At 54.0% G+C, this 140,436-nt stretch overlaps 5 protein-coding genes and 1 pseudogene across 10 annotated transcripts in view; 1 reads left to right on the top strand and 5 right to left on the bottom strand.

Annotated features, from left to right (window-relative positions):
- Nucleotides 1-37,194, bottom strand: part of TSPEAR (thrombospondin type laminin G domain and EAR repeats) — a 59,585-nt gene extending 22,391 nt beyond the window's left edge. The window contains exons 1-4 of the mRNA XM_022596764.3: nt 36,271-37,194; nt 16,807-17,027; nt 2,122-2,360; nt 198-288 (exon numbers count right to left, since the gene is read on the bottom strand). Of these exons, the coding sequence (XP_022452472.2) occupies nt 198-288; nt 2,122-2,360; nt 16,807-17,027; nt 36,271-36,355 (636 nt within the window). The 5' untranslated portion in view covers nt 36,356-37,194. The remainder of the gene's footprint in view (nt 1-197; nt 289-2,121; nt 2,361-16,806; nt 17,028-36,270) is intronic.
- Nucleotides 4,282-10,743, bottom strand: LOC111186300 (uncharacterized; annotated as a pseudogene).
- KRTAP10-12 (keratin associated protein 10-12) lies at nt 19,079-29,126 on the top strand. Its single transcript, XM_089910062.1, is given in 8 exon segments — nt 19,079-19,361; nt 19,867-19,980; nt 20,042-20,077; nt 28,618-28,680; nt 28,683-28,762; nt 28,764-28,856; nt 28,859-29,001; nt 29,003-29,126. Coding segments are annotated over 8 exon segments (936 nt in total).
- A 27,577-nt stretch (nt 37,195-64,771) lies between the features above and the next one.
- UBE2G2 (ubiquitin conjugating enzyme E2 G2) lies at nt 64,772-94,773 on the bottom strand. 4 transcript variants are annotated; one of them, XM_022596622.3, is made up of 6 exons: nt 94,659-94,773; nt 80,340-80,375; nt 80,200-80,245; nt 70,958-71,076; nt 67,970-68,094; nt 64,772-66,605 (listed from the first exon to the last, which is right to left on the bottom strand). In XM_022596622.3, the coding sequence occupies exons 1-6, from the start codon at nt 94,699-94,701 to the stop codon at nt 66,258-66,260; spliced, it is 717 nt and encodes a 238-aa protein (XP_022452330.1). In that variant the 5' UTR covers nt 94,702-94,773; the 3' UTR covers nt 64,772-66,257. The 4 variants fall into 4 exon arrangements, with proteins under 4 accessions (XP_022452330.1, XP_089766235.1, XP_089766236.1 ...); XM_022596623.2 differs by having other exon boundaries at nt 66,384-66,605; nt 67,954-68,094; nt 94,659-94,770; XM_089910109.1 differs by lacking the exons at nt 80,200-80,245; nt 80,340-80,375 and having other exon boundaries at nt 94,659-94,730.
- Nucleotides 94,774-97,813: 3,040 nt separating this feature from the next.
- Nucleotides 97,814-108,850, bottom strand: SUMO3 (small ubiquitin like modifier 3). Of its 2 annotated transcripts, XM_022596871.3 has the most exons (4): nt 108,469-108,850; nt 103,690-103,818; nt 100,080-100,151; nt 97,814-99,114 (listed from the first exon to the last, which is right to left on the bottom strand). In XM_022596871.3, exons 1-4 carry the CDS (start codon nt 108,487-108,489, stop codon nt 98,974-98,976), a joined length of 363 nt encoding a protein of 120 aa, XP_022452579.1. In that variant the 5' UTR covers nt 108,490-108,850; the 3' UTR covers nt 97,814-98,973. The 2 variants fall into 2 exon arrangements, with proteins under 2 accessions (XP_022452579.1, XP_089766237.1); XM_089910111.1 differs by lacking the exon at nt 108,469-108,850 and having other exon boundaries at nt 103,690-107,548.
- Nucleotides 108,779-135,913, bottom strand: PTTG1IP (PTTG1 interacting protein). 2 transcript variants are annotated; one of them, XM_022596619.2, is made up of 6 exons: nt 135,669-135,895; nt 128,861-128,913; nt 127,039-127,147; nt 122,719-122,896; nt 121,839-121,885; nt 118,291-120,093 (listed from the first exon to the last, which is right to left on the bottom strand). In XM_022596619.2, exons 1-6 carry the CDS (start codon nt 135,766-135,768, stop codon nt 120,047-120,049), a joined length of 534 nt encoding a protein of 177 aa, XP_022452327.1. In that variant the 5' UTR covers nt 135,769-135,895; the 3' UTR covers nt 118,291-120,046. The 2 variants fall into 2 exon arrangements, with proteins under 2 accessions (XP_022452328.1, XP_022452327.1); XM_022596620.3 differs by lacking the exons at nt 118,291-120,093; nt 121,839-121,885; nt 122,719-122,896 and adding an exon at nt 108,779-110,749 and having other exon boundaries at nt 135,669-135,913.
- Nucleotides 135,914-140,436: the final 4,523 nt, after the last annotated feature.

Below are 140,436 nucleotides of genomic sequence, written 5' to 3'. Positions count from 1 at the left end.
TAGGAGGAGGGCACAGCAGGTGCAAAGGCCCTGTGGTGCGAGTGTGCCCGGCACGCATGGGACTCCACTGAACCTTTATGCTCCCCATTCCCAACTGCACGTACAACAGTGTCAAACTGGGGTGCCAGACCAGTGGTGACAGCCCCCCAGGAGCACTGGTGTTGGGAGGTCCAGGCAGGCAGCTCCTCCATACTTACCGTGAACTGGCCTTTGGTCCTCCTCCGGCTGCCGATGAAGAACCGGGCTCCTTGCACCGATAGGGTGTCCGGGAAGGGCATATCAGCCATTCTGAAAACATTGGAGGATGGTTTTAGGGCCATGGGAGAGCAGGGTCGTGGCCTATTTACATGGAAAAGGATGGGGGCAGCACCGCCTGAGGCTGTATCAATGTCTGGGGTCAGCCGTACGAGTATCACAGGCTGGGCGCCTTAAACCACAGAAGTGTGTTCTCTCGCAGTGCTGGAGGCCAGAGGTCTGAGATCAGGGTGTCGGCTGGGTGTGCCCCCTCTGAAGACTCCAGGGGAAGGTCCTGCCACCTCTTCCAGTTGCTGGGAGCTCCTGGAGTTTCCTGGATTGTGGCTGAATCATGTGGCCTTCTCCTCCATGCCTCCTTGTAAGGTCACTGTGTCAGGGCCAACCTACTCCTCAGCTTAGCTCGGTTATGCCTGCAGAGATGCTGTTTCCAAACGAGGTCCCATTCTCCGGTTCTAGCGGATGTGAATTTGGGGGGATGCTCTTTGCCCCAGGACAAGGATCTTCTACAAAAGCGTGTGCTGCGGAGGTGTTCGGTGGCCCCTTTCCATGTCACAGGCGTCTCCAGTGGCTCCTCCCGGCACGGGGTCCCCAGCCCGCCCCCTCCTCTGAGCCCAGGGCCGTGGGACAAATGATGTCGGGGCCAGACAGGGTTCACCTCGGTGAGCCGGGACTTGTGGGAAGATGTGGCTGGAGTTGGGTCTTGAGATGCAAGTGGAGGCCCAACTCGGGATGGGGAAGACGTGGGACCTCCTGGAGGGGACTGCGTGGCTGGAGCCTCTGGGGGAAGAGCCAGGTGTGTGCTTCCTCTCCACTGTCCAGCACCTCCCGGACCATGATGCCACGTCCTCTAGTCAAAGCACCTGCTCCGTCCAGGGTCTGCCGTCTGGCTGCCGCTGGCCGTGGCAAGGTCCCAGAACGCCTGCGCTCCGAGCACAGCTCCCAGGCTTCCTGGGTCCGGGTGTGAGCCCTCCGCGGCGTCGCAATGAGCTCCAGCACCCGCACCGCCAGCCTTGTCCTCCTGCACATGGCCCCCATCCCAGAACTGCCCCACCGCCGGCTCCCTGTAAAGGCCCCAGTGTATTCAGGGCATGGTGGGGCGGAGTTGTGATAAAGGCATGTTTAAACAGTGTGTAAGTGTTAAGGAGAATCTTTTATTCCAGCAAGTTTCATAATGACAAAGCAGAGTGAGATTCTACCTTTGAAAGGAATATTTGTCATAAGGATAGATCTAGTGTAAATGGACCATTTGTGATTAAGAAAGAAAGGGTGGTGAGCCCCAGCCAGCGAGGAGGGACGCTGAGGTCCGGTGGGGGTCGTCCCGGCCCAGCTTACCCGGGAGCCAGGCCATGGGGACCAGGCCACGGCCACGACAAGAGATGGGCTCGGGCTCTCGAGTGCCCGGAGTTGCGTCAAAGCTACTAAGGTGATGTTCTGGTGAATATTTACTCCCTCGTCCCAGAAAAGGAAACTGAGTCAGAGAGGTTAAGTGATGGGTTGAAAGTCACAAAGCAAGACCTGGGCCTCATCGGGCGGCAGCTCCTTTTGGGCTCCTGGTGCCCGAGTTCACTCTGACCTTCCTCTGGGCCTTGCCTCGACGCTACCGACTCCGCAGCCGCGTCGATGGGTCGAGACCCATCCCCCAGCCCCAGCGGGCAGGCTGCGGCCCCTCCCAGCCCGGGTGCTCCCGCCCGTCGCCGCCTCTCTGGGGGGCGGGGCCGTTCCACACCACAAGCCAATGAGCCTGGCGCGCCTCCTCCAGCCTGACCCCAGCGGCCTTCGGCGGAGCCCCGCGGGCCAGCGTGCGCCCTGCGAGCCCTGCCAGCAGCACCCGGCCCCCTGCCACCCCTCCGGCGCCGCGGTACCTACATGTCCACGGGGAGGCCGCAGTCCCTGGTGAGGGAGAAGGAGCCTTCGGACACGGCCAAGACCAGCGTGTGCCACCGGCCGTCCGTCAGAGCCGGGCCGCGGAAGGACACGCGGGTCTGCCAGGCGCGCCCCCCGTCCTCCCTGAGGAAGAGGAAGTGCAGCTGGGTGGGCGAGTAGCGCAGGCCGAGCAGCAGCGAGTCCCGCTCCTCCGCCACCACCGTGAACAGGTACTCGTTCTTCTGCAAGAGAGGGGCCAGCGGGGGCGGGGCAGGGAGGGGGCAGGTGGGGGGGGGCAGGTGAGGGCGGCAGGTGAGGGCGGGTCTCTGGGCCGCAGCGCCTGAGACAGTAACCAGGGTCTGTGATGAAACCAAATGCACCACTCACACCCATGAGGACAGCTACTGTCAGTAAAACAGAAAATTGCAAGTGTTGCTGAGGATGTGGAGAAATTGGAGCCCTTGTGCACTGCTGCGGGGGGAAGGCAGCAATAAAATGGTGCAGCTGTTATAGGAAACAGTATGGAGGTTCCTCAAAAAATTAGTGTGGAATTACCATCTGACCTAGCAATTCCACTTCTGGGTATATGCCCAAAAGGACTGGCAGCAGCCTCCTGAAGAGGTATTTGTACACCCGTGTTCACGCGAGCATCGCTCTCAATAGCTAAAATGTCGAGGCAGCCAGTGTCCATCGATGGAGAAATGGATAACTAAGATGTGGTCCATTCATGCAATGGGGTATTGTTCAGCCTTAAAAAGGAAGTTCTGACGTCAGCGTGGATGAACCTTGAGGACCTGATGCTCAGTGACGTAAGCCAGTCACAAAAGGCCGGGTAGTGTGCGATCCACTGATGTGAGGTCCCTGGGGGAGCCGATGCACAGGGGCCGAAGGTGGGCGGTGGGGCCGGGGCTGGGGGGCAGTCATGGGGAGCTGCTGTTTAATGCATGTAGAGTTTCCGTTTGGGGAAGATGAAAAAGGTTCTGGAAAGGACGGTGCTGATGTCTGCACAACAGCCTGACTGCCCTTAATGCCACTGAGCTGTACACTTAAAAAGGGTTAAAATGGGAAATTTCATGTTACGTGTATTTTACCACAATTTAACAAACCTCGCGCCACCCGCCATTGTCGCGATCTCCAAATGCCAGCAACCCCAGCTGTGCATCATTTTTCCGCTCGGACCAGGGAGAGACCATATGTACTTGCCTGTACGTAGTGCAATTTAGAGTCTGTTCATTTCTAGCCTAACACAATGAAAAGCGTAAAGAAATGAAAGTGATTAAACCTGAATGCTAAGCAGATACGTTAAATATAGAATATAGTTTTTTAGCAAGTCTTTCCCCATGTAAAACTATGAGTGAATTCCACGCAACTGTTATACTAAAGAAGTGGAAAAACTCCATGGTCCTCATGTTTAATTTAACACTTAATTTAGCAAAATCAATTTGCACAGCTTGGGTCACACGGCCTCTGGCCACTCCGGGTGCTGAGGGTACACGTGTGGCCCCTGCACTTATCTTCCATGTGAAGGGCGCCTTCCCGTGAGCCAAGTCTCAGGAAGTGCATGGAATGTGTGGAAATGACACAGTAGGACAAAATGCTCACAGTGGTGGCTGGGCCCGTGAGGCGGGTGGCTGGGAAGAACGGTGACGTCACAGCCAGGGCCTCCGGGTGGACAGGCGTCTTTACTCCCCCATGTTCACGTCCCAGGACCCCAGAGCCTGAGCAGGCGCTGACCTTCTTGGAGAGGGCAGGGGCCCCACCCAGAGGGATCAGGCCACTGACCTTTGGGGTTCTCAGTCCCTCACCTCTAGGAATACTCCTGGCTGGAGGAGACCAGTGTCTGGTCAGAACCCTGTGTTTCCCCCCAGTGAAGGTGAGAGACAGGAATTGGATCATGTGATGAAGTAAGTTTATTTATCCGGGTGCCTGAGGAGGTGCTGACAGGACGGAAGTCGAAGCCAAGTGACGCAGGCAGAGGAACTGGGAGGGGGACAGGTGACCCAGAGGCAGGTGGAGGCACCTCCTGGGAGGCAGAAGCCCGGGGAGCAGCGAGGTCGGGTTCCCGGGGCAGGATCAGAGGTCAGTCAGGCCAGGACAGTGGGGACGAAGGGGACCCTGTCCCGAGTGGGGGCAGCCGCCCAACCCAGGTCAGGAGTGAGGGAGGCTGGGAGGACCGAGTCATGGGGGCACCTGAGCCCGGCTGGCCCGGCGGGGACGTGCCCAGTCAGCAGCAGGACGTGCCCGAGGCGGGGACGCAGCAGGCGGGGCGGCAGAGCAGGGACACAGAGGAGGAGGGTCTGCGGCAGGACGAGGGGCAGGGGGTGGGCTGGCAGCACGCGGGGCTGAGCAGGGGACGGCCTCACAGCACACGGGCTCGCAGCACGCAGGTGTGTAACAGACGGGCTTGCAGCAGACAGGTGTGCAACACAGGCTTGCAGCAGACGGGCACACAGCAGGCCTGCTGGCGGGGGGAGCAGGTGCGGCAGGGGGGCTCCCACACTTGTCCTTCCTCCTTGGGGTTGAGAGCTGGCTGCAGGAGCCCCTCATTAGTGCTGGCGTAGTTTCTACAATAGCTTTCCCTCGTTAAGCTGGTGAGTGTAAATACCCTGAGTTGCAGGGTGTCTCCCTTCGCTCCTTTGGCTCCAGAAAGTTATGGAAAATGTTGAGGCGAGATTATGCTGAGTGTGGCGTAGAGGTGAACACCTCTCCAAGTTGACGAATTCTGTTCCACCTCTCCTGTGTTTGGGGTACTTTTAGTATCAGTTTAACTTTTAAGCATTTTAAAATTTAAGTGTACCCTGCGTGCCGCCACTACTGAGCTCGCGCGCCTAGAGCCCGTGCTCCGCAACAAGAGAAGCCACCGCAGTGAGAAGCCCACGTGCAGCAATGAAGAGTAGCCCCTGCTCGCCGCAACTAGAGAAAGCCCGCACGCAGCAACGAAGACCCAACGCAGCCAAAAAAAAAGAATCTTAAGTGTAAAGTGACATTGGCACATCTTATAAAATGCAAGTGGTTCAGAAGATTGGACCACAGAGTGGGTCTAGGGTCACGTTCCAGCAGGGCCTGGTGTGAGACCCAGGCTCTGCCAGCAGGAGGTGAAGGATGCCCAGAGCCCTCGCAGCCCAGCCTAGCGTGCCCAAGAGGAGCGTTAATGGGGCACGGTCGGACGTGGACTCTGCAATGAAACTTTCTCAAGGAGCAGCGCTCACAGGTGTCTGAGTGAGTCTGGGGCCGTGAAAGGGACGCAGGACTGCAGGGTAAGTCGGGAGCCGTTTTCATCAACATTTCACCCAAACTCAAGTGCCTTTCGGTACAGGCTGTGCACCCCACACTCCTCGGCTGAGCAGATTGCCCTTCTTGGCCCGAGGTTGCCTCCCTCAGAGGTGATGCCCTGAAAGACTCAGAGAGAGGGAGAGGGTCTCCTGGAGACCCCGCGTGTGAGCAGTGGAGACGTGCGGACCCCAGGTAACACCCAAAATTAAAGCCCAGGCAACACTCAGTTTCCCTCGTGGATCAAGAAGATGTGGTCCTGAGGAGCCTGGAACAGAAAGTCAGCATGGGCTGACTCTGGTGAAGAGGTCGACGCCTGAGCAGGGATGGTCACGACGGCCCTGGCCACAGCTGTGGGGGTTAGACAGCACTGTCTGAGCACCTGTTCTAGGCCAGGCGGGGATCCTCCAAATCACAGAGATAAAAGATAAAACCCCAAATATGATGAGAGAAAATGTAATAAACGGACCGTGTGTTTCGCCGACACCAAACATGACAGTCCATTTGCTAGGGAGGGAGGAGGCACAGCTAGGATAAAACAGTAGAGACAAAACTGAGCATGAACCGCTCTGAGCTGAGTGCACAAAGATGTGTGTGTGTTTGGACTGGAAGGGCTTCATGAATTTCAAGAGCCTCAGGTCTTTAGAGCCCACCCACCCTAGACATGTGTTGGCAGTTTTTAAATGAACAGAATTAATAGCAGCCCCTTCGCCGTGCAGGAAGAAACAGCACATAGTCTGGAAATGAACCCCCCCCCGCAGGGCTGACTCCGGACACCTCTCCCACCACACAGTGAAAGACACAGAGCTTCTGGGGGAACATCCGGGATTAAGGCTGATTTGATCTTTTTTCAAATTATTACATCTTTCTCAAGTAAAGAGAACAGCGGTGTATTTTCATATAAGCAAGAGCTTAGAAAGTACTCCACTCACATTTCCCTGTTGAAAAAAACACTTAAAGAAATAAGACAAATGACCAAGTGATGAAGCAGACAGGAGCACCTGGGGGGTTGGGCTGGCGTCAGTGCAAAGAAGGGGAAACAAGTCGAAATAGCCAGTGAGATGGGTTGCGTGTGCAGAGTCTGATCCTTCGTAGGCAGTGACCCTGGCGAGGCCCAACACTTTATTAATATCAGAAGCTCTGTCTGTGTGAGAGCCACCTGGCTGCTGGGCCCTTGAAAAGTAGCCAGTACCACGTGTTCGGTTTTTTGGGTTTTTTTGTTTGTTTTTTTAAGAGAAGAAATTGTTCTGTTCACTGTTGTATCTCTGGTGCCTAGAACAATTCTTAGTATTGATACACAGAAGGGCCCATTTTTATGAAAGAATAACAGAGCATCTTACCGCAAGTCATGTTCCTAAGTAAAACAAAAATGTCCACAAACAAATGGATCTAAAACTTTCTGAAAACCCGACATGTGGAAGCACAAGAAATGCAAAGTAGATTATTTTTCTATTCCCACTTTGCTCTATACAGGTAGGAATGAATTATTATACAATTTTTCAAGGTCCTAAACAACTCAATCAATCAAAATTTACCTCAAAACTCATTTAATCAAAATAAAACTCATTTAAGTCATTTTTTTTTTCAAATTTACTTTTCAGAACAGTTGGTCACAATCCCTGAATACAAATGCCTTGATCATTTGGAATATGCTACAAAGGCCGGTGGATGAGCTACAGAAGGAACAATGGGAAAATCAAGAGTCTGGACTATCTCCTACTTGGATCAGCAGTGATGAATCAACAAATGATGACTGTATGCAAATGGAAGCAGGATTACTCTCAATTTGATCTTCAACTTGCTGGACAGGCACAACTTATTCTCTTCTTTCAATATAACTGATACGATAAGAATACGGCTACATTAACTTACTAAAAGCAACAAGGTACAAAGATAAAGGTATTAATCTCTGGAAGTATTTTGAAAACACTGATAAACACTAAATATTTAATACTAAAACACTGCAGGATCCCCTCAACAATCCCTACCCATTTTCCCAACTTTTAAAAAATTTTTGCATTATTTATTATTGATTGTCGCCTCCCCCACCTAGAATGTAAACTCCGTTAGAGAAGAATTTTTCCTGTTGTGTTCAGCCTTCTATCCCCGGTGCCTGAAACAGTGCTTGGTACATAGAAGGTGCTCAATAAATATGTTAAATCAGGACTTCCCTGGTGGCACAGTGGTTAAGAATCCACCTGCCAATGCAGGGGACACGGGTTCAAGCCCTGGTCCAGGAAGATCCCACATGCCGCGGATCAACTAATCCGTGCACCACAACTACTGAGCCTGCGCTCTAGAGCCCGCGAGCCACAACTACTGAAGCCCACGCACCTAGAGCCCTTGCTCCGCAACAAGAGAAGCCACCGCAATGAGAAGCCCGCGCACTGCAAAGAAGAGTAGCCCCCGCTCGCTGCAACTAGAGAAAGCCCGGGCGCAGCAACAAAGACTCAGAGCAGCCAAAAATAAATAAATAAATTTATTTTTTAAAAATATGTTAAATCATTAAACAGGAATATTAAGTGGGCTTTTAAATTTTAACTAAGATTGAACAAAATGCCTAGACGTCTCTTTTCCTTCCAAAAATCACTTTAGAAAAATATTGAACAAATAGTGAATCTATAAGCATTTTAAAAGCAGCTTTTAGTAACACGTATTGAAATGGTAACTTTTTGGATATATTGGGTTAAATAAAATATGTTAAATTAATTTCACCTGTTTCTTTTTTCACTTTTAAATGTAGCTATTATAATAGTTTACATTTGAGGTCCCCACCCAAGGCCCTTCTCGCTGGGGAACACCCGTGTCCTCCAGGTGATTGCCTGCCCAGCACCGTCCCTGCAGGGCCAGGGTGACTCCCTCCTCCCTGTATTTCCCAAGAGGGCAACCTGCCTTAATATTTGAATTCCTGAGGGGATCAGCCAGTGAACACCTGCCACTTCCAAATATCCCTCCTCCCCCTTGGCTGTTGGTCCCTGTGATGGTGAGTTTCATGTGTCAACTTGACCAGGTCGTGGTGCCCAGTTGTTTGGATAAACATGTCTGGATTTCATGACAAACTTATTTCTTAGGTGAGAGCAACATTGAAATCAGTGGACTCTGAGGAAAGCAGATTGCCCTCCAAAACATGGGTGGGCCTCACCCAATCAGTTGAAGGCCTTAAGAAAAGACTGAGGTCCCCAGAGGAGGAAGAGACTCCACCAGCAGACCATCTCTACACTCGAGCTGCAACACCAGCTCTTCCCTGGGAAGCCCGCCCTGCAGACTTTGGACTTGCCAGTCTCCACAATCACGTGAGACAGCTCCTCAAAATAAACCTCTCTGCATATGTACACACACGTCTCATTGGTTGTTTCTCTGGAGAACCCTGACTAACACAGGCTCCGTCGTCACCGCACATGGCTCTCTCCCTCCTGGCCTCTTCACACAGACAGAAGCACTCACCCTCGTGCCCAGGGCACTGGAGAGCAGCTGGCCCCAGCCTGTCTGAAGCTGTTTCTGGAGTGGGCTTTATGCCTTCAAGGCAGATGCTTTATTAAACGGAGTGTCCCTTGTCTCTAGTAAAGCTCCAAGTCCCCAGTGTGTGAGACCCAGGGCCTGGTTACCTGCCCGCTGCCGTCCTTCACTGGTGGAGGCTGCAGGGGTCTCCAGATGAGCAGGAATCTCTGGGCTGGAGGCTGCAGGGGAACTGCTAGCACAGGACGCCCAGGCAGAGTGCGGGAGGGCCTGTCTGGCCCTGCCCAATGGTCCTACTGCCCTGGACGCAGCTCAAGGCCACACTCCACATCAAAGCTCTTCCCTAGGGTTTGCACAGGTATGCACTCAGGGTCTCGGAGAGGGCCTGACAATGACTTTATTTGTTAACAGACTGGCCCCTCACATAGGGCAGAAGAAAATCCACGATCTGACAAGGATGGAGAGGAGGACGCTGCTGAGACAGGGTCTAGAGGAAGCCAGGAGCCAGTCCAGGGAGCCAGCTGGGCAGTGAGAACTCAGCCCAGGCTGTGGAAGTGGGTGGTTCTGGGGCAGAAGGAGATCCCAGACTGGGCTCAAGGCTGCAGAGATTTCAGATGGAATTCAGGGTTGGCCCTAGGAGTAGCTGGCAATGTGCCCAGTCAGCAGCAGACTGAGGTAGGGACGCAGTAGGCAGGGCGGGAGCAGGCGGGACGGCAGAGCAGGGATGCGGAGGAGGAGGGTCTGCGGCAGGACGAGGGGCAGGGGGTGGGCTGGCAGCACGAGGGGGCTGAGCAGGGGGGGCCTCACAGCACACGGGCTCGCAGCACGCAGGTGTGTAACAGACGGGCTTGCAGCAAACAGGTGTGCAGCAGACGGGCACACGGCAGGCCTGCTGGCAGGGGGAGCAGGTGCAGCGGGGGGCTGGCAGCTAGACTGCTGGTGGCACGAGGCCGTGCAGGGGCCGGTGCAGGCTGGTTGGCAGCAGGGGCTGGACACGCAGCTCACTGGGGTGCAGACGAGGGTCAGGCAGGGGGCCGGGGCGCAGCCGCTGGGGTAACGGCAGGGGGCTCGCAGCAGCTCTCTGGGCAGTCGTCCATCTGCCAGCAGGAGCCGGTGCAGGAGTCACAGGGACCAGGCAGGCAGAGCCGCTGCCGTAGCTCAGGGCGCTGGAGCAGACGGACAGGGTGGACGTGGCCGTGGTGGGGGCGGTGGCTGGAGGAGGGTGAGAGTGTGTGTGTGTGTGTGTGTGTGTGTGTGTGTGTGTGTGTGTGTGAGGTGCTCAGGGCTGCCCAGCTTTATAGCCGTCCTCTGTGTTGTGTGTTGGCACGGCAGCAGCTTGGTGAGGTCTTTCCTTCCTTGTTTAGTGTCCTGCTCTGTTTTGGCAGCACTGGTCACTGTCTGTAGATGCCTTTGGCTGGTGAGGCTCCTGAGTGGGGGTGGGGCTATCCTGACCTGTGTCTGTCTCCAGAGGATAGACGGTAGGAATCTTTTTGATGTTTTTGCAGGGACAGTAGCAGTCAGGTGACTCTCGTTAGTGACAGCCCTGTGCTCCACTGGGGGCAGGGGCTGCTCTTGTAAACAAAACTCCTGCTCCAAAGGAAGGGACAAGCAGGAACAATCCCAGAATCTGGGCTTTGAGGCGAGGGAAGTGTTTTCAGGTGTGGACAGGTCTGGCCACGCCCCACTGGCCTGGCCACAGGGTGGGATGCACTTGGTGAGCAGACGCTGCTGATCGTGGGGGGAGGTGAGGGGGCCTGTGTCCACTAGGAGTGAGCCCTGGGGCAGGTGTGAGGACAGGTGTCCTCCTGGGGCAGAGACTGGCTCACAGAGAGGGGCAGGGATGCAGACGCAGGCTAGCGCAGAGAGAATGACCGTGGGGGCAAATGCCTTTCGCTTCATTGCGGCTTGAACGTCTATAGAACCTCCCCTGATAGAGTCTTAATGCTCACACCTTCCTCCTATTCTACAATATCAGGGGGCTCCAGACAACATCAGGGGTTCCTACAGCCCCTGGGTGCAAATTAGGACAAGATCTCCTCCCTCAAGCACTCCCCCTCACAGGCAGAAGGATGTGGTGGCTGTGACCTGACCCTCTGTTGTCAGTTCCTGGAGTCTCTGTCATAATAAACGTTCAGTAGCAGAGCCTTGTTGCCCATGGAGCCTTGTCCACAGACATCTGCACAGTGTGTAGCAGCCCGTGCCCCAGTGCTCGGTCTACACCTGGGACCTAGTGACATCTGGCCATGGTCCCTCGTGTCCTCACTCTTCAGCCACTGTAGTCTGCCAAGTCTCTGAGGGGCAAGGGCGGGGCCCTTGGTGATGTGCTCGGCTGCAGGCCTCTGCAGGAGTAGCCAGGGCTCCATCAGGGACTTGTTGGGGGTCAGTGGGCTTCAGGGTGAGGCTGATGGGTGGGGCTGGGGACTCTGCTGGAGGACCACGTGGCAGTCAGGCTGCAATGGAGAGATATTACCTCAACGAAATAATAGCTTAAAACTGTCAAAGTGAAAAACTCTAATCTACACATCCAGGAAGCTTGATGAACTTCAATCTTTTCAACACAAAAGATTCACAAACAGACATGTCATACTAAATATGCTAAAAGTCAAAGACGGAGGAAATCTCAAAAGCAGCAGGAGAAAAATGCTGAGTCACTCACAAGGGAAGCCCAGTAAGATTAATGGCTGACTTTCCATCAGAAACCGTGGAGACCAGAGGCAGTGGGACCGTGTACTCAAAATGCTCAAAGGAAAAACTGTCAATCAAGAATCCTATATGCAAAGAAAGCTATTTTTCAAAATGGAGGAAAAATATATTCTCAGATAAATAAAAACTGAGAGAATCTGATATTAGCAGACTCATCTCATTAGACATACTAAATGGAGTTCTTTAGGCTAAAAGCAAGTAACCCCAGACAGAAATTCCAACCCACAGGGGAAAAAAGATGCCAGTAAAGTTAATTATGTAATTAGAAAAGACAATACAAATGCATATTTTTTTCTTGTTTCTTCTCTTACTTGATTTAACACAATTTATAAAACAATATATATATAAAGCATATTGTATAAAACAATATGTATACAATGTATTTTGGGGCCTATAGTCTAGAAATGCAATATATTTGACAACATCAGCACAAAGGAGGTACATGGGAGCAAAACTGTACTGGGCAAAGGAAATTACAGCAGATGAGAACCCAGATCACAGGAAAAAGTGAAGAGAACCAGAAATGATAAAAAGGCTAGGATAACAAAAGCTTTGCGTTCCTTTCTTCTCTAAGCTTCTTAAAAGTATACTAAGTAATAATTATAACAATATATTCTTGGAATTTTAACATTTTAAGATGAAATATTATAACAGGAAGGACAAAAAAGACAGGAAGGAATAGAGTTACATATAAAAATGAGCAGTGTTTTTATATATAACTGGAATTGAGTTGGTATAAATTGGAAGTTGATTCTGATAAGTTAACATAAGTACATGATAGACCTTAGAGCAAAGGGAAACTTAAAAATATATGATGAAAAAATCATTAAAGAAATAAAATTGCTACATTGGAAAGTATTTACTAAAAGCAAAAGAAAGCAGTAGAAAAGGACTAAAGAAACACAATTACAAGAAAGACAGGAGAAATAGGAAACAAAAAAGTGAAATAGCAGACATCAATCCAACCACAGTTGATGCTCATTATTGTTATAGAAAGTCACTGCGAACACTGGATTAGCAAGTACTCAACAATTGCTTCTAGGGGAAATAAAGATGTAGGTTCCTGTGAGCCTGTAGCCTCATTTTCATCAACTAATCAATACATAACCTTGTGTTATGTGTGTCTTGGAAAAATGCATTGAGTTTTCCTTTACTCTCATGAAGAATGCTTCTGACACCAGATGTGTGGGTCTTCACCCACCCCAACAAGTTCTCTGACACCATATGAGTGCCCTACAAGTCAGTTCAGTTCTGACCCTAACCAGAGTCAACACAGACCCCACACGTTAGGTTTCAGTTGCACAGTACTGCCCCCGGCTTCAGATGCCAATTACAAGTAGCAGGCACCCGAGTGACCCACAACTTCTGTCTGACTTGGCTACAGATTGGAGGTTCCCATGACTCCTTGAATAAGTTGCTAGAGCAGAACCCAGAAAGACAGTTTACTTATTATTGCTGATTTTTTACAAAGGATATTTTAAAGGATGCAGACCAACAGCCACATGAAGATACATAGGGTGAGTTCTGGAAGGGTTCTGAGTGCAGGAGTTTCTGTTTCCATGGAGTTGGGGTGTATCACCCTCCCGGCATGTGGACGTGTTCAACAACCCAGGCATTCTCCAAGCCCTGTACTTTGGGGATTTTTATGGAGGCTTCATCTTGTAGGCATTGATTAACTCAATTTCTAGCCCCTCTCCCCTTTCTGGAGAATAGGAGGTGGGGCTGAAAGTACCAAGCTACTAATCAAGGCTTGGTCTTTCTGGTGAGCCTCTCCCATCCAGGAGCCCACCAAGAGTTGCCTTATTAGAATAAAAGACAACTCCTATCCCAGGAAATTCCAAGGGATTAGGAGATCTGTGTCAGAAACCAGGGTCAAATACCAAATATTAGCCAGGGTTAGATAGATAGATAGATTTAGATAGATATGGTATTATTTCACAATGTATGTTTAATATTTATTGTTGATTCATTAGCACTGAACTCACTTCCAACAGCAGCATAATTCATGCCTGAATGGCACTTATCTGATGCACGTATTTTCTTCCTAATGCACATCACAGCCTTCTTGCACTTAGGAACACTAGACAGCACTTCAGCACTATGCTTGGGAGCCATTTCAAGCAGCAAGGTCACCAGTGAAAAGCACAAAAATGTGAAGAACGTAGCTCTAAATGACAGCAAAAGGGCACTTGTTTACAGTATGAGCTGAAGCAAGAAGGCAGAGCATTGCCTTGTCATCCTCAGCTGGGAACATGCATGTTGTTCCCATGACATCAAATGTTTTGCAGCTCTATGCATGTCCATGAATGACTTTGGAAGTGCCAAAAGTATTGATTTGGGGGTTACAAATCAATTTTAGAAAGCAGGTGAATTTGCAAATACAAAATCTGTGAATAATGAGGATCAACTATATATCAGTAATAACATAAATGCAAATAATGCAATCAAAAGGCAGAGATTGTTAGACTGCATAAACAAACATGATTCAACTATATGCTCTCTGCATGAGACATACTTTAGATTCAAAGATAGAAATAGATTGACAGTAAAAGGATAGAAAAAGATATACAAACAGAAACCACAAGGAAATATTAATATTTTACTAATATCAGATAAATAGACTTTAAACAAAAATTGTAACTAGAGACAGGCATTTTATAATAATAAAAAGTCAATCCATCAGGAATATATAACAATTATAAACATACATGCAAATAATAATAGAGCTTCAAAATACATAAAGTTAAAACTGACAGAAACGAAGGGAAAAATAGACAATTCAACAATATTAGTTGAAAACTGTAAAATACCAATTTCAACAATGCATAGAACAACTAGAGAGAAGATCAAAATGGAAACATCAGACTTGGACAGCACAATAAGCCAACAAGACCTAACAGACATCCGTAGAACGCCCTACCCAACAGCAGCAGAATATACATTCTACAGAAACACACATGGAACATTCTCTAGGGGAGAACATATGCTAGGACAGACAACAAACCTCAATAAGTTAAAAAGGACAGAAATAACACAAAGTATGTTTTCTGACCACAATGGAGTGAAATTAGAAATTAATAATTGAAAAAAGTGGGACGTTCATGAATATGTGGAAACTAAACAATACACACCTAAATAACCAAAGGGTCAAAGAAGAAACCAAAAAGGAAATAATAAAATACTTTAAGATGAGTGAAAACAAAGATCAAAATACCAAAACTTATGGGATGCAGCTAAAGCACTTCTTAGAGGGAAATTTATAGCTGTAAGTACCTATATTAAGAAAGAAGAAAGATCTCAAATCAAACCTAACCTTCCACTTTAATTAATGGATCAAAGACCTAAATATAAGAGCTAATTCTATAAAGCTCTTGGAAGAAAACTTTGGGATAAATCTTTATGACCTCAGATTTGGCATTGGATTCTAAGATATGGCACTAAAAGTATAAGCAAGAAAAGAAAACATAGGTAAATATGACTTCATCAAAATTAAAAAGTTTTGTGCTTCAAAGGACACCATCAAGAAAGTGAAAAGACAACCCATATAATGGGAGAAAATATTTGAAAATCCTATATATGATAGGGCACTTATATCTAGAATACATAAGGAACTCATAACACAACAATTAAAAAGGCAAATAATCCAATTAAAAACTAGGCAGAGGACTTGATTAGACATTTTTCCAAAGAAGAGACATAAGTGACCAATACACACCATCATTATTCATCAGGGAAATGCAAATCAAAGCCACAATGAAATACTGCTTCAGGCCCACATGGGTCGCTAGAATCGAGAAGTCAGATAATAACAAGTGTTGGTGAGGCTGTGGAGAAGTTGCAACCCTCATCCAGTGCTGGTGGGAATATCTGATGGTGTGGCTACCTTGGGGAAACAGTCTGGCAGTTTCTAAAACGTTAATCATAAAGTTACCCTAAAACTCAGCAATTCCACTCCTAAGTATATACCCAAGAGAAATGAAAACACATGCCCCTGCAAAAACGTGTACGTGAATGTTTATAGCAGCATTATTCATAATAACCAAAAGGCAGAAACAAGCCAAATGTCCATCAACGATGAATGGGGTGATCAAAATGTGCTATATACACACAGTAAAATGTGACGTGGCCATGAAAAGGAATGAAGCGCTGATACACGCTACATCACGGGTGAACCTTGAACACGTACTACGTAAGCTAGTTACAAAGATCATATATTACAGTATATGATTCCGTTTATATGAAATGTCCACAGTAGGCAAACCCGCAGATCCAGAAAGTCAGTGAGTTGCTGCTCAGTGCTGGGGGTAGGGAGTGGGGTCGTGTGGGGGGAGCCAGAGGGCTTCTCTCCGAGGTGATGAGCATGAGTTACAACGTGCTGTGGTGAGGGCTGCACTGAGCCGCTGACGGCACCGGGCACCACTGAATTGCGCACCTCAAACGTGTGAATCATATCTCAAAGAGCCTGTTAGAAAGTTCCTGAGCATGACAGTAAATAAAGAGATGGAGCTGACGGCGAGCCAGTCCCCCGGGGGACCCACAGGTTGGAGGCTTGTTCAAGAAAGCAGCTGACAAGCCAGACTTTCACCTGAGAACTGGAATTCACATTAAAAACAAGAGGAAAATGGAACTCACAGAACTGAAAATGCAATGGCTGCAGCTGAAAGCCCAGCAGCTGTGGGTTTGAGAGCAGATTGTACAGAACGACGAGCCCCCGGGGGGTATCAGGATGGAATCAGTCGACAGAAAACCAGCTGGGAGAACCTTGGCTGTGAGAGAATCGGGGATGCTGACTCGGAATGGGAAGGATTGGTCACACGCCCAGGAAGTGCCTTGTCCTGGACCCTGGGGAAGCCTCCAGGGGCGCTTCCACCCTAGCCGGGGATGGTGGGAATGTTAGCTGGATCTGCGGAGGATGGGACTGCAAGTCACAGGTAAACAGACCCCAGAAGAGTATGTTTTTGTTATTTTGTTTACATTTCCTGCTAAAGGATGTCAAACTAAAAACTCCGAGCCTTATCCCTAGCCTTTGACAGCTTAGCACGCCAGAAAATTATAATTGCTGTACAGACTCCTAACAAATGGTCACACAGGCTCTGCCTGCATACTCACAGTGACGGGGACCTCACTACCTATCACGGCCGGCCACTCTTGACCTCTTGACCGGATCAGTCGTGCCCTTCGCACGCTCTGGCATTGAGAACATGCAAAGGTACGGGAAGGGGGGGTCATTCTGCAGGAAGAGTGGGAAGTGTCACTGACCTTAGGGGGGAGACTGGGAACTTTCAAGGTTACGACGATGGAAAATTCTTCCGGGAAGAGGTCGCATCTGAAGAAAATCCTTGACGCAGGAAAGCTCAGGTCGTGGGGGGCAGCGGCTGAGAGCTGAAGTCCTCGTGCACCTTGGACCTGTGTCACCGTGACCCCGACCGCAGTGCCATCAGGAGGGACCGCCTCTGCCAGGATGTCCAGGGGCCGCAGGTCTGTGTCAAGGAAATCACACGTGGGTTATGCCAGGGCGTTTACGGGGGCGCCCAGGTGTGGGTGTCCGGGCTCTGGTCTCAGTGTCCTACAGGGTCCTCGAAAGAGCCCTGTGAGCAGGGCGTCACGATTATCCCGTGTGGACTGAGAATGTCTCCTGACACATCAGAAAACAAAGGATGTTTCAGCCATCGAGCCAGCACATTACAGCCACCCCCGACATGCACCCTGAGGAGGCTCAGGACGGGAAAGCACGGGATGCTGGCCCCAGGTAGCTGAGGTGCACATCAAAGGAATGATTTCAGGGCTTCCCTGGTGGCGCCGTGGTTGAGAGTCCGCCTGCCGATGCAGGAGACGCCGGCTCGTGCCCCGGTCCGGGAAGATCCCACATTCCGTGGGGCGGCTGGGCTCATGAGCCATGGCCGCTGAGCCTGCGCGTCTGGAGCCTGTGCTCCGCAACGGGAGAGGCCACAACAGTGAGAGGCCCATGTACCGCAAAAAAAAAAAAAAAAAAAAGGAATGATTTCAGTGAGCCCGGACTCTTGCATCTTCCCATACACAGAAACGCACTGAATCCCTTAACTTGAGGTGTCTGGTTTTCTTTAATTAACAGCATTCTTTTGATGGTCTGACTACCTGGTTTTCTTACAAAACTCCTCTGTATCCTGGCTCTGCCCTGACCTCGGAGCCGTCCCTCAGAGCCATCTGAGATGCTGTGTCCTGGTTAAGTCCTCAGTTTTGTCCGCCGAATAAACCACACTCTTAACTTTTAGGTTGTGCATTTTTTTCAGTCGACGCCCGTCTATCCAGTGAGAAAGCGGAGGCACCGAGGGTTCACGGCCACCCGGGTCTACCGTGACCTCTCCTTCCCACCCTTCCACCCCGTCCCCCTGGGTTTTGCTGCCATTTTCAAGTCAACCACCAGGCGCTGTGCTGGGTGTGCTGGGGCACAAGGAAGCCCCCACCCGGCCCCGGGGAGCCCGTGGTCCCTGGGAGACAGGCTCGCGCACGGGAAGCCTCCAGGGTCTGAGACAAGGCAGGCACGGCATCCCCGAGCCCCCAGCTCAGCCGTCTGTGACACGGTCCCAGTGGTGCCATAGGAGGGCAGGGCCCCGGACAGGACCTGGACGCCGCCCTGGCCTGGGCACTGCATTCCCCACACGTTGTAGAGGAGCAGACAGGCTCCTGCTCCGCAGTTCAAGGTCATCAGAAACAAAGCTCACCTGAGCCCAGATGATAGGAAAGGAGAGCGGGGAGCGCAGGGAGCACCTGTGACTAGAGGTGGGGTTCCAGACGGCCCACCCGGCCCCGCAGTGGAGGGAAGTGCTGGCTCGGAGCAGAGCCCATGGCTGCCCCTTGGACCCTTCCAGACTCGGCCAGCATGTGTCAGGCCGTGGCCTGGGACAAATGACAGGCACATGCGAATGAAACAGCCGTTCCCCAGAGCTGTCTCCCTCGGGGGCTGGCGGTCCTGCTAAGGGGTCTGAGCCTGACACAGGGGTGCTGGCCCTGGAGCCAGAGGTCAGTGCACCACGGGGATCAGTCAGCAAGTCAGCGGGGCTGCGGCCATGAGAGCAGAGGACGCCCCCTCTGCGCTCCCCCCGCGCTCGGGCCTGGCCCCCACCCTCGATGGGGCTGCCCCTTCCCCCGTCCAGGGACTCACAGCGGCCAGAGGGCGACCAGCGTGGCACCAAGGGGAGAGTGTGGGGGGAGCAGGGGGCGTTACAGACGGGGCAGATGAAGTGGAAGACAGGAGCTCATTTTCTCCATTAAGTCAAGGGAATTTAGGCAACAAGAGGTCTCTCCGAACCAGTTCAGAGGAAAGACACCGAGCTCAAAGAAGAGAGGAGGAGAAAGCAATTCAAAGTGAGAGCGTGAAACCTGGAAGGAGAGGTCAGTGATGAGAGGGGCCAGAGCAACACACTGCGGGCGAAAGGGCGAGAGGACAGGGGACTCGTATCCAGGACACCGGGGATTCTTACATGCGCTGTGCAAGCAAGGAACTGGGCTCCTGAACCCAGACCACACTCGCTGCCCCGCCCCAGCGCTCAACATGGTACAGAGTTTGGGGCCATCAAGTGGGGCACAGCCAGGGACGCTGATGTCCTCCTGCAAAGGGGCATCCTCAAGTGCCTGGAGGCACCCACGGGGTGTGGACACGCCCGAGGGTGCGGGGACCAAGGGCAGGCTGGACGGCGGTGGGCGGCCCGGCTGTGTGCAGACCTGGACTCCGGCCCGAGGCTCATGCCAGCCTGGGGGGGACAGCGAGACTGAGGGATGTGGCGGCCTGAGCAGCGTCTGGGAGGATGGGCGTGTGAGGCCCTCTGGGGGATATGGTGAGGGAGGGTCGGCAGCTGCTCTGTGACGGGAGGGCAGGGCATTGTTGTCATTTACGCCACTGAACGCGAGAAGCGGCCTGGGAGGAAAGAGCATCGTTCCTGGGAAAGCACCTGTGTGTAAACTAAGACGCTCACAGCTCGACGCTCTGATGTACTCCAACGTCAAGGGCGACGGTCACCCCGAGGCTGCTGTGTGTGTCGGGGACGGGGTCCCAGAGAGACGCCAGGGAGGAGTCTGGCATCTCAGGGGTGGAGGGGTGTCCGTGTCCTGGGGGACGGACCCTGACCCCAGCCTCGGGCTGCCCAGGCCGGGGGTCAGATTCCACATCTTGTGTGGTTGTGCCTGGCTGGGGTCCCTGGGGAGCACGGGGCTCTAAGTAAACACTGTGCATCCTAAATTCACCCACAAACTGAGAGACACAGGGTACGTGGGCCCTGTCTGGCAGTGGCCTGCCGTCGTGGTTTTAGCTGTGGCCCCACCAGCGTCCGGCCCCTCCTTCAGGAAACGTGGACCCTCCACCAGGCAGGCCGCTCGGCTTCCAGGATATGCCTCAGCCCGGCCAAGCCCCAGGCACCGGCAACTGGGGGGACCCGAACTCGGCTAATCTCAGTGCGAGTCTGTCCCTCCATTGTTTAACTGAAACAGCCTCTTCCTGGTCCCCCCCTCCGCCCCCCAGAACCCATGCAGGCCCGAGCGGCCTGTGGCCTGGCAGGTACTCATCCACACGGGCTCTCTCCACCTGAGCCTGGTCCACACACCCACACACCTGCCGAGGGTTCTCCAGGTTAACAGAGACAGTGCGTTCATGCCTTCCCGGGAAAGCCCCGCTGGATGCAGGAATGAGTGAGTGACCGAGTTCACAAAGGTCAGTGCCACCTCGGGACATCCAGCTGCCTAAGTGATAGAGTCCAGCAAGTTAACCGATGGGACATGTACACTGGCACCTGCTGGACTCATGCTGACGGGCTGGACAGACAGACAGACAATGGCCGAGCCGTAGACGCCTGGCCACAGAAGCCTGACCTACAACCTTGGCAGCTGCTGCCCGGAATGGCCAGAATGTGGCCGGTGACCAGCAGCTTCCCTAACTTTTGTCCCCACGTCCAGTTCAGGGCCCCACGGAGAAAACCGGATCTGCTCCCCAACGAGGCACATGGGGTGCAGCTGCTGGTCCAGCCCCAGCTTCCCTCGCCGACAGCCTCCATCAGGCCGCACCCGGGCCTTCCTCTCTCCGCTCTAAGCTGTGCCTGCCTGAGCCCCTGCCAAGCCCAGGTGACGCTGGTGGGCCCCTGCCAGAGCCGGCGGGATAAACAGCCGGGCTTGGCCTCATTTGCATGGTCTTCGTCTGTTCCACAAAGGCTTCTTGAAATGCCAGTTTCCAAAATAAATAGTCGTTGCCCTGTGGTGCCTATAATTTAGCAGAGAGACTGTGGCGGCCACAGAGAGATGAACTCAAAGCTGGCTACCAGTAGGGCCCTGACCTAGACCTCAGCATCGTAAGATCTGGCCCACGACTGACTCGCTGCACCTCTCCGAGCCTCAGTTTCCTCATCTGTAAAATGGGAGGGTGGCGACTGTCCGTGTCAGGGGCTCAGCTGAGCTGGAGAAAGAGCTGAGCCACCAGGTGTCGTAGGAGCCGATCACAGCAACAGGCAAAGTGGGAGGAGAGTGAAGACTTTAACCCTGTACTGCGACAGTGTCGGCAAGACCCCCCACCCCCCGGAAGGGCACCAACGGGTGTGCCAGGGAGCCCAGGACAAAAGCCACCTGCAGTCTGATGAACCCTGGGGCCAGGGAGGGAGCGGGAGGAAGGGCCACGAGTGGGAAAGCACTGGGGCGTGGGCCAGAGTGGGGAAAGTGTCTTCACAGGAGGCCTGAAAGGAGGCCGGGGGTGCAGATGTGAGTGTGGCCGTGGCCATGGTCGTGGCCGGTGAGGCCAGCTCCCCCAAGGACGGAAGTGCCCTGGCTGTGCCCCAAGTCTGGGGGGAGTGGGCAGCGTCCTTGGGAGGCCTGTGGTTGGCCTGCGAGATCTCTCAAAGCAGTTCTGGCCAGAAGCCAGGCTCCTCGTGCCCTGGAAAAGTCCCCTGGGGAGGCCCCCGTGCTGGGGCTGTGAAGACCGGGGTTATTTGATGGAGGGGCAACTGCCTTATGCTGGATGCACAGGTATGAGCCACAGGCCTGCAGCCAGGTGGACACCCGGCCAGCTTCAGACAGTCTCTGAGATGGGCCCCTCCACTGGGGGTGGGGAGGGAGGGAAACAAGATGACCAATAAGATCCTCTTTCCTCTGTGGATTTCGTTGAGTTCAGTGGGTGCCCAGGGACCAGGACAATTCATTTCCAAGAATTTAGGTGAGGCTACTATTAGGTGTGCCCTGCGGGGCAGTGGGACCGATGACACTGCCATAGTGAGAGAAGAGTCCAGTTTGGGCCCAAGAAGAGGCAGATGGACCAGTGATGGGGAGGTCCAAGGGCTCAGAGACCCATGCAAGCGGGGATGACACGCGGTCCGGGCTCCACGCAGGTCCGTGGAGGGTGGACCGATCAGTGGGTGGTGGTGGGAAAGCTGGGCTTCGGTGGGGAGAGAAGCCAGGCCCAATTCCTCCCTGCACAGGACACAGGTCATCAACTCCAGGTGGGGTGGAAAGTGGGACTTCCATGTCAGAGGGGGAGGTTGGGGGCTCTCTTTGCGACCTGGGGTTAAGGAGGATTTCTCGACACTGCACACAAACCATCAGAAAGAAGCTGGTCCGTCTGCTCACATCAAAACAAGGATTTCCGCTCAATAAAGGACACCACGGGCCATGCTGTTGTCACAGGACAGAGCAGGAAGGGGGTTTGCCGTTCTTAAAACTGGCAAGGGGTGAACACACAGAAGGAACAAGGCACCCAGGACACCAGCAAGGAAAACATAAGAACAATCCTTACCCCAAAGGCAGGCAACCTAAGAAAGAAACAACTCAAATATGATGAAAGCTAAGTCAATACAGTCAGTGTAAATTAAACAGAGACAAGGTATCACTTTTCTCCTATTACACTGGTTAAAAAAGGAAACAGGAAAAAATATAAAGATGGAGCACAGAAGCAACCTAAATGTCCATCGGCAGGTGAATGGATAAAAAAGCTGTGGTACAAAAAAATATACACAATGGAATACTACTCGGCCATAAAAAAGGATGAAATAATGCCATTGCAGCAACATGGATGGACCTAGAGATTATTATCCTAAGTGAAGTCAGTCACACAGAGAAAGACAAACACCATGTGATATCACTTATATGTGGAATCTAAAATATGACACAAATGAACTTATGTACAAAACAGAAACAGACTCAGACACAGAGAACAGACTTGTGGTTGCCAAGGGGGAGGGGGTGGGGGAGGGAGGGATTGGCAGTTTGGGGTCAGCAGATGCCAACTAGTATATATAGAATGGATAAACACCAAGGTCCTACTGTAGAGCACAGGGAACTATATCCTATATCCTGTGATAAACTGTAATGGAGAAGAATATGAAGAAGAATATATATATGTATATAACCGACTCACTTTGCTGTACAGCAGAAATTAACACATTGTAAATCAACTAGACTCCAATTAAAAAAAAAGATGGAGCACAAAGGGGCAATTGGCCCGTCCCTGTTGTGTGTTTAAATCTGCTTTTCTTCACTTGTTTTAAAGGACGTCAAGGAATGTGGAGTGAGGCAGGGCTGCTGGGCTTCGAACGGGACCTGGGCTCTCTAGGCTGGAGCGTGAGATGTCCCTGGGATATCCAGAGCCTAGAAAGCCAAAGGCCACATAGTGACCAGGCCATGGAAGCTACAGGGGAGGCATCAAAAGAGCAGGACACCGGCAATGAGCAGTAGATGTAACAGAGCCCCCTGGGCGGGCTCAGGCTGCACACATATCCACGCTTTAAAATCCACACACGTCCCCTCCCTCAATCATCCTCCAGAGTCTGTGTTAGCCCCTGGGAATGCCTGACGTTGTCCAGTGGGCCAAGCAGAGTGTAGAGCGATGGCCGCTGCCTCTGCACTCAGCTCCCCCAGAACCCGCTGTTTCACACAGCAGCCTCTGTGCTGACCTCTCGGAGGCTGGTCCCCCCTTTCCTGGGGGGCTGTGGGAGGGGTTGGGGATATTGCCAGGCAGACAGGAGCTGCTCCCTGAATGGGATTGCCTCACAGGGACTGGGAGAGGGACTGCCCACCCCTCATGGTGCGGTCAGCCCTGCGCCGGGCCACTTTGTGGGTCAGTTTGTAACTTCCCCCCTGAATTTGCGAGAGCATCTGTGTCTGCCTGCAAGAGGGCAGCTGCCAGGGCTGCCAAGTAGGTCTCCTGAGTAAGATCCACGCGGCTGGTAAACAGCTGACGTGAATTCACTTCACATAAACAGGCAACAGTGCGTCCGGGACGCCTTAGTCAGCTGACGCAGAGAAGTCCACACGCGGAGCAGAACCAGTCCATCTCCCGGCCCAAGCTTGCCAGCTCCAAACCCGAACCTTCCTCAAATGTTCTCCATTGGGTCCAGCAACCGCATGGCCTCACCAGGCACATGGACATTCAGTAGGCAAAGATAGCGCGCACGCCACACAGGCGGCAGGGCTGGCACGGGGACGAGGGGGTTTGGACGGGATGCTCATCTGCCCGCAGGGTCCCGCCCACAGAGGCATCTCCACTGATCTGAAGAGCCTCCTCCCCGTCTTCTCCTGATCTGAAGAGCCTCCTCCCCGTCTTCTCCTACCAGGAGCCGAGGTGGGCGAGGCGAGGATGAAGGGGCAGCCCCGACTTCAGAGACCTTTGCAATAAAAACAATGCTCACTCCCGCTGGGCGCGATCATTCTCTGATCCAGCCAGCTTTCCGTGTTCCCTTATCGCACGTCCTCCAGGTGAGTGAAAACATGAATAGCGATGAATCCGGTTGCAGTGGCCTCGGGCTGCAGAAAGTGGAAGTCCAAACACTCAGCACCCGGAGGCTCAGCTGCCCCCAAATCCTGTTGCGCGTGAGTCCCCCTGATTCTACTGTCCTTAAAACTTGTGCGTGAATCAGCAATTATGGGGTCAGAGTGAAACGGGAGGTCAGCTCATTCAGAGCCTCCGATCATAGACCAGGATGGTCCGCACGGGAAGGATGTGTGGGTGCAGCTGAAGAAGAGGAAGGCGTGTGGTCCTAAGTGCTTCCATGAGAAAAGAAAAAAGGTACCGAACCGACCATCGAGGCTTCCACTGAAGAAACTTGAACAAGAAGAGCAAGTGGAACCCCCAGTGAGGAGAAGGGAGTAGAAGGGCAGAAATCAATGTGATTGAAACAAAAGAAAAATTCATTGCAACCAAAGCTGGTTCTTCAAGAAGATCAATAAAATTGATAAACTTCTAGCCAGACTGACAGGGAAAAACAAGAAGGAACAATGTATCAGTGTCAAGAACAAAAAATGAGATATCACTAAACATTTTTCAAAAATTAAAAGGAAGCAGAAATAGACTCAGGGACATAGAGAACAGACTTGTGGTTGCCAAAGGGGGGTGGGCAGGGTAGGGATGGAGTGGGAGTTTGGGATTAGCAGATGCAAACTGTTATATACAGGATGGATAAACAACAAGGTCCTACTGTAGAGCACAGGGAACTATATTCAATACCCTGTGATAAACCGTAATGGAAAAGAATATGAAAAAGAAGGTATGTACATGTGTAACTGAATCACTTTGCTGAACAGCAGAGATTAACACAACATTGTAAATCAACTCTACTTCAATAAAATCAATTTTTAAAAAAGAAATTAAAAGGATAATGAGGAGACTCTACAAACAACATTAGGCCTATATATTCAAAACCTTAGATGAAATGGACCAACTCCTTGATAGGCACAAACTGTAACCAAGCAGGACCCTGTGGGGCCTTCCCGGGACAGAGCGCCCCCATGTCCTCCACCTGCCTCTCGTTGGTAGAAAAACTTTAGCCTCCTAGGCCTTCCCTGAGTTCCAAAGAATAAATTTAATCAGAGAAGTGAGAAAACGTAGAAAATTCATTCAAGCGAGACAAGGTAATAATAGTTTAGTCATTAAACAAAGTCAAAGAACTTTAGTTCCTCCTCAAGGGCTGTAGGTAATATCCTGAGTCATACCACTGAGTTGTTTCACAGATACTGAAACCCCACCAGGTGGAGGAAGTTAACCGCATGCTGACCACAAGCAAGTGGACCCCAGACTGGTTGGAACCAGTAGGCTGAAGGTATTGATTCCTGATTACCTCACCACCAACCACTCACGAGATGATCACACACCACAGCTCTTTCCCTCACCCTGTCTTTAGAAACCTTTCCTGAAAGCCTTTGCGGAGTTCAGGTCTTTTGAGCATTAGCCACCCGAACTCCTTCCTTGGCGCTTGCAGTAAACACTGCACTTTCCTTCACCACAGTTCGGCATCAGTAGATTGGCTTTACTGTGCATGGGCAAGCGGACCCAAGTTTGGTTCCATAACAAAACTACCGAAACTCATTAAAGAAGAAACAAATAACTGGAATTTCCTATATCTACTAAGAAAACTCCAGTTTCTTAGAAACTCCTACTAAGTATTTGAAGAAGACAAAATGCCAACTCTACACCATCTCTTGTAGAAAATGGAAAAGGAGCTTGCCAACTCCCATGATGAAAACCGTGTTATCAAAGCCAAAGATGTTACAGTGAAAGAGAACTACAGACCAATACCCTCATGAATACGGATATGAAAATCGTGAACAAGCTATTAGCTAATCAAATCCAGCAACATGCCAGAAAGACAATACATCACAACCAAGTGGGGTTTATCTAGCAACTCAAGACTGCTTCAATATTCAAATATCAATCAATGTGGGTACACAGCACCTCTCTATACTAGTTTCCCAGTTTCCCGTGAATCTATAACTATTTCAAAATAAGAAGTTTTTAAAAATCAGTTAATGTAATTCACCATGTTAACAGACTTACAAAGAAAACAATATGATCATCTCAACAGATGCATAAAAAGCATTTCATGAAACCCAACATCCGTTCGTGATAAAATCTCTCAGCAACAGAAGAGAACTTTTAGCCTGAGAAAGCTAATCTACAAAAAGCTACAGCTAACGTGATCCTTAACGGTGGAAGACGGAAGGTGTTCCCCCTAAGTTCAGGCGTGTGTTAGTTGACATACATGCACCGCCTTGCTCTCTCCACCAGGGGGCACGGGGGAAGTGACACCCAGCAGCAGTGAGCACACCTAGCTCCTGGCCTTGGTTTCTAAATGCCACCATCCACTACAAGGGACCTGGGCTCCTTGGAGAAGTGCTTGACTCCAGGGATGCTGGAAGGGTCCAAGAGACAAATGAAAGAGCTCCAGTGGTCAAAATGTCAAAGATGGGTCATTGTCCCAAACCTGAAGCAATTCGAACAAGAAAATAATGATAATATTGTAGTAGAACTCAATAAAATTAACATTCTTTAGTCCATAACAGGACAAATAAACATATTGGGGGGGGAACAACTCTTCCTTAGAGAAGAATTTTAATTAATAATTGGAGATGGGCCGTAGAAGTAGAAAATCCCATTAGCACACCGTAGTCATCATGCTGTAGGCATGATCCCCAGAGGGGTGCTGAAATCACAGGGCAAATGCTTCAGCAGAAGGAGGATAACTGCAAAGTCTCAAAGAATCTCCCCCAGATATTTATTAATTACAAAGGGAGAAACAGTCACATCTCCAGTGATCAGACATAACACCACCAAGTAACCCCTGCTTCACTGGACACATTAGTTCCGTGGATTCTTCCCCTAAACGTAACAGTCCAAGTCCAATCATAAGAAAATGTCAGACAAACCCAACTTGAGGGACAGCCCACAACACACCTGATCACTGCTCTTCAAAAGTGTCACAGTCACAAAGGACAAGGAAACTGTGAGCAATTGTCCCAGACTAGAGCCAACTAAGGAGATCTCATGAATGCACCGTGGGGTCCTGGAACAGAGAGAGGACACTCCTGGGAAGCTGGTGAATCCGAAAAGTCTGTCCTTAGTGAACAGTAATGTCCCAATGCTGATTTCTAAGACTTGGTAATTGATCTACAGTTCTGTGCGACGTTATCACTAGAGAAACCTGGGAGACGGGCATACGTGAATTCTCTGTACTCCTTTTATGATTATTCCATAAAATAAACTAAAAAAATAATCAACCCATGAGCTCAAACCACGCCTGGACTGACAGAAATTTGGGGTGTGCTCCAAACCTCTCAAGCCACCTGCTGCCTGCACCCCGCCCTTCACTACTGTCCCTGAGAAAGAAGAAGGTCAACACCTGCTCAGCTTTTCCTTCCATCCCAGACTCTGGCCAAGTGTCAGCCTCAGAGCAGGGACAGCACTCATGAGGGGCTGAATTGTATCGCAACGGGATGCTGCAGCCTCAGCCCCCAGCACCTGTGAATCTGACCTTATTTGGAAATAGGGTCTTTGCAGATACAATCAAGATAAAATGAGGTCTTGGGGGTGGCCCCTAATCCAACCTGATTGGTGTCCCTGCAAAAGGGGGGAATTTGGATGCAGACAGGCACACATGGAAAAAGCCCTGTGAAGGTGAAGGTAGAGATCAGGGTGGTGCTTCTACAAGCCAAGAAGCCCCAAGAATTACCAGAAAAGCCCCAGAAGCTAGGAGACAGCCTGGTGCAGACTCTCCCCCGACAGCCTTGGAAGGAAACAGCCCTTCCGGCACCTTGACCTCAGACGTCGGACATCCAGACTATGAGATACGTTTCTGTCGTGTGAGCCGACCCATCTGCTGTGCTGTTACTGCTGCCTACAAAGCATGACTCACGTTATCTTTATTTAGAACCCAAATACACCTCCTCTCTAACCTTCCAACCACAGAGGCGCATGACCTCATTCAGCCAGCTGGGCGACCCCAGCAGCGCTCACCCTGACCAGGGGCCAGGACCCAGTGCCCACAGACACCGGCCCCAACTTGCAACACCGCCTAAAATGGCAAAGTGACTTACACTCCACCCTGGGGTTTCTTTCTAGGACAAAAACGAGTAAAGGCGTCCCAAGCCAATTTCAAGAGTTTTGTGAGCTGAGCAATGACTCCTGGAACAACAAAGCTGCCGCTTTTTCTGTGGACCTGCTCTCAACAGCAACCAGGAAGGGAGGGTGTGGAGCCTCCCCAGGACAGCACACACACCCAGGAAGGGGTGAAGCCGACAGCCGAGCACATCACACACACACTCACACACACACACACTCACACCTTCCTCCAGCCACCGCCCCCACAACGGCCGCGTCCACCCTGTCCGTCTGCTCCAGCGCCCTGAGCTACAGCAGCGGCTCTGCCTGCCTGGTCCCTGTGACTCCTGCACCGGCTCCTGCTGGCAGGTGGACGACTGACCAGAGAGCTGCTGTGAGCCCCCCCTGCCGCGCCCCCAGCGGCTGCGCCCCGGCCCCCTGCCTGACCCTCGTCTGCGCCCCGGTGAGCTGCGTGTCCAGCCCCTGCTGCCAACCACCGGCCCCTGCACAGCCTCGTGCCGCCGGCAGTCTAGCTGCGAGCCCCCCTGCTGCACCTGCTCCCCCTGCCAGCAGGCCTGCCGTGTGCCCGTCTGCCGCACACCTGCGTGCTGCGAGCCCGTGTGCTGTGAGGCCCCCCCGCTCAGCCCCCTCGTGCTGCCAGCCCACCCCCTGCCGCTCGTCCTGACGCAGACCCTCCTCCTCCGCGTACCTGCTCTGCCGTCCCGCCTGCTGCGTCCCTGCCTCGGGCACGTCCCGCAGCTGACTGGCACGTCCCCCCAGGGCCTGCCAGGTGCTATGGGCCACCCCCACCTCTGCCATTGCCAGCCACCAGCCACCCTCAGGATTTAACCCAGCACAAGCTGTGGTCTACACCTCTACATGAATGTGAGCTGACCTAGGACCCCAACAAGCAGGGCTTAGCCCATCCGTAGCCTCCAGATCAGGCCCAGATGAACCTGAGACAGCCCTCCCCTATTACTGCGGGTCCCCAGGTTTCTCCTGAAAGCCATGGACACTGCTCTCCCCCCTAGTCTTTGGGGGCCTTGCTCTGCTCCGTCTCTGCCCCTCCTGCTGCTGTGTGGCCTCCCCTCCCCTCACAGGGTCTTGAGCTGAGTGGATAAACTCGCTGTCCTCCCCAGCTGGCTGTATGTTTCATCGCCTCCGGCCCGGCCTCGGGGCTGATGTAAATAACTCCGGCCTCAGCTGCCTTGGAGCCAAGCCACGCCCTGGGAGCGTCTCCAAGCCACGCCCTGGGAGCACCTCCAAGGGTGTTGAGCTCGGAGGCCCACCCAATCGGCCCCAAGGCCCTTGACTCCTGCGTCTGTATCTCTGGGCAGCTCTGGGTGGCTGTGCTGTGTGTCCGAGATTGTGGTGGCCAACGCCACCTGGCCAGCGGTCCCCTGCCCCCGGCCTGGCTCTCCCTGGTCAGCCTGAGGACGCGCAGAAGGCTGGGCCCCGCTGGCTCCCGGCCTCCTGGGACGCAGCTGGAGTGGAGCATTCTTGCTGACCACCAGCTGCGCCTGTCCCTCCAGCCCCCCTCGAACTGTGAGCTTCATTCAATCTTCAAATGTCCCAACCTGCCTTGTCTGTGCCACATAGACTAGTGAGGACGCCCCCTCCCCAGCCCCGGCTGGGTGGGGAAGCGGCCAGCAGGTAGGTGACTTCCAGGGCCCACACTCTGGGGCCTGAGGGTGACCCTTGGGGCCGGTCTGGATGGGGCCCCCATGTTTCCCGGAGCCCCAAGCTTCCCATGGCCAGCCCTCATTCCTAACCAGCCTTCCCTCCACCTCCACCCTCCCCTCAGTGCCACCTCTAGCTCTTAACCCTACCCTGCTATTGACGTGACACCTCCCTCCCTCCCAGGAGGCCATGAAATCCAGCAAAACGTTCCCCAAAAGGAGGGGGGCCAACAGTGAATGCCCCCTTAGAGCAGGTCTGAGAGATCACCTGACCCTCCGGTGGTCTCCCCTGGAGAACCGGGTCCAGACTCCCTGGGTGGCTTCTCCAGTGCCACTATTCCCCAAAAGGGGGTCCTCAGGGAATCTGTCGGTGGAACTAGGGCCCTCCTGCAACTAGAACTGGGTGGTGGAAATGGGTACACACAGACTAGCGCCCTACGGCCCTCCTCCTACATTCTGGGGTTGTGGAGGGAGGTGGGAGTCCTGAACCCAGCCTCCCCTGGGGCCCCGCCCCTCCCCACCACTCTCTAGGGGACCCTGCCCCTGCCTCCTGGGACCCTCGTATGGAGGAGAAGGTGTGAGAAATCAATTCCCCCAGCTATTACAGGGGCCAGAAAATTCACTGGGGCTCTGCCCACCAGGGCCTCTTCTATGCCTTTAGCAGCCTCCCTCTGGCCAACCCCACCAGCAACCCCATCCCAGAGACCAGTGAACTGTGGGGCCCCGGCTTCTTGTACGCCTTGACTCCTCTGCCAGCTAGTGAAACCCACAGGCCCTTCTCAGAAACACGAGTTTAACTGCAGAAAATACAATACTCCAGATTTCAGGGGGAGCCCATTATCATTACCAATTACCAAAAATAAAATAAACAATTTTAATGGTGTAGTGAGGTGTGGGCTTTTTTATTAAGGCATTAACAAGAGGAGCGGCGGGCCTCAGGCGGATGGGGACAAAACGTTTGTGCATATTTTTGCGGGGCCGGAGGATGCCGGTGGCGCAGCTGGTGACAGTTCCGGGTGTGGCCAAAAGCAGGCACGTCCATCACTGGGAGCTGCTGCGTCGGGGTTAGTTATGGAGACGAAGGTGCGGCGCGTCCTGCCCAAGTTCACGGCCACTGAATTGCAGCCCCCGACCCTGGATGGAGCCAGCTGCGTCGGGGACAGAGCGCACGCGGACGGCGGCGGCGGCCAGTCACCAACGACGGGTGACCCTTGCCTGGGGCGCCCCAAGCTCAGCGCTCGACCCGCCCCCAGACGCGCGACACGCGGAGCGAGGCATCCCGGGGAGGGCCGTTCACCAGCGCAGGGGTCCCCGGAGCGCCCACTTGAGCTCCGTCCCCATGCGGCGGCACCCGAGCCCGGCCACCGCTGACCCCGAGAGACCCAGCCCGGAGCCACCGTACCGCCCGCCTGCGCCACGTGGAGCTGCCGAGCCGCCGCGCCCGCGGCCTGGAAGAGTTTCCCGTCTCCCTCGGTTACCCGCTGCAGCAACCGCGGAAACGCGCGGGGCCAGAAAGACAACCGAATTTCACCACCTGGGTAGATGTCCTCCGGCTTCTTCCCAGCGGCGAGCGGGCGCGCACACGCACTCACACTAATACGCACACGTGTTCACGCACCCGTGCACACTCACATATTCACGCGCGCGCGCGCACACCCCGCCTTCCCCTCGGCGTAGGAAGACACCCCCACCCGGTCCACGCGCTCCCCTAGGTCCCGCCAGGCCGGCAGGGGCGACAGCGAGGCCCGTGCTGTGGCCCCAACACCGCCCCGCCCAGAGGTGGGCAGCTCCCGCCTTCGGGGTCACCTCCCTTCCCCCTTCCATCACCCGAGGCCCTACCGGGGGCGGAGGGGGCGCTCTCCGGGCTGCAAACCGACCGTGGGGTCACCGTGGAGGCGGGGTGGGCATCCTCCTTTTCCTCTCGCACCTCCCAGCGGCGGGTAAGTACCCCCTGGCAGTGCCAGAGATGCTCACTAGAGTGGATTCGCTGGAGACTCCCACAAAGTCCCCAAAGCGCCATGCCCCGACCTGGGGGTGATATGAAAATGAGCCACTAACACAGGGCGCCCCAGCCCCTCCGAGGACCGAGACCCGCGGGAAGGAACCGGCTTTCAGGCTTTCTGCTCGGGGCTGGGGGTGGGGTCACGTGGGGGCGTTAGCGTGAGCATGGCTGCTGGGTGATGAGGGGTCTCCGAGAGGCTTGGGAAGCCCCCAGCCCCCGGCCCGGACCCTCCTAAAGGCAGAGATGTGTGGTTGGGACGCCGAGGGTGACAGCCAGGGGCCACGTCCCCCTCGCTCCCCAGACTCTCAAGATGGGGAGACAAGTGGGTGCCCTCCCATCCCCACCCCACACAGACGTAGAGGTCCCTGTAAGCCCAGAGCTCAGAATCCACCTGGGGTGGGGGGGAAGAGGAGGATGGCGGGGGAGGGGGGAGGGAGAGATGGGGGAGTCCGGCTGGAAACAGAGCCCAGACCCCGAAGCGTGTGTTGGTGGCTTCCTAGATTTTATCCTGGAAAAAGACCTCCTGGAAATCTATGATTTACTCTTAAAAATCAAAACCAAAGAACCAGCATATAGTGTATGAGGTGGCATTATAAAAATGAATATTCTTGGGCTTCCCTGGTGGCGCAGTGGTTGAGAGTCCGCCTGCCGATGCAGGGGACGCAGGTTCGTGCCCCAGTCCGGGAAGATCCCACATGCCGCTGAGCGACTGGGCCCGTGAGCCATGGCCGCTGAGCCTGCACGTCCGGAGCCTGTGCTCCGCAATGGGAGAGGCCGCAACAGTGAGAGGCCCGCATACCGCAAAAAAAACAAACAAAAAGAAGAATATTCTTGGTTTCCTAATTTCTGTGCAGACAAACAACGCCCTGGTTTAACGGTTGAGAATTCTTTAAAAGGAAATAGGCGTCAGGCTGACAGTGTGTCTCCAGTTGCCAGCCACACCCCAGCCCTGCAAAACTGTCAAGCAGGCCACGTGGGCCTTTCAGCCTCGGTCCCCACGTGACCCGCCACTTGGCGGCCTCTCCTTCCTGTGGCCCACGCAGAGTGGCTCCAGGGGCCACCTGGGGTGTGGAGCTCAGATGAAGCTGGTGTAGAACGGGGCGCCGGCCTGGGGCTGGGGCGGCTGGGACGCAGGCTCGGGGGCCCCCAGCACCCGAGGGCGGGTGGGGGACTGACTGGGAATCTAGCAGCAGCTTCCTGACTGCAAACTGCTCCTCGGCTTTGCTCACGGCCCTGCTGACGGCTGCTTGAGCCCAGAAGGGGGCGTCGTGCCCACACAGGACTCCCAGGAACCGGCGTGCGGACCTCGCCAGGTGGCCAGGATTCCCCAGCTCCCTGGGCAGCACTGCCCTTCCTGCAGCGTTTCCATTAACAGAGCCCAAAGGACAGGGTTGAAGAATTCCTGGGAGCCGCCAGCAAGGGAGGAGAAGGGCTTCCTCCCCCCGCAACCCCATGCCCCTCATTGGGCCACCTGCCTGCAGCCTTCACACCCCAACTAGCTTTTGTAATGCAAATCTGTGCCCCTTATTTCCTGGGCACTTCCTCTAGCTCCAGGGATGCACCCCACCCCAGACCCCAGGTCTGACCACCCACCCGCCCCGGGATCCCCCACACCTGCCGAGAGCCTTGCCCACGCACTGACCGAGCTGCAGTGTAACAGTGCGGGCGCGGTGCCTTCCTTGCAGGGGCGTCGAGCAGGTGAAGGAAGGAAGGGGGTGCTGAGCTATGTTCGCCAGGTTCCCACGCCTCAGCACGGCCTTGAGCCCCGGCTGAGGAGCTGCCTCTGACTTTCCCGGGGTGACAGAAGACACTGTTCTGACACCCCACGGCAGGTCACCCCGCTCCAAGCGCCCACCCCCTGCACCCCGCCAGTGACCCAGCCTTGGGGTCCAGCTGCCCCCGCTACGGCTTCCACAGAACCCCTCCGCCTTGGCCTCCCGCCCACGTGGAGACAATGCTGGGTCGGGACAGGCTGAGTCGGGGTGGACGGCAGGCTCTCTGGCCACAGCGGCTGGTCACTCCCTGACCAAGAGCCCAGGTCTAGAATTCAGGCCACCAAGCTGTCCCCTGGCAGGACACCCCCAGCCACTTTCCTGGCACCACGCACATCACGCCCCCCAGAGTCGTGGACTTTGTGTGGGAGCTGAAGGTCTTCCACTCCTGGTTCAGCCTCTGTCCCAGGGCAGCTGGCCCGGCTTGCTGGAGCAGCAGAGGGGTCCGAGTATCAGAAGACCCAGGCTGGCTCTGGGGTCAGCGAGGCCCCAGGATCCTGCCTGCCACAGTCACCCCAGGGGAACCCGCTCCACACACCCGCTGCGCCCCGGAGCCCCAGCCTCTCTGCTGCAGACCCTCCTCACCCTCCCGCCCTGAGGCTGGCCCAGCAGCTGCACTGGTTTCCCAGCCTGCGCCTCCCACCTGCCCCCCGCAGCCTCTTCGTGCTGACAGCCTGCCAGGGTCAGCTGAGGCTCTCTGAGACTTGACCTGTCCTCAGATGCCCCTGTGCAGAAGGGCCAGCCCCAGGCCCCAGCCCTTATCAGAGGGTCTGCACCAGACCCGGGGCAGAGATGTAACCTCAACTTCCTCAGCGGCAAAACTGTCCCCACCACCTCCTGTAGGGGGCTGCTGTCTCATAGTCACAGACTCAGATGGGCTTGGGGAAGGGGGACAGGACTTCAAAACCCAAGGTCGTCACAGCCAAGGTCCAGGCACTTCACACACAGCACCACAGACCCAGGAGCAAGGGGTAAGGGAAAGTGAAATCCAAACCCGCACAAACCCTACGGTGTAACCTCCTGTGCTTTTCAAAACCAAATGCGATCAAAGTGACCTCTAACTATTTGAGTCCTGACTAGCCACTATCAGGTGTCTTGGGAGCTTCCAAATTTAGTTCAATATTATTTACTTGGCTTTTATCTTTCCCCCTGGTTGTCGGTATTTATAACTGGGTCATCTTTTAACTATTTGCAACATACCTTCAGGGGAGAGGGGGCGGGCTTTATAAATAACCTTTATTATTACTATGCAAGTTGATTCTGTTCCCAGTGCTGAAGGGAACATGAAGATACACGTCTGTGACTCACCCCACCTGGGAGACACTGAGTGCTCAGGACGACGCAGGTCGGGTGCTGCGCCCCAGACCCCGTGTGCGGGTCTGTCCTCCATGCTCAAAGCCGGGTGGGGGCCGGCGGTGTTTCAGGGCTACCGGTGGCCTTGGCTTCTGTGTGGTTTGCACATCACGCATCCCAAGGCTGTGACCGCAGCAGGTGCAGGGGCCTCGGGGGCCCTGGTATTCCTTCCCAGCACACACCCGGGGGCTGCTCCCCTCCACCCGCACGGCCTGGCTGTTCCCTGGGGGGCTGGGGATTTTTATGGACCCCCCCCTTCCGGTGTGAACACAGGTCAGCGTTCCAAACTTGGGTCATCATGGGCCATCTCCTGATCACATCATTGGGAACCGAGTGCCATCAGAGCAAAGAGCCATAACACGCGGGGACCTGGGAGGATTCCCGGAGCCCAGAATGAGATATTTGCAAATAAACCGGGGGCCACGCACAAACCCGTCTCAGCGCCACCACCCTCGGCGAGGCCCGCACGCCCCTCGCTCACTCCCATCCCGGAGCTCAGCTTCTAGCTTCCGGGTCTCATTTCCCCTTTACTCTGTTTGTCAGCGTTAGGTCGGATAAATAAAGTCTCTTGGTAGAGGCATGATGTCGTGGTCACTGGCAGGTCAACTCGGCCTTTCTAAGGAGAAGGGGGCGGGATCTCCCCTCCGACTCCGCTCTCCGCTGGAGGGGGTCCGCGTGCCTGGGGCCGGCCCCACGTGCCCCTCTTCTCGCGGGACAGGACTGCCCAGCCCCAGCGGCGGGTCTGCACTGTGCCAAGTGCAGCCCTGGCTTCTCTGTCCACGGCGGGCGAGTGACCCGCCAGCCGCTGGGCCTCATTCCTCCGGCAGGTGTACGGCCTTCCTGGAGGCCCAGCAGGTAAGTACTGTGAAGGGCCTGGGATGGGGGAGGGTAACCCTTTGCAAGGAGTCCCCACCCTGTTGGCATTCCTCTCCTGAGCGCCCTGCTGCCCCCTTTAACCTTCTGTCCCTCCTCCTGGTCCAGCTGCCGCTGCTCCCGTGGCCACTCAGCACCGTGACCTGGACTCGGCCTGAGAAAGTGGTACCGCACGCCCGGCGCCCCTCCCGGCCCCCGCGCGTGCTCCGCCCCGTGCCCCCCACTTACCCGTGCAGGGCTCCCATCGCCCGGCGCCTCGGCCCGGGGTCGCCAGGGCCAGGAGCACGACGCACAGAGTCAGCAGGACAGACATGAGGGGCCCCGGCTCCCAAGCTCCATCCAGGGGCTCCACACACGCCCGCACCGGGAGGCACCCGCTCCTCGCACGCCTGGCTCGGCCCTTCCAGGGCGGCCTCGCCCCGGCGGTCACTGCGGTGGCCACATCCCCGGGGCCTGCGCAGGGACAGCGGCGCCCGGCGGGGACGGGGCTCAGGTGGTGCTGGCAGGTGGGGCTGCAGCCTCACTCTGTCTCACACCTGGGCTGTGGTCCCGCCCCGCAGGTGACAGCTGATATCATCTCGGCGGGGCCGAGATTAGTCATGGGCAAAGCGCGTTTTTCCCAAAGGAAAGACAGGAATAGATCATCGGGAGAGCTGAGAGCAAACCAGAAAACTCCCGCTGGTGTTCCCTGGGTGCAGACCCCGCGCCCACCGCGGGCAGAGGACGGGAGCTCCGGCCACCCGCCGGGAGGAGGGAGCAGAGCCGGTGGGCGGTCCTGAGCTGGCCGTGGTCCCCACGCGGCCGCCCAGGGCTTTTATCTGGCGCCCAGCCCTCCCCAGGGCGTGTGGGTTTGTCAACCGTTGGGTTTCAGGAATTTCCCTCGGGAGGGAAGTCAGTCCTTCAGGGCAACAGCTAATGAGGAGACAGGAGCGTCCGGGGAGAGGCGTGGCCGCCGGGCGGGTGGTTCGTTTCCTTGGCGACCGGCCACTGGGCTCTGGCCTCCCCAAACCGCGGTCCGCGGGCAACGCTGCTCCAGGCCGGGTAGTTACTAAGTGTGATTATTCTTTTTTAAAACCCCTCCGCTGAGTGTGCAAGGACAGACCAGGGAGAGGGGACAGGGAGAGAACTCACAGGCCCCCAAAGGGCACCCTTTCCTCGTTTCAGAGGCAGCGTTATGGTTGTGAACCCCAAGCTGTCCCCAGGAAGCCCCAGCTCCAAGGTGTGGGCAGAGGCCGGTCTGACACAGAAGGGGCTTGTGGAGGACACAGACCCTGGGGTTAGGGCTTGGGGGGAGGGGGAGGGAGAGGGAGGGAGAGACAGAGACAGGAACAGAGAGAAGGGGGCTGTAGGCACAGAAAGCATATGTGAAAGGCTCTTCCGGTAAAACAGCCGCTGTGACTCCAGAGATTCTTGCTGTCTGTCTCTCTGTCTGTCTGTCCACACGCAGGTGTTTTACATCCTAGTCAGAGGGTCTCTTTTTCTGGGGTCACATGAAGAAACTCTGTGACCCCCCCCCACTTACACCTGCCCCCTCAGAGCGCCAGGGATCCCTGGGGGGGGCCTCCCTCACCCCTGCCCCAGGGCCCCTGCCCACCCGGGTCCGGCTGGACCCACAGGGTAGGGAAGGAGACTCTGACACCGCGGGACCCCAGGGGCTGTGAGATGCTCACACACGGTACAAATACGGACACCATTTGATGAGAGGAAGGACGTAGTCCCCCCAGAGAGGGAAGGCCTGGTCTTTGGAGAAGGGACAGGAATTTAAATTGAACAAATTGAGCTCTTCTCTTTTCTTTCGCAATTGATGAGAACTTCGGGGTCACGGTGGCCCTGGGTGGGGCAGGGCAGGTCAGAAGGACAGGTGACTTCCCACAGGATGGGCAGGTGGCCCCTCGGGCAGGGCCACCAACCCAGGCAGCGTCCCTGTGACTCCTGCTGACCTCGCCACATGACCGATAACCTCTGACCCCCAAGTCTCTTGCTGACCTTTAACTGGTTGATAAAAATAAAATCATGTATTGTTTTTTAACAACCAGATTTGAAAAATCAAAATTATGTTACCTGGAACCCTTTCAAGAAAGTTTTCCTTCTATTACATTTGACCCAGTAATACTAGTCAGACTCCTGACGGTCAACAAGGGTCTTTAGTGAAAATTTATTCGTTTTTAAAGCTACAAAAATATGTGCCTGAACGCAGAGAAAGCTCAGAATTCCCTTCTCTAGACTGGTTCCCGTGTGACCTTGGACAAGTCACATGAATGCTCTGAATTGTTTCCACATCTGTAGAACGTGCCTCTTAAGCCCTGCACGGCAGGGACGTCCTGTGAGCTACGTGCTGGGTTTAGTTTACATGAAGCAGCATTTCTGCAAACGCGTCCCAGTCACACGGCTCTGAGGGACTCAGCCAGGGTAGGGGGATTCCACGTCCCTCCCCGGGGACATACAAGCGCCCAGGAGTGGAAGCCTCTGAGCCTTTGGCAACAAAGAAAGCTGCTTACAGCTTTCTATCCCAGTTTTCCCCAGGCTCATCTGCCGAGGAAATCACTTTTCCCCACGTCACAGAAACTAAAGTCACAGAGATGCGTCCCCAGAACCCACTAAGACAAATGCGTGTGAGAAGAACAGAGCACGACCCTGCTCCTATCTGTGTGGTTGTTCAGAAGCTGAGCGAACTTTTCATAGATGCGATTTCCCTCTTGGGAAGTCCCTGGAAGAGCAAGCCGGAATGCCAGCCCATCCTGGGTCCGCTAACTGCCTCCGAATGAAAGCATAGGAAACCTCCTGAGAAGGTCCCCAAACACATGCTGCCTAACTGGTGCTGACTGCCCCTCTCCACTGTGTGTCCACTTCTCTGGAGCTGTTCAGCCCGGAAGAGAGGCTTATATGCCAACCAGGGGTGATGCTTCCTCCAGGAAAACGGGGAGAAGTGACAGGTAAAAGAGAAATTTGAAATGGTAACTTTGGGTTACAAAAACATATCACCTAATCCCCTGGTCTTTCTATTAAACTAGCCTGTCACTTATGCAGACTGTGGAACCTCCGTGGTTTTTAGTCATTTAAAGGCACAAACACTCCTCTGAAATCTGCCATAATTTGGTATTTAGTGACCATGGTCCTAAGGATGTTTGGAAATGTCTCTGGGGAACAGGAGAGAACACGTGGCAGGTGACAGTGAGTCTCGATGGACTTGGGAGGACCCAGCGAGCTTGGACAGTGAGCATAGCCGACCCCAGGCTAACTGCTCCTGGGCCAGGCCCCCTCCCAGGGCTGGGCTCCCACCTGGCACCCAGCCGTGCTCCCGTCAATCGCTGACTCACCTGGCGAGGAGCACATGACACCCACTGTCTCCAGGAAATGCAGGCTAGAATTCCATTTTGAGAGTGATCTAATAATAAGAGAGTAGAGCTTGCTTTTCTTATCACAAGAAGCTTCTTTAGATTACTAGGGCTAGTAACCCTTTGTCTGCTAAGGGGTTACTGCAAATATTTTCTCCCTGTCACTTCTTTTTTGACGCTTTGGTTTAAATGCTTTTTTTTTTATACTTTTCGATGGTTTTGTCTCTTGCCAGGTACTTAAATTTTTTATTTAATCAGCAACAGTTTCCTTAAGACTTGTGGGTCTTGAAGGACTTTCGAATTTTCTGCTGTTGTATTTGTGGAACTCTCTATTCCCTCTGGAGTGTGGTCTTGAATATTTGGAATGCAGTGAGTTGAACTCTATTTCCAGAAAGCTGCTATGCACGCACAATTTATTAAATACCTCTCCTTTCCCACCACCTTGAAATGTCACATTTATGGTGGATTCCGCTTCTACGTATACTTGGATCCATTCCACTAATCTCTGTTCTACTGACCTCTGTCTCTTTTCTTTCCCAGCATATTATTTTGACAACAGCATTTATAATAAGTGTTCATACAGACAGATAAAGGATATATGCACTAGTTTTCACTTTTCAAGAATGTATTAGCAATTCTCACGTATTGTCCCCGATGACCTTAAAAACGATTGGTTCTCATCTCTGCCTTTCAAATGAAATTTGAACAAATGAGCAAAAAGCATTACAGGAATACATATTGGAATGGCAATAAGTTTATAGATTCATCTCAGAATACTGGATATTTTTATGATATGAAGTCTTCCCACTCAGGGATATGTGTATCTCTCTGTTTATTCCAACCTTGAATTAAATTCATCAAAAAAAGTATAGTTTTGACTATAGAGATCCTGTACTTTTTCTATAAAGTCATTCCTGTAAATATCCTATAAATTTATTTGTGATTTTATCATCATGAATATAACCCTCCCATTTCCACTTGTCGTTGGTTATTGCCAGTATAAAGAAAATGGGGGGAATTCCCTGGCCATCCAGTGGTTAGGACTCCGCGCTTTCACTGCCGAGGGCCCAGGTTTGATCCCTGGTCGGGGAACTAAGATCCCACAAGCTGCGTGGGACACAGCCAAAAAAATTAATTAAAAAAAAGAAAAGAAAACTGGTTCATTTTTGTACAGTTATCTTGTATCTAACAACTTTAAATTTACTAAGTGATTTTAGAATCTCTCGTTTTTCTAGACAAACATTGTCTACAAATAAAAATAATGTTGGCCCTTCTGTTTTAATATGTGTGCCAGCCTGTCTTCTTATTTTATGGCATGAACTAGAGCCTTCAAAACAATGTTGGAGGGCTTCCCCGGTGGCGCAGTGGTTGAGAGTCCGCCTGCTGATGCAGGGGACACGGGTTCGTGCCCCGGTCCGGGAGGATCCCACATGCCGCGGAGCGGCTGGGCCCGTGAGCCATGGCCGCTGAGCCTGCGCGTCCGGAGTCTGTGCTCCGCAACGGGAGAGGCCACAGCAGTGAGAGGCCCGCGTACCGCAAAAAAAACAAAACAAAACAAAAAAAACACAATGTTGGAAACGGTGACAATGACGAGCTTTTCTCATTCCTGAGTTTCCTCTTTCCTCGTTTCCTCTTTTCCTTAGAGGAGGAAGGGTTGCTGCCGTTTCTCAAATGCTTCTGCACCTCAATTGATATGATTTCACATATTTTCTATTGAATTTGTCAGTGGAATTAATCACAAGACCTCTTCCTAATGCTGAACCATCCTTACATTCCTGGGGTAAGCACACGGGGTCGTGGAGCATCCTTCTTCTAGTACGCTGTCGAGTCCACCCAGCGTTGCACTTGGAATGCTTGCTTTCATACTCACATACTTCTCTTCTCCTCGCTCTCTTCCCAGACAGGCCTCTGGAGCTCAGTCTTACCGCCGGACTCAGGGGACACAGCCTGTACCTCTGTACTGAGCATCGGGCCATATCTAAAACTACTCGCCTGACATCCCCACCCGCCAGCATCTCAAAGGCACTGTCCCAATGCTCCCCACTCAGAGCAGACCCCATCCTGGGTGCAGGCTAGAAACCCAGGACTCATCCTTGGCACCTCCCTCAGGAAGTCCCATTGAGTTTACCCACAAATACTCCTGCCTCCTGCCCCCTGCACTCCTGGTCCAGCCACCCCAGTCCCACACTGCCTCTGCTCAGCCATCTCCCACGCCCTCTGGGCCTCCTGCACCTGCCAGTAGCCACCTCTGCAGACTCCAGACCTGGCCTGGCTGGTCTCCCTTCAGTGGCTCCCAGAATAAAGACAACATGCAGGGTGTGGCCTGGGGGCCGGCCCTGCCTGCCCCCCAGCTGCAGTCTCACCTGTCCACACACATGCCACGTCCAGGCTGTGCCTCTTCCTGCCCTGGGCTGTCCCAGGTGGGGCGGCTCCCCAGCACCCTCCGCCTCCCTGGCCTGATTAACTCCTGCGGGGAAGCCTCCCTGCAGGAGCTCCCTTGTTCAGGTGACCCTTTGAGTAATGTCTGAAGCCCCGGCGCCCAGGCCACACCTTGTAGGGCTCAGCCTTGTATCCTGGCATTCAAAAACATGTAGTCAATGGGTGAGCTTACTATCTTGATCATGGAGTGATAGTAAGGTTCTCCCAGCTTTATAAAACTAACCGGGGTGCTTTCCAGGCTTTCCCATGGTCTAGAATCCTTTGACTATGGTAAGAATTTGTTTTCTGGTGATAAACTGGGCCTCATTTGAGAAAATGTTTGAGGCTTCTTCTTCTTGCAACATTTTAAAAAACTTTTCAAGTCTACAGAAAATTTGACAAAAAATGTGCTTTAATGCAGCCATTGTTAACACTTTGTCATATTTGCTTCTCTCTTATGCCTATATGTGCCTATAGAAACTCTTTTTTCTGTTGAACCATTTGGACATAAATTGTTAACATGACCTTCACCCCAGATATTTCTGCATGTGTTTCCTAAAATAAGGTCACACTCCAATGTTTCTACAATAAGATTATCATACCTAAGAAAAATACCATTAATCCAATGATGACCATAGTTAAGTTTCAGATTGGGACTCTTTCAATGATGTATGTTTCAAACAAACTTACAATTTCTTTTATGTTTCGTTGTTTACTCTTTATACTTCTTCATGAGTTAATATCGATGACTTATTTGACGAGAGATCAGCGAAGCGGCCTGAGAGCTGACTGTCGTACAGGCCAGTGCGCACAAGGAATCCTGCTGCAGCTCCAGAAGCATCGAGACAGAGAAAAGATCTCTGGGCTTGGAAAGCGTGGGAAACGATGGAATAACCTGAATCCTCTTCTCATCCTTCAGCTGTGGAAGAGGAACTTCACAGAAGAACTGGAATGAGCCGTGTAGTAGAGATCCTCGTTCTGCCTTGGGATTAAAGGTGTTTATAGGGGGGTCAATGCCGTCTTTTCTTTGCCCTTAAAAGTTTCACTCTGTAACAACTACCTTACCCATAAAACGTTACTCATTTTCATTGTATAAAAATATAATTAAGCAAACAAGGGGAAAGGGTGTCTCTAATTCTAGACAATCACCTTTAAAATTTTAGTCTAGAACTTTCCATAAGCCTCTATGTAAACATATAGCTGATGCCGCTTTACAATGTGATATTATGTCACACGTCTTTGCCTAGACAGAGGCAACGTAGAACGGTGGTTCAAACACAGACCCTTAAGCCAGAATTCCTGGCTTTGAATGCTGGCTCTGTTAATTATTAGCTGTGCAGATCCTAGGCAGATAACTTAACTTCTCTGTGCCTCTGTTAATTCCTGGGTGAGATGGGCATAATGACAGCCCCCGCCTTGCCAGTTTGTTGGGAGGGTTACATGAGGTGGTACATACAGTAAGCGCTTAGAATAGCCCCTGAAGTACTGGGAGCACGAGACACAGAGCCACTGCTGCTTCCGTTGTTCACTTATTGTACTGTGAACAACTTCCCAATAAATACACACCAGTCTCGTCATTCTAACGGCTGCTCCCTGATTCTCCGTGATGACACTCCTGCTGGTTAAATAAGGAGAGTTGCATCACATGGCATTTTAAAACGTATGCCTTGAACGGTACATAGATTTTGGAATTAGAAATTAGAATTAGAATTGAATGCTTGATAACAAACTGTCAGGAGACACTTCTCCCTGGGTCTCTGGCTTATCTTATTTCTGCTTATCTTGTGAGCCTCATGGGCACCAAGGGTCCTTAGTTCTGAAATACCTTTTCAAGGGTATTTGTAGAGGGAATGGCCTGAAATTCAGAGACAGTGTCTGTCTTGGGAGCAGTTAGCCAACATGCTTACTGTTCGGTAGATTAGAGACAGTGTCCCCTCCAGAGACAAAGGTTCATGCTTGCTGCCTGTTATGGGCTGAGTTGTGTCTCCCTAAAATTCACAGGTTGAAATCCCAACCCCCGCACCTTGGAACGTGAGGTGTCCTTGCAGATGTCATTGGTTAAGCTGGAGTCATTCTAGAACAGGGGCTCCCTAATCCAATATGACTGTGCCCTTATATAAAGGGGACATTTGGACACAGACGTACACACAGAGAGATGCCACGTGAATATGAAGAGATCGGGGTGATGCTCCTACAAACCAAGGGACACTAAGCATGGCCAGCAAAGCCCCAGAAGCTAAGGGACAGCCTGGAACAGATTCTCCTCATGACCCTCAGAAGGAAGCAACAGTGGTGACACCCTGATATCAGGCTTCTGGCCTCCGAAACAGTGAAACAGTAAATTTCTAAGCCCCTGGGTTTGCGGTGCTTTGTTACAGCAGCCCCAGCAAACGAATACACTGCACTTTAGACAACGTTCATGTTCCCTAAGCTCGGGTTCCTACAAGGCAACCCACTGCGTGTGCACATGGCGCCTGTGCCTTCACGTCACCCTGTGGAACTGGTACAGATGCTGGCACCTGCCTGCTGCCATCATGGGAGGGACACACTGCCTCTGTCTCTGGCCCAGGAGTCTCACATCTTCTGCCAGAATCCCCGATACTGTGTCAGGCCGACCTGACAATATGCAAGTGGGGTCAAACCTCAGCCCTTAAGAGTTCTTGATGTAAACCTCTTGAAGGGCTCAGAGTGATTTTACTTTGACATGAGCCAGATGAGGTTGATGGAGAAACACACACACACACACACACACACACACACACACGTCCCAGGAAACTGTCTGGCTGTTTCTCCTTTTTTTTGGGGGGGGGGGCGGTTAAATATTAATGGCATCTGTGACATCCCAGTATTGTTTTCAATTATTTTTAAAATCTCAAATCTATGCACAAAACGCTCCCTTTGACTCGAACATTTTCAGTTTCTCTGGCGAACAGTCATTTCTTACAGTGGAGAAAAGGTAGAACAATCTAAATGTCTAAAAATAGAATTAGTGTGATTAAAAAATATATCACATGAATTTCAATAACTCTAATACATTTCTCCTTCTTAACAAGACAGATGCCCTTCCCTCCCCCTCCTCCAGGTGCCTCTCATTCCCAAATCCCTGCTTTTGTTCTGGGTGTCTTTGGCCCTTGAGGTCCTCCTATCAGTAGAGACAGCGAAGCCCAGGTGTCCCTCAAAGCTCCCCCAGGGTCCCTGAAGCTCTCCCGGCAGTGTCAGCCTGGGCCCTTCTGCTCCACCAGCATGCAGAGCTTTCAACGCCCTTGTCGCTGGCCTCTGCTTTCACACACTAGACCTCACCACACAGACTCCTTCCTGACAACAAAAGTACAGGGAGAACCTACAGGAGGGCTCTCCCTTTGGGGACTTGGGGACAGAGTCACAGGAAGGAGACATGTGAGCCCGTCCTGAAATTAAACAAAGCCCCATCGCGAGGAGCTCAGAGTTTACTAATGAACTTCACATCAGATGAGGCCTGAAGCCCAGTTTGTCCCTACCCTTTGCTTTTCCTCGTAAACACCCATTTACCGCTGACTGACGGGAGGTACTGCCCACTGGCGCCCATGACTCACACACAGTCAGGAAGGAAAGGGCTGACAGCCGAGTCCCACACTGTCAGGAAGGCCCCCAGGCTCCCGGGGGGCTGGGACTGCCCGCTCAGAACCCACAGGAAATGTCCTGGGAGCAGGTGCACCATTTGGGAAATGAATGATGCTCTGAAATTTGCTGGCGTGACAGTTGATTTTATGTGTCAACTCGGCTGGGCCACGGTACTCAGATATTTGGTCAAACACGTCCGGCTGTTGCTGTGAAGGTGTTTTCTAGATGAGATTAACATGTAAATCAGTAGATTTTGAATAAAGCAGATTACCTGCCATAAGGTGAGCAGGCCTCCTCCAACCAGTTAAAAGCTTCAGGAAAAAGACTGGAGTTCTTTCAAGGAGGAAGGAATTCTGCCCGGAATCTGTATTCAGACTGGAGCTGCAAGATCAGCTCTTCCCTGGGTCTCCAGCCTGCCAGCCTGCCCTGCAGGTCTGAACGTTTGGGACTCGCTAATCCCCACGATTACGGAGCCACCTCCTCAAAACCAGTCTCTCTCTCTCTCTCTCCTATTGCTTCAGTTTCTCTGGCGAACCCTGACGACTACAGCTAAGGCAGTGCTTCATAAGTTATCTTCAGGACACACCCTAGGGTGCAGAGGGGAGAGCAGAGGGGCAGGGGAAAGAGGAAGACGCGCTGAGAAGGTGAGGCTCCTCGACACTGACCCCTCTGCAAGCAGAGCTCTGCTTCTACTCTGCTTACAGACTGGAGTTCCATGTAATGTCACTTTAGGGGGACAGGGTCTCCTACGTTAAGATTTAAGTCTAGAAACCATGGTGGTAGGGAAGTTCAACGTGATCCATTTACGTGGATCCAGATGGTCGGATCTATCCTCAGTGGGGGCACCTCTATTCCTTGAGTAGGTTACCACACGCCTTAGGCACTTACTTACTGTTTTCTACATTATCCTGCCCTATGATGACACCCCAGAAGCTTCTAAGGGACTCTTTGTTATAGACTCCACCTAGACGAAACCTGTCCAAGAGCTCAGCATTACGTTACGTTTAGGGTTCAAGGAGGCCCTGGCAGTTTTCCTTTGAAGGTCCTGGGCTCAGCCAGGTTTGCCGCAAATGTGGCCCAGGGAAGCCCATCCCAGAAAGAGGGAAGGCAGCTCGCTGTCACCAGGAGCCTGCCTGGAGGAGGAAGCTATGCTGAATTTCCAACACCACAACCCCCCTCCCAACCCCACGTAATTGTTTCTAGAAGCATGCTTACTGCTGGAGTGGTCATCTCTAAAGGCTCCACCCATTATGTTGGGACCAAATGTGAGATGGGGGAGTGGAGTTGGGTAGAAAGAAGTATGACCCTGCCTTTCCCCCACTAACAGGCTTTTGGATTACTTTAAATACCAAAAGCCGGCTTCCCTGGTGGTGCAGTGATTAAGAATCCGCCTGCCAATGCAGGGGACACGGGTTCGAGCCCTGGTCCAGGAAGATCCCACATGCCACGGAGCAACTAAGCCCGTGCGCCACAACTACTGAGCCTATGTGCCACAACCACTGAAGCCCGTGCACCTAGAGCCTGTGCTCCGAAACAAGAGAAGCCACTGCAATGAGAAGCCCGTGCACCGCAACAAGGAGCAGCCCACACTTGCCGCAACTAGAGAAAGCCCGCGTGCAGCAACGAAGACCCAACGCGGTCAAAAATAAATCAATAAATAAAATAAATTTTAAAACAAGTAAATAAATACCAAAAGCTGCATTAGTGTAATCACCCAAGTTAGTTTTCTTAGCTGGTTATAAGAAGGGAGCAGATGCGAAGTGGCCAGGCGGCCACAGGGCATTCTGCTTTGTGCTAGTTCTGTGACTGCTGTGCCCCGAAGGCAGGACAAGGGACGTCGCACATCCGCCCTGTGCAGGCCAGGCCGCACCTCTCAGCCTCGGTGCCAAGGCCAGCAGGCTGCTTCCTCCCCCTGGCCCACCAGGCCGTCATTTCCAGCTGGCCGGGGCCCCCCATTCCCACCTCCAGGCACAAAGCCTGTTCTTAAAATTCTTTCCAGATTAACCCACGTTAATCTAAGCCCGATAAAAGCATAGGTTTTACCTTTTACTCGGAGCTGCACTGTCATTTCCCCCAACAACCTGGTGAAAAAAACAATGAAACCAGCAGCAGGGCCTGGAGGGAAGCTGCAATTACAGGGGTGCGAGGCTGGCGGGGCAGCACCCACTTCAAAGGCCGGGGATGGGGGCGGAGCAGGCAGAGGTGTAATTCGCGCTGCTGGGGAGCAAGAAAGCCTTGTGCTCAGAGCGGCAGGAACAAAGGCCCCACTGCTTGATGTGAGTCACCCCGAGTCCGGGAGGGGAGGCGTGCACCTCCACCCTGCACCCTGCACCGGGGACCCCGCCAGCCGCCCTCCCTCTGCCCAGTCCGTGCAAACGCAGGGATGCAACAGGCCAGGCTTCGGGGAGACCAACGGGACTCACCAGCTCCCTATCGGTGCTGGCCCAGGTGCCCCAAAGCAGGATGGAGATGGGCGTGGTCTGCCTCCCACGCTGGGGGGCATCTGCCGGGACAGGACTAGGTCTGTGCCCTGGCCTGCACCCTCTTGGAACCCCTGCCCTTGGCAGGCAGAGGTCAGAGCCTCCCTGGGGCTGGGTGTCCCGGGCACCTGAAAAGCAGGGGCCCCGCCCTCCCTGCCACGGGGACCTTGGGATCTGGGGAGGGAAGCCAGGCCTGGGGGGCCTCCAGAAGGACCTACCAGAGAGAAGAAAGCTCGGGGTCCAGGGTGACCATACACAGGCCACTTGCCTGATGGCCAGCTGGCCCCAGACTGGCCCCACATCAGAGTATTTTGGCCTCCATGTTGGTGTCCTATCCTTGTTACCTTAAGACATTTTAAAAACCGTGTCTTCCGAAGACACAGGCTGTGCGAATGCTGCCCTGGGGCACCGTGTGCTCAGTTTTAAACGGGTTTCGGGGGAGTGACGGTGAACACATAGTTTTCTGGCTTAAATAGAACCGGACTTTGGGGCATTTGTGGACTCTCAGTCCTGCATTGAGATCTTCTCTCGCGATGTCTTCTTGCACAGGCAGGCGTGGGTGTCACTCTGCCCGGTCAGTGAGGTGGGGGGGCCGGGACCCAGCCCGCCTGGCAGCGGCGGGCATGTGCCAGGGTGTACGCGGTCTCTCCGTTATTCCCACAAACGGCGCCCCGGCCTCGGCCTCCTTGCTGCGTGGGGGACCGTGGGGTCAGAGGCTGTGTGCCCTCCCCGGGCTCCCTGCACAACCCCCCTTCTTCCTCAGCTGAGCTGCCTCACTCCTCCCTGACCAGGCCCACACACCTGCCCCCTTGCCCTGCAGGTGAGGCCGCGTCCCTGGTTGCTGCAGCCTCATTCCTGAGAGCGCCCCCCCTCCGAGCCCCTCCCCCTCCCCCCTCCCCCCCACCCCCGGGCCATTCACTCCACCTGCTAAGGGAGGCTCGGGAAAGCCGTTCTGAAAGCCCAGTGCCCTGACCCGGGGCGCAGGCTCCTTCCCCGCCCTGGAGAACCTCGTGCCCGCCCTAGGCCCCTCCTCACCCGCCCCCTCCTGTTCCCCCCTCTCTCCCCGAAGTCTGTGGAGCGGCACCTCCCGAGCGGAAGGGCTGCGTGCGCCCTGGAGCGGCAGGTGTCTGGGGGCAGGAGGCGGGGCGCCAGCGTCGGCTCCCTGGCCCGAGGGGCCGAGACCAGTCTCAGGTCTGCGAGCGGCTGACCTCCACGACTTCCACGCCCGCGGTACCGCAGCCTCGGGGTCCAGGCTCCTGGCTGCGCCTCCGCCCCTGATCATTGGCTTCTCCCTGGTCTGTCCTCTCACAGCTCCACTTAAGGGTGCCCGCTGCTGGATTAGGGCCCAACCTGCCCCAGCCGGGAAGGTGGGCCAGGCCAGTGGCACCGTCCTTGCGGCGGAGGCCTGGGCCTCGTGCCCCCGGTGGGAGCTCGGCATTGAGAGCGGCCAGCCAGCCCTCTGACCCAGCGAGTGCCGCCGGGGACACGTTCACAAGCTACTCCCACAGAAGCACAGGGACAGAGAAGGCTGTCAGCAGCACCGGGGTGGGGGGGGGGGAGGCGTCCTGGCCGTCAGCAGGGGCCTCGAGGCGGGGGGGGGGGTGGGGGGCAGGTGCGTGGAGGAGCTGCCGGAGGAGGGGCTCATTGGCGCGCTCCCCACGCCGCCTGCGGCACCGAGGGCGGTGAGCGCCAAGCCCCGCCGGGCGACACCAGGGGACCTTGCACCGCGCAGCTGCAGGCCCGGTGAGGGCAGCTCACTGCTCTCCCCCCACCGACCCCGGGCACTGGAACCAGGCGGGTGCACCGCCTCTGGCTGCTGCCCCACGTCCCTCCGCAGGGGCCAGCCTGGGACCCGGGAGACCTGGCCAGTCTGCCCTACCCACTGGCCCCTGTGAAGCAAGGAAGACCACCTGCACCCGAACTGTGCCCCGTCCCAGAGCCCAGCCCGACGCCCCGAGTGGCATGGGCCCCAGGGCCAGCTGCCAGCTGTTAGCGGGGCAGAGGGGAGGGGTGCGGGGTGTGCCACGCACGGTCCCTCAGAGGAGGAATTGAAGATCCCAGATGAGAGATGTGGCCCCAGGGTGGTGGGGGCGGCCCTGGGGGTGCGGGCCGGGAGCTTCGGGGGCGGCCCACGTGGCGCTCTCTCTCTCTCTGCCCACTCTCTCCCACCCTCATCTCTCTGTCTCTCCCCCACCCCCTCTCAGAGCCCAGCCGCCACGTAAAATGGTCCAGGCCACCCCTCTGGAGAGGCCACGAGGCTGGGCACGCAGGCCCCCAGCGGACGACCAGCACGACAAGGCTAACCCTGCGAGGCAGCCGTGGACCCTCCAGCCCACGGGAGCCTCCAGACGTTGGAGTCCGGCCAACACCCTGATGGCAGCCTCGCGGGATGTCTGAGCCAGAACCGCCCAGCCCGGTGGCCGCGGGATGCCCGACCCTCAGAGACAGAGAGGAAACTTGTGCCTGTCTCGAGTAGCTAAGTTTGGGTGACATGTCATAGAGCAGGTACTCAGGCAGGTACCCTCTTCTGTTCAGACACAGCCTTTCCTCCTGTCACCTGACTGCCACCTTCACTTCTCCATCCAGCCCCATCATCTACCGATTGGATGTGGATCAAACTAACAGCAATGCAATGTCAACCCCAACTCACATGAGACACTCAGCCAGTCGTCAAAGTACTCGCGTGAGCCCCCGACTTCTGAGTGGCCTATGACGTGGTCATCAATTCAGTGTTAATGTCCACTGAGGCTTGTTTGATCCTATCAATCAATGATACATGAACCACAGAAAAACCCAAGCAGCCATCTAAGCAAGAGGTGCATTTCCCCAAAAATGCCTACTGCGTTTTAAATATTTTATCAAAAGATATAATTAGGACCTCCCTGGTGGTGCAGTGCTTAAGAATCCGCCTGCCAATGCAGGGGACACGGGTTTGAGCCCTGGTCCGGGAAGATCCCACATACTGCGGAGCAACGAAGCCCATGTGGCACAACTACTGAGCCTGCGCTCGAAAGCCCGCGAGCCACAACTACTGAGCCCACATGCCACAACTACTGAGCCTGCTTGCCTAGAGCCCGTGTTTTGCAACAAGAGAAGCCGCCGCAGTGAGAAGCCCACGCACCACAACGAAGAGTAGCCCCCGCTCACCGCAACTAGAGAAAGCCCGTGTGCAGCAACGAAGAAGCAACACAGCCAAAACATATAAAATTATATTGTTTATGCAGAGTTATGCATTTTGTACTAAGATTAATTTAAGGGAAAATCCAGAAAAATCCAAAAGAAATTATTGAGCGCTGTGAGCCTGATGTTCACGGAACTTTTGAAACGCTCGTTTCGATTGGCACACCGGCCTCCGTTGCAGAGAACTGTGATAGAATGAGCCACAAAAGCCTTTCCCAGCAAAACAATGGGACTCTGGTTAAACTGTGAGCGTGGGCAGTGCGGGGCCCTTCGCTGAGTAACCAGCTCCCCGGGCTCCGTGCTGTCCCCTGGGTGTCAGTTAGACGAGCCTGCTCTCGGCGTGCCACGTGCAGGCCCCCGCTCTGCCGGGCCGGCCAGACCTGAGTCAGACCTGCGTCAGAGGAGGGGCAGCACCTCTCCTGCAGGTGGGCATCACCTGGGTACTCCTTCGAAATGCAAATTCTCAGGTCCCACCCGGGCTGGGGGCCCAGGGCTCCGGGTGACTCGGCTGCTGTGGGGTTTTGTATCTGCGGCAGAAAGGCCGACAACCCAGACCCTCAGGTGCGGGGAGGCGTGGGCCAGGACGGGCTGCGCTGCAGAAGGCACCAGGGCGCCTGGAGGGAAGGTCAGAAACGAGGCGGAGCCCCGGTTCCCCGCGCCCTCCCCCCACAGCCCCAGCGGGAGGCCCCGCCAGGCACAGATTTCCCCTCCAGGCCGCCAGGCGGCCGGACCTCAAAACCCCAGGCTCTGCAGAAGCAGCCAGGCCCCGGGAGCACCTGTGCGACTCTGTCGCTGTGAAGCGCTCAGGGAGCGGGTTCTGGGGTGCCAGCTGGGGGGGGGGAGTGCCGGCTGATGGGTGCGGGGTGAACGTGCTAAATGCCGCTGAACGGTCACTTTAAAACTGGTGATTTTTATGTTATATGAATTTTCTCTGAAAAACAGCCCGCTGGGGACCACAGCGTGATTCCGTCCGTCACCCGCCCACACTTCCATTGTCACTTAGGTCACGAGCTGTCTGAGATCCTTTCCCGTCCACAGCTGCCCCACTACCAGAGACCAAAGGCCTCGTTGATCAGCGGGTCAGTGATGCTGCTGGGCTCTGCCCGGCCCGTGGCCCCAGGAGGGTCCCAGACGGGAAGAACCTCTTAAGGCCTTGGCAGGGGGATGGCACTCCAGGGCCGGATGGAACCAGTGTTCAGGCTGCCTCTTCCCAGGGACTCCCCAGGATGGCAACGGTGCAGCTTCCCCATGGGGCTGCCCTGAGGCCGAGGGCGCCCGGTGCTGCTTGGCCGGGGCTCTGGGCCGGGCGCCATCACCACCGATAGCTGTCACCCGATGCCGTGTCCCAGATCACTGCCTGCAGCCCCTAAACGGGGACATCAGGAACAGGAAAGGCAGGCGCAGCGCTCAGGCTCAGATGTCCACCGGGTCTGGGGGAGCAGGGTGATTGCGGTCCCCTTCAGGGTGGGTGGCTCTCGTTCTCCCCACGCGGCCGAGCCTGACCAGGCGTCTCCAGACAGAGGATGCTCGCCGCTGACCCAGCCGACCCCTGACTCCTCTCAGGCTGGTCCCAGGAGTTCCCACCCTGCCAGGGCAGCCTGCACCGTGCTGGCCCTGCCCCCAGTCACCTGCCAGGGACCCCACGTGAAGCAAGGCTGCCTGAGCCAGCGCCACGTTGGGGGCCACATCCTGCGGTGTCCGTGCTTACAGGGCGCTTCCACCAACCAGAGTCCACCTGAGCCTCGAGTGAAAAAGTCCAGAGGCCTGGCGCTGGGTCGTTGGAGCCTGTGTCTAGAGATAACGTGGGCCACTCAGCCCCTGCCCAAAGCTGTGAAGCACTTGGCCAAATCTTTCCAACATCTGTGCAACAACCTCGCAGTTCATCCCCCCTGCACCACCAGGCTAAGCAGAACACACTGTTTGTACCAAATGAATGAGTGAATGATGTCCTGCCCCACTGACACGTCACTGAGGAGATGGCGGACTCCTGGGGCTCCCCCAAGCCCCACGAGGCCTGGCTGCAGTCCTGCTGCCCCCCTGCACTCCCCCTAGGACTCAGACCCTGGTCTGGGGCGCCAGACGGCTCTCACTGGCTCTGGACAGCAGGAGGGGCCCTGCTGGAAGCTCTTACGTTTCTGGTGATGGACACAGACGCTGGGCTGTGAACACAGAGGCTGAGCCGTGTCCCCTCTGTGCTCTGCTCTCTGTGCATCCAGGTGACGAGCATCTGCCCAGATGCTCTTACTCACAAATCAACACAACGCCCCGCTGGTTTCTTGCACTCTGAATGGTTTTAGGCAGGGTTAACCTCTCGCTCCCGGTGGCGGGTATCAGCGTATAATAGGCAGAATTAAACGCCAGGCGTGCGTGTGCCAGACGGTCGAGCCAGGGCCACGACCCGCAAGTGGAGCGAGGGCAGTGCCCCCACAGAATCTACCAGAACGCGCAGACCAATTACAGGTGAGCACCGCCGACAGGAACATCCCCGTGGAAGCTCCGGCCCTTTCTAACACTCTGAGCGGTTTCACTCCCTGGGATTTGTGCCTCTGACCTGCCGTGGTCCCCTGAGCTCAGGCAGGACACGTGTGTCACACACTCTCGTGGTGAACTTGCAGAGGCCCCGGAGACGGGTTCCTCAGGTTGCAAAGAACAAAATCTGCCCCTGGGGGCGGAAGTGGATGGAGAGCTCCGGGGTCACAGGGCCACAGGACGTCTGTCCCGAGGGGCACGTGCTTGGGGTGTGTCTGTCCTGGGACCCTTGGCTCAGGGCTCCAGCCCCCGAGGCACGGCCCTAGTGGCTGAGGCGTGGATTGCAGGCTCCCCGTCCCACCGACGGCAGCCATGGAGAAAGGCGATTCCCAAAGGGCACTGGCGCAGGGGGCATTGCCAAAATAGGAGAGAAGGGGCCCAGGGCCCAAGCAAGCACCTCACACGTCACACTGCCCCAGCTGTCCCCGCACCCCTGGCCGCCCGGCCGCTCCAGCCAGCAGCCTTACTCCCTTGCCTCTGCTCCTCCGCGGATCCATTGGCAAATCCCGTGGATTCTCCAAAAACCAGCCTCGAGTGCCTCCAGTCTCCATCTTCTCCGCCCCCAACCCCCTAGCACAGCCTCCAGCTGACCCAGCTTCCGTGCCCCCTGCCCCACCCATCCCCCACGAGCAGGAGAGGACTTTGAAGACACCACTCCACGCGGGTGGCTCCTGGGACCTCGAGGGCCCCACCACCTGCGGAGGGACAGCCATGCTGGACACGCCGCCCACGAGGCCACGTCCGGGCCACTCCGTCCAGCCTCACCGGGGTGCCCCGTTCCCAGCCATCTCTGTGCACGTTTGCGCGTGGGCACGTATGTATGCATGTGCCTGTGCATGCGCGTGTGGCCGTCTAACCAGTAAGGACAGGGCCCCACGAGAGTCTGAGGCCTGTGCGTCTCCTCCAGCCGCAGGTGATGAGCGCTGGGCGCAGGCCCAGCTTTGATAGGATCTGGGCAGACCAGGTGCGCAGGGCAGCTGTAGGTGAGGGAGGGAGCTGGACAGGTTCCGAGCACGACTGACTCCTGGAGGGTCATCGCTAATGAGGGGCTGGTGACTGGTCTGGACACACGGTGAGCCTGCCTCTGTGTGTGTGTGTGTGTGTGTGTGTGTGTGTGTGTACATATATACACGAGGGTGAGGGTGGGGCTCCCCATGCCGGTGCTCTGGACAGAGGTGGCGGTGGAGGCATCCTGGAAGGCAGCTTAGTAGAAAGTGCCTGTTATTCAAGGCCCCCTGCCCTCGAGGACCCCGGGGAGGTCAGCCCCCTGAGCCATAGTGGGTGACGACGGTGACAAATGACAATAACAACGGTCACGGATCCTGTTTACGTCGGGCCCCTGAGCGCCAGGCTCTAGCTCCAGCGAGAAGGATCCAGGCCCAAACCCAGGTCTGGCTGCTCCTGAGCCAAGTTCTCAGCCACCCCTGGGCAGCTCTGCGAGGCCCTCCATGGGAACTCCACGGTCTGACCTCAGGACGAGTCCTCCTGGGGTCAGTTTCAATCACTACCTCACAGCCAGCAGGGCGGCTCCTCGGGGAATGGGACGCGGGAGGCCCTGCAGCAGCAGGCGCGGCTCCGCCTTGAGGACAAAGGCTCTGGACTTGAAGCCAGGCCGAGGGAAACAGGGGAGGAGCCGCAGAGAATGCCCCTCCCTGGGGCCCCCTGGTGCAAGAGGCTCCTGAAGCTGGGACATTCACGCCATCAAGGAGGTACCAGGCCAGTGGGCACTGCAGGGCCCAGACGCCAGGGAGCGGGAGGGGGCTGGGAGCCTCCACTGCAGCGTGCTGGGAAAGGGGACCGCTCGTTCCACGAACACTTACTGGGCAGGGAATCCAAGCCAGGCCCCGCTCTCTGCACGGGGCGGGAGGCCGTCATGTCCCCCAGATTCACACACTGAAGCCCCAGTGTGATGGTGTTTGGAGGTGGGAGCTTTGGGATGTAGCTAGGTCAACCGAGGTCATGAGGGTGGGGCCCCAGCGGGATTCGTGTCCTTGAGAGAAGAGGGGGAGACCAGAGCTTCCGCTCCTGCCCTGAGAGGACACGGCAAGGAGGCTGCAGACCAGGAAGAGGCTTCTCACCAGACCCGACCGTGCAGGCACCTGGCCTTGGCCTCTGGGCACCAACCCACGAGAAGTGAACGTCTGTTGTTCAAGCGGCCGCCCGTGCGTTTCACGTGGCAGTGCCATGCCTTCCCCATGTGTCTCCATAGAGACAGACAAGAGACTAGACGGAAGGGTGGGATGCTGGGGCAGACGGTGGTGGGGGTACGAAAAATGCCCCCCAGTGCATTCAGGGCCGAGTGACAGCAGGAGCCCACAGGTGGTGTGGGGAGTGGGGGAAAGGAAGGGACCAGGAAGGCGCCCAGACCTGGGAACCCAGGCTTGGCTGGACCTGGGAACCTGGGCGTCGGCTGCCCAGCCTGGCCGAGCCCTCACGTTGGAAGGCAGGACCCCGGGCTCCTGAGAAGAGGCAGGACACCCCGCAAAGGGCTACACTCTCTGGGTGACCACAGTCCCGAACGCAGGGAGCCTAGGAAGGTAGCCCTCAACGCAGCAGAGCCAGGGACCCTGTCCTGGAGGAGCGGCAGGCACAGCATGCTGGGACAGGAGTCAGGACAGTCACGCTTACTCACGTGCATTTGCAAACTGTAAAAGGAAACAGAGTTCAAAAATAACGCATACAGCGGAGCGAAATCCTGGCTGGCCCGCTCCTCCCCAGCAGACATCACAAGCCCCAGGTGAGCCCACGGTCAAGTGCAGGGAGAGGCTCCGGGGGAGGGAGGGGGTGAGAGGAGAGTCCTGACCTAAGACCGGCCACCCCCAATCCTTCCAGGCCCGGGAGGCCCCATCCTTGTCCCGAGCCCTGTGGGTGACTGCTTCTGGCCAGTGGGCTGTGAGCGAGGTGACCGCAGCCCAGAAGGGTAGGCGGCGGGGGTGGTCCCGGCCCACGTGTCAGCCACCTGCGGGTCACACTCACTGAAGACGGGGAGGGGACACCCGCGAGGGGCCCAGCACTGCCCGGTGCAGCCGGCACACCCAGGCCCTGGGCTCAGGCCCTCATCCCGGGAAGGGCTGGCCTGTGGCTAGTGCGGCTGCAGAGCTGGGCCTGGTCCCCGGAGGGACGGGAGGAAGCTCCAGGCGTGAGAGGACCAGGTGAGTTCACCTGTCCAGACCTGGCCACAGATCAGTGCGGGTCTGGCTGCCCGGCGCTTCCTCTCTTTCTGATGGGCGATAGGTCTCGGCGTGCTCGGGGCTTCACGGATTTGCAGCCCTTGCTGCTGAGACCCAGGGACGTTCCTCGTGATGAAGTGCCTCTCCATGCAGGCCCGGAAGGACCCCTGGCTCCTCCTTCTACTTCATATTCAGATGGCAAGTCGCTCCTTTAAAGCACCTTCAGTAAGATTTGGCTGCATTTTCAAAAGAATTAGATTTTCAAAAGCTTAATTTTAATAATTTTGATTTCCATGTTATAATCATTAATTATATTTGTATTTTGCAGATCATCCGTTATAATTTGCACTTTCACTTCCAATAGGTACCTCTGAATACCTCAGAGGAGAGCTTTTTAAACACTGAAAAGTACTTTGCCTTTTATCTTCCTATTTAACTTTACTTATTTGATGGAAATGTATTCAAGTTTTGTACACTCTGAATATAATCACAGCTTTTAAGAATATTTTAGAGCAACACTGTTAATAGATATTAATTTAGTGAAAATCTTGAGTACGACGTGATTAGTGATTCTGTTGAAATGAGGGAAAGAATATACATTTTATGGGATAAATGCACAACGAGGGAATAAACCGTGTTTGTGTTGATTACACATCCGACGTCACCAGCTCATCAACAGAAGCCCCAGACCCAAGCGGCCACAACTGAACTGTGTTTTCGTACTTTGCCGTCAACACTTCCTGGTCGGGATGGGGACACACGTGTCTTACTTCACGGTTTATTGTCTCTCCTTCGTCCTTCCCATGCGCGGGCCCCACTCCCATCCCCCAACCCCCGTCCCCCCACCCCCACCCCCCAGCCCCCGTCCCCCCCCAACCATCCCCCCACCCCCCCAACCATCCCCCCACCCCCCCAACCATCCCCCCACCCCCCCACCCCAACCACCCCCCCACCCCAACCACCCCCCACCCCCCCACCCCCGTCCCCCCCCACCCCCGTCCCCCACCCCTTTCCCCCCCCCCCCCCCCCCCCCCCCCCCCCCGTCCCCCCACCCCGTCCCCGCCCCCTGCTGGCTCTGAGCCCCTCCCTTCCTGGAGGGGCCCGTGCAGGGGAGGAGCCCGCAGCTGAGAGCCCCTGCAGACCCCCCGGACAGGGATGGACAGCGAGGGGCAGGCCCACCGCCCCGGCCGTCCTGGAGCCCCGCAGCCACCTGGCCGCAGCACGAGTGGCCACCCAGGCCACATCTGGAGACCCCGCAGGCTCCTGCGTCAGAGGACGCTCCAGGGAGGGGCAAGCCCACGGGGCTCCGGGCAGGGGCCTGGCATGTGCCGATGCACCAGGGACCTCGTCTGCCACCTACGGTCAGCAGGGACACATTCGGTGGGCAGGGGCTTTGGCGGGTCCCGGTCCTCCAGATGAGGCTCGGGCCCCTCCCCCCGGCGACCGCGAGCACCTGGAGCCCGGCGTGCGCGGGCTGGCAAATCGCAGGTGATTCATGCGGCTAATTTCTTTATGACAATCAGGCTAAATTAGGTTAATTATTTTTTAATCATTCTCTCGAGGGTACATGAAAATACTTGAAGCCAGTCCACGAACGTGGAGCGCTGCCAGGTACGGGGCGCTATCTGATGGACGGGATGCCAGCGGCAGGGAGCGCCAGGGGCGGGGGGCGGCGCTGGGGCCAGGCCTCTGCCCTGCTCTGGGAGGGGACTGAGGGCCCCTTGCTGGGTGTCCAGGCACTTAGATGTGAGTGTGTGCTCCGGGCACTGTCTGCTTGCCCAGCCCTGCGGCCCCTCCCTCGATAAGCCTGGACGCCAAGACCTGGGTCACCAGCGGGCCCCTGGGTGCCGTCACCACAGTGGGGTCCCCACCCCAGCTCCTCCGTCCTGGCCCCTTCGTCCCACCCACCCTCTTCCATTCAGCAGCACAACTGAACTTTCTAGATCAATCTAGAAACCGTGGGATGCAGGGCCCCCCCGCCTGGCTCTTCCCCTGAGACTTCAGCCTCCCCGACCCCCACCCCTGGTCAGAGCCCTGCTCCGGGCCACCTGCCGGCTCAGCCATCCCTCCGGAATGGTGTGGCTCCCCTAGCTGACCCTGCAGGGGAGCTCGGCAGGCTGCACACAGCCAGACAGAGCACCGGCCACGGCTGGCTCCTCCCGCCATCAACGCAGAACCTCTGGCAGCCAAGGTAGCCCCACTGCCCCACAGCTGCCCCATGAACCGCCCCCTCACTCACCACTCCATCACTGTGGCGGGAAACCCTGCTCTGCTCCCATGGCCCGTACCTCCTGGGCGGGCTGCCCCGTCCTCCGTGCACTAGTCGCTGACCACACCCGCCACAGTCCCCGGGCCAGGCACACCTGCACGGTGGCCTTGCTGCGTCAGGGGTTCTGGTTCTTGCTGCTTTGGGTCTTTGGATGGGCCTGACACCAAGGTCTGTGCGAGACCCCAAAACAGAGTGTGGGTTCATACAGAGGACGGTCAGTCAAAGCCAAAAAATAATGTGAAGCACACTTTAAAAGTAACCTCCAGGCGTCCAGGGTGAGCGAGAAGACGGTGCAGCCAAGTGCCTCGAGCAAGGATGACTGACAACTGCTCAAATCTGCAGACACACAAATCTACACACTCGCAAAGCTCCACGACACCCAAACGGGACAAACTCCAAGGGGCCCAGGGCCACACTCATCCCATTAAGAGAACCGGAGACGGAGGCCGGAGCCTGGAAGCCGTCAGAGGGACGGAGTGCTCAAGGGACGGCAAGTTCGGCCACGACTTGGAGGCCAGATATGGAGGCCAAGAGGCAGCGGGGACGGCGAGTCAAGTCCGAATCCTACATGGGGTGCAGCATCTCCAGGAACAGAGGCAAAACCAACAGGCTGGGAGGAAAGAAACGAGGAGGATGTTCTCGAGGCAGAAAATGTCACCAGGGGGACGAGGCCCCAGAGGCAGGTGCAGAAAACAGAAATAGTGAACATCTCAACAAGGATAATACGTTATTTATCTCCTTGAAAGTCTTTAAAATAACTAAATCCTGAAAGCAAAAACCAGAACATCGTCTGGGTGACTCCCCCCCCCCACCGTGTGCACATGTGACACGGATGACAAATGGGGGGGGTCCTGCACGGCTGTATGGGTTCTGGGTGTCACTTAAAGTGGTAAATTATTAACATAGACTGTGCAAAATCAGGTATGTCTACTGTAATCCCTAGAGCAATCGTTAGAAGATTAATACAAATAAATATATGTTAAAGCTAACAAACTAAATAGAATAATAAAAAAGATTCAATTAACCTAAAAGAGGGCAGGAGAACAGGAACAAATACCCCAACCAGAGGAGCAGACAAAGCAAATGAAGCTGTAAACCAGATCCAAGCACCTCGATGACTTTACTAAACAAAAATATGCTAATTAAAAGAGAGACTGTCACATCGGATAGAAATAATAAAAACATAGAAACAACACCCCAATACATGCTATCTATAAGAAATCCACTTTAAATATATTGCTATATATGGCTTTAATGTTAAAAAAAAAAATTCCCCAAAGAAACCAGTAAGTCCAGATAGTTTAACAGGTAAGTTCTACCAAACTTTCAAGAAACAGGTAATCCAGTAAGAAAAAAGAACAGAGACTCCCCAAACCATCCCTGAGGCCAGTCTGACTCTGATGCCAAAACCAAGACACAGAGAGAAGACAACCCACTCCCTCGTGAGTGTAGCCAGAAACCCCTCAGCCAAGCGCTGCCAATCAAGTGGAACAGACGATTTCAGGAAGAACACACCGGATTACCCCACAAACACAGGATGGTGCAATTATAGAAAAATCCGGAAACGCAACTCACTTTACGGATTAACAGGAAAAGGGTGCTCATGGGTGCAGGTGGGCGGCAGGGGCGGGGCAGGCATCATCAGAGCAAGTGAAGTCTGAGCAGTACCCCGAAAACTACCCGGAGGGGGGGCTGCATCTCAGCATGGGGAGGGGGTCGGGGGGCAGGCTCTCCGGGCCAACCTGTCCTCCGGTGACCGGGAGCTGTCTGGTTTCATAGCACAGGGGCCGCAGGACTCAGCTTCTGCTTTGAAAGACGAGTGATCTGGGGGAGCTTTTCTTTCCCTGCGGCGACTGGCAGCCCCACTCCGTGGTCCCCTCGGCCCTGGGCAGCCGCGTGATGAACACCCAGCCGGCACCTCACTGTGCTCGTCCACCCTGATTGCACGTCCACAGAGAGGGGTGCTGATGCGATGGGGTGGCCCCGGCCGATGGGGGTTAAGAGGAGACACAGAGATCTGCGCTGAAGGGCAGGCTCCGTTCTCTCCAGAGGTGTTCCAAAGACCCCCAGGGGCCCTGGCCCAAGTACGCATTTGTGACCACTCTCTTGACCACCCACGGGCCCCAGCCCAGAAGAAAGCCGGCCCCGAGGCCCCCCTGCAGGCCCCACCTGCAGGGTGCTCTGAGCCCCGGAGCCCGGCCCACCCCTCCTCCCTCTGCTACCCTGGCTCAGGCTCTGCCCTCGGGGTCCTTGGGCCCGGTTTGGCCAAGGGAAGCTCCAGCATGTCCCCGTGGCCCGGAGGAGAGTGGACAGATGGAGGATTCACTCCCACCCTCCCCCGTTGCTGGGCTCTGGTTGGCAGGGGCTGGTCCCTGGCTGGTGGCCGGTCACAACCCGGTGACCTCAGCTCCGGCGCAGCAGGGCTAGGATGCCCTCCATCTCTCACCCAGGCCTCAGGGTCCCTGTAAGACTGCCGGGCTCCCGGCGGTACCCAGGGGGTGCAGGAGCGGGACGTGAAGGCCAAGCTCCATCCCGCCCCGCACAGCCGGACCTCGGGTGGTCTCATCCTCCCTGGATACCGAGGCTCCAGTGCGGGCACACGTGGGGTGGGGGCACCGGCCTTAAGCAGGCAGGGCCGGCTGGGCGAGGTGGTGCCCAGGTCTGCGGGTGGGACCTCCCTGCCACCCGTCGCCCCAGGGAGCTGCTTCACGGGCGGGAACTAGTCCAGGAGGGAGAACCCGGTGAGAGCCCCCGACTCTGCTCTGCCCTGAAGCTGCAAGTGTTTCCTGTGGTTCCAACTCGTTTAGTACATCACCCAGGATTTCCAAAAGCCACCGGCAAAAGACAATATCCTCGGTCTCTCATCTCCACCGAGTCGGTTCCAGCGTCAGGTCCTCTGCCGGGAAGGTAAGTCCACACGCGCACACACGCTCACGCCCGCTTGAAAGGGACATGTCGCGACGTTCCCTGGAGCGAGCACGAGTCACAGGGACATCCAGTCGCTCACACACAGCTCCGCTGAGCCGCGTGGGGTGCGGACAGGCCCGGTCCATGGCCCCCACTCAGCAGGCCCGGGCGCCCTCCCGGTGCTGCTGCCAGGGCCCAGCGGGAGCCGCTCAGACAGGGCAGCCCACAGCCGCAACGCGGCGACCTGCGTGGAGGGACGGAGGTGATGCGGTCTCACCGCCCCCCACCGCCATCCCCACCGGCCCGTCCCCCGCAGCCTGCGCCCCTCCAGGGGCCGAGCTCAGCTCCTTGCAAGGCTGGATGCCCAGGCCTGGGGCCCATGAACACGTCCACCCTTGTCTGGGCCCCTGAAAGGAGATGACACCACCAAGACGCCCTGGGACTCGAGGGAGGACCTCCACGGCGCGGCTGCACCCCTGCTGGCTCCGCGAGCGCCCCTCGGTGTCACAGCAGACACTCCCCGGGTACCTCTCCCTTCCATGCTCCGTGCGTTTTACACGTCGTCCTTCACTTGACAAGTGTAGTCAGCAGAGAAGGTGAGGCTGAGGACGCGCCACGTGCCGTGTCCGAAGGGCTGCAGGTCGACTTGCCCCAGCAACGCTGCGTCCGTGGGGACACGGCGGAACACGCCCCCACGGGAGCCGCGCCCCCACGGGGGCCGCGCCCCCACGGCCGTTCAGATGAGGACTCCGGGGCGGCAGGGCCTGCCAGCTCACCGGGCTCATGAGGGCCGCCGGGACGCAGGCAGCAGTGGGCTCCGGGGCCCCACCCTAGGACGGAAGGAGGGGAGCAGGCAGGCGGGGGACAGAGCACTGCTCCCCCGAGGCTGGCGGCGGCGTAGACAGCTGCGGGGAGTCTGCGCCCAGTGCACACGCGGCGGCCCCCAGCAGGGCAGGCACTGTGGAGAGAGGCTCAGGGTGACAGGGCTGGGGGCCCAGGCAGATGGCGCTGAGGGGAGGCTGGAGGGGCGGCCTCGGTGACCCGGCCGGGCTGGCATCCTCAGGAGCTGGGCTTCGCTCGAACGGGGAGGTGGTGGGCCCGGGGTGAGGCCGCACCCAGGACACAGGCCAGATGCCGCGGGGCCCGGGCAGCGGGAGCAGGGCCCGGGGACTCGGTCAGGGGTGGGGAAGGCAGACTTCTGCCTCTGCAGGGACTGGACCGTGGCTCTGTGCCCTCTACAGAGGCCAGTCCAGTGTCCTGCTGTGCCCTGAGCTGACTTCCAGGGCCGGGGCATAGCCTCTGGCCACATGGCCTGCGGGCAGGCCTCGGGGGGCGCAGGGGGAGTGGCAGCAGGCGATCCTGAGCCGCCCCCATGTAACCAGGGTGGGTTCTGTACTCCACCCAGGAGCCCTGACTGATACACAGGACGAATGCATCACAGCAGCACGACCTCTGAAAAATCAGCGACCTGACCTGTACAAAAACCAGACGGAAAGCAGCCACAGCCCACGCATGGGAGGGAAGGGCAGAGTGGACCCTGCGGGCTCCGTGTTTCCAGTCCTCCGGGGCCACAGAGCCGGCAGGGACGCACCCCTCCCCCCAGGACACGCCCAGGACAACGCAGTGGGGCTCCCACACCCAGACGATAAAACCCCGGAACTCCCCTCTGTGCCCAGAACCAGACTGGCAAACTTCCGGAAAACAAGGGTGGACATTCGCCTCAAATATCCAAACCTCTGCAGAAGACCAATGCCATGGAGAAGGGGCACTAAACACAACACATGAAAAATGAACCACAAAGAAACCTAACAGAGCAAACCAACCTTTTCAATTAAATCTAATTAAAATCCCCAGAGGGGAAAAGTTCAGGATACCTGTGCAGGAAAGAGCACAGCTGGCCTGGGACGGCCGTCCTCAGGCAGCTGGGGACGTGCGCTCGGGGAGGGGGTCCCACGTGGTGGGACAGGAGCGCCTCACTGGCCTAAACGATCTGCACCCCGGTATGGCGTGCGCTGCACACCTGCTCTCCCTCGGGGGGCTGGAGTCTTGGTGCCAGGCAGAGGGTGCCCACGTGACCAGCCCCCGATAAAAGCCCTGGGTGCTGGTCCCCCAGGAGCTCCCTGCCGGGGAGTCAAGCGCACACCGTGTGGCTCTGCTGGGGGGTGCTCGGGAGGCCTGTGCCTGGTGCCCCCGACCCCTCCCCACGCCACGTTCCCTGTGGCGCTCGAGTCCCTGGGCCTTTGGCTGTAATAGATCTCAGCCGTGAGGCCTCCCAGGGAACCACTGAACCTGGGGGTGGTATCGGGGACCCCAACTCACGATCACGTCGGAGATCTTCAATAGTAAGAAGTACGCTGGAAACCCCTGGGCAAAAGGCAGAATGAAGGCTGCTGGAGGGCGGGCCGAGCCCCTGGCCCGGACGCGGCGCAGAGGGCGTTGGGGGAGAGGAGGCCGAGGGACATAAGCAGGCTCACGTCAGCAGCCACGACGAGACTGGAGACTCGAGAGCAGGACAGAAGCGCCACCTCCGCGCCTGCGGGTCTCTCCTCGCCCGACGGCCGTCTGCTGCCAACACTCACAGCTCAAGGAAAGGCCGCGGGTCAGTCGAGGCTGGTGAAGACGCCTGCCGACCCCAACAGGGACACGCGGGAATTCCAGGGGAGGCCAGCGGGCGGAAGGAACAGGAGACAGCGGAACTTCCCAAAGCTCACGTGTCTTGGGAAGGAGGTGGTAGTGGGAGTCCTGGCGGCCGTGCCACCTGTAGGGGGCACCCCCGCTGCCCACCGGCCACGGGGTTCCCATACGATTATATTAAAACACAACAGAGAGAACACTGCTTGGGACAGGGGGAAAATATAGCTTTATTTTACCATAGGAATTAATAAACTCCGTCACAGAATAAGGACACCATGGGACTCCTCTTTTGTTTCATTTAATAAATACAAATGAATAAAAATACTTTCTTTTGCAAAGAGACTGCCCCTCTTCCTTCTCCAGATCTCCTGAGCCCCCGTGGCCACCTGCTGACATGGTCACAGGCCCACACTCCACCACACCCACCTTTTCCTCTCTGTGGAGAGGGCTACGTCTCATCCAACACGCCCGCAGATACTATGTAGGTACAATACCTCTCCTTTCCCCATCCCCCTCCGAATACAAGTCCTCGTACTGCATTTCAACTTTTAAATGATTCCCTTCTGAGAAGGAAAGAGTCTGGTTTCCACAGAAGCCCTTTAGCCAGTACTACTTAACACCAAGAAATTAGCGAGGTTTCAGTAAAACAGACTCCTGCCCGTGGGCACATTATGAAAGGGAAAGGATAACATAAAGTAAAATGTATTGTATGTCTTGTAGACTGTCCCTTATTTCAAAAATAGAAACTCCTATTTAAATTTAACCTGTTTGAAACAGGCCAAATATTTAACTGCATGCAACAGATCTGTTATTGCTTGAAACGGAGCCCTGGCCCCACGGCTGAGCTACCCGCGGCTGAGCTACACACGCCGGAGGAATCCAGACCACCTCAAAACCACAAGCCGCAGCTGAGCACCCCCCACCGACCCGGGGACCCCGGGGACCCCATGTGCCACGCTCCCACGAGCGCCAGTCAGGTCTGGGAGGAAGCACACCTCTGCGCTCTGCGCTACCGGGAGCGTCCCTTCCCAAGTTGCAAAGAACGGTTTTGTCCCAATAGTTAAAGTTCCCGCTGCAGCCACCACGTACAAACGCTTAGCACTTTCCAGTTTTCAGATTGGAAAAGAAAAGCTCCGACACACCCAGAAGACACTCTGACTACAATCTCTGTCTCACGTGCCCCTGCTCTGGTAAATGCACTGGGAACTGAGACACGAGCGTAAACTGTGATCAATACCAGCAGGGAAAACGCCGGTCTTCATGGCCAGGAGGAAACTTCTTTTCTATGTGCCCCATTTTTCATTAGTCCACATTTTAAAAAAGTATTTATTTCCTGAAAGTATTTCTAAATGTGATTATTTGTAACATACAACAAATGAAAAATGTGCCTAGATTGCAAGAAAAAAATCTGCTTGTAAAACAAAGTACTGAAACAAAGTCATGTCCTCCTCACGGGGGACAAGGGAACCAGGAGGGGCCCCCAGAGACATCCGGCCGCTGCCCTCCTCCTGGTCTGCAAGGCCCCACGTCTTCGGAAGGAGCGTCACTGGTTCTAGTCCCTGGGGGCCGGCGCGTATGCCCCTCCCCGCTCCGCACTAAGTGCTGGGTCCGCAGGCACGTCAGCTGGAGAGGTAGTGGTGACGGCTCTCATCGTCTCCCTGGGCCACCTCGGCAAGAACGAGGGGTGGGTCCCTCAGCTGCACCCAGCTGTCATCGTCTTACAGAAACCATCACTGCAGAAGAGAAGGCTGTTTGGGGTGGGAAAGGTAGAAAAGAAATAGATGCTGTGGTTCTGCAAGCTTGCCTTTTTTGGTACCAGCACAGTGTCACTGTCACTAAGTGTCTTGGAGGAGAAACCCCAAAAACTGCTCGGTGGTGTGCCTGCACGCACGCGCGGGCACACAGCTGTGCACACACGTGGGCAAGGCTCAGAGCCCCAGCGACTTCTGCACGATCTGCTTGGCGATCTTGTAAAACTGTTCCCGGTCATCCCGCCACATTTTGGAGGCATCCACGTTGGCCCCGCTTTCATCGTTGGGCTCTGAAAGAGAAGGTGAACCTCCACGTGAAGGGGCTCAAGAAGGAAAGCCCTGGCAAGACCTCCCACCTCCTGTAAGAACATCACTGATCTTCCCAGAGAGGTAACCAGAGATGAACCAGAAGCACCGAGGGATGGACGTGGAACTCCGGGCAAGGACATCAGTTCTGTGGAGATGAGAGCCTTCCCCTGAGGGACGGGGCGGAGCAGCGGCGGACAGACCCACCCTCAGGGCTCCTCCACCCGAGCCTCCCAAGGGCCACACCAGCCAACTCGGCTTCACTCAGGAGGCACCAGCCGAGCAGATCAAGTGGCCACTGGGGGCCTCCCCCTCGGGCCTCCTGTTTGGCCACCAGCTCTCTCCGTTCGATGCTCCTCTGTTTCATGGGCGCTCTCTTCCCCCGGGGCTGCCAGGCCGTTCCTCTCTCAGCTCCCTCCTGCCACGAGCCCTGTCTACCCGGAGAGGGCACACACCCTCACCTCCACAGCCAGTCCCCAAGAGCCCCCGTCAAGGTGGCCACTCACACAACACCCCGAACTCTTCTCTCCCCCAAATCCTGCTCCCTCTGGAGTCCTGTCCCCAAAGTCCGCACCCCTCCACCCCACAGTGAGGGCAGGAGCGCCCCCCCCCCAGGATGCTGAGGCCCTAGAGCTGGAGTCTCCAAGGTCCCCCCAACCTCCTCCATCCTCTTGGCCTGGGACCCACCCCGCCTGTTTCAAGCACATGGGCTGCAAGGGCGATCCGTGGTCTAACAGCCCCACGAGCGAGCATCAGCTCCGGGCCAGTGCAGGTCCACAGGGCGCCCCACCCCCAGCCGGGCTCCAGCCATACCTATAGTCCTGGTGACGCCGCCAGAGGGTCCGTGCCCCCCCACAACCTTGTTAACTCCCACGTGTTCTAAACTCACCTCGGGAAGTGTCCCCTGCACCCTGATCTCAGGATTTATCACAGTGGCCTGCAACAGCTGGTGGCTGTGAAAGTTCCCTTAGAACGCAGGGCCTTAAGGTTGGGGTCAGTGTCACCTGAGCTTTACACCCCAGGACACAGTGTCTGCAATATAGTGCCCACTGAATGAATGAAATGCCCACGGCTACTCATGGCCAACGGTGGGATACACACAAGACCATCTTCACATCTGTAATTATAAAAAGCAGCTTACGCTTGGCAAAGTGTGTATGAATGACATTACATGAAAAAGCAGAAAAGAAAACAGTATATATCGACTCCTCACGGTGGACAGGGAGTTATAAGACAAGGGTTAACGAGGAAAGAGAAGCAGCACCAAGTGTCGGGTCTCCCCCTCTGGACGTGAACCTGCAGTGTGCCAGGAGCCGGCGGGGCGGGCGTTACCTGCCAGCATGCTCACCACCGACAGGAGGATCTTCTCCACGCTCTGCACGGGGCTCCACCGCTCGGCGCTGCTCTCGTAGCCCATGGGGTCGTCGCCGGGAGCGTGCAGGATGGAGATGCAGACTCTGCCGTCAGGGTAGACTGCGGGGTCAGAGCACACCCGGTGAGCCGAGGGAATGGGCCCGCGATAGGGCGCTCGGTCAGGCCCACAGAGAAAGGGCAGCAAGCAGCGCAGACACTGGGACGGGGCCGTCTGCACGCGGCACCACCTGCGGCCCCAGCGCCACATCCACGGCCACGCTCACGTGCACGCGCTCCCCGCGGGCCCAGCCGGGCTCCCAGGGCACCGCTCTCGCACCGACAGGGTGCTGGGCCAGTCTGAACAGCTCTAGTATCATGGCGTGACTCCACCTTCATATGGATTTAAAAAGCACTATATCCAAAGGGGATAAATGAAAGGTTACCTGGCAGCCAGATATTCCACCAAAATACCTCATGTAATTAGACTCTTCACACCACTTTTCATAAAAAGTTTCTTACATATCCCTCGTTCTGCCATTAAATCCCTGAAATGGACTGTGTAAAATATACGTTGCCATAGCTGGGGAAAACGCTACAGGAATTACTTAAATACCCAGAGAAAGACAGATGCCTGGAATTCTCTTGCTAACTGACTATAACAGAGAAACGACCACCTGTCTTCTCTGGACATCAGCTGTGCCTGAATCTAAATGCATCTCCCATCAACAGCATCACTAACGAGGCCCTCAAGATCTGATTCAAGAAAAATAAATTTTCAATTCAAAGTCTGGGTTGGTCCTGTCAAGAAGGTCAAAAGCACCTGTTATCTTTCTTTTACACATACTTGGGGAAATTCTCAGATGGTTTAGTATATGCTCAGATATCCAGGAATCACTTGTAAAACTGTAAGGCTATTAAGTTATAATAATAAGAACAACAGACAATTTTAAATAAATTTATTTAATTCACCCGCACTCATGAACTCAGCATTTGTGACCATTTAGAAATGTGAGTCGTTATAAACAGCCTTTCTTTTACACCTGGTCCCTCATTTTCCCCATGCATCCCTTGTTCTAGTGGTTTCTATGCTTTGAAACTGTGCCGCAGACTCTCACTGAAGGGTTAGGAAAGCACGTGCGGTCTGTCCCAGACACCAGGATGGCCGTCTGAAGTCCACACACACGGGGCCAGGGCGCCCGGAATGCTTTGAACAGTTCTCTCTGCCACGGACAGAGAGGAGGTGTTGCAGAGTTTTCAACTTCAGTGTCACTTCCTCAAGGTGACAGCACCATGCGATGACACCGCTGACCCCAGAAACATCAAAAAGCAGCTGTGTCCCTGCCACCCCCCCGCACCATACCACAGCAGCGTCATTTCCTAACCCTCCCGAGTCCCCGCCCAGCCACAGTGCTTCAGCGCCAACAACTCCCGCTGGTGCCAGGCTGGCGGTCTCCCCTCCAGGCCACGGCAGCGGCCCAGCACGCGCTCCGCTCCACCTCCAGCCTGTACCACAGTCACCCTTCAAAGGCCATGCTGGTCACGCCGCCCCTCACGCTCACTCCCAGCCCCTCAGCGGGTCTCCACTGCCCCTCGGATAAACATCAAAATCCTTAATGTTGACCAAAAGGCCTGAACTGGTTTGGCCCCTCCCCCTCCCCCTCCCCCTCCCTCCTCACACTGGGCCTCTGCACCTGCTAGACCCCCTCCCTGCCCCAAACAGACCCCTGAGTAACTCCTACGGCTCCTCCTGCAGGTGGTGGGTTCAACCACCACCCCTGCAGGGCCCTCCCTGGCCTCCCATGTGGTTTCACATCTCTCTGTATGATTCCTTCATCAGCGTCCATAGCTGCCCTCAGACTGGGAGCTCCTGACGGTCCAGCCCCCAACCTCTGACGGTCTGCTCACTACCCCATCCCAGCAACTCTCAGTGAATCTGCTGGATTATTTTTTTAAGTATTTATGGACTGACCAATCTTTATGACATCAGCAGACCTACTGAATAGCTCTTCTCAAAAATAATTTTTACAAAATAAAAGTAACACATACCCACCTACACTAAGGCCAAATTTAAAAACTATTTGCATTGATTACCTGAACATCAAAAATATTATTATCAGGGGCTTCCCTTGTGGCGCAGTGGTTGAGAGTCCGCCTGCCAATGCAGGGGACACGGGTTCGTGCCCCGGTCCGGGAAGATTCCACATGCCGCGGAGCGGCTGGGCCCGTGAGCCATAGCCGCTGAGCCTGCGCGTCTGGAGCCTGTGCTCCACAACGGGAGAGGCCACGGCAGTGAGAGGCCCGCGTACCGCAAAAAAATAAATAAAATAATATTATCAGGCTATTCTTAGTACACACATAATTCAATCAGTTTATTGGCCATATTTGTCTTTAAACCACATCACAGGTATCGTTCTAAAGAATATATTTATCTTCAATATAATCTTATTATTTATTTATTTATTTTTGGCTGCGTTGGGTCTTTGTTGCTGCGCGCGGGCTTTCTCTAGTTGCTGCGAGCGGGGGCTACTCTTCGTTGCGGTGTGCGGGATTCTCATTGCGGTGGCTTCTCTTGTTGCGGAGCACGGGCTCTAGGCGCTCGAGCTTCAGTAGTTGTGGCACGTGGGCTCAGTAGTTGTGGCACACGGGCTTAGTTGCTCCGCGGCATGTGGGATCTTCCTGGACCAGGGCTCAAACCCATGTCCCCTGCATTGGCAGGCGGATTCCTAACCACTGCGCCACCAGGGAAGCCCTTATCATTTATTTTTTAATTACCCACAATCCTCTTCATAGTTGTATTTTATGGTTAATCACCTTGAACTTGTTGACTTCCTCAATCAACTCTTCTGACCATAATGAATTTTTAAACTTTGTATTATGGAAAATTCCAAACACAGAGCAAAACAGCAGTATACCATGAATGCCCACATGCACACAATCTCTAGGCCTCTCCTGGAACCATCGAAACTACTTCAAAAGCACTTACTGTTGGGATGAAACATCTCACAGGTAAATCTCATCTTTGGAGGACTTAACGGGTAATCAAGTGGGAAACTCAGGATGGCAGGAAAAACCCCAAACTCAAAACAGGTGTCTTCTGGGCCCCTAAAAGATACAAAATACAGAGACAGAACTTCAAGGTAGATTTTTTTCAATGTCTACCACACTTTAGAAACGAGTTAAGGAAATATCTACTGCTTTACAAATGTGCATGAAAAGATTATCTAAATATTATGATAACAATGAATTGGTATTTTTTTTACGGTTGGAACATCGTTCCATTCCAATCAGGTTTAAATCACAAAGACCGGCTCACAGGCATTTTCACATCAATAAGGCTGAGAGCGGGGCAGCAGGGATTCTGCTTTTCTATGTGGTACAATTACATTTTAGGATAAAGATACAAACCCTGGTACATGTTACAGCAGGACTCTACTGTACTAATGAACGAGGGGTGAAGAGTTGTTACTTCAAAGGCTACTTTTAATTTTTAAATGTGCCTGAGAAGTGGTTTTGTAACCTTCGAGAAACAGATACAGAGCACGTATGGAGCACTGATGATGCTCGTGCGCACGTGCGGCAGCCGCAAGCCCTGACCTGCAGGCCTGGGCTCGTGCCACCTCCTGGGACCACGCGGTCACCTGAGTCCTCACCGTCACCAGGCACGTGCCTGCCTGCCTGAGTTCACGTCCTCCTGGTGTGAAAAATGGCAGAAACGGGCCAAACCACTTCCAAAGTCCTGTCAAATTTTAAAGCTCTATATGTATAAATCTACACTATCTTGACCAACAGACAAGACGTGAAGGCCAGCCGGAGAGGGAGAGGGAGAGGGAGAGCAGCTCGCACGTTAACAGAGAGAGGAACGCCTCCTCCCCTTACAAACGTCCTTTATAAAACATGCACGACAGCAGTTTAAAATCTAAGACCATCTCTCCTCTGTACATTTTTATCAGGAGGCAGAGCTGCCGAATGACAGCGACACCAGACGAGCACTCTGCGAAGACCGGTCAGTTCAACAACGAAGAGGAATCCCGTCCTCCTTCTGGGCGCGGAGAGGGCAAGGCCCCAATCGTGTAACACACGGGCCCCGATGACCAGCACACGGGCCGAGGCCCCGCGCTACAGCAGCAGTTCAAGTAGACAAAAAATTCTCAAAGAAACTGTGCAGGCGGCTTCACTTCCACCTGGTGACAACGCCTAGGGATTTCGACGGCACCAGTGCAGTGGAGGCCAGGACTGCATCATGGGGTGGGGAGGGGCTGGTAAAATGGCCAAAACAAGAACAAGGCAGCAAGTGTTCGGCGGAGCCACATTTTTTTCAATTGAAGACACATCTGGATTCTGAAAACTGTGTCCTCGCTACTTCTGGGGAAACCAAGAGTGGAAAGCTACTACTCTGTCGTGGAGGGATGAGCGTCCCCGGACAGTGGCGCCCAGAGCCCCGGCAGGAAGCAGCGACAGGACGGCCACACAGAGAGGCGAGCTCGGGGGCCGCGGCTCCCCGACAGCCGCCCTCCAAGCCCTCCCCTCTGGAGGGGGTCAGCGCCGACGGCAGTGGAGAGCCTGCGCCCCCCGCCCCTCTTCCAGCCTACAACTCACAGTAGAGGATAAACACCACTGCGCTGGCCCTCACACGGCCTCCCGAGGGAAGGTGCCAGGAAGCAGTGCTGTCACCTCAGCGAGGGTCACCTGACTCAGGCCAGGTCCCGGATCGGGTGGCTCAGCGGAGAGCAGAGGGCAGCTCAGGCTGCTAACCCAGGAGCCTGCAAATCAGGGCTGCGGCCACACCAGGAATGCTCGCAGTGCCTCGGTATTCTTGGCACCTCCAAGTTAGAACAGAAAAGAATGTCTGGGTAGTTAAGTGTTTTTGGACTGAGCCAAGTGGTATTTTCTCAAGACTTTGATATTTTCTCAGGTCTTTGTTTCTCATAATAGAGCTTTCTTTAAAAAAAAAAAACAAAAAAACCCACTAGGTCGTCCACAGCTTCAGAAGCAAGATCAAACATTTCCTAAAGTGCTCCCACATCTGAAATATCAAAGCCATTTTCAAATGCTCTGGTTTGCGACTGGTTTGAAACAGGGGCTTCTTTCTCTTCCAGAATGCCCAGTGCCTTGGCCCAGCACACAGGTGCACCCACGTGCACGGGGGCCTGCCCGCTGACTTCATGGAAAATGCTATCAAGTAAATTCCTGGACCAAGACGGGAGATATAATTAGTGTTATTTTTGGACAAGCTTTCCAGTCATACTCAGGACAGCCTCACTCCGCTTTCACCAAAGAAGGCCTCACCTCAAAATCAAATTTATCTGAGGCAAATACAAACTCTTCAAAGCCTGCAAGTTATTTTCTATCTTAATTGATTAAAATAACGGCCTAAATTATTTCAGAGCTCTGAGGTAAGTGTTTTATTTATTTTCTGAGACTAGTATTAAGAGTAAAGCAGAACGCCCTTGCTCTCCTCTGTAAAGGCAATAGTGCACTCTGACTTCCCGGCTTTAGGGGAACGAGAGGCCAGGGAACCAGCAGTGGGAGAGTTGCACCCACGGTCTAAGCCCAACCAGGGCCCAGCAACGCTCACTCCTCCCAAAGGACAGCGCTGGCTCAACACCTGCAGCCACGAGCCATCACTGGTGGTCAGTCACTTGCAGAGCCAATAAAAACTGGAGACACGCTTGGTTAGTCTTTCGAGTGAAGCACCGTGCTTTGCCTTTCATCTCTAAAACTGTACAGAGATGACAAAAGAAGCCCACGGCCTGCATACTGAAGGCGGCAGGGAGGCCAGAGTGCTGCACAGCGGAAGCTGGGTGTGTCTGGGCGTCAGTGAGCCATCTGCCCGCCAGGCATGTTCCAGGACCGCAGCCTGCACGTCACTCCAGCTGCGGCAGGTGTGGAAGAAGCTGTTTTTGCGCTGTTCTTTTTCAAGTTTGTCATAGCACACAGATAAAATTCTCAAACATACATACAAGGCTTGAAATAACGGAGACCGCAAACCCATCCACTAGCGCACACTTGAACTGGATTACCAAGGGACAATTATTCTCCAAAGCCATGACCACTTGAAGCATAAAAAAGAAGGGCACACTGCTTCACAAACACCCTCCAGTCCAGGAGAGGGTGTCACTGCCCTCGCTCTCTTGCTGCAGAACCCACACGGAGAACCCGGCGGTGGCGTGAGGGGGCCTGGCGTCAGAGCAGGGGCGCCACCTCCTTCCTGCACCCCTGGCTCCGCAGCTCGGCCGAAGCTTCTTGGCAAAGCCCCCACCTCCCCAGTGGAGGTGGGCTGCAAGCACAGCCCCCAGGCCAGGGGCTCTAGAAGCCACGACTCCAGCTCCCGGGTGCCCTGCTGTGCCTCTAAGCCCCCAAGTCACTGAAGGAGCGCCTGCTGCGTGAGGGTCACCCCGCCAGCAGCGAGGCTGCACAGAAACTGACCTGAAGTTCCCGCTCACAGGACCTTCACACCTGCAGGAAAGCCAGGAAGGGCTGCAGGGAGCTGTCGTCCCGGAGACAGTGCCCTCGCTGCCTGTCTCCTTGGGAGCCTGGTGGTCTCATCCGGACTATGTGTCTACACCCATCTGGCACCAGCCCTGACTCAGCGCCGAGTTTCTGGGGATGGACCCAAGAGCCGCTTTCCTCTTTTGTTGTGTGCAAAGCACCCTAGCGATCCTGATGTAGAGAACCAGCGCTGGTTAAACTGTGAGGGAGGAAAAGGACAGGGCCTTCCATCTCAGGAAAGCACGGTGGTAACGAATACAGGCTTCCTTCCATGTAATTACTTTCATGATTAAATCCGTCTGAAATGAGCCTACGGTCATCCCCTAATTTTTGCTTGCAACAGAAATTTCTGAAAACTTTAACTCAAATATATTTGAACTATATTTAAAGTTCACTAAATGAGTTCATCAATTACAAGAACTTCATAGTGAATTCTGACATGGACTTCTGCAACATAAACTTTGACTCTAACTAGAAAAAATATGTATGTTAGAAAATACTCAAATACATAAGTAAATAAAGTAAAAAGCAAATGCCTCCTTGCCGCCTTCCTGAACCAGCTCTGAGGCAGCCACTACGGAGTCTGGTCACCCTCCCAGGCTTCCCCTCCAAGTGCATCCACTCACATACCTTCATCTGCAAAAACTGGATCGTTTTTTACTAAAAACGTACCGTGGCATCGCTGAGGGGCTTTTTAAAGGCCTGAATAAGTGGAGACACTCCATGCGCATGGACTGGAGCACTCAAGATTGTCAGACTGTCAACATTCCTCAAGCTGACCTAGAGGCTCAACACAATCCCTGTCAAATCCCAGCTGGTTTCTTCACAGAAAATGACAAGCTGATCCCCAGACTCCAATGGAGACCAAGGGACCCAGAATAGGTAAGACATCTTGAAAGAGGAGAACAAAACACCTCCCAATTTCAAAGCTTACTATCGAGCTGCAATGACGGAGTGTGTGGTGCTCATGGAGGGTCAAGCACAGGTCAACGGAACAGGATTCAGAGTCCAAAATGAACCCTCACACTTAGGGAACTGATTCTGACAAAGGTCCAAGGCGATTCAATGTAGGAAGGATTTTCTTTTCAACAAATGGTGCAAGACAACTGGACAGCCACATGCCAAAAAATGAACCTGCCTCTTACCTAATGCTATACTCCAAAATTATCCAAAATGGGCCAAAAACCTAAATTTAAGAGCTATAAATACAAAACTTCTAGAAGAAAACACAGGAGAAAATCTTTTCAACCTTGGGTTATATGACACCAAAAGCATAATCTATACAAGGAAAAACTGCTGAACTGCATTTCATTGGAAATGAAAACCTTTGCGTTTCAGAAGACCCCGTTAAGAAAATGAAAGGGAGGGACTTCCCTAGCGGTCCAGTGGTTAAGACTCCACGCTCCCAATGCAGGGGGCATGGGTCTGATCCCTGGTCAGGGAACTAAGATCCCACATTCCGCACAGCTCGGCCTAAAACATAAAAAAGAAAAGGAAAAGGAAAGCTGCAGACTGGGAGAAAATATCTGAAAATCATACTGATACATCTGATAAAGGACTTTGTATCCAAAATATATAAAGAACTCTTAGGACCAAATACGAAGACAACCCAATTAAAAAATGGGCAAAAGTTCTGAAGTTCACCAAAAAAGATAGGTGAATGGCTCATAAGCCCATGAAAAGATGCTCAACAGCATCGGTTATTAGGGCAACGCAGTCCAAACCCACAATGAGACCCACCTCACACCCAGCAGGACAGCTGGCACCAGACACCACCAAGGGGGTGAGGAAGTGGAGAGCCGAGAGCTCAGCACTGCGGGCGGGAGTGTGAAACAGCGACACTGCACGCCAGGAGGCCCACTCCCGCGCGTCCAGCCGAGGATGCGCACAGACTTAGGCCCCGTGCTCGCAGCTGCACCGTCACAACAGCCGAAGAGGGAAGCTGCCAAATGCCCGTCGATGGGCGAGCGGGTCCATTCACGGTGGACACAGCTCAGTGGCGACGGGAAGGGGCCGCTCCCACAGGCTGCCCAGCGAAAGGAGCCAGACACCGAAGATGCCGCATCGTGTGGGCCCACCTGCAGCAGAAGTCCAGAACAGGCAAATCAACAGAGTCAGAGAGCAGATCAGAGGGTGCCCGCGGCGGAGGGGGAGTGGGGACTGAGTGCACAGGGGTGTGAGCACGTGTTTGGAAATGCTCTAAAAGTGAAGTGTGATGACCGCAAAACTCCATAAATTTAGTTTACTAAAAATCATTGACTTGTGCACTTAATACAGGTGAAACTCTGCATGTTAACTTCTATCTCAATAAAGCTACTGAATGCACCCGGCCACACCAGGGTCTCTGGGCCTCAGCACCACTGCCACCTCGGGCGTCCTGGGCACGGCGGGGCGCTCAGCGCTCTCCCACCCGGGGCCAGTAGAGATCTCCCCCTGCTACCCGGTGTGACAGCCACAATGTCTCCAGACACTGCCCGAAGTCCCTGGGGGCAGGCCACACCTCGTGACAACACTGGTCTAGACCCGTCGTTCAGCGTCTGCGTGAACGACGCTGCGTGAACCATGGCAGTGCTGCCGGCATCCTGCTGATTGGATGTCCGTAACTTATACTGAACAACGATGTTTCCACTTTCTTTTATGATTGCAGTGCATGTTGTAATAAACTTCCTTACACAGAGGTTTTCCTAACAGAATGTCTGATGAAGACATTCCCAGGGTGGGAACCGCTGGGTCAGAGAACATACAGTGCAAATTATGAACATCTATTGTAATATCTCAGGTTTATCTGAGCAGGCACAATCCTGACAGGAGCCAGGCTTCTGTAAAGAAGAAAGCCTGGTGTAGAGGGCGGTGCCGTGACCGTGGCCTGGGCACCCAGCATGAGCCAAGCACAGCCTAGGAGGAGCCGCAGCCGGGGGAATCCTCCCCGCCGCAGGTGTGAACCAGCTGGGACCCAAGTGCGCCAGTAGAGATGCAGGGATGGCGTCAGCCAAGGGCCCCCAACCGTTGGGGAAGGGAAGGGCCTTCTCATCTCACCACAGCCTCGGGGCCCTGATCTGGAGACGGGACAGCGGCTCAGCCACAGACCAGGCAGGGAGGTCACCATGCGGCTGCTTGAAGAAACCTGGGGCAGGACAGAAACGGGGCAGCAAGATGCCAAGGGCTTCACGCCTCTTCCAGCCACGGAGGATAAACCGCCGTCCTGCACGGCAGGGCTCCTCCTGTCCTGCAGAAGCTTGCATGGACCCTCCACAGCTGCCACGCTGCAGCCAAGGGCCAACGAGGTTGCACAGGCCAGAGACCCTGGAGCTGGAAGAGGTGGAAGTGAAGCCACTGGTCTAAAAAGGTGTCGAGGCTCTGTACTGATCCAAATAAGCGAAGGTCAGAGAGGCAGAGTGACTGCCCAAGACCATAAAGCCAGGCCAGCCACACACAGCTCAGGGGCCCGCAGCCGTCAGTGTCACTGACCGGAAGCCCCAGCCCTCTCCCACTGGGTCACAGGTCAAACTCTGTCCTAAGCTCGGCCGGGAGTCACTAGAATTCTGTCTCCTTTTAATCAGAGAACAGGCCGTGTTGATTTTATTCCTGTTGGTTAATTTGTTGTGTTCCCCATCCTAGTCCCTTAATCTTGTTCTTTCAGGGTGGAGATTTGGGGTCACCTAGGACATGCCTGTATCCTCAGACGAGGGCCCTAATATAACAGGCACTCAGTATTTGTTGCCTGGACATCTGAAAAGATGTTCTCTGCATTGCACAGCTGAGGCTCCGCAGGTAAGCACTACTGCAACAGCAGCAGACTCCCAGAAACGGAGGCAAGTGTGGCTTTTAGAAGCACTAGGGTATGGAAGAAACTCTGGAAACAACTGAAGAATAAAATGAGAGAAGAGAAAACCTATCACTAAGGAGTGAAACTCAGCCAGCTGCCTGCCAGAAGAACGGAGCGAGACAAATCAAGAGGAGGACAGTTAATTCCTTAATAGATGTTTTAAGTACCTTTGTAAACGGCCTTGTTTGGGAAAGGATCTGGAACAGGACCAAACCCACAAACTCACCACATCCTGAGGCAGGGGAATTCCATACTAATGCAAAAGCCTTCTTCAAACATAAAAATGTTCTACCTAAAAATACTTCTAATTACTTTTTAAGGTAAGTTTTCAAAATATTGGCTTAACTTTACGTTATTTATCTATAATTAGTAATATTTATCCTAACAGATTCTTAACAATAAACCCTTAAAAAAAAAACCGTACTGCAAGGCTCAAGTGTCCCTGGAAGGGCTTCTCAGTAGTCTCCTGTGGGTGCGCACCAGCCACACCTTCCAAGGACGGAGAAACCATCAGGGGCCCGCTGACCTGTGTACTCACAAAGGCCTTCCAGTCATCTGTGCACCCCAGCCAGGACAGCTGCCCTGGGGCGCACTGTTTCCCTGAAGATAAAAAGCTATAGCTGACCCCAGTGCGCAATGCCCGGTTACATGGAACGAAGGACACCGCTGACCAGGAGGCCCACCACGCAATTTGCAAGTGCTTTAGGGGGTGAAAGACACAACACCATATTAGATACAAACACAGACTGTGAAGTCATCATCATGCCAGAAACATTTAAGCACAGAAAAAAAATGAGTATCACAGGCCCAGGGAATTAGGGTATAACAAATGCTCAGGAAACGTTAGGTGTGCTGTACTTTCTCTGGATAGTGTTTATTAATGAAAAAAACTCATTTTCACACGAATTTTCATGTATTAATCTGAGCTCCACAGACAACACTGAGCAGCAATTCGTTTTCAGACTAAATGGGATACAGGCACGGGGCAAATGCAGAAAGTCTGACGAGGCTGACACTACATACCCCTCACACATCTTCCAGGCCCACCCCACTAGAGCACGCCTCAGCCCAACGAAACCCCACCTGAAAACTGTCTAGCTAATTTCTCATTTTACTAACGAGACTACTGAAATGGATTATAAATTTCAACTTCCTAAAGTCTACCTAACCACATTTTGTTAAAAGTACAGTCTAAGAATGGCCAAGAATTGTACATCTAAGGTAGAAAGATGAGAAAAAAAGGGGCCTGGGTCATAGGGCCAAAGAATACTCTGGAATCAGGGGTCCATTTGGCTCTTTCACTGTAAGTGAAATATGAAATCCCGTCAGGATCTTGCTAGAATGAGGTCAGGAACCACACTGCTCACCTCAGAACTAAGCCAGATCTCTAAGTCGGAGACAAGGCAAGGCCAGACCAGGTACACAGAAAAGGAGCAGCAGCAGAGGAGCTGGAGAACTGGGAAGGGGAGGGGGAGGGGGAGGGGGAGGGGAAGAATCCAGGCACACAGGTGGGCAGGGCCCAGGCTGCACCAGTAGGCCTGCGGTGTCACCCGCACCCTGAGGACCCCTCCGCACCATCAGAGCCCCAGGCTCACAGGGACTCCTTGAAGCCAAAGCCCATTCTGTTTGAGGCTAACCCAACACACAAACTTCATTATTTTGAAACTCTACAAATATAAACACTTACAACTAAACCTTTTACTGGTTCTAAGGAAGTACTTTCATTTCTTTTGGAAGAACGTACGTGTTTTCTGCTTTCAGATCAGCAGACACAGAAAAGCTCAATGAAAGAGGCGCGCTTGGCCTTTTTTCCCCATTGACGCTTCTGATCACTCACGGTGCAGGATGTGATTCATGGCTCTAATTTCCAACAAAGGCTTAAAACCAAACAACACATATGATTAACTTACATGATCAATGCCTCCCATTCAAAAAAATTCTCTTCATTCATGGGGCCTGCAGGAAAAGAAGAAATTTCACAACTTTACTTTGAAGGAAACTTTGGCAATCAGGAGTAAATGATAAAGAGGCGAACTTCACACTGCCTTACCTGCCACAATTCCTTCCGGAGGATTCAGTGTTAATTCTATAAGGTTAAAAAGTAAAACCATTATGAAAAAGAATGAATATTATGTTGCATTTTAACAAAAAACATTAAAACGTATATAAGGCTATAAAGTATATGGCATACATATTAGCAGATGAAAATTAAAATTCTGCTTGTCCCCAGTGAACACCTGCTGCAGTTACATTTCTGGTCAAGACTGTGTCAACAGTTCTTTATACCAACAAAAAGCAGAATTTTAGAACTGTCAACACTTTCAACTTACAATGAAGAAACAAACAAAAGGTGTTGTTAACTCTCTTTCCAAAATACTCCTGCGGGTTATTTTGATTAAAGCTCACACATCAAACACGGTGTGTTGTTTCCTCACTGAAGGGATGTCCTGTCATTCTGAGAGGGGGCACAAAGCTTTCTGAAGGCCACAAAGCAGAGCTGTGGGCCCATGCCGAGGTTTCAGAAGCCTGGTATTATCAAGTCCATCAGCACCGTATAGGCTGGCTGTCGACCTCCGACACCACGCTACAAAATCCACGAGCCACCTCACGTGAGAGGTCCCCCAGAGCAGCAGACCGAGAGCAGGAACAGAAGAAACCAGCGGCAGCAGCGTGCCTCAGCATTTAAGGCTAGTAGTTGTTTTAAGGCTCTGCCAACCCGGAAGCTGTCCTTTGCACTCCTGGCCTCCTCGCTTTGTATGATACACGGGAGGCTACAGAATGAAACCACACCCGCGGGCAAATCTGGCAAATCTGGCAAGGAGAACACCGGGAGATGGAGGAGGACTCGGCAAGAAGGACGGCCACGGGAGCAAGGGGTCAGGTGGCAAGGGCACCCCCTCTGGGCCGAGTGCAGGGCCGGGACATGACTAAAACAGTGAGAAACACACAGAAGATCAACAAAAGCAAAAGCTAGTTCTCTGAAGAGACACAAAACTAACAATTCCCTGCCAAGTAAACATAAAGCGTAAACACCGGAAAAGAAAAAATAATCATTATTCACAGATGCTCCGCTTACCTACATAAAGTCCAAAGGAGACAGAAGATACATTATAATAAAAAGTGAGTTTGCCGAAGTTGCTGAATACAAGGTCAATACATACAACTGAACTGTGCTTCTATATATCAGCAAGTTAGAAAAGTCTAAAAAAAGACACCAATTACAATGGGAAACATGCAGAAATTAGCTTTTCAAAGCTGTGCAACATCTGTAACAGAATAGAAAACATCATTAACAAAAAATTTTAAGAGACCTTAATAAATGGAGATTATATCACGTTCACAGACTAAAAATTCAACATTATCAAGTTATCAATCCTCCTCAAACTGAACCTACGGATCGAGCGCAACCTCAGCCAAAACCCCACCAGGTTTTCTTGTCTGACTGACTAGGTGAACACACGTGAACATGTGAACGAGCAGAAGAGCCAAGGCGTTCTGTAAAAAGGGTAACTGAGAACCAGCCGTGGGCTAGCAAAACTCATCACAAAGCTGCAGTAAGTAGGCAGCAGACACTGGCACAAAGTTCAATAGACGATGGAACAGAAGTGAGCACGCCCAGCGCACGCCGTGCAAAGAGAGGTCCTCCATCTGCTAGGAAGGTCGCCCCACAGGAAGAGGTGAAAGAACAGAAGAACAGAGGTGAAAAGAGAAAACCCTTTTCCCTATCTCAAACCACATACAAAAATCAAAGTATGTAAGGAAAAGGGGAGAAGGAGCATGAGAACTAGTAGAAAATACACACATGGGCCTCTGCGCCAGCTCCCAGCAAAGCTCCTAAGTCCCTCGTGAATCCCCAAGCGACAAGAGCACAGGAGCGTCCCCCACCCTAGGTGGCCGCCGGCCCCAGGACCGAGCCATGGTCAGGAGGCTGCAGGCCCACCCCCCATTCTCCAGGGTGAGAGGGGCTGGAGATGGAGTTACTGGTGAGTCAGGCCCACGTGAGGAGGCCTCCACACAATCCCACTAGCATAAGGTCAGGGAGCTTCGGGGTCGGTGAGCACGCGGAGGGGCTGGCAGGGAGAGGCACCCAGAGAGCGGGAATCTGGGCTCCTCACCACCCCTGCCCTCGGCTTCTCCTCCAGCCGGCCGTTCCCGAGTTCTACCCTTCTACAATATACTGGAAACCACGCAAGTAAAATGCTTCTCTGGGTTCTGTGAGCTGCTCTGGCAGGTTAACCAACCCTGAGGAGGGGGTCTTGGAAACCTCCAATTTATAGCCGATCAGTCAGAAGCACAGGCGATACCCTGGATTTGCAACGGGCCGGGGAGGGGGAGCAGTCTCGCGGGACTGGGCCCTCAGGCTGTGGGATCTGACACACTAACTCCAGGTAGGTAGTGTCAGAACTGAGTGCAATCATAGGACGCCCAGCTGGGGTCACAGAAGTGCCGAGTGTGGGAAAACCCCCACGCGTCTGTCGTCAGAAGTGCTGTGAGTGTGGCAGTTGAAGGAGCGTAAAGGAGAAATGCAGGACAAGCGAAGTTTTCTAAACAGGGCAAGAGAATGCAACAGACGCATCACCAAAGAGGGCATGGAGGCAAACGAGCACATGAGAAGATGCTCAACACGGTGAGTCAGAGGGAAACGAAATTAAGACCACTAACAGACACTGCTACACAGCCCTATCAGTGAGAGTATCTTCACTTGGAACAGAAGAGCTAAAATTTAAAAGACTGCTAATACCAGCGCTGGTAAGTTCGGCAGCTCGGTCTCTCGCGCTTCACCAGCGGGAATGCAAAATGCTCTGGCTGCCCCTGGCAAACAGCTTAAACATGTACTCCCCCTGAGACCCTGCACCTCGACTACTGACTGCCTACCCGAGAGAAATGAAAACTTCTTTTCTTGACTACTTTGTGCACACACAGGAGCCCTGTCTTAGTGGTCAGTGAGCCCCTTCACAGCACCTAGCAGAGCATCTGGCACGAAGTGGGTGTGCAGGAAATACTTGATTGACTACGCTGTTTATAGGAGAGGTTTACACTGTACTTTCATTTGCTTGCTTTGGTGCTGTAAATCTGTAATATTTTCTTATTCTTGATTCTCAGGGATTAAAGACTGTGGACAAAGCCAAGTACCTCCTTCCCCTTCCCCAAAAGAAATGTATATTATTTATCTTAACACAAAGTGTATACGTTCAGTTAATAAAAATGATATAAGTAATAGGTTTATCATCAGAATGGTACTACTGCATTAAGGATCCTGAGATCTCTTGCATTCCTCTCTGGGATCTGACCCCCAGCTGCACCAGGCCCACTGTTCAACACCTGCTGCTAAGGTAGGTCCTGACACACTGCTCCTACAGCGGGGCCAGTGAGCACGAAGCCCAAAGAAATCCTGAAGCCTTGATACCAGCTGCACGGCTGCAACCAGACATAACAGACAGCGCGTGCTGAACTCTGTAGGCGGCTAAGGACCAGGAGAGTCAGGGATGCAGCTGCGCATCTAACTTGAACCACAGGGAGAACGCGTGCTACTGAGTTGGAAAACGCCACCAGAGAAAACATGTTTCAGAGGGAAGAAAATAGTCTAGTTCTGAAAACATCAAGTTAAACATGCTGGTAAGTCATCTAAGTGCAGACGGTCAAAGAGGAAACTGGACGTGAGACTAGAGCCCTAAACAGTAGTCCAGGCTGGACACATAAATCAGGGGTCCTGAAACAGGATGGTACCTGAAAATAGGAATGGAATACAAACAAATAAACTTAAAACTTATGTCCCCACAGACTCATATGTGAGTGTTCCCAGCAACTTTACTCACAATAGCCTCACAGTGCAAGCAACCCAAATATCCATCCACTGGTAACTGAACGAGGGGTGATCCATCCACTCCAGGAACACTAGGCAGCAACAGACAGGAGCAAACCACCAGCACACGTGACAACAAGGGTGACTCTCAAAGCACTGGGCTGGGTGAAAGGACCTGACACAGAGGCTACACACTGTGTCTATTTACACCGAATTCTACAAGAAGCAAAGCTATAGCAACAGAAAGCAAATCCAACATTGCCAGACCCCAGGGGCCAGTTACAAGGGAACTTTCCAGGGCAACGGAAACAGTCTGCCACGACTGTGTTGACGACTATACACAACATACACGTGTCAAAGCTCAAAGAATGGTATTCTCGGGACTCCCCTGGTGGCGCAGTGGTTAAGAATCCACCTGCCAATGCGGGGGACACAGGTTTGAGCCCTGGTCCGGGAAGAGCCCATGCCGTGGAGCAACTAAGCCCGTGCACCACAACTACTGAGCCTGTGCTCTAGAGCCCGCGAGCCACAACTACTGAGACCATGTGCCACAACTACTGAAGCCCGCGCGCCTACAGCCCGTGCTCCGCAATAAGAGAAGCCACCGCAATGAGAAGCCCACGCACTGCAAGGAAGAGTAGCCCCTGCTCGCCGCAACTAGAGAAAGCCCGGGCGCAGCAACAAAGACCCAACGCAGCCAAAAATAAACTAATTGAAAAAAAAAGGTATATTTGAAATTGACACATTTTATAGTGTGTAAATTTTATCTCAATAAAACTGACCACCCCAAATTAATATTTTTTATGAAATATAAAACAATAAGTCTCCTAGAGAATAATGCAGAAGAATCTCTTCATGCTCTTAGTGTAAAGACTTCTTAAACAGAACTAACTGTAAAGTTAATAACCAAAAAGCACGAACCATAAAGGAAAAGACTGATAAAATTAACAGCACTAAAATTAAGAACTTCTGGGAATTCCCTGGCAGTCTCGGGGGAGGGAGGGAGGGAGGCAGGCACGGGTTCCATCTGCAAGCCGAGCAGCACAGCCAAAAAAAAAAAAAAAAGAAACAAACAGAATGTCTGACCTCAAAAGATATTTTTGTTTTTAACATTCAAAAAAGACAAGGCAAGGCCACCCCCCGCCCAGGGCAGAGTCGCAGAGCCTCGCTGGAGAGACGGGAGCGGATCGGCACTCCCGGGCCTGGGCCTCCTGCAGCCTGACGTCCCCCTTGAGTTCTGAGAGCCAAGGCCCGGCCACCACCTCCTCCTGACACTCGAACGCACAGTTCTTTTAACCCAGCTGACCCCTGCTCTACCCCTGCCTGAGTCACTGGCACCGACCGCCAGGCCAGCTCTCTCCACTTCAGCCAGGGGCTGCCAAGCCCCAGAGCCACCTCTCCTACCTGCAGAGCCCACCCCGAGGAAGCACCGCGGACGTCCAGGCCTGCACTCCCTCCTGCCCACTCACCCTTGCTGCCTTTGCCCCCGAGGAGACCCTTCTCGGAGGACCCTTCTCAGGAAGGCGTGCTTCTCCCCTACTGCCCACTTCATACGGTTTAAAGCTTGTTCTTATTTTAAATAATACTAAAATAGCTTCATTATCCTAAAAAAAAGCCCAAAAAACAAAATAAAATCCACCTCTAAGAGAATGAAAAGGTTAGCCCCGGAGAGGAAGAAGACATCTGTAACAGACAGAGCCAACAAAGAGCTACTATCTGAACTTCGAAAGAATGCCTTACAAATCAATACAAATATATAAACAACCCAAAAGAAAATCAAGCACAAGCAAGCCCTGAACAGGCACTTCACACACACACACACACACACACACACACACACACGACATCTAAGTGGCCAATAAACCTAAGACAAGGTGTTCAACCCGTTAATTGGGGGGAAATGCAAACCAAGCCCACAATCAGAGTACTACCCCAACCAGAATCACCCAGTGACCACAGCTGAGAGGGCTGACCCTACGAAGTGTCCACGAAGAAAAGGAGCCACAGAAATAGAATGCCGGAAGGAGTGTGAACTGGTACAACCACTTTGAAAATGACGCTGCTCTCACCTCCTATGACCTAGAAATTCCTCTCCAGAGTGCAAACTCACAGATATATGTGCACATGTGCACCAAGAGACATGTCAAGGAATTTTTTTTTTTTTTTTTTTACTGTTGATGTCATGACTTAGAAGACTAGCTTCAGAATCTAGGTAGCAACCAATATGCAGAGCAACTTAAAACAAATTACAACAATCCCCGTATGTGTCAACTTCTGGAAAAACATGGGGAAATAGCGGGTGAAATGTCACTGGATGTGATTAAGGAGTTTTATATTGTAAAATGTGGCAACTCTCCCAAAACGGACAGAGAATGGGCTCTGACCAAGGATAGTAGCTTAAGCAAGAGTAAGGAGGAGAATTCGCCAGTACCACTGCTGAAGAGTCTCGATGAATCTAAATCTTGCAAGACAAAGGACAACCTAAGTATTTCTCCATTGTCATGAAAATATTGTTCTGACTGGTGGTTTAAAAGTTGGTCATGTGTCTCTATTTTGCTATATAATGTTTTTTTGTTTTGTTTTGTTTTTATTTGTTTATTTATTTTTGGCTGTGCTGGGCAGCGAGCAGGGGCTACTCTTTGTTGTGGTGCGTGGGCTTCTCATTGCGGTGGCCTCGCTCGTTGCAGAGCACGGGCTCTAGGCACGCGGGCTCAGTAGCTGTGGCGCTCAGGCTTAGTTGCCCCGCAGCAAGTGGGATCTTCTGGACCAGGGCTCGAACCCATGTCCCCTGCATTGGCAGGCGGATTCTTAACCACTGCGCCACCAGGGAAGCGCCTATATAATGTTATAGTTACAATTCTAGTCACAGAATCATTCAATTCCAGGTGGTATTTTTCTCTTTACGCTTGCTTCATGGTGATATCTGAAGCTCTGAGGAGCTAGACAAGCCACAGGGCAATGGCTTGAGCACCCACACTTGGCCAATATGACCAGAAGTCGCCAACCACTAATCACATATCAACTAACAAATATCAATTACACTTCCTCTCTGCAAAGCTATTCCAGGCAGTGGGGGTGTCTGGTGAATGAGACAGACAAGGTCCTGCCTCCAGTGAGCTTCAGCTCTAGCGGCGGAAGACAGGCAGTGAACACGGAGACACATAAACACAAAGGGTGGTTCAGATACTGAGAAGCGCAGTGAAGCACACGGTGAAGTGACAGCAAGATGTGGCCAGGTGGTCAGGAAAGGCCTGCTGGGCAGGTGGTATTGAAGGTGGGCTCTTTTTTTTAACTGAGGTATAATTGACATGGAACATGATATTAATTTCAGGTGTACAACAAAGCGATTCCATAATTGTATCTGTTGTGAAATGATCAGCACAATGCGTCTAGCTGACGTCCATCACCACAGATCTCGTGCTGAGAACTCCTTAAGAGTTCTCTCTTAACAGCTACTCTCTTAACAGCTGTCAAACACACAACACAGAGTTATTTACTACAGTCCCATGGTGTACACGGCATCCCCAGCACTTCTCATCTTCTGTAAGAAAAAGCCCCGCGCCAGATTAGGGCGGATGAATTGCAAAGTGCTAAAGAGGGGCGGAGGACAGAATGTCGGTGGGAAAGGGAGAGGGGACACCTGGAGCCTCGAGGAGGAGCTTACACCAAAAAGAGCTGGCCTTATTCCTCCTTTGCAGAGATCCCCTGGGAACTCCCCTCCATGACACCCTCCTTTCAGGGTCACAACTGCCACCTCCAGCAGCCTGCCCACCTGCATCCTTGGTCAACAGCGGCATCTACCGGTCAGCAAAGAATTACAGCAACCGAGTTCTCCAGACGGAGGGACTGTTTCTGGATTACATTGTTTCCTTATTTTGTTTTTTGTTTTTAAAACACACACCCACAACCATATAGTTTCATGTTTAATGATAAAAACAACTTCAAAAAGAGAAACAAAATCTTAACAATATCAGAGAAATTTCCAATGACCATTCTTTGCCACTGATTCCTTGAGAATGTTAATTGGTTAATAAAAACACTGCTTTAAGTAAATAGTGGCTTTAAAAATAGACATCATGCAAAATAAAATGTAAATATAAACTTTGACCAGTAGCCCTACTTCTCAGAATCCATCCCTCGGCAAGAAAAGACACATGCGTAAAGTTATTCATTTCAGGACTTTCTGTAATAGCAAAAAACAAACTGGAAACAACCCAAATGTCTATCAATAGGGGACCAGTCAAAGTATGATACGTCTACTGATGGGACACTTTGCGGCTGTAAAAGGGAATGCTGAACACCTCTGTGTCCTAGTACAGAATGAACTCCAGGACATAGTAAATGACAAAAAGTGCAGAAGAGTGTATAACTAGGGTCTTTAAAAAAGAAGTAATTAAATGAGGTCATCGGGGTGGGCCCTAATCCAGTCTAACAGATGTCCTTATAAGAAGGAGATTAGGGCACAGACACGGACAGAGGGACAGACGCTGTGAGGACACACAGAGCGGGTGGCTGTCTACACGCCCAGGAGAGAGGCTTCAGGAGGGACCAGCCCTGCTGCAACTGGATCTCTGACTGCAAGGAAATAATTTCTGTGGTTTAAGCTCCTTAGCCTGTGGTACTTTGTTACAGCAGCCCAAGCAAACTAATACAGTGCCCAAACCACTGGACGGCCGTTTGCAAACCATCTGCAAGTAAACCTTGACCTTTATCTCATACCACATACAAAACTTCACTTGACGTGGATCACAGATTGAAACGTAAGAGCTGAGAGTGTAAAGAAATCATAGGAGAAAAAACCTTAGTGATCTTATGTTAGGCAACACAGAAAGCAAGAAATGTTTTAAAAGCCAATCAATTGGATGTCACTGAAAATTTTAAAACCTTTGTTCTTTTAAAGGCAACGTTATGAAAATTACAAGGCAAACCACAGGAGCTGTCGTTCAAGGGACAGAGCCTTTCCGTCCAGCCTAGTGAAGGAGCTGCAGAGCCCTGCCACACAACCACATGCACACAGCTCATAACACTGCACTGTACACTTCAGATGGCAACAGGACAACAGTATGTGTTTCTTACCACAATTTTTTAAAAGGCAAGCTACAGTCTAAGTGAAAATATTTACAAAATATCCAACAAAACATCCCTACCTGCATTATATAAAGAGCTCTTACAGCTTAATAAGGAAAGAATAAACTCGATTAAAAACTGAGGAAAAGGGCTCCCCTGGTGGCACAGTGGTTGAGAGTCCGCCTGCCGATGCAGGGGACGCGGGTTTGTGCCCCGGTCCAGGAAGATCCCACATGCTGCGGAGCGGCTGGGTCCGTGAGCCATGGCCGCTAAGCCTGCGCGTCCGGAGCCTGTGCTCCGCAACGGGAGAGGCCACCACAGTGAGAGGCCCGCGTACCGCAAGAAAAAACCAAAAAAACTGAGGAAAAGATTCAAGACACATTATCAGAAAAGATATATGGATGGCATATAAAAACATAAACTAAAACCACAATGACGTGTCACTACACACCCAACAGAATGACTAAAACCTTTAAAACTGACTATACCAAGTGTCAGCAAGGAAGGGGAAGTCTTGATACACTGCTGGTGCGGATGTAAAATGGTGCGACCACTCGGGAAAAGAGTTTGGCTACTTCTTAAAAATTAAACACACAGCTCACATATGACCCAGGAATTCACTCAAAAGAAACAAACGCTCATGTCCACGGAAAGAAAGGTTCAACGCTAACCCTAACCCAAACGTTCACAGCACGTTTATTTGTAATAGCCAAGAACTGGAAACAATCCAGAGGTCCACCAACAGGTGAATGCAGCAGCCAGCTGTGGTCCCGAAGGGCCTACTGACCCAAGCAACACCCTGGATGACCTGCAACATGATTAGGCCGAGTGAAGGACCTCTGACAAAGAAAGGACAAAACAACTACAGGAGTGACCGAAGGCAGACCAGTCACTGCCTGGGACCTGGGGGCACAGGAGAGAGAAGGCCAAGCCAGATTACAAAGAGGCAGGAGGAGACTGGGGGGCGGTGGTTAGTCAGCATGCTGACTGTGGCGATGGCTTCACAGGTGTGTGCACGCACATCCAAACTCATCAAATGTACGCTTAGACACATCAGCTTACTGTATGTCAATTATACCTCAATAAAACTGTTTTTAAAAGGGTGGCTAGAAAAAAAGACACCACAAAGTTGAAAAGACAAAGCACAAACTGGGATCAAATACTTGTAACACATATAACCAACAAAGAATTAGGAATATAAAAAGGGATAGGGAATTTTTAAAGAACTCCTACAAATCAGTAAGAAAAAGAAACCACACTACGGAAATCTGGGAAAAGATACGGACATTTCACAAAGGGAAAACATGACAGGATGCTCACCTTCATTCATTAGTCATGATCTACAAACTAAAAGCAAAAGGAACCACATCACACCCACCGGGTGGGAGGAAACAGACCCCGCACAACACCAAGGTGTCGGTGAATACCCACAGCGATGCACGCGGAACACGCACACAGGGAAGCATCACCCATAAGGCCGACCCGTGAGCGCTCCAGGGCTGCGCCACACTGTGCACGGGCACCAGAAATGTCCACAGCAACCAATCTGTACAATAAGCAAAGGCTGGAAATAACCTACGTGCCCAGCAGTAAAGGACAAATTGTGGCTTATTCATAAAATGAAGTACTATGCAGCAGTGAAAATAAACACGCTGTATGTTTCAACGCAAATGAATCGCAGAAAGAGTGCTGAGCAAAGATTCAATCTGCAGAATACATACTGTGCAATCCTACTTCCACTAAGTACAAGCACAAGCAAAAGTAAATAAAACGTTGTGTAGGAGGATATTAAGTGACAGAACCATAAAGAAAAAGAAAAGAACAAGTCACACAAAATTCGGTGGTGGTAACTCCTGGTGGGGGTGGGAAGCAGCACAAAGCAGACTGCTCAGTTACTGCTAACGTCCTACTTCTTAAGCTGGTGTCACAGGTACAGGTGTTCATTTCACTATTTCACCTGAAAGTACACCTTTTATATCCTTTACATACGTAACATACTTCACAATAAAGGATGCTTTAAAAAACTAAAACGGGTTAATGACTGGGAAGGATGACAGTAATGGGAAGGACAGGCTGAGTCTGGTGGTTCAGAGAAGGCGTCTCCAGGGGGGCAGGGCAAGGAAGGGCCCACACCCCAAGAGGAGCGCGCTGCTGCAGCACCACGTGGGGCTGGGGAGACGCACCGGGGCGCAGGCGTCAGTGAGGTCAGAGGCGAGAGAAGGACCGGAGCACACAGCATGAGAAGTCACTGCAAGGGCTTCTGGACGAGCGACCCGATCTGACTTTGCTGTGCTGAGAACAGAGCCAAGCGGGGCAAGAGAGAAGCAGACCGCCGTCAGGACTGGGCTGCAGTTACGCAGGCCGGAGGTGAGTGGCCTGAGCCAGCACTGGACTCCGGATAAACGAATAAAGTCTGAAGGCAGGTCAACAGGTTACACTTGGATACAGAAGAAAGTGAGTCCTCAAAAGACCAATCTAAGGTTTTGAGCCCAAACAGCTGGAAGAATAAGGCCGCCACTGAGACAGGTAAGGCTGTGGGACAACAACGGTGCAGGAGCACAGCGGCTCGGCGCCACACGTGTAAGTTTGGGGTTCCTACTAGACACCGTACTGGGTTGAACAGTGTCCCCCAGAACCCGTGAAAGTAACCTTGTTTGGAAACGGGGGCTGTGCAGATGTAATCAAGTTAAAACGAGATCACGCTGGATTAGGATGAGGCTAAACCAGTGACTGGTGTTTTTATAAGAGGGAAGACGACCACGGGAAGACAGGGGCAGAGACGGGAGTTCTGCTACCACTAACCAAGGAGCACCGTGGGCTGCCAGCAACGCCCAGAAGCTGGCACAGGCAAGGAAGGATCCTTCCTAGAGCCTCTGCAGGGAGCTTGGCTCTGCCGACACCTTGATTTGGGACTTCCGGCCTCCAGAGCTGTGAGAGGATACACTTCTGTTGTGTTAAGCCCCTAGCTCGTGCTACTCTGTTACGGGAGCCCTGGCAAACTAATACCTAAGTCCATCTCTGATACTCCTAGAAAAGCCTAGACGATGCACGAAGACGAAACATCGAGAAAAGATATCGGTTTAAGACACCTTGTTTCTTTTCCCATCTTTCTTTTTTTCTGGTTATAAGAACCTGAGCAAATCATTTTGTCTGTTATTCAATTTCCTATAAATTTTTTAAATTAGGGGCCTGAATGGAATCATATCCAAGGTCCTACCACTTCTGAGTTCCTGCAGCTCTGTGACTATTCCAAATACAAGACAGGGGGCCTGAACCCCACCCAAATCTACCTAAATCCATTCCGCACAGAAGTTGCTTCTGTGAAGCCTACCTTTCTACTGGATGTGCCACCTTAAAATGTGGTAGGAGGGCAAACCAGATGCTAAGACACAAAAGACAAGAATCACTAAGTGGGACTTTATCATGGTCCTAAGACACCGCATCAACAACCCCCGTCCCCAGCAACACACCGGAGTCATTTTCTACGGCTGATGTGACGATGGCCACGAACTCAGTGGCTGAAAACAACACCCACTGATGATCTCGCGGTTTCTGTGTGTCAGCGCCTGGGCACCGCACAGGCCACTTGGTTCTCTGCCGAGAGCCTCACAAGGCTGCCACCCCAAGTTCATTCAGAGGGCTGGCAGAACCCTGCTCCCTGCGGCTGCAGGACCGAGGCTCCAGGGCCCTCACCGCTGTCAGCCGGGGTCATTCGCAGATTCTAGAAGCCACGGTGGTCCTCAGCTCCTGGCCCAGCCACGGCAGGGGGTCCTCCTCCTGCTCTGGGTCTCCTGCCTCCCCTCTCCTGTCTCCTCTCCCATCTGGGGGCCTCACGTGACAATGGGGTTCCACCTCCATAACCCAGGACACTCTCCCCATCTTAATGTCAGCTTGTTAGTTACCTGTAAACAACATCTCCAAAGTCCCTTCACACGGTGCCCAGGTCAGTGTCTGACTGAGTAACCGGGGGACGGGAGTCTTAGGGAGACACCTGTAGAGCTCTGTCTGCGACACACTCCAAAATGTCGTATATTTACACATAAAAACACACATGATACACTTCTGCGATACAGCTTTGGAAGTCAACTGCTATTTACGTTTTATTACTACAAACTGACAACATGGTTGAGATACTGGATGGGACTTTTTGTAAGCACAGAAAAGGGAAAATATTAGGAAATACAAGCTCAACAATGCAAAGACTGGGCTGAAGCAGCCACCTAAATTCCCCATGCAGGGGTTTAACAGAGTCCTCCTCTACAGAAATGAGAAAACAGTACCTGCTGGCAGTCTAGAAACAGGGCCAAATAAACTAAAACAGATGCAGCGACACAGACCAGGATGGCAGGAAATGGCACGTGTTCCCAGACATCTGACCCCCAGCCAGGTTTCCCATGAGGAGACAGAGGCAACGGCCCCCATCTCCAACCCTCTGTTCAGGGGGAACCATCTGTTCCCCCACTCTGACCCCCCAAAGTCTCCTCTAAATATACATTCTTACTTTAGAGAACACTAGATGGTTATCTAGCGTTTTCTAACCATTTATTTTAACGAGCCTGCATTTGCAACTCTGTGGTTTGCTCTAGCCAAACACTGACACCCCCTGCGCAGGGCCGCCAAGATGGTTTAGGAAACTCAGCTGCGTGCGTGTTTACCAGTTAGCTTTATGACATTCGTTATTTTAGTTTACGTTCAAGTTTCTTCGGAAAGTGTCCTCAGTGTAATGACAACAGGAACAGCTCACGCTGCGGACAGCCAGCTGTCAGGTACCTGGCTAAGCACCATCTTCACAGACGGGGAAAGGCAGCGGGCGACGTCCGAGGTCAAGGTCCACAACTAACAAGCAGAGGCAGGTGTGAACCCCCAGCAGGCTCCCTCCCACCTTGCGCCCAGCAAACACAACGGCATCCATCCCCGGCTTCTCACAGCGACTCCTCCAAGGGAGCCTCCGCTGTAAAAGGGAGAACACGCTTCTCGCTTCTCCCTTTGCTTTCCCCAAACATCAGAAAATTCTGCGGGCTAAGAAAGCACGAAGGAGGCTTTTGCAACGCTACCCGGGAAGAATGGCAGGTGGCATTGTCCAAAAACCCTGTTCCCTCGTTAAAGAGAAAACCCAAATCTGACCTTTCGCCTCCGCCTCATGAGTACGCGATTACCCTCCTAGGACGCTTCCCGCAACTTCTCACTAGGCCGGTGAGCTGTCCCTCCGCCCGGCCCGCCGGCGTCCGCGAGGCTGGGTCGGGGAGCCCTCCGGTTACTGGCAGAGCCGGAGCCCAGGGTCCCCAGACCAGCGCCGCGCCGGCTTCTCCCCGCCCGGAATCGCGGGCGGCCGCCGGCGACCGCACGAAACGCGCCCCGACGGCGCACAAGCGGGCCGGGCTCGGCGGCAGACCGAGTCCACGCCCCGCACCCGGACGTCGGGGCGGCAGCCAGAAGCGTGCGGGCGGGGGCGCGGGGCCCGGCGGGGGGCCGAGGGGCGGCGCGCGGCCCTGAACTCACGTTTGTACTCGGCCATCAGCCTCTTGAGCGCCGTCCCCGCCATCTTCCGGGCAACAGCTGCGCCGTCGACCTCGCCTCCTCAGCGCTCCTCCCTCCCGCCCAACGCCAAGGCCGCTTCCGGGTCGCCGCGGGGGCACAGGAGCCCTTCCGGGACGCGAGGCGCGTGCGCGGGGCGGGGCGCGGTGGGCGGGGCGGGGCGGGCGCGGTGGGCGGGGCCGGGCGGGGCGGGGCCCTAAGCCGCTTTGTGGGATCAACGCCGCTTCCGGGGATCCGGATTCCGGTAGGGAACTCTGCAGAAGATCCCGGAGCAGCGAGCGCCCGCAGAGTGTGTGTGAACCGCCTGTTCCGTCCTCGTGGCCTCAGGGCGGCCCCGACGGCGGGGACGGGGATGGAGGATCGTGGACAGAGGATGGAGACGGCGGGGAGGGCGGACGAGGGGGGCGGTGGGCAGGGCTGGCCACTCGCGGGCCGGATGAGCAGATGTCGTTCAGATTATTTGCTGAAGGTACACCGTGGACGGTGTCGGGGCTCCCTCGCTGTCACCCGTGCAGTTCAGAGGAGGCGACTTTCAGGCCCAGCTGCAGTCAGAGCGAGAATCCACGCGGAACACATTTGGTGCCCCGGTGGCTACCCTCACACCGCTTTAGGTTTGAAAAAGTGAGATTGGCGATTGTGGCGGTTTTATGCCGTGTCGGTGTGGTTCTGGATTCCACTCGGCCAAGAGAGGAGCTTTGGGAGCTCGAGGTGGGAGCAGAGCAGCGGCCAGACCCCTCCCCCACCCCAGGTGTGGATGGGCTCCCCTCCCAACCGCCAGCCTGCTGACCAGCAGCTCCCAGAGGCAGCGGGTCCAGACTTCCCCACGGCCCCCTTGGCAGTCCCCCAGGCCACTGCTTCAAGGCCCCTGCTTCAGGAGGCCAGCAAGGGGCCATACACCGCCCTCCCCCCGCCCCCGCTGCTGCTCTGGCTTCTCCACTGAGTAATGTGCATCGGATAACTAGACTGGCGAGTCTTTTTTTTCGTAACATTCATGATGGTTCTACTGACTGGCCCACTGATCTATCTGTTGATCTATTTATTTATGCCTCTTAGAACCCCATTCTTACTTCAGAGAAAGTCAGCACATTTAGTGCTTTGTGGCAAGGATATATGCACCTTTTAAAAAAGAAAAGTTTTTATCTTCGCAGCACATATCCAGCGCGCTCCTCTATGGAATTTCTGTGTGACGTCCTGTATAATTCTTTAGCACAGTATACAACTTCTCTGTCTCCTGTAACCAGAAACATGTCCCATGAGGGCAGGGTGCTCTCTTCTCGCGTGTTCCTGGATGCAGCCTCAGTACCTGGACGTGGCAGGAGGTATCTGTCGAGTTGAATAAAATTAAACAATTCGCGCAAACCTCACAATGGTGCATATTTTGCGGTAGAGGTGTCACAACAATTCAGTCTGACACTGTCTTTTCAAATGACCATGGTGATTTATAAAAACAACACAGTACTTTTAGACAGTTCCAAAGAGTAATGGATTTGCACAAATACTCATGCGCTTCACCTGTTCAAGTAGTTGCCCTCTCTGCAATCAAACCACACCCCATCCCCCCAAGCCGGTCAGGGGTCAGAGGGTGTGGTTCCCATGGAGGCTAGAGGAAAACTCCACTTGGTCACCTAAAGGAAGTGTGGGTGATGAAAAGCATTGTCATCAACATTATGACGCTCAGACAACAGCACCTGTCAGATGCTGGGTATTTTCTTAGCTGCGTCCACGTCTGTGTCACTGCTGTCTTTGTCACATCATTTTCCTGTTGTAGAGCAGTGTGTGTATTCACAGCTTGTACCAGGATTAGTTTCAAGTGACAAAAACCCAAAACATGAGGTGCTCAACATAACAGAAGGCTCTCACCTCACTGTGGCTGGTGGGACGGCCTCGCCTTCAGGGAAGCAGGCCCCCTCCACACGTCTTCTCTGAGATTCAAGTGTAACTGGGCACCCTGTATTTTATTCACTCAATCTGGCAACTCTCTGCTCGGTCAGTCGGTCCTGGTACCCCCAGGGTTCTGAGTAGCAGGTGTGTGATATCAATACTTAGAGGCTTTGGTCCACTGGACAGGCCAGCAAGTTTCTTTGGGAACTGAAGTTCTGAGGTACAAGAAGGATCTGCTTTTTGCAGTTCCTTTCCATGGAACCTGTGTCTTGTGGCAGAGCCAGTATTAACACATGCTTCCCCACCTGTGCTGTGCAGCACAGCCAGGCTGGCATCGCCCATGCGCCTGGAACTGAGGGGTCCTGGGACATGGGACTTGCGGTACCGGAACTGAGAAAGTGCCGGCTGGGACCCAGGGCACCAATAACAGCATCAATAGGGCCTGTCTCCTACTGAAGCATCAATTTAACCCAAAGATTCTGGGAGTTGGGTTTAGGTAACAATATTTTAAAAACATCGATATCAACAGATTATTCCGAATGCACAATGTGCACACATTTATAAGATAAAAGACAACCGCCAGGACGCTGCCTGCTCTTCGGTCAGCAGCACTGTTCTAAGACCCCTGAGGAAACAGCGCTGCTCCTAACCTAAGGCACCCTGGCGTGTCCCTCTCGGCACAAGTGCAGGGGCTGCCCTGTCGGGCTTCGCCACCCGCCGCGGCACCTGGCACACGACCCAGTCGCTGTGCTGCGCCTTCACCTCCCGCCGCTGCTGTAAGTGAATCAAGTGCCCCCCTGCCCGGCTGCCCTTGACCTTTCAACTTGTGCTTACCTCACCTGATGCACCCTGGTGCTGTCACAGCGTGGCACGCAGGGAAGTTCTCAAATTAGTGCCACTCGCTTCCGTTTCAAACAGATGAGTGAGTAGGTTGTCAACTGCACCAAGGAAAAGTCTTATACTCAAACACCAAAAATATCGAGAAGCCCAGAGTAACGGCGACCCTCCACCCGGGACACCCAGGAGAGGACGGAGGGGAGTTCTGAGGGTGAGGGGGTGTCCTCGGCAGGAGGCGCCACCCGCCTGGGAAGCCTGCGCGGGTGCAGGAAGGGGGGCAGCGGTGAACCGGCCTTTAGATCGAAGTGTGAGTGGCCTCGCTGGAGGGTCGCTGCAAGTACTGAACATGACACAACGCCCAAGCTCCATACGCAGTGCTGGATACAAGCCGAGAGACAGAATACCAAACTATATTTACTGTTGACAGTAGTAAAGGACAACAAATAATGTACAAACGGGAGTAAACACAACAGAGCCAGCAGACATCCCACCCGTGCCCGAAGAGCAAAATACAAAGGAAAAGCAGACATCTTCAGCGAGATGCCAGCCAGACAAGAGATGACGGTGGTCGCGCTGCCCAGGTGACCCGAACAAGCAATGCCGGGCCATCCGGCGGCAGTGGGGCCACACACGAGGGCAACAGGACAACTCTCGGAGTTTAACCAGGACAGACCCCAAATGCTTCACAGAACTGAAATCACATGTAACACGTAAACTCCACACCAACTTGGGGAGCAGAGCACAGTCCATGGGGAGACCCCGGAGCCGTCTTTCACTCGTAACCACACTTTGAAGCAGCTCTTTTACACAAAAACGTTAATTGCAAAATCAGCAATACTCTATCTTCCTTTTTTATATACAGACTGTCATTCATCAGAAGCAAATACTGGAAGAAATCTGAGGCCCCGGCACTATTACCAGGTGAGACGTGTGGGAATTACTTTTTTCTCTGTTAAGGAAAAGGGGAAAAGCCAACTTTCACTGCCCCTGAACAGCATCACTGGCCATGGGTGGCGATGGGTCCTGGGCCCCAGGCCCCACGCGGGGCCACGTTACTGAAGAACTTCTTACCTTTTAAGAAACATTCCAGTATTTTCCCTTCAACTTTACTATATTCTGACAAAGCTTACACTTGTAATATTTAGCATTAAAAAAACCCTGTGCCAGCAAGAAACAGTAAGTGAAAGTTTGTCTCCCATCCCGACTGTGTCCCCAAAACTCACCCCACGGAAACACCCCCAGAGCAGTGACGTGAGTTCTCTACATGACTGGAATGGGTAGGGGCCAGTACCTGGGGTAAGAGCCCCACCTAGATGGAAAGTGGGCACTCAGGCCACAAGTTTGGGGGAAATGTCATAGGAGGGAGGAAAAACAAAAATGAAAGTAAAAACAAAAACAAAACCCCTCGCCATACATTTTACCCAAACAGAGGTACCGGGGTGATGGGCTGGGGGAAGCCGTGGACATCCCCGCGGCCGCACTGAAGTACATCAGAGAGCAAAGTCCTTCTGGGGAATGTCCTGGGTGTCTGAGCCTCCCTGGTGCGGGCATGGTCACACCTTCACTGTTCAATAGCGAACACAAGCGCAGTGACACGAGGGGACGGTGGCTCTAGGGGCTGCACCCCAGAGGCAGCTGGCCGCCCGGACCCCCCCGTCTGCTGCTGGAACACGTCGATGGTGTCTTCGTCCTCCATCTCCAGCTGCAGGCACAGAGGGGGCAGTGAGTATCCTCACGGCACAGGAAGGGGTCCCACCCCGCTGAGCACCAGGGTCTTGGAGCTGCCCCCGCCCACGCCAGGGACACCACCCTGAGGTGCCTGAGCCCCGAGCCTGCTGTCGGTGGGCACCCGGGGACAGAGGCTGAGCTGTGGATTTCCAACAAGCCCGCTTATTCCCCAAGCTTCCCCTAACAAAGGAACGGTCAACATTAGGGACTTGACCTGATAGAAACACTAAGTCCTGTTACAAATAAACAAGTCTCTATAAAGTTTTACTGAAAAGTACAAACCGGCTAACGTTGCAGACCCAGTATCCAGGCTACAAGTGGGTGGTGACCGCACGTGCCCGGCTCGCCTGGAGCCTGCAGACGGCGGTGGGCATGGGCAGGCCCAGGCCTCGTCCCTGTCTCTGGACCACCTCCGCCGGGCACCCAACCCTCCTGGTCCCTCTCCCAACACAGAAGAGGCTGACAAAGGACATCTTCCTCATTCGAAAACTGAACCTCAAAATTACAAAGTCAAATGATCTAATAATTAAAGCCATTAAGAAAATGTAGGGACTTCCCTGGAGGTCCAGTGGTTAGGACTCCACGCTTCCACTGCAGGGGACACAGGTTCGATCACTGCTCGGGGAACTGAGACCCCACATGCCGCAGAGCACAGCCAAAAAAACTATTTTTTTTGATAAATAAAGAAAATAAAAGGTAAGGTGGGTATTCCCTGGTGGTCCAGTGGTTAGGACTCTGCATTTCCACTGCCAAGGGCCCAGGTTTGGGGAACTAGGATCCCGCAAGCCACTTGGTGCGTCAAAAAAAAAAAAGAAAGAAAATGTAATTCTTTCTATGTGAGAAGCAATCAGTGCCTCTCAAATGCAAGTATTCCAAATGGAAGTTATGAAATGCAGATCGGAAGAAGCTCTCAAGTATAGACAGGGTCGGCTTTCCTACCTGTGCTGGGGTGTCTGTTTCATTAATTGGTTGTCCATCAAACCTGAATCGAATCTGTCTCATTGACAAGCCCTGAAAAGAAAAAGCAATCATCATTAAACATTTTCAGCTAACACATTAATTCAAAAAGAATCACACATTTGGGGCTTCCCTGGTGGCACAGTGGTTGAGAGTCCGCCTGCCGATGCAGGGGACGCAGGTTCGTGCCCCGGTCCTGGAAGATACCACATGCCGCAGAGCGGCTGGGCCCGTGAGCCATGGCCACTGAGCCTGCGCTCCGCAACGGGAGAGGCCACGACGGTGAGAGGCCCGGGTACCGCAAAAAAAAAAAAAAAAAAAAAAGAATCACACATTTATGTGGAAACACCAGATTTCTGCATATACAGATTTACAACGCAGGTGACTACGAAGCCTCACCAGTGGGGCTGCAACCTAGTTCATGTGATGCACCCAGAACAACCTTTCAGACAATGCCGTTCTAGCACCTTCTAGCTCCTGGGGCTCCGCCCTCACCCATCCCTCTCACTTCCCTCCAGGCGCTGAGCAGAATTTCGACACCGTTGGCACCATCACTTCCCCCCCTTTCAACAATTCTCAGGAACGGGTCAGGCGACCCTGAGGCGTGTGATGAGCAGCTGCCTGAAGCTGGGAAGCGGCCCTTCTGCCTCCTGAGGGAACAGCTGGACGTGGTCGGGGGCACAGCCAGTTCATCGGGACAGACAGGATTAAAACACCCATCTCTGCTCCCTCCTGATACCTACTGATGTGACATAAACAAAAAAAGGCATAAACAAGGACAAAGAAAACAGGAGAGGGGCCAGGCCAGCAGACAAAGGGCGTCACCTCCGGGCTGGAAGCTACAGGGCTGTGGACCCTAGACCCCAAGGTCAGGATGCGGTGCGCTGGGGGGCAGGGGGGCGGACAACAAGAGCCCCGAGAGGGGCAGGGGCCGGGCACACAGGTGTAAGTGGCAGCGATGCAGCTGATCTGGGGTGACTGCTGGAAAGTCCATATCCGACTCCCAAAGCAGGGCCCCCAACCCCAAGGTCGGGCACTGTCCCTCCCACGGGCAGAAGGTCCCCGTTCTGGAAAGGTGGACTCAGAGCCCTGGGCTGGGGACACAGGCACAAACGGGGCAGTGACAGGTAGCCGGCGGAGGCAGGCAAGTGATGCCCAGTACATCCGGCACCCCGCCGAGCTGCTCCTCCCGGCCGCCGCGCTCCCAGGGCACAGGCGGGAGCCTGGGGGCCACTCCGGGGAGACTTAAAGACTCACAGATTGCAACACTGGGACCCCCAAAGAACACCCACCTGGGCAGGCCGCCCCGCGACAACATGCGGGCCACGTCCACACACCAGGTGCGCTGCCTTCCACCAGCTTTTTAGTGCTTCGTGCTTAAATACGAGCCGTCACCCAGGGAGAGAGGACAGTTAGGGAAAGACCAATGTGTGAGGAGTCAAAGCAAAGAAGAAAGAAAGGGACGAGGAGGGCACGGGGAGGAAGGATCAGAGCACGCCGGGACGCGCGCGCACACACACGCACGCAAAGATGTGCAGAGAGACACAGCCGCGCGTGCACACGCACGTGCACACAGATGCATACACACACCTGAAGCTCTTAGGGAGATAGAAAACAACAGAAAGTTCCCCTGGGGAAAAACGGAGCCTCAGAAAATGGGAAAGAACAAGAATTTTTTTTTTTTGCGGTACGCGGGCCTCTCACTGCTGTGGCCTCTCCCGTTGCGAAGCACAGGCTCCGGACGCGCAGGCTCAGCGGCCATGGCTCATGGGCCCAGCCGCTCCGCGGCACGTGGGATCTTCCAGGACCGGGGCACGAACCTGCGTCGGCAGGCGGACTCTCAACCACTGCGCCACCAGGGAAGCCCAGAACAAGAACTTTTAAAAATCAGAAATCATGACAGAAACAAGACCGTCCATAAAAAGTGGGAACATGAAGTTGAGAAAACCTCCCAGAACAGAGACCAATAGCAACAAAACCCAATGCACGATGGGAGGAAATAATCCAACTGAACACACCTGGAGCAGGTAACTGCAAGCCGGATGGGAATTCCAGTGAAGAGGGACACAAATTACCAAAGAACTAACAGAAGGTCTAGTTCCTGAACTAAAATGAGTTTCTAGACCGAAAAGGCCCAGAATGTGCCCAGAAGAGTAAATGGTAGCACTGCCTCAAAGCACGCAAACAAGGTCCCAAAAGCTATCAGAGATAAACCAAGCCGCAAACAGAGGAGAGAGAATGAGGACGCCATTGAACTTTCCACACCAGCGTTGGAAACTAGACGAAAATGATGCAATAGCTCCAAGAAAAGAAAATGAACTGCAACCTACGTGCACTCAAACACTCAAGCGTGAAGGTTTATAAAGCAAATCACTTTCCGACGTGCAGTATTTTTCATACCCTTTCTGCGCAAGATACTGGAAGATATGCTCCATCAAAACAGGGGCAGAAGATTAATCCAGAAAATACACAGGAGGAGGCTCTGGGATGATGGCTGAGCAGCAGTCCAGGTGGGGCAGGGAGGGAGGGGCCCTGGGAGGGACGATGGGAAAGCAAAAGGCCCAGGAACGTGGCGGACGGTGCAGCACGACGGGAAATTCAGGGCATAAATTAACAAGGGGCCCCCAGAAAATGACACACACAACCACCACCAGACCAGGAGAAACAGGACTCAGACAAGAGCCAGAAATCTCCACAGGCCGCTGTGTGGCTCAGGGCTGGCGCTGCCCCAGTCAGGACAGAAGCAGGAGATTCCAGAGCGATGGGCTGGAGTCCAGGGAAGGAGCTGTGTGCAAGCGCGGGTGGTGGATGTGCGGATGGCGGGCCAGAGGTGAAGACCCACCTTTCACAGGCGAAAAAAATCTCCAAAATCAAAGAACGTGAAGAAATAGAAGCGCAAGCATATTTACCAAAGAAAAGTGAAAAAAAAAGTTGGAGTTGAAAGTGATCTCCTCCGAGGAGCAAGCTCTGAAAAGTGGGGAGAAGAAGAGTTAGGCGTGGAGCTTTTTTAGGGTTTTGTAATAATAACAACAGAAAGCCCAAGGCAAGGATTTATCAAAGCCAAGAACGGAAACTAACAAAGGTCCAGTATTTCCGAAGTATCCTGAGAAAAGCTGCCTCACCTGAAAGGACAGGCTCAGGGGGAGAGACCGGGCAGGAGCATCAGAGAGCACAAGGGGACCGAGGGGCCCAAGGGCACAGTCACGCGCACACGTAACACACACTCCACACTCCGCGCGGTCAGTCTCTCTGGTCACCGTGGGAGGACATACGAGCACGGGCTCCTTATTTTGAAATGTAGTAAACAAAGGGCAAGAATCAAGCATCGTCTGGAAACTGAACTGTGTCGAGGGCAGTGGCTCCACAGACGCAAAGGTGGAGGGATGGAATCCCAGGCGAAGCCACCACTCCGATCCCAGCAGCGCCACGAGGACATCACCAGACATCCAGCCCTGACCGGGGACGACCGGGTGGCTGAAGAGGGAGTGACCGGCCAGCCTGGAGGGGCCAGGCGGAGGGGAGCGCCTCCGGGGGAGGCGTGCACACACAGAGACACACACAGGCGCGCGTGCTCTGGGACCCACACACACACCTGGCGCTCACAGTAGGCCTTCATCAACTTGCTGAGCGGCGTGTGCCTCTTGATCTTGAACTGGACGACGGAGCCGTCCTGCCCGGCCACCTTCAGGTTGATGTGGCCGTTCTCCGTCTTCACTCCCTCCTGCAAAGAGACGTGAATCTCGGCCTCCAGCCCGTCGCCCCACAAACACCACTTTAAAGGCAAAGTGTTTGCGTGGCTGCTGGCCTTTTTTGAAGTCATGAAAACCAAGCTACTTCTTAAAATTCCCCAGCAATTCAGTCACTCGTGTGATTGCTTGATTTCTACACAGAACTTACTTTTCACTTCTACTTGCTGGGTCAGGAAATGCCCTGACAATCTAGTGTTTCCACAGACTGCCAATTCAAGGGGGAAAACCTGCTCAATAGATCCAGAAAACAATGGAGAGAAAATCCATCTTTGCTCTAAGATCGCTCTCATGAGACTAGGAACCACACGTACGCACAGGTGATTTATACTTACACACGCGGATGAATGAGACCCAACGACAGATGTTTCCAGCCGGGAAAGCGGGGTGCGAGTGGCTTGGGGTGCAGATGGCCCACAGCTTCCCTGCTCGCCACCCAGGGAGGGCCACCCTCAAGTCCGTTCTGTGCCACCAGTCCCACCTGGACGGGGTCACCGCCATATTCTATCCTGACATGATCCCGTAGCGGGGGTCTCTGGCCCCTGGAAACTACTGGAAGTTGATGCAAGAAGCTCGTGTTCAGAGCAGAGGCTCAGCCTGAGAGTGCCGCTGGGGGAGACGGGAGTTGTTTACTTTTTAACAAAATGATGAAGCTGACCCCTGAGTCAATCTGCAGACGAGTTCGGATGGAGACCAAAGCGGGTCTGTACGCTGTCCAGCCACATGCTCTTGTCCTGCTCCTGAGGCTCTAGGAAGGTCCGGCCGCCGCGGACTCTCTGCTCCTTCCCTGCTTCTTCCCCTTCCTCCCCCAGGAACCCACTCCCCGCCGCCGTTTCCCTGCCGCCTCCCTGCCTCACGGAGGGGGAGAGGAAAGGAGGCCACTCAGTACTCTGGCCCCTGGAGACCCCAGTAGGTGAGCTCGGGCTGGCCCGAGAAGTGGCCCCCAGGAGGCGAGACTGCGGCAAGGAGCCTCCTCTGATGGAGCTGGGCCCCATGATCACTCCCCAGAGACCGAGGGTGCAGCTGCTTTTCCATTTTTTCAAATAAAGGTTTTATTTTGGAATAATCTTACATTTCCAGAAAAGTTGCAATACCGAGGCACAGTGCACTCCTACACCAGCCCCGCCCCTGTTAACATCTCACGTACTGCAGTGCCCATCACACCCAAGAAACCGACACTGGCACACCGCTGACAACGGGACTGCGAGCTCTTTTGTATTTCACCAGGTTTTCCACTAACACCCTTTTCTGTTCCAGGATCCAATCCGGGATACCACCTTGCATTTACAGATAAGATTTCTTTTCCATTTATTCATCGTGTTAAAATGCACATAAAACTTACCACCTTAACCATTTCCAAGCGTACAGTTCAGTAGTATAAAATACAACCATTGCCACCGTCCACCTCTAGAACTCTTTTCATCTTGTAAAACCGAAACTCTGTCCCCACTGAACACTAACTCCTCCCCCTCCAGCCCCTGGTCCCCACTGCTCTTCTGCCCCTATGAATCTGACTCCCCCAGGGACCTCCTGTAAGTGGAATCACACAGTACTTGTCCTTTTGTGACTGGCTTGTGTCACTCAGCATAATGTCTTCAAGGTTCATCCCTGTTGTAGCACGTGTTTAGGAAATCCTAAAAGGATTTCCTTCCTCTTCAGGCCTGAATAATATGCCGTTGTATGCACAAACCAAGTTGTGCTTATCCATTCATCCATGGACCAACTGACACTTGGGTTCTTCCACAATTTTAGCTATTGTCAGTAATGCTGCTATGAACATGGGTGCACAAATATCTCTTTGAGGCCCTGTGTTCAATCATTTTGGGTCTATATCCAGAAGCAGAGTTGCTGGACCATATGGTAATTCTACTTTTAACTTTTTGAGGAATTCCCATACTCTCTTCCATAGCAGCTGCACCATTCTACATTCCCACCACCAATTCCAGCTTCTCCTCGCCAACACTTGTTGTTTTCTCTTTTGTTTTTTGAAAGCAGCAATCCTAATGGGTGAGGGGATATCTCACTGTAGTTTTGATTTGCATTTGCCTGATAATCAGTGATGTTGAGCATCTTTGCATGGGCTTCTTGGCCATTGGTATGTCTTCTTCGGAGAAATGTCTATCCAAGTTTTTTTGCTCATTTCTGCATCAGGTTGCTTGTTTCTTGTTGTTGAGCTTTAGGAGTTCTCTATATATTCTGGATACTGATCCTTTATCAGACATACGATGTGGAAGGAAAATCAAAATGGAGTCAGTGTTGCTCAGAGAGCCTCTCAAACAGAGCCAGGAGGCCACTGAGGACGGACCTTAACGCTCCTCTCAGCCCGGACGGAATCTGACCCTGTGACCACGTCCTGTCCTGATGAAGGCATCCAGGACACCTGCCAGAAACTCAAGATACCTGTGGGACCCAGACCCTAAAACAACTCGTGACAGCCATCCCTTAAGGACAAATATTTCCTTTCTTGTGTCAGAGCTCAGCCTCGTGGCTTTCGCCTTTATTATAAAGCCCCTGATTCTTTCTCTTCCTCGGAAAGCTCTTTCGGTTTTACCCAAATCTGTGTCTCCCAAGCTGCAATTCTTAACACCCCAAATAAACTCTTTTCTTATCTGCAGCCTTCTGCAGTTCTCTTTTTGGTTGATAGTGATTTGAAAATATCTTCTCCCCTTCTGTGGGTTGGCTTTTTACTCTGTTCAGTGTCCTCTGATGTACAAAATTTTTTAATTTTCATGAGTCTAGTTTATTTTTTTCATGTTACCCGTGCCTTTGGTGTCATATCCGAGAAATCATCACCAAGTCCAATGTCATGGAGCTTCTGTCCTACGTTTTCTCCTAAAAGTTTTATTGTTTTAGGTCTTACGTTTAAGTCCTCGAACCATCTTGACTTCATTTTTGCATACGGCGTTAAAAAAGGTCCAACTTCATTCTTTTGCACGTGGATAGAGGATGCATTTGCTTTTTTGATGAAACAATATGGGTGTGTTCAAAACAAAGGGACACTGGGGCCAGAACACAAAACAAACAGAAAGACGGCAGGCCAGGCAGAGAAAGACACCAAGAGCACACGGCCTGGCCCAGACCCCTGGAGAATCCCTAACAAACAAAGGAACTTAGAAGAGAGGAGGGGCGGGGAGGGGAGCCTCAACACCAGAACCACAGCTCACACTGTCAGTCCCCTGCCTGTGCTCTCGAGGGGAGGCAAACTGTCTTTCCCAACTGATCCACAAGGTTTTCTTTCTGCCAAGATGGCCTGGGAGTGTACCTCCTACCCTCTCCCCTCCAGGCCCAGAGGAAGGAGTGGCTCCAGGTAGTGAGCAGTGCCCGGCAGGCACAGTGGGCACTGGTGGGGCATGAGGCACAACCATCCAGTTGCCTTGAGAGTAGTTAAAACAAGTTGATTCTACTGAATTGGGCCTTGGACGTTGACCACGTGGGAGACTTAAGTTTAAACACACTGAAGGGATGGTACTGTGTGTATTTCGTTGCCTATAAACTACAGTAAGAGGAGGCCACCTAGAAATCATAAAGAAAGGGCATTTACATTTGGCCTCCCCAAGTGTGAAAAGCAAAGGCAATTCCAACTGCACCTGGAGGGAGGACGCTCCTGGAGGGTGGCTTTTTCTCACAGGAGAGGGCAGCTTCCACCGGAGCCCCACCGTGTGATCCCGACCAGGGAGGGGCTCCGTGACCAGGGGCCCCAGCTTCAGCTCAACCTCCAGCATCAGCGGGGTCGGCGGGAGCCTGCACGCAAGGCACTCAATGTGCAGCAGATGGTCCATTTCAAAGAGACAGACCCCAAGAGCGCAGACGAAGGGCTCCAGAAATCTGTTTTTAAGACTAGTTAGCACAACCGCGGGCCTTCGCGAGGACTGCCGTCCAGGGCACCAGAGTGCCGAGCGCGCACCGGAGAGCCCGGTGCGCAGGGCGTGGCGCACACCGGGTGACAGCGACGGGAGGTGGGCGCACACCCTGGGGGCGGCAATGCGTCCAGACAGGTCCGGCCTCTCTGAGCCCCTGCCCAGCCTGCGCCCTCTCGGCGCTCCGCAGTGAGGACTGAGGAGGGGGCCCCGCGCACGCGGGACAGTAGGGCCCAGGCCGGCCCGGACCGTGGGTCCCCGCGTAAGAGGCGTAGTGGGGGTGCGTCCCGGCGAGGGAAGAGGTCCTGGGGAGAGGCGGTCCCAGAGAGGGACTGGGGACGGGGGGTGCGATGTCTGCGGAGGGAGAGGGTCGCAGCCAGGAGGGTCCGGGCTAGAGGCGCCCTCTCTTCGGGACTCGGCCCACCGGAGGGGTGGAGCTCGGACCGCGGAGGAGGAGTCTGGGCGGAGGGAGCCGGGGGCGGGGCCCGGGCAGGGGCGGAGCTCGAGGGCGGGGCGGCCCCCCCCGGGGGCGGGGCCTGGGCGGAGGGCGGGACGTGCGGGGGAGGGGAGACTAGGGGAGCCGGGCGGTGCGGGGAGGAGGGGCTGGGGGTGGAGAGGGGAGTGGGGAAGGAAGGCGGGGAGTCCTGCCGGCGCCGCTGGGCCTGGGCCCCGGAGGCCGGCGGCGGAGGGCGGCGGGGTCCGGGGCACGGGGGCGGCGCGGGCGGGGGGGCCGAGTCCGGGGCCCGGCCCGCGCTTGCCGGCCCTTACCTTGGGCTTCTCCTCGGACATGGCTGCGCGCGGCGGGCGGCGGGGCAGTAGACAGCGCCGAGCGGGCGACTCACGCTCTCGGCCCGCCGCTCTCCCGCCGCAGCTGCTCGCGGGGCCGCGCTTTGCCCCCAAATCCCCGCGCGCAGGTTGGCCGGCGCGGGTCACGCGGTGGGGCGCGCGTGCACGAGGCGCGCTCCCGGGCGTTGGGCGCGTGCCCGGCCGGCCGAGGTTCCTGGCAGTTTCAAATGCGTCAGCCGGCTGGACCCGCGGAGTCCGGCGTCCGTACTTGGGGGGGCGCGCTGGAAGCCGCGGGAACACAGGGCACCTAGGGTCGTGGGGCACGGGGGGAGCTGTGTGGGTGGGGCGCGCTGGGACCCCAAGGGTGCACGGAGGGCCAGGCCATCAGCCCTACAGGTGCGGGGTCGGGGGCAGGCCTGGAACATTATCTTGGCGCCTGAGAATGGCCCGCCCGTCCCCCGAACTGGCCCTTCACCTACCGCATCTCCACCAGCTGAGACCGGGTGTATCCACTGGCTTCCTCTGTGATGAGTGCGTCTCACAGGGAAACAAGGAAAATAAAGCCAGCCGGGTGAACTACCTCCAGTGGCCCCGGTGGACGTGCGTGAGAGAGGGCTGCCCCGGGGACGACCCCAGGTCTAGGAAAGGCTCGGTTCACCTTCACAGAGGAGCCAAGTGTCCTGAGGAAGTGGGGGTGAAGGAAGAAGGCCTACCAGGCCGACCCACCGGGCAGCTCTGTCCACTAAGGACACACGGCACGTGTTCATTCAGCGAGGCCGCACAAGCTCCAGCTGCTTCCACCCAGAGCTCCCAGTGGCCCGAGGCCTAAACGGGGCTTTTCTAGGAGGGGGTCAGGGAGGTGGAAAGTCTCCCATTCCGTCCACTTCTCACTCTGTGGTTAGCCAGGCCGACTCTCTGCGGCTCCTTGTCTCCCCTTGTCCAGCCCCCTTTGGGGCCTTCCGAGCCCAGCCAGTGGCAGCTGAGCATCTGGGGAAGACAGCGACCTAGCCCAGTGGGTTCAGCTCATTTCCTGTTAACACCGAAAGGCCATAGAGCCAAGTTTTCACGGGCCTTAATTTCACAAACCAATTTTGACGCTTCAGAATTCACTTCCTGGGTTAGAGGCACCATTTAGGAGAGGGAAATGGGGCCCCCCAGAATGGAGCTGCCATGTCACAGGCTGACGAAGTCTGTCCATTGAAAGTTCTGGTCAGAGCCGACCTCCATCTCAGCCGGGTCCAAGGGTTTGGTCTCTTTCACCCTGGACTGTGGTGCCTCTACCAGGGGATCCCCAGTCACAGTGGCCAGCTCGAGCTGTGCTTCCTGGAGAGGGGAGTCTCCAGGAGCTGGCCCCTTCCAGGACAGAGGTGGACGATGGGAACCACCACCACCACCCCAAGATTACTGGCTGTGGTGTAACTTCAGGTAGGCAGAGCTTGGACCCATCATCCATCATCGACTCTAAGACGTCAGCAATTATAAAACATTGTTTTATTTGTTTTTGTTTTTGCGGTACGCGGCCTCTCACTGTTGTAGCCTCTCCCGTTGCGGAGCACAGGCTCCGGACGCGCAGGCTCACGGGCCCAGCCGCTCCGCGGCATGTGGGATCTTCCCGGACCGGGGCACGAACCCGTGTCCCCTGCATCGGCAGGCGGACTCTCAACCACTGCGCCACCAGGGAAGCCCAAACATTGTTTTATTTAACACACACATTAAACTATGACAGGTTATGGATGCAAGACACCCCAATTAGAATTGATGAAATACAGTATCTAAATGTGTTACGAGAAGGAATTAAACTATGGTTGATTCATATAGCGAAAGGCTAAGCCACTATTAAATGTGTAAAAAGAAAGAGTAGTTGACAACAGTAAAAGATGCTCACACGTTATGTGTTTTTTTTTAAAGCAAATTATAAAACTATTATGGTTTTGAACAATAAGAAAATCTGTATAAAATATTTTGAAAACCTGTTTGAAGACACCCGATAACTGCCAAAACAGAGAAGACTTTCTTGAGGAGCGAAGATCCCAGAAAGAAGGGACGTGGTTTTCCTTTTGAGATATTTAGCGATTAGTATGATGCTTTAGTCAGCTCAGCAGCCGTAACAAAATACCACAGACTGGGCAGCTTAAACATTCTCTCACAGTTCTGGAGGCTGGAAGTCCAAGATCAAGGTGTGGGCAGTATGGGTATCTCCTGAGGCCTCTCTCCTTGGCTTGTAGATGGCCGCCATCTCCCCGTGTCCTCGCATGGCTTTCCTCTGTGTGTGCAGGGGAGGGGGAGAGGGAGAGGGAGGGAGGGAGACACACAATGCAGTCCCTAATATGTGCAGCACACAAGAAGTTGAGACACTGAGCACGGCTTTTGAGTCTCATAGGATGGGGGAGACAATGATTGGGCAGGACCTACTGCAAGATAAACTGGTCGGGGGGCTTTGATAATAACCTGGACCTTCAGCTGGAACACTGAAACCTACAACAAAGGAGTGAGGCTGAGGTACAGATCAATCCTCACAGACTGAAACCCAGCATCCCAACGGCTCACTCCCAAATTGCACCAAGCTGATCTGCTCTCCTTCCCGTTGCCAGCCTGAAGCCAAAGGAAACCTCTGGAGGACAGCAGCATCACCTGGGCCTCAGGTTAACGAAAACATCTTCACAGACAATATCCAGAACAGAATAAAACTTCACAAAGAAAACCAGAAAACAAATGATCCAAAACCAACGGAAGAAATATGTGTATATTAGTAATAAATCCACAGGAGAACAGTATATTGGCATTATTAGATTTTCAAATAACTCTAACATGTTCAAGGAAATAGACTATGAGATGGAAATTTTCAGCAGATAAGTGAAATCTATAAAGAAATGGAAATTGGAAAACAAATACAATCACTGAAACTATGAATTCGGTAGATGGGTTTAACAACAGATTAGACACAGTGGAAGAGAAGATTATGAAATGGAAGGTAGGTCAGAAGAAAACAGAAGCAGAGGGAGAGGACTGTCCCAAGGATAGGAGAAATAGCTTTCAAACCACTGCAAGAACAATGCAACAACAAAACTCAACCAATCTGACAACGTCATAAAAACAGATAAAAGGAAACAATAGAAATAACAGAAGACATTTATGTAGCACTTATGTGACCTGCACTCTCATACCTTCATACACATTAATGGAATGAGGTAGGTACCATTATTGTACCATTTCACAGATATGGAAGCTGAGGCACAAGTTTCACATCCAAGTTTACCTGGTTACTAAAAGCAGCAGAGCAAGGATTCAAGCAAAGGATATTATACCAGCTCTACAACAAGAAAGTAGAATAGAGCATACAAAGAATAAGATAGTAAGAATAAGTAGGGCTTCCCTGGTGGCGCAGTGGCTAAGAATCTGCCTGCCAATGCAGGGGACACGGGTTCGAGCCCTGGTCTGGGAAGATCCCACATGCCGCGGAGCAACTAAGCCCGTGCACCACAACTACTGAGCCTGTGCTCTAGAGCCTGTGAGCCACAACTACTGAGCCCGCGTGCCACAACTACTGAAGCCTGCAAGCCTAGAGCCCTTGCTCCGCAACAAGAGAAGCCACCACAATGAGAAGCCCGCGCACCACAACGAAGAGTAGCCCCGCTCGCCGCAACTAGAGAAAGCCCATGTACGGCAACGAAGACCCAACGCAGCCAAAAAAAAATCAATAAAAATAAATAAATTAAAAAAAAGACTTTGCCTTTAAAAAAAAAAAAAGAGTAAGTAAAGACCAGCAATCATACTAGATATGTATGGATTAAATTGTTCTATTTAAGGACAGTGGCTCCCTACATGGGTCAAAAAGATACAACTATGTTTTCTTCTACTGTAGAGAAAGGGTAAAAATAAAAGGCAAAAATGCTATAGCTTATAACAGTTTTCATATCAGATGAAATACATTTCAAACTGCAAAGCATTAAATGGACAATGAGAGATATATTATATTAGTAATGGGTCCATGCCACCAAGAGGCAGGTAGAGAAATGCAAATAGGGTCTCACTCTGTTTTTTTGATGTTTAACAGCTGACATCTTTAAGGCCTCATCCCTGCCTCTTCTCTTTCTTCCCCACATCTTAGCACGCGGATAAAGACTGGGCGCTGCCTCCTTTGGTACCGGTGGGAAATTCAAACCACTCAAGCACCTGCCCATGCAGAAACCCTCACCATGGCCCCGCCCTCGCACAATACAAGCCCCAAGTGCATCTCCTTTCCTGGCTCTCAAGCCATTTTCAGGCCAGCTTGGGAGGCCTGCACTGCTCTCCCTAGAAAGCCTCCTTATGTGAGGGATGAACATTTCCATACCCTCTTGGGGTGTGTGTGCGTGTGTGTGTGTGTGTGTGTGTGTTGTCACCAGTCTTGACAACTGGACCAAATTTGAGGTGAGGTTCCCTCTTCTTTCTGAAAGGTGTCACAATGGCAAACACTAAGTAAGCATATAGAAGATCTGCATATAGAAGATCTGCATATAGAAGATCAATAAGCTCATGATAATGCACAGAGAGAGAATTTGGAAACCAATGAAAAATTTATGTAATATTTTTAATCACCTGTGGAATATTTACAAAGTTTGAGCACATATTAGGTCTTTAAGAAAACCTCATTAAATTGTAAGAAGCAAAATCATACAGAGGGCGAGTTCTGCCTAGGATGTAGAAAGCTGGAATGCTCATTACCGCCATCTAAAAACAAGAAAAGCCGGACAACCTCAAAATCACAACTTTTCCTAAACCTATCAGAAAGCTGGGATTTCGGCTTCCTTGTCTTTAAGTTTTGGGTCCTCTCCCTAATCTGCCTGCTATTATTAAGCTTTCAGAGTCTCAGACATTTGCTTACTTTGTCTTGTCCACACCAGAACTCTCTCCATTTTTGAAGGTTTTCTGAGTATAGAAATCTGAGCTTAGGGACTTCCCTGGTGGTGCAGAGGTTAAGAATCTGCCTGCCAATGCAGGGGACATGGGTTTGATCCCTGGTCTGGGAAGATCCCACACGCCTCAGAGCTACTGAGCCCACTTGCTGCAACTACTGAAGCCCGCCTGCCAAGAACCTGTGCTCTGCAACAAGAGAAGCCACCGCAATGAGAAGCCCGCGTGCAGCAACGAAGACCCAACCCAGCCAAAAATAAATTAAAAATTTGAAAAAAAAAGAAAGAAATCTGAGCTTAAAGCCTTTGAAGGTATCATTTCACTGTCCTTAGACAATATCTGGCTTTCAGTAAGTAATTACAAGACACAAAAAAGAAGGACAAACCCCCCACAGTCAGGACATGAAAATCAACAGAACCAGACTCAGATGTGGCTCAAGTGCTGGGATTGTCTGACAGGATTTATGTTAAGGCTCTAGTGGGAAAGATAACATGAAGAAAAGGGCGGGGAGGCTTTCAGCACAGAGACGGAGACTCTGAGGAGGAGGCCAATGGAAATGCTGGAAGTAAAAACAGGGTAACAGAGATGAAGAATGCCTTCAACAGGCTCACGAGTAGACTCAGCACAGACGAGGAGAGAATCATGAGCTTCAAGATAAGACCGTGGAAATTACCCAGACTAAACAAAGAGGAAAGGTGGACCCCAACCAGCCAACAGAGCAGAGCAAATGGAAGCCCTGGAATAACTTCCACTGGTCTAACACATGTGTAATTGGAGTCACAGAAGGAGAGGAGAGAGTGGGCAGGAGAAATGTTGGAAACAATAATGGCTACAAATTTTCTAAAAATAAAGACACCACAGCACAGATCCAAATTCAGAAGGATTTAAAGATATACATTTAATAATATATATAATAAATATACAAAAGGCACAACAAGACACATCATATTCAAGCGATGAAAACCAAAGACAAGGAAAACACCCTGAAGGCAGAGAGAGGGGAAAAAAGACACGTTACATGCGCAGGAACAAGGATCAGAATCACAGCACACCTGGTGCAGAAACGATGCGAGCTGAAGACGATGAGGACAGAGACATGATGCCTCTACACACATGAAGCTCGGGTCTCTATAATCAGCAAACCAGCCTTCAGAAGCCAAGGAGAGACTTCTGGTGTGGACAGGACACAACCCTCCGAGGACTCTGAAAGGTCAGTCATAGCAGGCAGCTTAGAGAGCAGACCCCAAACTTAAAGACCTGATGGGGTGACTTTCCAAGTGTTCCTCCTCTTTCATCAGACAGCTTCGACCAGAGGTCGACCCCAGTGTGGGATTACATACCAGTGCAGATGTCAAAACCTCCAAGAGAAAGCCTCTCTCTCTGGCCAGAGGAAAGGAGACCCTGCGAGCCAAAGCATGCGAGTGAACCCAGGTTTTGGTTGGTTGGTTGGTTGGCTGGTCTTGTGTTTTTTACTCACCGGATCCTGTCCTGAAGAGACCCCGATCCTGGAGCTGCACTGTGGCCGTAGACCAGGCACCCCACACCTCACGAGAAAACCCATCCCTCTGGCCACAGAAACCAGGAAAAGGGGTCCTGTGATCCAGAGAGCATCGGGGATCCTTCATTTTATCCCTCTTCCCTCCCTGCCTGGCCCTCAGGCAGCCCCAGTCACATGACCCCGCCGGCCCCTCCCCTAGGCAGGCGGGGCCCCTCCGCTGACCTCCTCCGGGCCCCAAAGAAGGTTCAGAGGTCCACACATCTACCTGAAGGTTGTGGGTCCTCACCAGCTATATTGGCAGGGTCTGGGAACATCGTAGAAACAGAGCTCACACCTGTCAGACCAGGGAGATGATGCACAAGGCTGACTGGGCTGAAGGTACCTCTGTGAGAGCCGCCCCAGGAGGCGGGGATGGTGTCACCAGTCTGGCTAACGGAAACGTGGGCACCACCGGCATCCGACCGCTTAGCATAACGAACGTCCCTGGCATTCTAGAGCAACCTTCCTGACGCCCCTAGGCCAGCACCATCCATATCTGCTGGCAACGTGTTACAAGTGCGCACTCTGGGGCCCTCCCAGACCCGCTGGCTCGGAAATCCTGGGGTGGGGCCCCGCCATCTGGGTTTTACGAGCTTTCCAGGGGGTTTCGACGCAGCTCAAGCTTGAGAACCCCGGTGGACAGCGGTGCTGCTCAGAAGGGACACCGTAGACAAATCGTCAGGGAATCTTGGCGAAACGCAGGTTCTGACTCAGCAAGTCCTGGGTAGGGACGGATGTTCTGCAGACCTACTGAACTCCCAGGTGATGCCCGTCTACTAAAACTTGGGCCACATCATGAGGAGCAAGCCTCGAGGGCAGTGGTTCTCAGCCTTGGCTGTGCATTAGAATCACTTGGAGATGTTGGGGAAAAAAAACCACCTGTGAAATGAGACCCATGAGATGAGTGTGGCTGGGAGTGTGGCCTGGCACTGGCGAGCGCAGTGAACAGCCGAGGTGCAGGCCCGCTGCTGTGGAGGAAAGGCCTGGGCTCCCAGAAACGGGGGTGTCGGTGGGCCTATTACGTGCGCCTGCACACCTCCCCTCCAGCTGAGCTCAGGACACTCCCTGCACAGTCATGGAGAAATGCATGGGCAAAGCGCCCCCCGTGGCTCTTCTCTGCAGACCAGGGAGGCTGCCATGGAGCGGGGTCACCCGATCCCCCTGGGGATGAGGGGTCCTGGCATGGTGGTACCAGATGTCAGTGCTTAACACTAGAGACAGACGCTGAGCAAATAATCATGGAAGGAGAGGAATCAGAATTTTTTGAACCGATGGTGGGGACCCTGGGAATGAAACCGATGCGCAGCTGCTAAACTAGCAGGCAGGATAATTCTAGGTCTTTTGGTCAAGCCGCAACCCGTCACCGTAACGGGGATGCCTGGCTCTTCCCAGCAGCTTCCAGGACTGGTGAGGAAGGACCCTGCAATTCAGCCACAGGTGAGACCAGCAAGTGGCTCTCAGGGTTTCCTCAGAGGGACCGATGACCATTTTCAAGGGTCACTGTGTCCTGGAGCAAAGGAAAGCCCCTGACCCTCAGGGGTTACTACACACCAGCTCTGAAGAGGCCCGGTCAGTCACTGAAGTCCACTGGCCAGAGTGGGCTTGTGGAGGCCGGATGAGAATGGGTCTCACCCCGAGTCTAGCTCACCGTGGGCCCGTGGGAACCAGAGGCCCAGAACGCGTAGCGGGGACAAGCACACTTGGCGCCCTATGGAGTCTCCCCACTTGTGCTCGGGGCCGGAGCGGAGGCCACGCCGTAGAAAGGCCCCGTGGAAGCCCGCAGAGCCCTACCCCCTGCTGCGGGAGGTGGCCCAGAGGCGCCACATCTCCAGAGGGAGTGCTGCAGGTCAGGGACCCCCGAGGCTCGATCGCAAGGCTTCCTGCCTGTGACTAGCTGGACTGTGTCCCCCCAAGTTCACAAGCCAGGGCCCTAATCCCAGCACCTCAGAATGTGCAGAATGTGGAGAGAGGACCTTTAATGAGTTACTGAAGTTAACACGAGGTCGCTGGGTGGGTCCTAATCCAACCTGACCGGGTCCTTACGAGAGACGAGGACACAGACACACACGGGACGAGCACGCGGGAACACGGGGAGGGGACGGCTGTCCACATGCCCAGGAGAGAGGCCTCGGGAGGGACAGCCCTGCGACCCCTGGGCCTCGGACTCCCAGCCTCCAGACTGTGAGACGATCGATACATGTCTGTTGTTTAAGCCCCGAGTCTGCGGTGCTTGTCATGGTGACCTGAGCAGATACCCCACGGCCCACTGAACCCCCTCTGTGGCTGTTACAGAGCACGGGTCCTGAAGAACGGCTGGGGGTCACAGCCAGGGCCCTGGGGTCGCAGATCCTGGCACCCGGGCTTTGCTTTCTTCTCCCGACCCCGCCGGCCAAGGTCGCCAGCCGGCGGGTGCCTGCGCGGGCTGGGAGAGCAGAGCGCCTCCATGCTGACCTCGGCCGGGTGACCTTCTGGTGCGGTCACCCGCAGCGCACTCCGACATCCCTGGAGGAGGTGGACCTGGTGCAGCCCAGACGCTCAACTAGGACCGGCGTGGGCCAGGGTGGGGGGGAAGCGGCCCCAGCTCAGGACACATGACCCTGGTGCCCCCCTCGGGGAGGGGAGAGGGGCGGGAACGTGGAGTCGGGGTCACCAGGGCCTGGGGTAACCTGAGCAGGGGGAGGGGAGGGAGCTGGCCCGGCTCTGAGGCCGGACCCTCGGCCACCACGCTCTGGAGCCCAGGACCACGGGGTCAGAGTCACCGAGCGGGCAGGCTCCTCACGGGCTGGCACAACCTCTCCGTCCCTTGGGTATGGGCCGGCTCCCCCAAGCAGCCACCCAGCCTCACTCCCACCACGGTTTCCCTCCCCTAGAAGCCGGGTCCTGGGGTGGGGCTTTGAGCCGCTCGGTCCGGGGCGTGGATCGTTGCACCTCCTCCCGGGGGCGGCCAGAGGGGCCAGCAGTGCCCGCCGCCCCCTTCCAGTCACCGTCAGCAGCCCTGTCACTGAAGGCAAGCTCCCGTGCCCAACGCACAGTGAGGCCAAGCCAACCAGAACACTGCAGTCTGGCGCAGAGAAGGGCCCCGCAAGGAGACGGGTGGCTCGGGCTCAAGAAACCCCTGGGCCTTAGGGTGGGAGATGTCTGCTGCTGGTCGCTTGCTTCAAACAGGAGAGCCAGGGACTCCGAGCTCAAAGGTACAGCTGCTTCCCCTGGAGCTCTCTGTACCTGATCCCAGCGCTGCAGGGGTGTTAGGAGGGGGGCTGCTCATTCACACCGATGGGTGCAGAAGCCCATCTTTACCCAGACAGTCCCGCTGTCCTCACTCCCCAAGCAGTCACGTCCACACCGCCCAGAAATGAAACACAAGGAACGCAAAGCACCGTCAACAAAAGCGTGTATTAATCTGCTGACTGGAAACTGGTTAAAGATTAAGGCACTCAGGCTTACGGTCTCCGTGAGGTTACGGTTTTTGGCTGCTCTTAGTACCATTTCAGAAGCTCATGACTACAGTGACGCTCCCAGGGCGGGCTCCGTGCTGTGTGGGAGGACGGCGCCCGCTGTAACGCCTCGCTCTAACGACTCGCACTCACAACCCGGCTCTGCTTTCAGCTCGGCAGCCTCAGGTCAAGAGAGTGACTTTACATCCACACGAACTACCCTGTTAATACAAAGTTCACTGAAGTCTATCACAAAGTTTCTTTTATGAACAAACAGTAGAAAGTAAAAATTTGCAAACTGTTATAAAATACTTAGGAATGTTTCATAATACTTTCATTGCTATCAAATGCCCAAGAAACCAGAGAAATAAGACTAAAGAGTTTGTTAAAGGTTGTTTGTGAAACTTAAAGGTAGAACTGTTAAATCAAACAGATCTGTGTAGCTAACAAGGCACGTGCAACCGTTTGATGACATGTCCTTTGATCACTGGGTCCGCACGAACTCACTCACTTCACGTGCTCGTTCACCCGCCTCCCCAAAGCTCAATGGTTTTCACATTCAAAGCAATTTGGCAACTAGGACTATTTTCAGATTTAAGAAAGGCTGTTCACGGTGACTCCACGGTCTGCTGTCCCTGCCGGGAAGCACTCAAACCATTTAATGCAGTCACGTGTCTTGATCTGGAAGAAAAGGAATCACCACGTGTGGCCACGGAAGGAAGTTCCCAGAACACGGCCGAGACAAAGGAGCAGAGGCCGGAGCTCAGGTTGTCGGCCAAGCAGGACAGCCACCAGCGTCTGTCGTGCGTGGAGATTCCATCAGCGGCCCCGCGGAGCCTGGCCAGTGCAGGCCCCTGCCCGCCGGGGGCGGACCTGTGGTCACCCAAGAGCCCTAGGTGACCATCGCAGATGGCAGGGCAGGTCTGATTCAGGACACTCCGCCCCTGGGGCCTGAGGCCTGTGGTCAGCGGGGCGGGAAAGGCAGGCGGAGCCTCTTAGACACGCCCCCCTGCCAGCCACACACCAGCACCTGACCGACTACTGCCCTTCAGAGAGGTTTTATAATTCGAACTTTTACTGGAAAAATATCTTGATGTTCCAGTAAAGAGACACACTAAAAAATCATCCCATAAGTGGCCTGAGCTTTGACAGTAAAGCTTTTTGGTGGAATCTTTTAGGTGGGAGAATAAAATCCAAGAATTCTTAAAAAAAGAAAAAAAGACATAAGGTGAGTTAAACTACCGCTCAGTGCTATTCAGTAAAGTCAAGGTCAGAAAGCAAACCCTCGTCCAACTGCGTCCTGCACCCTGATGTCAACGGCAAGTCGTCTGTGCTTTTCTGGGGAAATGACAGGGGCTGGGGGGTGGCCCCAAGACGGACTGCAGACGCCCCACTTCCTGCGCGTGGAGCTGCGCGGGCCCGGAAGCAGGGAGATGGTCTGCACTGGCTCGCAGACGGAGCAGAGGCCAGGGATGTGCAGTTTCCTCCCCAAATGAACAACAGAAAAGCCCTGACAGTCTTAATGTCTCAAGTGACTAAATACAGAAATCAGAGAAGAGGGAACAGAAGCTCCCAGGCCTGGGCCTGGAGGGCAGCTTCCCTCCCCAGGGTCAGAGGCGGACGGGGCAGCGGGTCCCTGCTGACCCACAGCCCGAGGAAAGGCGTGGAGACCGCTTGCCGTGCCACGAAGTGCATCTCAGTTGTTCTCGAATCTAGCATATGGGTTTTCTTCTCTAAACAAACCTGAAAACAAAACGGGCCTGATTAGAAATGCACTCAGCCAACAGGAAACGAGGGTCAGAAAGCAACACATGGTGTCTTATATGAAGATTTACTGAGGTCAAAAGGAAGATGGGTATGCTAATAAGCAGGTTCAAACACTACCCTTAACCTTTTCGTGAAAGTCACACCACAGGTGACTTTAAAACTGAAGTGGAATTTATTGGAAACAATATTTCTAAGAAACACAGATCCTAAGAAATAGACTTGTTTGCTGATTCTCTCAAAGGGAAATAAGAAATTTAAAGCCACCGTTTCTTCCCTCAGTGGTTGGCTAAATTATACAGAAGAAAACAAAACAAAACCACCTTACTTTAGATAGTCTTATAAATGCTGATTAATTTTCAGAATTAAGGCCACACAAAGAAGGTGACTGTCAGTTTACCTGTGAAGGAGCTAAGTACCCAAAGACTCGGAGTTTTCTCTCTGCATCGTGGAAACACACCCTCTCCCCTCTTTAAACACCTGGACTGTACACGCAACTATCCGGAGCCACTGCAACAAATCTACTTACCACAGGGCTTTGGGGGGTGGGGGACAATGGGGGAAAGCTAAGGGCGGAGGGGAGAACGCCCTTCTGTCAGAGGAACAGGGCGAGCTCAGCCTGCGGGGGGAAGCGCTCAGCCTGGGGGTGGGGCGGAGCACAGCTGGTTTTGGGTAAAAAGCTATCACGTGCCAAATACCGAATACTAGCAGTCTTGTTAAGGCCCAGCTCCGGCTCTACTTCTAGTTTAGAGGGAAAACACACAGAAACTGCTTTGTGACAAAGAAACCAAAGGCCTTCTAACGTCAAGAGACGGTTTCGTCTGCAGTGCATTTGGTGTTCATAGGGCCAAGCACCTCCCTCCCCCTCCCACCAGTAGCTCGAAGGTTCCCCACAGCTGAGGCTTCCTTCCAAAGTCCAGGCCACTCAAAGGGCTTTACACAAAGGGCACAAGAGAATTCTATCAGTGCAATTAAAGGGCAACTGACCAGCTCCAAGATAGGAACACAGGGAATCCGTGACTGTTCCAGAAAAGGCCTCGTGCAGGCCGAGCAGAGCAAAGGTCCAGGATCCCATCACTACCTGTGCTATGTTGTGTGTGTGTGTGTGTGTGTACACGCACACAAGCACACAACCATCTCGTCTTTTATTTACATTAATGTTAAAATCAGATGCCAAAAAGCTTTCCATGATTTCCAAATTTCGTTGGAAACCAAGTGCCAGGGAGCAGAAAACACCAATGATATCGGTGGTTTGAAAATCAGTACAGAGCCAGCTAAACACAAAAGCAGGTTCAGTGCTCTCAAACACCGAAAAAATAGTCCCCCCACTGAAAACCTCACCAAACAAAAGCCCAGAACAGAACCAGGACACAGCTCCCGGGAAACAAGCGGTCCAAGGCCTCAGTGTGGCTACTGCCGACTCGGTCAGGAGGCGGGCCAGGAGCAACTCCAGCACAAGGGAGAAGGCGGGCAAAGCCCCGCAGGTAAGGGACTCACCCCACCACAGGGCAAACAAGTCCACAAGGCGGCAAAGGGCGACAGCACTTCACCAGCAAGCAGGTGCCAGGAAGGCCGGCAGAGGCAGAGCACTCGCGGGCCTCGTCTTACGGGCACTGCTCCCCGTGCAGCCCACACCCTATAGCAGAGCCCGCCAGGCGCTGGGCGCGGCCAAGACGGCCAGGCCAGCTCCTGCCGACGGAAATGCAGAGCCAGGCGATTCTCACCGTATTTCCTCCTGATCTCATCATGTCTCGACTTCATCTCTGCTCTCCTAGAAAACACAGAAATCCCTTTCAGCAGCAAATTACAGTGTACATTTCGTGTGTGTGTGTGTGTGTGTGTGTGTGTGTGTGTGTGTGTGTGTCTGCACGGCTTGTGGGATCTTAGCTCCCTGACCAGGGATCAAAGCCGGGGCCCCTGCAGTGGAAGCGCAGAGCTCTAACCACTGGACCACCAGGGAAGTCCCCACAGTGTAATTCCAACAGCTGTGCCTTTCACTCCATTGTGGCCTCCGGGAGCCAGAGCCGGGTGGTGGCGGCTCTGATGTGGCCACAGCCACGCTCCCACCGGGACAGGCAGGGTGCTGAGCACGGACCCCTTCATTTCAAGGAAAGCAATTCCAATACCCCGTACTGTGACTGAAGACATTTTTTTCCGTATGAAAACGAACCAATCAGCAAAGATCTTACGCTTGGTTCTGAGGATGGTTAGGAGCTCGCAGGAGCCTCGGCCCGGCAGCTGCGGGCTGACAAGCCCCCAGCACCCCCGCGCACACGCCAAAGGGCTCCGGAACCTGGGACGCACGGTCACCAGAGCACTAGTCACACAAAAGGCCCGGTGTGGCCTCGGACAGACAGGAGACCCCAGGCAGAAGCCTTCCTCCTGCTGAGCCCCCGCGGGCTCAGAACCGGACGGGCCTCCAGAGGCCTCGCCGGGCCCAGCCCCTAAGTCCCAGCTGGTGGCCACCGGCCAGGTTCCTGCCACGCGGCTTCCCACCCTCCACGCCACCACCGAGAAGCCCCCTCGGACGCCCGACACGGTCCTGACTTTTCCACGTGGAGAAAGCTGGGACCGAGTAACCGCCCCCGGGTCGCGGGGCCTCACCGCTCCTCCTGGCGGACCCGGCGCTCCTCTCGCTCCCGAGCAGCCCTCTCCTCGCTCTTGTCCGGCCGCCGGCTCGGCGGCCTCCTCCCGCAGCAGCAGCAGCAGCAGCAGCAGGCGACGCCCAGGAGCAGGGCGCCCCCAAGCACCGACAGGGCAATGATCAGCGCCTCGAAGTTCACTGCCAATGCAAAGGCGCACACTCAGGGCCCCGCCCCCTCCTCGGCGGGGGGACAACGGACTGACGACGACGCCCCCGCCTTCCTCCAGCCTGCTCCTGTGACTGAGTCACCATTTCCATCAACCTGAAGCAACAGGTAGCTCTTCTCATCACCTGATGCTGAAAGGCTGTTTCCAACCTGAGAAACGTTAACAAAACCAGGAAGAAAGAGAAGCTCCGCGGTGCACTCAGCTGCCTCAACACTTGAAACTCAATCTCACGCAATCGGATGCTAAGCCTGACGCGGCGTCCGTGATTATCTAAGTCAAAGACCAGAGCCTCCCATCTGCTGCCAACAGGACACACGTCTGCCCGCGTGGGCAGAGCACCAGCTGGAGCTGCGGCCCAGGCCAACGCCCAGGGGCTGGAAAACGGTGACTGTGATTTCCTGTCCAGACCAAACGCACTCAGAACAAGTTGCAATTCTTTCCAACTTCTCTTGAGGATTTACAAATTAAAACCAGTCAGTCGGTACTTTTCCACTCCATTCAAGCCAGAGCTTATCACAGGACAGGCTGACACCTTCCAGTTAGCACCGCCCCGCCCCGGACAGCGGTGCGACCATCACAGGACGGCCTCCTGCCGCACAGAGCTCAGAGCTCATAAGCTCGGGTGCCACTGGTCTCTTGGTTGGGGAGAGGTGGGGTGGGCTGGGGCCTGGAAGGTGAGAGCTCTTCCTCGGGTCGGGGAGGGAGACACCAGTGCCCCGGTGCCCCCAGCCCCCCTCAGGATGCCAGTGTGACAGCACTCGCTCTGCCTTCTGAGCTTTGAACCATGTGGATTTTCCTCCTCTGACCTGTTCTGGAAGTGCCAGAATTGCAAGATACAGTAGTAACAGGAGACTGCCACAAGCAGGTGGCGTAACTTTTTGACTAGAGAACTCGAGAACAATCAACTTTATTTTCATTTACTTTTTAAAATAAATTTATCTATTTTATTTATTTTTGGCTGCGTTGGGTCTTCGTCACTACACGTGGACTTTCTCTAGTTGCGGCGAGCAGGGGCTACTCTTCTTTGTGGTGTGCGGGCTTCTCATTGTGGTGGCTTCTCTTTATTGTGGAGCATGGGATCTAGGCGCGTGGGCTTCAGCAGTTGTGGTGCACAGGATTAGTTGCTCCGCTGCATGTGGGATCTTGCTGGACCAGGGATTGAACCCGTGTCCCCTATGTTGGCAAGTGGATTCTCAACCACTGTGCCACCAGGGAAGTCCCGAGAAAAATCAACTTTAAAAACCGACGAGGGACTTTCCTGGTGGCACAGTGGTTAAGAATCCACCTCCCAATGCAGGGGATGTGGTTTTGATTCCTGGTCAGGGAACTAGATCTCACATGCTGCAGCTAAGAGTCTGCATGCCACAACTCTGGAGCCTGCGAGCCACAACTAAGGAGCCCACGTGCCACAACTAAGAGGCCAGTGAGCCGCAACTAAGGAGTCTGCCTGCCACAACTAAGACCCAGTGCCACCAAAATAAATAAATAAAATAAAATTTAAAAGAAACCAAGAAAAAACAAAAACCCGTGAGACCACTAAGACAGCTGGCTCTAAAATACATCTACCCCACAAGAGCTTTTCTGATTAGCAGCTAAACCCAGTTATAAAACAGAAACAGAAATTCCACCATGATGGGAAACTAAACTATGGGCTTATTTCCGAGAAATCTACTCTAGGACGTACTAGACCTGAACAGAGAGAGACACCTGTTCCCAGACGAGGGTTCAAATGGTAAAGATCTTGCTGTTCTCCAACTGAACGTGTGTGTGTTTTTGTTTGTTTTTTGGCTGAGCTGTGCAGCATGTGGGATCTTAGTTCCCCGACCAGGGATTGAACCCAGGTCCCCTGCAGTAGAAGTGCAGAGTCTTAACCATTGAACCACCATGGAAGTCCCCTGAGCGTATATATTTAAGGTCGTTACAATCACAACCCCAATTTTGCCTAGAACTGGTTAAGATGATTCTACAGTTACTTGTAAGAATAAAAGCACCTGTGGCACAGGGCTGAGTTAGTGTGAGGTGCTGCCCCGACGGGGTGGACCGCAAGGCCCCACCCGCTCGGCTCCCGTGGATGAGGCCCCAGCTCCCTGCAGGCCCGAGGAATAAACCCGACAAGGCCAACGCACCTTCTCTCAGGAACCGTGGGTACCGCACCCTCCTGTTGCTACAAAGTCTGCCCCCCAGCGCCCCTGCTCACCCCCCGTGAGCCCGTGTGCCCCGATGCTGCCTGGAGCGGCATCAACTGGGGCAGCCACGCTTGAGAACCGTGTGGCCCACTGACTAAGGCTAGACGTGAAAGGGGTGCCAGTCAGCAGTGTGCTCCTGAGCGCACGCCCAGGGCGGGCGGGTGTCTGTGTCCAGCCCACGCGGCAGCACACGGCAGCCCGCACACAGCCCGGTGTCCACCAGTGCACCGCAGCGGTCGCCCACGGTGTCCTAAGGGATAGGCGAGCGCTGGACGTGGTCTGTGTGTCTTGCTGAGTGGCGATAACCTGCAGACTCACGTGAAAATTCACTGAGTACACGGGCATTTGTATATGCACAAGTGTACATGCATGTGTGCACGCATGTGTCTGTACTTGCACGTGTGTACGTGTGCGTGTCCTCTGGAGTCCAGGGCCCAGAGAGAGGGAGCGAGGGCTCACGTGTGCACTGTGTTAGAGTCATGCTTCAGTTTAAAAGCATTTTAACAGTTAAGGTCCCAGATGCTGATGGTTGGTTCCCTGGTGCGGGAGCCATCTCTGCGGAACAGACGGGGAGGGAAGGTTCCACGGAGGAGGCGGCCGCCAACATGGAAGCAGACGGCCGTGTGGCCCAAGGAGCCTTTCTGGAGTGAGGGCAGCAGAGGGAATGCCCAGCTGGGAGGACGTGACGGGTGTGCCTGCACATGTACACGCACCCATACACACACACTCCCACAGACACAAACTTCTGCGTTCCCTGGGTTTCAGCTGGTGAAATCAGAAGTGAGTCGTTTCAGACGGAGGCTGACAGATTCTGAGATGGAAATCAATTAGAAAAAAGGCAGATAAAACAGATCCTCACAGTTCTCTGCAAGAGCACTGGCTCCTATGACCTGTAGCCAGGCGGCCTCCCGATGGCCCCAAACCTGAAGCCATAAAAAAGGATTAATAAGCCCAACTCATAAAAATGAGCTCCATGTGGCAACACACACCACAAACCAACTTAAAAGGCCACCTAGGAAACAACCTGGGTCTCACCTAGGGATCACTTCCCTTGGAGAAAGAGCAGGGGCAGGGTTAGGGTTAGGGTTAGGGAATGGATACGGTTTAGGGTACAGGTTATGGTACGACAACGGTTTAGGGTGAGGGTACGTGTTAGGGTACGGGTTAGTGTTAGCGTACGGGTTAGGATTAGGGTACGGGTTAGGGTAACGCTTCGGGTAAGGGTTAGGGTTACGGATAGGGTCAGGGTTAGGGAACGGGGACGGTTTAGGGTACAGGTTAGGGTACGACAACGGTTTAGGGTGAGCGTACGTGTTAGGGTATGGGTTAGTGTTAGCGTACGGGTTAGGATTAGGGTACGGGTTAGGATAAGGCTTCGGGTTAGGGTTAGGGTTAGGTAGGAACGGGCAAGGTTTAGGGTACAGGTTAGGGAACGACAACGGTTTAGGGTGAGCGTACGTGTTAGGGTACGGGTTAGGGTTAGGGTACGGGTTAGGGTTAGGGTACGGGCTAGGGTAAGGCTTCCAGTAAGGGTTAGGGTTAGGGTTAGGGTTAGGGGACGGGCTAGGGTAAGGCTTCCGGTAAGGGTTAGGGTTAGGGGACGGGGACGGTTTAGGGTGCAGGTTAGGGTACGACAACGGATTAGGGTTAGGGTACGTGTTAGGGTATGGGTTAGGGTACGACACTGAGACAGGTGCTGACACGCCACCCGCATGGCCCCGGGACGTGGGGAGATGCCTGCAGAGCAGAGCCAAGGCCGTAGCCTTCAGGGCAGCCTCCAGACCCGGGCCAGCCACTTTCCCAGACGCCACCACTCTCACCGGCCTCCCCCACCTCCCCACTCCTGGCAGCTTACATTAACTGAGCACAACCAGAATTTTCAAAATGGCACTGGTTTTGCAAGAAGCCAATGAGAACAGCGACTTACCCCAGCACACGCCCCAGCGCGCAGAGCTCAGCTTGCAGAGAGAGCTGGGCGGCAGGATCTTGGTCACCGGGTAGTCCAAGCACGCCTTGTCAGTGTTGCACCAAAGACACTGCAAGAGGCGATGACGGGGCATCAGACGCGTAAATGCTGAAGGGCAGACGGGCCAGGGTCTGACCTGCGCCAGCCCCGCCAGCCACACTGCTGTCCCCCCTCGGCCCCCTTCCCAACACTGGCTCAACGCCGCCAACCCACCAAGGCCCTCCTCACTCAAACCCCTTCCACCAGGCGCCCTGCCGGCCTCGCGGCCTCCTTGTTGGTCCCCACCCGGGGCCTCTGCATGGCCTGCTCCCCTCGCCCGGATGCTGCCCTCCCTTCCGAGGCACCACCTTCTAACACCCAGAGCATCCAGGCGTCAGCCGCCTGCAGGAGGGACCGAGCCAGGCATGGTTGGAGTGGTGTCCGCCCACGGTTACCACCCTGTAAAGATGGTAATTTGATCTCTAGGACTGAACCAAGCGGTCTGTCTTATTGCTGGCTGTCTTAAAGATGATTCAACTAAAGCGCAAGGGCATCTCTCCAGAACCGCAGAGCTGGAGAAAACCTGGCAGGTGTGCCCGAGTCCCTGGAATGCACAGCAGAGACCTGGCCAGCACACCAGCCGAGGGGCCCAGAGCCGGGCAGGCACTGGCACAGATGTGAGGTTTGGGTCAACCTAACAACCCGCCCAGGTCAGGACATTCAGGATATTTTCAAGCTTGAAGGTAAAGATTTTACTAAGTTTTTTTTCTTTGAAGTTTTAACAGGATGGAAAGTCATGGTATGTTTTGGTCCCAAGTTAGGGTGAAAATCTGTTACAGAAAAATGTTTTAGTGAAACCTGGGGTCCCAGGGCCACTGACACAGTGTCCACTTTGGTGTCTTGTGTTCAAAATGACAAACAGCAGGGAGGCCCTCTTCATTTTGGCCGTTTCAGAATACCTTCCATTTCAGTGGTTCTTTCCGGGCTTAACAATTTCTGGGAAATCCACCATTTTCAAACAGCTCAAGTTTTAAACACCTAATTTTCCATTTTTACATGACAGTTTTACCGAAAGCCATATGAGCTCACTAGGAGGATAAGTTCTCTTTGTGGTGGTGTCGTGGCTGTTTGTCACTCTTGTTTTTTAGATTAATGAGGTACACGCACGTGGTGAACAACGCAGGGGTGCCAGCAGATCCTTCCAGAAGCCCGTGTGCATAAAGGATTCGCATGCAGCAGGGTTTGCCCTGGCTTTCATCTGCACTTCTAACCTCACCTGTCTGGGTTCAGAGTGGGGGTCAAGCCTTCAGAGGAGGTGTGCACCCCGCTGTGGTCTGGGCACCCCCCAACCCCACACAAGGAGGGCGAGCACGGGCACTCCAGCTCGAGGCCCTCTCAGCACTGCGAGAGCCCGGCGGGGGCCGGGAGGGCTCCGAGCACACCCGCTGCGTCTCGGGGTCTGTCTGTAAGACAAGAGGCCTCCAAGGTGGAGTGAGCCCCGTGGGAAAGCCCTGGGCACAGGTCAACAGTCGCAGACGAGGGGCTAAACATGCTCCTGCCTCCCTGGCCCCCACCCTGCTGCCGGGCAACCCTGCTCACGCCTGCGGGCCCCAGGGGCTCACACAAGTTCCGGGCTGTGTGAGACTTCCGTGCTTTATTTCAGGAGTGGAAAGGCTGTTAAGAGCCGTCATGAAAAATACCTCCACAAACCCCAGACCACAGAACCCGGAACACACACAAGCGGCCCTGGAGTCAGAGGCAGCGGGTCTGCTTCTGGATCACATGCTGACCCTGTGCTACTTACAGAGACATTCTTCAGGCACTCTTCACAGGTTCTGTTTGTGTTCTGAGAACAACCTGCAGGGGAAAGAACAAACATCACTGAGAATCCTGCGGAGTCAACGCGGGGAGGGGGGGGCAAGTGACGCTCAGAGCCCGGAACAGACGGCCCCTCCCGCGCCACGCCTTCAAGGCACGCAGACTGGGCCTCTACAAGCAGAGCCCTGGGAGGACACACAAGCAGCACACATGTGGTCCTGACCCCAGGGGTCTCCTGGGAGAGAAGACGGTGCCGCCCAGCAAGGCCAGCCGCCTGCGTCTCGCCTGCATGGTCGCACACCACTGACTGTCTAGTCAGCAGACACCCTGGAACCAGAGGCCACAGCGATGCCAGGCCAGACTCAAGCCAGGCCGTGGCCCCCTCGCCGGTCCCAACCCTGCGGAGCACCCCTTGCACCCCCGGGCACTCTTCACCGCACAGGTGCTACGGGAAGGGCTCAAACCCCGAGCAGCTGACAGCTCTGGAACGCACGCTAAGCAGAAGTGAAGAGCTGGTGTGCGAGGAAAGGATTCCAATCCACCATCAAGCAGCTGCCCTTCACCCCACGCCGCCCCTTAAGACACGCACACACTTGGACGAGGCCTGAGCACATCCCATCAGCCACCAGGGAGGCACGTGAGAATCGCAGTCAGGGCCCACTTCACACCCACCAGAACGGCTGCATTACAAAGACTGACGATGCTAATGGTGGTGAGGATGGGGCGGGCGGGCTCAGCGGCTCAAAAACAAACACGTGCTCCTCCAAGACTCGGCAATTCCACTCTCAGTCTCGTACCCAAGACAAACCAGAACACACGTGCACAGGGACACCTGCACAGGGAGACACGCACAGGGGGCTGATGGCAACTTTATGTATAGGAACAGCTGAGAGCTGAAAATGGCCCAGATGTCCAGGTGCCCCGCATGCCCCTCGGCCTCCCCACTGGTCCTGAGAGCTGCCAGGTGGCTCCCTGGCCAGGGCCTCTGCGCGGCCTGCTCCTCCTACCTGGATGGAGGACCCAACCCTCCCCGGGACCACCTCCTCCTAACACGCTGTACCCAAGGGGCAAGGGGACAGAGGTCGTTGGAGGATGGACAGGGAAACTGGTCCAGTCCTACAGTGGGACATTCTTCAGCCCTAAAAAGAAGTCTACGTCACACATGATGACTCTACAAATCACGTGCGTTGGGGGAAGCCTCCCGCAAAGGCCCGCAGCGCAGGGCTCGGGGATGGGTGAGACTCATCTTCGAGGGCCGAGTGGGGGGAAGGATGGGCTGGGTGGGGCCCCAAGCTCCTGGAGAGGCCTGTTCTGAGGCTTGCAGGAGGTCAGGGTCTCACAGGTGTAACTCACTGGATGGCACACATAGGATTCCTGCACTTCACTGTATGTAAACTTGATCTCAAAAGAAGGAGACGAACACTGAGCTCTTAGTGATGAGGTGCACGGGGAGGAGGTGGGGGCATGCGCGGCTGTAACTTCAAAACGCGACAGACCTGGTGGTGGGCGGAGGGCCGCTCACTGCCCAGGTCTCCCAACTTCCCTCGACTTTCCAAGGTTTTCCTAATAAAATGCAGGGGCAAAGAGCTTTAGCTTTAAGTCACAACTGTCTTCGTGTTTGCTAAGCGGGACTCACACAGTAACTGCTACTAATAAAATGCAGGGGCAAAGAGCTTTAGCTTTAGCTTACAATTGTATTCGTGTTTGCTGCTGCTGTGAAATAGCTGGAGAGCTCTTCTGTTCAACAGCCTTCTACGCTCCATTTTTAAAAACCAAAATCCTCTTTTATCTGAAGTGAAAGCTCCTTCTGTCACAACACGCCATTCTACGGCAGTCGTTATGGAGCAGTACCCTCCTCAGAGCCTCTAGTGGCGTGCTGCTTGGTTCGTGTTCAAGCCGGTCCTAAACTGCTTTACTCCCTCAGCCCCAGGAAGGTGGAGCCAGTTGGCGGCCCCTGAAATACCTCCACTTTTCAGAGTACTGCCGAGAGGGGCCCCGGGGCCCTGTGGACCGGCAGGAGGGAACAGCCCCGAGGACGGTTTCACTCACAAGCCGGACTCGCAGTTCTGTCCACCAAGGGGCTGAGAGAGGACGGCACACATGTTGCCAGGTCTTTGGTCTCCAGCCACTGTCCCCACTAAAAGGAAACGGGTAGAGAAAGGACAACACCGGCCTTGGACAGCTTGCAAAGCCAGAAAGTGGCACAAGGACCCAGAAGCCAGCGTGGAGGGGGTCCTCCTTGCCAAAGTGGCACAACTTAACATCAGAGTGAATGAGAGTAATGGACTCACACCTCCTGAACGCCCATGATTTCACAGGGACACAGAATAAACACGGAAGGACAACTAGCCAAGAGTCTCCGTCACAGTAAACAGGGACACCAAGACCACTGTGCCGTTTGCGGAGGGACAAGACGTTACGTACGGTGTCAGAGCACCCCCCGCCCCGGTTTAATTATACCTGTGAATAGAAAATGGCACCTGAAAAGTGATCAGAGATATCACCAAGACAACCTGTGACAAGACAGCGGCACCAAGTGACAGCAGGTTCCTCTGAGGGGTGCAGGAAGGACAGTCACCCAGTGGCCGAATCCTCCCCAGATGCACCCGAATCAAATCAGAGGAAACCAGACAGGGCCACAAAGGGCCTCTGAGCACAAGGACAGGCTGAGGAGCTATTCCAGGGGAACAGAGGTTGAGAGGCATGACACCTAAAAGCAACACGCCAGCCGGGGTCAGAGGACCGAGGACGCTACTGAGGTAACTGGTGATCTGTGTGTACAGTCGTGTGTTAAATCAAGGGTCCGGGATCGTACCAATGGTCACTGTGCAGACCTGACCGTCACGTTCCGGCTATGCCCTTCTTAGGAGATGCACCCTGGTGAATTTAGGGTAAATGGCCACATCACAACTTGCTCTCAAACGGTTTGGTGACAAGAGTAACAGGCAGTGACTTCCCTGGTGGTCCACTGGTTAAGACTCAGCACTTTCACTGCAGTGGCCTGGGTTCAATCCCTGGTCAGAGAAGGAAGATCCCACAGGCCGCCAGGCACGGCCAATAGAAACAGAAGCAAGCAGACACAGACAAGGAGCAGCAAAGCAAATATGGCAAAGGCTGGAAGAACAGAAAGGGACTCAGGAGTTCACTGTACCAGTTACTCCTTCAACTTTTTCTGCTAAAGCGCTGGGCAGGGAGGTATGGCGGGGACCCGCACGACGCCTACCACACCCCTACCACACCCATTCTCGAGTCCTTCTGAAGCACTGTGAGAGAGGCCCCAGGCAGCAGGTGCTAAAGCATGGGAACTTTTTCTCACGCCTCTCCAATTTAAAAGTCTGTGTGATAACTGGCCTTGCGTGAACTAACCTAACCAACATCGGCTCCAAGATACACACCATAAACCCGTCCACCCTGGGCTCTCTGGGTCACGGGCCAGATGAGTCAACAGAGAGGCCTGGAACCGGGCAGGTCCTCAACCCGGAAACGCCAAGGTTCAACAGCCCTCCCAAAGTCAGGTCAGAGCCGAGACAAGGTAGTTCCCTCCTCGCCCTTGAAAACACCAGGGTGCTTTTCATAGTAAGACAGGGAAATCCGTTAACCATTTGCAGCTGCTTCAGGGACGGGGCGTCAGCAGTCACTCACTGCATCTCATCTCATCCCAGAAACAGAAAACTTCGTGCTGAAAGCCAGAGACATGTACACATCTGGCCTGAGTTTCTGAGGGCTAACGCTGAATGTCACTGTCCTGACTTCGGAAGGCCCGTGGCCGGGACTCTTCAGCTTGGACTCCCCTTACCAATGACTAGAGAACCTTAAGTCTCACGCTCTTAGGAAACTAAGTTAAAAAAAAAAAAAGGTTCTCAGGACACACTAACCCATGAAACATTTGAGTTCCTTCCTAAACTGCTTAAGCACAAAAGGACACACTAGTGTGTGTAAAGAGGGATGTTTTAAAGAAACAAGGAAGTGAGTCAGTATATTTACCGTGGAACACAACAGGCCAGAGAGCGGCCTGCACTCAGCGGCGCCCTCAGCAGTGGAAAAGCCCCAGAACCGGGCACTATGGCCATGCCGCACGGTGACAGGGCACAGAGTGTCCGCACTGTCAATTTCACGCGAGAAACGAGGCAGAAAGCTCACCTAGACAAAAAGTCCTGGCTATCCCACCGCCTCAGCAGAAAAGGGGGAGTGAGGAGGGCAAAGGGCAAAGGCTCGGACCCGTGCACACACCCCATGCCCCACAACCTGCCTGGAAGCCCCCGTTCTCTGCAGCAAGACTGCTGTAAGGAGCCCCCGCCCCCAGCTACCCCGGCCACCACCAGCTCCTCCGGACCCCTCTGTTTAGGACAAGACTGAGGTCCCTTTAGGGGCTGCCTTCCCTCTAGATGTAAAGGTGAAACTCTGGGGTGGAGTCTGACCCCACACCCAATTAAAGCGGGGTCCAAAGCCCATGAAACTTCTTTAATTCAATGAACTTCCCTCTGAAGATCTTCAACACCTTGTTGGTTCCTAACGTCTCCCCACCACCCAAGTGCACAGTAAAGACAGACGTTAGACATGGCTGGGTTTGGACCGGTATGATGCTCTCTGAATTCACACACCCGTGATGGTTAATTTTATCTGTCAGATTGACTGGGCTAAGGGATGCCCAGAGAGCTGGTAAAACACTTTGTTTTTTTTTGTTTGTTTTTTTTGTGGCCTTGCCGTGCAGCTTGCAGGATCTTAGTTCCCCAACCAGGGATGGAACCCGAGCCCGCGGCAATGGAAGCGCAGAGTCCTAACCACTAGACTGCCAGGGAATTCCCAAAACACTGTTTCTGGTAGTGTCCGTGAGGGTGTTTCCAGAAGAGACGAGCATGAGTTGGTGGACGGATGAAAGCACCTGGCCCTCTCCAAGGTGGGTGGGCATCACCTAACCAATTGAGGGCCCGAACAGAACAGAAAGGCAAGGAAGGAGGAGTCTGCTCTTTGTGTGAGAGCGGAGACATCCACCTCCCCCTGCCCTTGGGCCTTCAGGTGTAGACTGGGCCGTATCCCCCGGGCTCCCCACTGCCTGGCCTTGAGGTGTGGCCTGCGCTACACGCCAGCTCTCCCCAGCTCTCCCGGAAAGCAGACGGCAGCTCATGGGGCTCCTCGGCCCCTCGGTCACGTGATCCAGTCCCTCATAATAACTCTTTCTCTACAGCTACGTATATCCTGTTGGTTCTGTTTCTCTAGAGTGATTTTTCCTAATACACACAGCATCCTTGCGAGGAAAACAAAGCCTCTTAAATAGTGTAGTCACATTCCTGCAGCATGACAAATGGTAAGGTCTCACAGCAAGCCCGGCCTCAGTGTGGCTAGAAGAAGAGCCACTTTTCTCCTGAAATACTAGAATTAGAGTCCAGTTTCACTCCCAAACTGTCACAGGACATGCCCACTCACAGAAGTCTCTGCCCTTAAGTCCGGGGCTAGGGCAGGGTGAAAAGCAGGCAGTCAAACACACCTGGGGTGCTTCCTGGCACACCCACTTTAACAGTGCACAGCCGGCGGCCACCAAGGAGAGGTTCTCGGGCGACTGAGGACTCTTGGCTCTCAGCCACCCAGTTTGGTAAAAAGCACTCACACCACATTTGTGCTGAACAATCCATCTGGGCCGAAAGTTCCCTACTCTGTGTCCCTCGACTCTGCATTAACGAATAGTATCACAAACGTACACACAAGTACGCCTAGAAGGCGATGAGAAAAAACTCAAGTAGTCCTGCCCTGGAACCGACACCCCATGAGGTCACAGAGAGGAAAGGTGCTTTGCTGTGCTAAACAGAAGGTAACGAAGCCGCAGCTAACTGGCGCTGAGAAAACCCCCGGCCCCTCAGGCTGACCCAGGTCGGTTAGCCCACCGGCCCGAGGCTCGATTCCCCCACACTAGCGACCACGCGGGGATGCCACACACAGCAGCCAGATCAAACGCTCCCAAGATCCCCAGCAGCCTGCAGACCACCTACAGGAAGCCACCCTCCAGCACCAGCGCTTCTGAAACTGCTGGGCCCTTAGGTCATGCACTCCCGTCACCACCACCCCCTGACTCTTAACTGCCGTTTCCTGGTCAGGCCCCCCAGGAACTCGTCGCCTCCACTTGCCGGTCACCACCGTGGGCCCGGCACCTGGCACAGGTAGTTAGTTACTGAGGACAGGGGGGATCGCCTAGCAAGGCCGCCCACCTGCCCACGCAGCGCGGGCCTGCAGAGCCCAGGAACCAGCGGCAGGGCGGGCTCAGCCCAAGCACCGGCCGCTATCCCTGGAGCTCCTCGGAGGGGCCTACTCCGCACGGTGGCGGGTGTAGGGGCCACATACAGGCCTCCTCGAAGCGAGCAGGGCCCCCAACACACCAGCCGCGCCCGCACAAGGGCCCGGCCCCTGGACTCCGGCCGCCGACCCGCTGTGGGACAAGCGAGCTCTCCAGCTCTGCTTTCGACCCCGAGTCCACACCCGAGACGGCTCTTTCCGAGGGTCGTGGCGCCGCTGCGCTCGGCCAGGCCGACGCCGCGGTCCCGGACCACCCCGCATGCTGAGCCAGGACAAAGGGCCGGCCCACCGCCGTCCCCGAGCCCCGCCGCCCCAGGCTGCGGACCGACACTCGGGTGGCCCCCCGGCCGCAGACCGCGCGGGCCCGGAGCAGCGACCCAGAGCGGCTGCGAGCCCCTGCCCTCCGCGCCCCATGACCCCGACACCGCGCCCCCCCGCCCTCCCCCTCCGCCGCGATCCCGCCCCGCACCCCCGGCCCCCCCGCCCCCGAGCCCGCCGGCTGCCCTCACCCTGCGCGGCGGCCGCCGGGAGAAGCAGCAGGAACAGCGCGGCGCCGCCGAGGGCCAGTCCCCAGCGCAGAGTCGGCCCGCGGACCCTGCCGGACGCCATGGCGGCTGCGACCCCGCCAGTCGGTCGTCGTCCTCGTCTGCCGGACGCGCAGCACCTCGGACCCCGGCCAGGCGCCTCCGCCCAGGCGCCTCCGCCCGGAAGGGCCGCGCGCCGGAGGCGGGCGGGGCGGCGGACGGGCCAGTGGGGAACAGGGGCCCGCCCCGCGCCGCTCGCGGTCCCGCCTCCCGGCGCGCGGGTCAGTGCGCCTGCACGGCGGGAAGGGGGCGGGAAGGGGGCGGGCCGCGGGGGGGCCGCTGAGGCTCAGTACGCTTGCGCGGTTGGGAGGGGTGCTACGCGACCTTGACCCTAAAGGGGTGGAGGAGCGCTCAGCGAGTGGACGGGAGGCCTTGCTTTCTGGCTTGGTCCCGCGGGCCTCGCAGAGCCAGCACGCTGGGGCCCTGACCCCCGCCCGGAAGACCTCCGACCCGGAGGTCACCTCCCCCGAGTCGGGGCTCGGGCCGCGGGGAGGGAGCGGGCGGGCGGAGGCCGACTCCTGGGAGGTCTGCTGGACCCTGGCCCCGGACAGCGTCATGGAATGATAAAAACATATACTGCGGGAGTCCAGTTGCTTTCTTTTTAAGATTGTGTTTCCATAGCCAAAGTACAGTGGGGCTTTGGGTATTGTATAGGGAAGCCAGGGATACTTCTCCTAAGCTTCCTGGGGTCACTGGCTTGTGGCTTCCTGGACCAGCCTGGTAAGACCACCTTCCCGGTAGCAGCAGTGCTGGGATCAGGGGTGGGCCGTCCGTCACGGGGGAGGTGTCTGCCATCTTTGACCTAATCCAGGGCCCCAACGTCACTTAATGGGTCGTGTTCCACTGCTGTCCCACACCTACCTCAACTCTTGAGGGCTGCGGTGAAATCCGGGCAGTGGGCTTTGCAGTCCAGTACGGAATCTAGCTGACCCCGGCGAGGTAGGTGTGGTGCAGACTGATCAGAGCATCCCTCCCTCTCAGTGTGCTGGGATTCAGCGGTGTGGCATTTAAAATCTTCCGTACTTGCTCTCCCCGAGACGGCCCCAACTGGTTGGAATGTAACTGGTCCTCAACCCCCAGGGTCAGTGTGGAAAGACTTTTCTCGGCCAGGAGGACACAGTTAGTTGCAGTGTATTTGTGCCTCTGCGATGTGCAGGGACCAAAGGCAATGTGACCTCATCCTGCCCCGCTGCCAGATGTGGAAAAATGGGTCCAGCAGGGTGCCTGCGGAAGGTCATAGGGCCAGGAAAACAGCGCATCAGGACTGTGAGGCTGGCATCCCAGCCCCGCCAGTTCCTACCTCCATGACCTCCGCTTCCGTGCGCTTCAGCGGCACAGCTCAGCTCACAGCACTGCTGACCATCACAAGGTCACGGGGTCACGCACAGAAAGGACCCGAGGGCTGCAGGTTGGGGCCCAGTGTTAAGCGTCCCTGAGCCTGGGGCTCCTGCACACAGTGACTGCACATCTGTGACGTCACACCAGTGTGGATGTCCAATGTTTTAACAAGCATGCCTTCAACTTGCCTCTGGCTCTTTGTAGAGGGACAAAGTTCCTTCCTGTTCATGTAAGGCAGCAAAGGGCCCTTGACTGCAGTAAGCTGTGTCTGCCCTACATCCTCCAGTTCAAATACTTCTTATCTCCCTTTGGTTTGGATCTTCTGTTATAGAAAAAGATGTTTAAAGACTCATTTGCCACTGGAACTGGAGTAAACACCAGCCCGGGATAAACAACAAGGTCCTACTGTACAGCACAGGGAACTATATTGAATATCCTGTGATAAACCATAATGAAAAAGAATGTCTATATGTGTATAACTGAGTCACTTGTCTGTACAGCAGAGATTGGCACAACACTGTAAATCAACTAGACTCCAATTAAAAAAGTTTTCTTAAAAAAGAAAGTTTTGGAAAGAAAAAAAAAAAAAGAAAGTTTTGGAATTAAAAACAAAAACACCAGCCTGGGCTTAGAACTATGGCCCCAGAAAGCAACATTTTTTCATCGTAACAGCCACACAACAGCCATGTACTGGCATTTGAAGGACATTGGACGTTTGTAAACATTAACCAAGACACAGTGAACGCTACTGCATCTCAAACAGTGCCATCAGCAATGGCATTTTAAAATACAACTGAGCTGTGGGACAGTTCAACAATGAGGAAGTTCAAAAAATACTCAGGGGCTTCCCTGGTGGTGCAGTGGTTGAGAGTCCGCCTGCCGACGCAGGGGACACGGGTTCGTGCCCCGGTCCGGGAAGATCCCACATGCCGCGGAGCGGCTGGTCCCGTGAGCCATGGCTGCTGAGCCTGCGCGTCCGGAGCCTGTGCTCCGCAACGGGAGAGGCCACAACAGTGAGAGGCCCGCGTACCGCAAAAATAAATAAATAAATAAATAAAAACAACTCAGTAACTAGAGCCCAAGTCCCTGTTTGAAAAGGGGGAGGACGGGACAGCATTATTTAACTTGACACATTCGATTGTCAAAGAGCTTCAAGCTGATAGGAAAGACCCAAAACCACACAGGATGAGAAATACGAAATACAGTGACTTTCCAGAGAAACATATGAGTATTCTGTTTGCAATCTGAAATTAAAAAAGAATGTATGGTCTTTCCAGAACAGTGGTTAAGGGATGAGATTTGATACAGTTCGTGGTGTTAACTCAGGAGGAGTGTCCAACAGCAGCACCATGGACAGGGCTGTCCGGGGGTAGACCGGCCACGGTGGGCTGAGGCCTGAGCCCAGCTGGTTCTGGAATTCCAGGGCCCCCGCCCCTGGAGTGTGCATATGGGAATCACACAATTCGGGCCTTTCACCTGAGTTGTTTTTATTTGGTGGTTGAGTGTGCCATCTGATTTTTTCATCATTGTTAGTACATTCTTTAGTAAGTTAAAGAATTACTTCCAGAAAGGCTGTGTAAAAAGATCGAAGCGTCTACCTGGGCCGGTCACATTTTAACCACCGTGATCATTAACACTGCGGAGAGCTCATTTGCAGCTCAGCTGAGGACAAAGGGTGCACTTGAGGGCCTCAGAGTTTGGAGGTGCCTCGGAGGGATCTGGAAAGGTCTGTGGGTGCTCTCAGGCCAGGGGGGCAGCGGGAGGGATGGACAGAAGCAGAGGACTGTGCCGACAGGCCAGAGCCCATTTTCTGTGGTTGGGTTAAGAGATGCATGCACCGTGCATGCACCCAGGGTATGAGGATGGCTCCAAGGGGGCTGCAATTGGGAAGGGCTCCCTGGTCCCTGCCAGGTTGGACCTCTTGGAGCCCAGGGATTTGCCCTGGACTGAGACACAGAAAACTCTGCCACCTGCCCCCTCCCACATGGGCAGTCAGGACCCTCAACGCACTTCCTCTCAGGGACGGGGAAGGGGGCTCTTGTGACCCCTTCACCTGCACTTTGACAAGACAGAAAACTTAATTCTTTCAAGGTCATGCAGCCAGTGAGAGGCAGGGTGGATGGGTGGGGGGGGGTAGGGGGGCGGCAGGGGAGAGCCCTCTGAGCCTTCTCCTGAGGGGGCACCACCCCCTGTACCCACAGTACCTGCAGCCCCCATGCACAGAGGCACCCTTATGTCCAGAATTAGGCCTCCATCTGCTTGCTTCACCTAACTATACACAAACTATAGAGTGGATCAGAATCACCTGCAGGACTTGCCAAAACTCAACTGTGGAACTCAAGCCTGTCCCAGAGCCTCTCATTCAGCAGGTCGGGGGCCAGGCCCAGCCTGGTGAAGCTGAGCCTGCTGGCTGAACCAGCCTTTCAGAAGCATGGTTCTGGGCCAGGGGTGTCTCAACCTCAGCTGCCATCACCTGAAGTCCATTTAAAAGTGGCAATGCCAGTGCTCTCAGACAGACAGACACACACACGCACACGCACGCACGCACACACCAGCAAGGCAGTCAGAACTTGGTGGGCAAGGTGTTGTTTACAGCTCCCCAGGTACAGGCTGCTAAGACCCTGAGCTGGGAAGTGCTACTCTGCAAGGGCAATGATAAGGCACCCACTATTCTAGTTCCTCAACTGCCCAGGTGGAGAGCCCCAGGTCCCATACAGTAAAAGACCCTCAGCAGTTAGAATTTAAAATAAAAGTAGCGGACTCAAAGCCAGATGCCCTCCAGATGTGCCCATTCGCAGGTCTGCTGGGGGCCCAGAGGGTGATGTGATACTGTGATTAATAAGAAATATATATTTCGTCTTCATCTGTTCAAGGCACAGAGCTCCTAAAACCCTTGGAATTTCCCAAGTAATCAGTGATACAAGAGTGTCTTTGTTATTCATTAACAATCCCCTTTCAAGCATATCTGAGTTTGTTCCTGTGGTGACCTTTGGAAAGCAGCTGTGGATGGGGTCTGGTTGCCTGGGGAACTTTCAGTCTCCTCTGCATCCCCTGCCTTCAGGGAGGGGAGAGGGGCTGGAGTGCTTTGATCAACTATGCCTACGCCTGTATAATGGAACTTCCATAGATACCCAGAAGCACCGTGTTCAGGGAGCTTCCAGTGGGGGGGGGGAGAGTGGGCTCAGAGGGCTTGGGGGCCCTGTGCCCCTTCCCCATCCCCTGCCCTGTGCACCTCTTCATCTAGCTGTTCATTTATTACAAAAATAAACTGGTAATCTAGTGAGTAAACTGTTTTCCAGTTCTGTGAACCCCTCTTGCAAATGAACCGAATCTCTGATCTATAGCTGCTCCGTCA

The sequence above is a fragment of the Delphinapterus leucas genome, chromosome 4 (genome assembly GCF_059928025.1).
Source record: "Delphinapterus leucas isolate spDelLeu-1000000601 "Yukka" chromosome 4, BTC_Dleu_Yukka2, whole genome shotgun sequence".
In the NCBI taxonomy this organism is placed as follows: Eukaryota; Metazoa; Chordata; class Mammalia; order Artiodactyla; family Monodontidae; genus Delphinapterus; species Delphinapterus leucas.
Note: the sequence above shows the minus strand (reverse complement) of the source record. Positions and strands in the feature narration are given on the sequence as shown.

What these genes read in the sequence shown, in the direction of transcription:
- SUMO3 (XM_089910111.1), bottom strand. Translation starts at nt 103,917, where the DNA reads ATGACTTCAAAAAAGGCCAGCAGCCACGCAAACACTTTGCCTTTAAAG. An exon ending in AGGCCTACTGTGAGCGCCAG is followed by an intron (nt 100,152 to 103,689) that starts GTGTGTGTGTGG and finishes TTTTCTTTTCAG; the next exon opens with GGCTTGTCAATGAGACAGAT. An exon ending in AAACAGACACCCCAGCACAG is followed by an intron (nt 99,115 to 100,079) that starts GTAGGAAAGCCG and finishes CTGTGCCTGCAG; the next exon opens with CTGGAGATGGAGGACGAAGA.
- PTTG1IP (XM_022596619.2), bottom strand. Translation starts at nt 135,768, where the DNA reads ATGGCGTCCGGCAGGGTCCGCGGGCCGACTCTGCGCTGGGGACTGGCC. An exon ending in GCGCTGGGGCGTGTGCTGGG is followed by an intron (nt 122,897 to 127,038) that starts GTAAGTCGCTGT and finishes TTGCATTGGCAG; the next exon opens with TGAACTTCGAGGCGCTGATC. An exon ending in TGAGATCAGGAGGAAATACG is followed by an intron (nt 120,094 to 121,838) that starts GTGAGAATCGCC and finishes TTTTGTTTTCAG; the next exon opens with GTTTGTTTAGAGAAGAAAAC.
- UBE2G2 (XM_022596622.3), bottom strand. Translation starts at nt 94,701, where the DNA reads ATGGCGGGGACGGCGCTCAAGAGGCTGATGGCCGAGTACAAAC. An exon ending in GCTGATGGCCGAGTACAAAC is followed by an intron (nt 80,376 to 94,658) that starts GTGAGTTCAGGG and finishes TTAACCTTATAG; the next exon opens with AATTAACACTGAATCCTCCG. An exon ending in GAATGGGAGGCATTGATCAT is followed by an intron (nt 71,077 to 80,199) that starts GTAAGTTAATCA and finishes TGTATCTTTTAG; the next exon opens with GGGCCCAGAAGACACCTGTT.